Below are 144,179 nucleotides of genomic sequence, written 5' to 3' on the forward strand. Positions count from 1 at the left end.
AATCAAGTCAAAGGAAATTATAACAACTCAGTTCAGGCAGGACATGTACTGGTCGGTTCTGTGTGTAATCGAGGTGTGAATCATCCCTCAGGTTGAGTCAGAGGACCAGGTGAACGGCTATTTCAGGACAAACGAAGATGAAATGGCTAGTAGAGAAGACAGTTCTGAATGCCAGCTACAGGCCTGGGACCCGCTGAGGAACTAGGATGGAGTGTAACCTGATGGCCTAAGGGGGTTCCCCCCTTCAGGGGGAAAAGAACACACACACACACAGAAATTGGTCATTGAAACAAAATATCTAGTGCAAATGCTCAGCTTTTTTTTTTAAATTTTTAATGTTTTATTTATTTCTGAGAGAGAGAGAGAGAGACAGCGAGAGCAGGGGAAGGTCAGAGAGAGAGGGAGATACAGAATCTGAAGCAGGCTCCAGGCTCTGAGCTAGCTGTCAACAGAGCCCGATGTGGTGCTTGAACCCACCTACCGTGAGATCATGGCCTGAGCCGAGGCCAGATGCTTAACCAACAGAGCCACCCACGTGCCTGAACTTACAGAAACTTATTACATTAAAGTTCTAACTGTGTTTCTTGACCTCAAGAAAACAATTTTCTTACAAAACGCATGCGAGGAGGTATCAACAACATGGGGTTCCATTCTCAGGAAGGCAATTGCTCCTGGTTTCTCAATGATCATTTCAATAATGGGATTATCAATTTGAGTTGGGATTATCTTCATTGAGAAGGAGGCCAGATTCTAGTTTTTCTAGTAACTTCTTAAGGTGGCTTATTAAGTCCTGTCTTTTAAATCTGAAAATAAAGAAACAAGATATTAACCAAAAGATATCCAAGAACCCATAATTTGGGAGGCTTTGGGGAGACAGAAATAGAAGCTTCCAATCTACATGGGAATAGAAAATGGACCCACTTTGTAAGGGGTTCAGCAATTACACTTTGTAAGAGTGTCAGTTCAGGGTCCGTGTCCACCTCAAACTGTGTTGTGAACAGAAGTCTCCCTCAGCTTGGAAGAATGAATGATGCTCAGAGAATATCCATCTAAGAAGTCCAGAGATAGCATAAACTCTGAGTGAGGACCAGGGTTTGAGAAACACATGGCAGTCCCGTCCCTACCCCTCAGCCAACACAGCACTGGGCCCTGCTGTGAAATGTACTAAAGAGTTTCTCACACTCACCTCGCTGCTTCCTTCATGGCATATAAGATCATTTTTTTCTGCACTTCTGGAGGCCCTTGCACTCCTTCAAGCAATTTGAAGATTCTATCATATTCTGGAGATATTTAAAAAAAAAAAAAAACCTGTCAGTATCTCTGAAGTATAAAGAGAATGTAGAAGTCAATCTTGGTGTATCTGATGCCTCAGCAATCATTCAAGCCCTACATTGTGACAGAGGACATGTGCCTTACATGCTCACATCCAGACACCCGGACGTCTACCAGTGGAAGGTTGGCACAGAACAACCAATGGAGAAATACAAAAGAACCCCCCCTCCCAAAAAAGGTGTCCTGGGATATTTCAGTAAAATAAAGAAGAACAATTCCCACTGGGGAAACCCAATTCTGGCAAAGGATGAGTCTCAAGGGTGCTGTGGAATCTTGTTCAAATCATAGAATGAGGAAGACTTACTGTGGTTTGCTTCATGGATAGAAATTCTCGTTGTACTTACTTCGTCCAAACTGTCGAATCTCCCTCTTTAACTGATCTCTTATTTCGATATTGATTTCCATCGGTATGGGAAGTTTATCTGGCACTTCTCCCAGCACAGACATCGCTGTGACCTTGGGGTTATCTGTAGAGACAGAGCTGGTAATGACTCCTCCCGTCAATGAATTCCTTTTTTTTTTTTTAATGTTTTATTTATTTCTGAGAAAGAGAGAGAGACAGCATGAGCATGGGAGGGTCAGAGAGAGAGAGAGACACAGAATCTGAAACAGGCTGCAGGCTCTGAGCTAGCTGTCAGCACAGAGCCTGACATGGGGCTCGAACCCAGTAACCATAAGATCATGACCTGAGCTGAAGTCAGATGGTTAAAGGACTGAGCCACCAGGCGCCCCACACCAATGCATTCCTACTAGGTTTGTGACTTCGCCCACCTTTGCTGAGACTGGTTAAGTCATGAGACAAAGAATCCTATTGGTTGGTGTGGAGTACCATCTCCTGCCACAGTCACAGGCTCTGGGGGGACGGATTTTGACCAGAAGCCCTCAGTGTGGATCGACCACTTTCCCTCACCTCCCCGTGGATACAATGAACAACAGGTGCATCTGGAAACCAAATGTAATGTGGGGCTGCGATGACAGGCAGGTCCACAACCCCGCACGGACATGCACGTGCTCCGCAGTCTCTATCGTTTTTATGACCTATCAGAAGGATGCACCTGATACATGAATGGGACCTGAGAACTTGACCTCGGGAAAACTAACACTACAGAGAAGCCTCCTATAATCTTGGCACGATGCATACATACAGAAACACACCTGGACGGTTTGTTTAATAATGAATTGACCAAACATTCACAGAGCCCTGGCGCTCATCATTTCATGTCTCCTTGACGCCCTCTGCAAGCTGAAAGGCTGAATGCGTCACTCGCGGCAGCGGGCCTGACACCGGCACCGCACCTCTACCACTCCCAGTCAGTACCGGGCCTGCTCATCAGTCTTTTCTGTCTCTGACATGAGTGTTTCTGTCCTCCACGTCTGACCCCTCTACTTCATTCCCTCATGCTCCGCTGTGCCAGGCACCATGCCAACCTAGCGATCAGGAGTGAACACAGCAGGAAGGATTCCTGTCCTCGTGGAATGAATAGCCTCCAGGGAAAGCTGGGTGGTACATGTAAAACAGGCAAAGGGGACAATACATTTGAACTTGCGCTAGGAAGCACGATATCAGGGTGGTGGCAGACAGCAGGAGGAGTCGGGAAGGGACCCTCAGGAGGTGATCCCTGGAGCAGGATTTGGGGGACCGTGTGCACGTGAGGAGGAGGACTTCCGGCTGCCGTGAGGGCCAGTGCAGGGCCCCTAGGAGGGGACGAGCCGGGGCCATGGAGAAAGGACAGAGGCAGAGAGAGCAAGGAGGACCCCCCCTCCCAGAGGACACGCGCAGGAGAGGATGGCAGGACCGGGTCCTGCGGAGCGCGTAGACCAGCGTCGGGAGCTCCGATTCTGTTCTGAGCGCTCGGGGGAGTGGATGGCGGGCTTCAGGGTGGACGTGGCATGAAGGGATTTCCGTGCGCACAGGGTCACTCTGGCTGCGGGGCGGTGATGGGTCAGGAGCGTCACGTGGGAGGGCAGGCTGTGAGCTCAGAAGCTAGTGCAGCGAGCGGCCTGCTGAGTGAGGAGGTGTGCGGCATGAGGGACATCCCGATGGTGGGACCCAGGAAGGAGTAGTGTATTAAGAGGAGACACAGAAGGCAGAGCCAAGAAAGAAAGCAAAGGAATATTCAGTAAGAAGGAAACCAGTAGAGTGCGGAGTTTGGGAATCCGGGAAGGTTTCCACGAAGGAGAGAGTGAACATGGGTACCCAATGTGGCCGAGAAATTAAGGGCAGCGTCACCCAAAGCTGGTGCCCTCAAGGGGAACTGCTCCAGTGGCGGTGAGGAGCCAGGAGCCAGGCTGTACTGGGGCAGGAAAGGAAGTGGGGGGGACAGGCATCCTCACCACCTTCCAAGGTCACGGCTGAGCCCCTGGGCTGGGATGCTCCCTCTCCTTCTGGTATCACTGACAACATTGCCATAGTCAGCCTTCTCTTACATGGAGGAGGAGTCACGGATTCTGCATGACCTTTCATTTGGTTCTCAGGCCCAAAAACAGACTCTTCTGCTTTATCGGTCATCACTTCCTGAGAAGGTGCAAGAAATATGTTCCATTAATGACAAAAATGCAACCTTCCCACACAGTTTGGAGGGTCCTCAAAGAGTTAAAAATAAAACTTCCAAATGATCCAGCAACTTCAGTACTAGGTATCTACCCAAAGGATACAAAACTACTGATTCCAAGGGCCTCATGCAACTGAATGACAATAGCAGTGCTAACGATGATAGCCATGTGTTAGGGTCCCCTCCCTAAGGAAAGAAAAAAACCTCTAGGCAACCTGGCTGTTTGCGTTATGTGACAACATCCCTCATGACCTTGTAACATGAGACCACTTAATCAGACTGCATGTTTGTGTGTGATACCATATATGGGAGACAAAGAAGTAAAAAATATATAAAAAGCTACATCGAGGGGCTCAGTTCTTTCGGTAACAATCGAATTGAGCGGTGCTGGCATGAATAAAGTTGCTTCCTGGAAAGAAAATCCTTGAGGTTACAACTCTCTGTGCAAGAATCCTGCTACGTTACTTGGCAGCTCGCATCCGTGATTTAGAGATGGTGTGTTTTCACCTCCTTTGCCACCGGAGATAACGATCCTCGGAGCCGAGAGGTGGCCTCCCCTGGCACCAGCAGACCGCTTCATCAGCAGGAGATTAGCCCTCATGGCGTGCCAGGCAAGGGCCCATGTACGCTAATGGAACCTGTGAGGCCCAGGAACCAGCTCAGGGAGCGCCTGTCAGAGTGGTAAGAACCCAGGTTTGTTTTGGCAGACCTGCCCCTAAGAGGCAGAAGGGGAGCCTGATCACCTCTCAGACTTGTACTAGTAATTCCACAAGGGACGAGGAATGAAGCTGCAACTCTAAGGTGCTGGGTGCTGGGTGGTAAGTTGAAGATGCCTTATAACTGTGTATGGGGACATGTCTCTCATTCATTTTTTGTGTCAATGACTATGATAATTAGAGCCAACTGTCTCTGGTTATTCTACCTCAGAACAGGGACTTCAGGGAACAATCCCAAGCAGCTGCTGAAACTCCTTTTGTTTTGGGGAAATTCCCTGTCTTCTCTGGACTGCCACGGACTGCCTAATTCCACTGGTGGAAAACAAAACAAAAGAAACCTAGAGTCCGCTCCTCTGTCTGAGCTGACAAGATTTAAGGCTGGGAATTCTCTTTGTCCGCCTTCTGCCGGCCCTTCGCTGCCTTTCCTTCCCCCCATCCGGTCCGGTTTCTGCACCACCTGGTGGGCGGCCTGCACAACTGGCTCCTCAATGCCTCAGGCGCCATCAGCTCCTCCTACCGCCCTGGATGTCCGGGAGCGAAGACCACCACGTCAGATTTCCCCACTAATATTCCAGGTAAAAATTAACCATGGGAAACAAACTGTCTTATGTGGACTCAAGTAAAATGCATTCAATGTTTAAGCTAATTTAGATTTGTTGGTTTGAGATAGACCATGTTTATCAACGTTAAAAAAAATTAGTCTGCCTAGAGTTGCTGAAAGTCTATTTGACCTTCTTTAGCTCGTGTTATCTCTGTTCCAGTTTGTTAACAAAAGGATGACTGAAAGTGATTGTTAATTTTGTCTGTCTCATAGTTTTCATGGGTAATTGTTAAGATAGCTTTCAAAGTGTTTGGTAGCCTAAACCGTTAAAGTTTTGCTTGCATGATAAATTGAGATTGAATTCATTGGCTATCTAACGAGATAAGAGCCTAAAGCACCATTTACTAGATGTAGGTCTGTGCTTTTTAAGTTGTTGCAAAAAAAACTAAGGATATTTGGAACTGTTGAAAAACATGCTTTGTGCTGAATGGATTCATAAGTTTGCCATCTAGAAAAAATTCTGATGTAACATAGAGTTCACAATTGGTTATTACTTAGTTTTCACCGGAGACTAAGGTTTCTAAGAGTTAAAATTCTGCTCCATGTAGTTAAAACAGATAAAAATGAGAAAAGCAACTCTGTATGTAGAAAAGTAGTAGATATAAAAGAAAGCTGTAAGAAAAGAAAATATATTTTTGTTAAAGGTAAAAGAAAATAATTTTGTCCTAAGTGAGACTGGTTAATTGGAGAGAAACGGCTTGGGACAAAATCTAAATGCGAAGAAAAGTTGCAGAAGGTTCGTGAAAGATAATATTTAAAAAAGAAGTTTATGTGTGGTCAGGACAGACTAAGGTTAAAATAAATGGTATTTAAAAGTACACAGGGTTAAGATTAAAATGCCTCCTCCTTCCATCCAAAGGCTGGGAAAATGATGGTGATGTCCTTGGTGCCGGCCTCCAAATCGTCCACACTTGTGTTGTTCCTGTTTAGCAGAGGAATGGATACCTCTGCCATATGAGGGATGGATGATATATGAAGGGCTTTTACTAAGATACATTGGAGCAATTTTACTAAACTTAGCCCATTGTATGCCAAACATGGACATCCACATGGCTAAAACTTATTTATGTGGGTGTTGTTGAAAAAGGCAGGGGAATAGACCTTCACTTTGCCCTTTAACTCCCTCCCTCAATGGCCAATGACCAATAGGTAAGTAACTGTTGGGCCAAAATAAAATTAGTGCTTCCTATGACAACCAGGCAAGTCTTGCTTGGTCACAATCCATACCCCCAACGTCCTACAAGTGGGAAACATAGGAGTAAGAAAAAAACAGGAAAGACTAGGTCAGGTCTCAGAGGTAAAGTCAATCAAGCCTAGGTAAAAATTACTACTCCCAGCACCTCAGGAGACCGAGAGAGCTTTTGGCTGCCAGTTGCATAGCCAGCCAAAACACGGGGCCCAGGAGATGAGGTTTCTCCTGGCCAGCTATGGGAAATTGAGATAAGTGACATCTTTCTTCCTTTTTCCTATAGATGGGTAATTCCCCAACCAAGGCCATTACTCCTTTCGAATGCATTTGATTCATTTTCTTTGCCGAATGGCTTGGCCCCAGTACAAATTGGGAGAGGGAACCTGGCCTCCAGAGGGAAATATCAATGACAATACTATCTACAATTGGACTTGTTTTGAAAATGTGAAGGGACATGGGGAAAAGTCTCCTATGTGCATTGCTTTTGAGACTTAAGAAAAAAAAACAAGACATGTGTAAGCAATGTAAGGTGGATTCAAATTTAATGGCACCCCTTTCTAAGCTCCAGCAATCAGGAGGAGAAACAATTAAGGGCCTGGATCCTGGATCCAAAACAGACCTAGAGGAAGGAGGAAGGGAAGTCTTCCATCTCAACCTCCTCCTCCTCAGGTCCTCAATCTATATTTTAAAAAAACATAATTCTACTCCCTGCTACCCACATTATCCAGGCCCTCCCTGTAATGTAACAAGCATATTTCCTTTAAAAGAAGCTAGAATGCCAGAAGCAAAAAACCCTTTACACAATGAAGTTTAAGACAGATAAAAGGAGATCTAGATACATTTTCTGATCGGATAAATATATAAAGGCTTTTCAGAATATTACATATATTTTTGAGTTGTCCTGGAAAGATATAATGCTTTTGTCAAATCAGACTCTTAATGAGACAGATGTTTTTTAAAAAAAAAAACAGTTAAGGAAATCTAAGAGTTAGCCCTTAAATTCTGCTAAATCAGCCACTATTTCACAAACACAAAATGGGAGCCCGATGACCTTCCTGGAGAGGTTGAGAGAGGCTCTCATTAAATATATGGCTATCCCCCCTGACACCCTTAAGGCTGAGATGATTTTAAAGGACAAATCTGACACTCAATCAGCCCTTGATATTCAGAGAAAATGCAAAAATTGGCTGTTGACCTTGAAGGGAGCTTGCAGGAGCTCCTTGGCAGGAGCTGCCAATTGGGTAGATTACAAACAAAACACAAAAGGAAGATTTAGAAAACCATTCGAGGCCTTAGTTGTAACCTTATGGACTATGTCAGACCAGAATTCCCGAGGTCCTGGCACCAAGTGCCATTCATATGGCCATTCAGAGCACTAAAATGAGAACATCCTCAGAGGAGACAAGCAAAATAAAAACCCCATAAGCCATGCACCTGATATGGAAACAATCACTGGAGCTCTGAATGCCCTTGGGGACTTCTCTTGGTGAGGGCTCAGATAACCCATGTCCCTGGAAGGGACTGACCAGGGCCTGGGGCTCTGCACGGTGGCGCCCCTAAACCGACGGTCTATCAGAAACTCAGAGCCTCGACGGTCTATCAGAAACTCAAGAGCCTCGGGTAACTCTAAATATAGAAGGAAAACTGGCTGATTGCCCCCTTGACACCAGAGCTCCCTTTTCTGTCCTCCTTCCCATTCCAGGCCAACCATCTAAACACAGCGTGATGATCAGAGGCATTTCTGCAAAGCTTCTAACTAAATTTTTCTCTCAGCCCCTGGGATGTATTTGGGGTGTTGCACATGAATTTAGCCTCAGCCCTTCCATCTTGACCCAGAGTTTACCTTCTGGGCCTGCACTCCGAGGGCTGCGTGACTATCCTCAGGTGCAAGGAAAAAACAAACAAGAAGACAAGGGTTAATGTTCCCTATTAATGGTTATTTATGACACAGTTTGCATACTTTGTCCTTGAGATAATGGCTATTCCCTTGAAACTCCCCAAAACCCTAAACCGTGCCTGCAAACAAACGAATGTTTTCCTACATACCAGGATAAGGGCTGCTCTCTTTACCACTTTGTAGCCTTTCTGCAGTAACCGCTCAGTTCTGCTTCTCCACTGCCTACTTGCCTGCTTGCTCATTATAAAAAGCCCTAAGTCCTTGAACTCGGGGCCGCACACTTAGAGCTCTGTGTTAACTCTGTGCGGTCCTGGCTGGTAATAAAGACTCGCTTAATTCGGCTTCAGTGGTCTCAGTTGGTCTCTGTGTCTCTCGGCATAACAGGGGAAACCTAATTTTTTCTCATTCTTTCCTGATAATGCCAGAGAGCCTTATTCCCTGGCTAGAAAGGGACATTATAACTAAACTAGAGACTATGGTGGTACTAACTCAGGACAGATAAACAATATGTGAGCTTTTGAAAATTACTGGCTATTGTAGGCTATCAAAACCAGGGCTCAGGAAAATAGTTTGCTGCTATATCAATTATTAAAGGAAACTCAATCCCACCTACTCTCCCCCCGCCAACAAAAAAATAAGTAAATAAACTGGGGTCTGACTCCTAGACACTATCTCTGGCCCTTGGAGAGGTTACAAACAGAGCAGGGCAATTACAGTTACCAAGCTCACAGAGCTAAAAGGTTATTAAAACACAGCATCAGACCTTTCATTTAGGGAGGGACAAAACTTAACAAATGGCCCAAAGGATGTTTACTGGAAAAAACCATTTGTCAAGGACAGTTCTGCAAGTGGTATCAGCCTGCAAAGTATGTCATAGAAACAATACTTTCAACCACAAACTGGCTCTCCCAGACAATCAAGGAACTGGAGGCTATCCAGAAAATTCTAACAGTTAGGTTTCACTCATATGCCAAGGTCAAAGAGATTCCAACATATGTGGGTATGGGTTAATACGTTTACTCATTGGGTAAAGGCCTTCCCCGACAAGACAGAAAAGGCACAAAAAGTAATAAAAATTCTGCTTTATAAAATAACCCCCAGGTTTGGCTTACCTAAACATTTACAAAGTAATACTGGTAAATGGCTGCCTTGCTTCTTTCTCTAGTAGAACTCTTGGCTCTTGAAAAAGTTTTACACCTCAAAATAAAGCACACTGTCTGCTTATACTCAGCAAAACTCTAAATAACACCTCACAAGCATGGCCGCCTCACCCCTGACAGCCTTCCTGTAGAACCATACTGTGAGCCACTAGACCGACCCTTGGGTAGACTCTAACTGCTGTACCCCTACAGCATCCCTTATCAGCTTGAAGAAGTCAGAACAGTCTTCCTGCCTGTTCCCCAACAGCAGTTACAAGCCCCATTCCAGGGGAGAAATAAGTAGGGAAAGGGTTCACATCAGGCAGGGAGAGATAAGGGACCTTCAGGGAAAGACTGGAGCTGCAGGTGGGAAATAAAGAAGCAGATGGAGTTCCCTTATAAAATCCTTTATTTTGGGGCACCCTCCCCCCATTATCAAGGGCATAAGAGGGGGGTATTCTAAATGAGATAGGCAATCTAACCCTAAGACAACAGACGGGGGCCCTTGGCTCTACCATAACCACCTTACACCACTGGGTCAGGGAGCGATCACCTGTGAATCTGACCAGAGGCGCCCACCACTTTAAATCAAGAGATGCAATACGGATAAAAGAGTGGAATGTCCACCCCCTAAGACCCCTCTGGAAGGGCCCATTCACGGTCATTTTGTCCACCCCTACTACAGTCAAGGTAACTGAAGTAGGTCCCTGGATTCACTACAGCAGAGTGAAGCCGGCTTCTCGAATCTGGGAGCGCGTTCCTGATTCCATCAACGCCGTGCAAGCTGACCACACTGAAGGAGCAGTCTGCAACTCGAGAGGCTCCGGGAGACTGCAGCCCTGCTTGAGTCACCCTGGAAGCTGACAATCTCTGCACGGCAGAAGCTTGAGGAATCGACAGTCTGGTGAAACTAAAGGCTGTCCTTATTTTCTATATGTTTCCTTACTGTGGTGCACTGTCACACCTTATTTCGCACTATTATTGTGATTCTTGCTCTGCACTTTGCCATAAGATTGGGTGAGGCCGCCCTGGCCGGCTGAAAATGTGGTGAGAAAATTCTGTTAACACTCCCCTTCCCTTTGTGGATAGGATACTTTGTTGGTACCAACATGGGGAAACAATGGCCATAAGAGACTAGAAAGTTAGATTCCCACAAATCTTACAGTAAAACAAAATACCCCAGTCCTACTACTGGGGTTTGGCTTCTCAAAAGTTCAATTATTGGGAAAAACTGTCTTGCCTAGTGGGGAAAAAGTTCATCGTCATCTCCGTTAAAAACTTAACATGCCTAGGCCAAAGCTTTTATAACTCAACTGCCTGGAAAACCCAATGGTGGGGGACCCTAGACCACCTTGAGCCAGATCCCAACCCCTTGTCTAACGTCTCTCATCTCTGAGGGACCTGGGACAATGTCAACACAGCTATGAAATGGTGGGTCCCAGATGGACTGTACTAGAGCTGTGACAAGACAGCCTATCTAAACCTCTAAACCAAGGGGATGCACTTTGACCCTAAATAGAGGGGTCTGAGCATTAAAGGGGGGAATGTGGTAGGGTCCCCTCTCTAAGGAAAGAAAAAAATCTCAAGGCAACCTTGCTATATATGTATGTGACAACATCCCTCACGACCTTGTAACATGAGAGCACTTAATCAGACTTATGTGTGTGTGTTACCATATATGGGAGACAAAGAAGTAATAAATATATAAAAACCTACACCACGTGGTGTTCGGGGCTCAGTTCTTTGGGTACGAACCCAACTGAGCAGTGCCGGCATAAATAAAGTTTCTTCCTGGAAAGAAAAGCCTCAGTGTCACGACTCTGTGTGCAAGAATCCTACTACAGCCAAATTCTGGAAAGATTCAAATGTCCATGCCTTGATGCATGGATTAAGAAGAGGTGGTATATATGTACAATGGAATATTCCTCAACCATCAAAAATAATGAAATCTTGCCATTTGCAATGACATGGACAGAGCTAGAGTGTGTTATGTTAAGCAAAATAAGTCAGTCATAGAAAGACAAATACCATATGATTTCACTTCTGTGTGGAATTTAAGAAAAAAAAAAAAAAACCAGAACGACATGGGGGTGGGGAAGAGGGGCAAGCCAGAAAACAACCCTAACCATAGAGAACAAACTGAGGGTTCCTGGAGGGGAGGTGGGCAGAGAGATGAGTTAGATGGGTGATGGGGATTGAGGATGGCACCTGTTGTAATGAGCACTGGGTGTTCTATGTAAGTGATGGATCACTAAATTCTACATGGGAAACAAATATACACTGTTTGTTAACTAACTGGAATTTAAATAAACACTTGAAAACAAAATGCAGCCATTGCAAAACCACATTGTACATATGTGTATACAACCTGCATCTGCATCATTAATACGAGTTTTCTCAGGGGCCAAGGTTTACCATGCCCCCACACACACTCTGTTCTCAAGAGCCCCAGCCTCATTGCTATCCAGACTATGGGGAAAATGGAGGAAGTTATTATGTAAGTGTAGTCCAAGGGCAAACCTTGTACATGATGAATTAGATTGCCAGCAGAATGTGAACTCCTCAACCAGAGACAAATGAAGACATGATTACCTCACTGATGAAGCAGAAACCATTCTGTGTCCACCCTTTCAGGGGAAATAAGTCCATTTCCTTTCCCAGTTTGATTTAAACACAACATTAGCAGTATTAACTGAGATTTGCAGAATGCGCCTTGTAGAGAGTGAGGGGACAGGAGGTGGAAATCTTTAATCCACGTATTTCCAATGGCACAGAGTTCAAATATGTCCATCTAGGAGCCCTATGATAAGGCACTTTTCAATGTCACTCATAGACACATGAGACTTATCAGTATGACAGACTAGCTAAAAGGTCTACTTAATCAAAGGTGACCCCCAAATTTGCCCCACCATATTAGAACGAACTCGTGATCAATACCTTTTCTAAGCATTGACAGTTCCCATTAAGGCGACGTGCAAAAGGGGAAAATTATTTTCATGCAGCATTTCCTACATCCAGGGATGCTCTATTTTGTACTGACTCAATCTCCCACACAGCCTGTTGGTTTCCAACACTGGACACTCCAGCGGGTGAAATAACAAACAGACCCTCATACATGGAGGACAAGGAGAGACTGAAGAAACAGGCTGACCCCTCCGAATTGGTAGGTATCAGGTGTAATAAGCAAGGAAATTTACATAGCACGCTTGCCTTTGACTGGCGGGAGGTGAGATCACCCCATTCACCCACCAGACCCTTCAGAGTTTATATCAAAACCTCAAGCGGGTTCAGTCACATAGGTGCATGTAGCCCAGCAATCACATCCTCTCTATGACCTCCTCCAACACTCCACCCCTCGACACCAGCTATTACAATCCTGTATGTTTATTCTTCTACCAAGTGCACTGAGTCGACAGCCAGGGGCTTCTTTGCCAAGCAGGCGGCTCATTTGGTGGCTTTCTTGCTACACCAAGATTAGGACCGGTACCTTTGCTGGAGCTAGGAGTGGCCCACTGTAGATAGGTCTTTGCATCAGGTGCTCATTCTGTAAACAGACACCACAGGAGCCACAGAAGTCCAAGATCAAAAAGGTCGAAAAGACAAATAAAGAAAGAGCTTGTATGAGAAGTTCTTCCCCTTGTGCAAGTATTCCACTTGTGGCCTGACCCGTAGCTGTTCGTGTGGCTACAGCTTCAGGCACTTGACGCTGGGCGTACCACACGCGTCGTCAGGAAAGGCAGCACTGTCAGGCGCAAGGAGACAAACTGGGGGCCGGATGTGCCAGAGCAGGCCCCTCACCTTCTCCTGTCAGTGGCGCGGGTCCCACTGCAGGGGTGATGCCTTTCATAGGCCCAGCCTGCAGCAAGGCAATGGGATCCCAGTGGAGATTGAGCACTTGCCCTCACTCACACATGTGAAATGTAACACGCATCCTGCGAGATGTCCCATTGTGAATTCCAGCAGATAACACCTCTCCCAGGCCTGATGGCGCTCGGTGGCCTTGGTGGCATAGCACATTGATCCTCCATGAGAGTCGGGGCAATGGCTGCCTCCCCCTCCCAAGACTTCCATTCCCTTATGATGCTGGGTGTCTCATTAGGGTCCCCAGTCTGGTGTATGGGGTAACACACGGGCCGTACTAGTTGCTCATTGAAATATATTAAAGCCTGGGACAGTACTTTAGTCCACCAGACCAAGGTGGTTTTACCTGTCAACAATTTAATCTTTAATATCCCAGGCTTCATCTCAACCAAACTGCTGCCCACAGGCCACAGGGGAGATGGAAACTCCATTCCAGGTCATGGTCATCTGCCTTGTCTTGCATATCATGACCCTTAAACTGTGACCCTGGTCACTATTTGACAAGGGCATCTGTGCTCAGTCCTCGGTCTCTGCGATTCCCTAATAATGGTGGCCTGGTTGGCCCTACTTGGGGAGGCTTGCATTAAGCCAGGTGTTTGTCCGCACTCTGCAGGGCATATGTAGAGCCCACACTGGGAAGGAGGGGGTCCATGTAATCAACTTCTCACCCATTGGGAACTCAGGTGGATGGCCCCAGATTCCTTTGGCAGTAGCCCTGGGTTTTGCTTAGAATACACAAGACATGCTGTTGGTGCCATAACCAAGTGGCTGCATTTTCAAGGCCCATTCTGCCTGGTGCTGTGGTGCAGCCCCCCCCTTCCCGTACAGGAAATCTGCTGTCTCTGCGAAGGGTCGTTGCTCGGGGTTCAGCTTCCCATTGGCCATGCCTGGGGGTCGTCCCTTGAGATCAGGCCAACTGTCAACACAAAGGGTTCTGGGCTCCTGGGTCAAGAATGCCACCACCCTGTATCCCACGGCCACAGTCACCACACGTAGATGCCTGCCCGGGTCTTGTCAGTGAGTTCGGAGGGCATATGAGCTCTCTTCAAGCCTTTTACCAACTGTGCTTCCACGACCTGGGGCTGCACTGCTGAGTCTGATTTCCTGTGTCTCAGGGGTCGGAGAGCACAGGGCACACATCCACGTCCTCACCCATCACTAGTGCCGCCTCCCAGGGGCCTCCCGCTCAGCGGTCCGTCAGCTTTGTCCCAGTCCCCAGACCAGAATCCGCGGCCGGCCTGTGCCTCCTAACTTTGCAAAATGGCGCGCGAGGTCTCCAACATGCCGTCTTGCTGTCCGGCCCTGTCTGCCACCCCCAGGCCGTGGAGCAGTGCACTGGGGCACTCTTCTTCCTCCCTTGTTCCCAAGCTGTGGCCTGCTGCTGGGCACGGGTGGCCGCCGACGTGGCCACAGCAGAGGCCGGCCTGCTGCACAGCCGTGGTGTATGTCCCTGTCCCGGTGACCCGGTGCAGCTACCCCCACAAGGGCATCAGCCCGGCCGGCGCCCTCAGGATGTCCCCATCCCCATGCAGGGGTCCCCAAGCACCTGACGGACGTTCCCACCTCCCCATACAGAGGTGGATGGCCAACCCTGGGCTTCCCCAAGGACGCCTCCTTCACCAGACCCACTTCTCTGGTCTCCTGGCCCACTGGCCCCCTGTCAGTTCTCTCCAGAGCTTCTGGGGGAACTCAGTCCCTGGCCCCTTGAAGGGAGGCCTAGCAGAGACTGGGAAGAGACAGGCCACTCCCCGTGGGTCGTGGCAGGTTTAATAAGCAAGGGATTACATACCCGGCTGCCCTTGGGAGTTCCAAGACTTGCTCCGCTCTGCTCGCCAGAACCTTTACAGTTTCTATGGGATTTAACCCCGGACACCGGCCAGATGGGCCCAGCGCCCCCTTGTACTCAGGCTGCAACCTTGAAACAGTTCCTAGGGTGGAGCGAACTTATATTTCAAGCATAAGGGAGGGGGTGAGGGGCCTCCTATGGCCTGGGGCCAGCTTCGGGTCAACGGGAGGTCGCGTTCTCATCGGAAAGCCTTCAACAAAGGCATAAATCTGGCAAAAACTAGGGACAAGGTAAGGAAGGGAAGATATGGGGGTTGGGAGGAATCAGCAAGCACAAGATTCCTGGGGGGTATAGGGGGGGAGGGCAGGGGGTACCGCCTGGCAGTACAGGGGCCTTACCCGGGCCCCTCCCAGGAGCCTTTCATATCATCCATTCATCAAAATCCTTTACTTGAGAGAGGACCATCTCATGAAAGCGATCGGGTGAGGAAGGGGCTGGTCACATTAAAAGTGGCCAGAACGAGAACTGAGGGTCACTGAAATCCATGCCCGGAGGCCCCACGTGCCCTGTCCAACCATGGTCGCAAGGAACCGGGGAAACAGGAGTCCTGGGAAAGCACAGAGGCTGACTGGCTGCTACTTCCCTCACCCCACAATTGATAAGCCCTGGGTGTGAACCCATCTTTCTGAGCTCTCTCATTCCCTGGACATGTAACTTCGTGACATTGTAACTGCAAAACTGTTACTGCATTTCACTTTAAATGCAAAGCTGCCAGTGGGAATTGAACCTACAATGCTGAAGGTCATTGAAACTGGGGCCTTCAGCATTAACGTGACCACGTGAGGCTTGAGCAGCACGGCAGCCCAGTGAGTCCCGACAGCTGACCCACCCCAGGCGGCCCCCCTCGAGTTTCTCAGGGTTCCCGCCTGGCATCCTCCACGGTGTCTGCCCGCAGGAGTGCAGAAAGGAGCCCTTCTGCCTCGCGGGGCGGCCCTGCAGTGTCTGACTTGTCAGAGCAGAGGGGGGCCCCCTGGGGGAATGCAGCAAACAGAATTTCTTCACACTAAGCACAAACTGCAGCAAGAGCACTGCCTTTGATGAGAGGGCTCCAGCTTCTGTAATGCTGGACGTGAAAAGTGCTTGTTACCAAGTGGTACAATTTCGGGTGGTTTCCACATGTACTTTGTGCTTTCCTTTTGACTTGCCATTGTGGACACTGTTTGGCAAAGGTGGTGTTAAAGCACAGGAGCACAAGACTCCCCCCGTTTTGGCTAACAGGAGACAAGAAGCCAACGGCTACATGCCGATTAGCATCACGCCAATGCCAAACCCTATGTTAATCATATGACAAAGGGCCTGGCCTCTTCCCCAGGTTCTCCTCTGCTTTCTGGAAGCCATGTTCATCCCAGTTCTGGCTCCTCCTCATGATCGCAAGGTGGCTGCCAGGGCTCCGCAGTTACATGCTACTTAAGTCCCATGTTCTGGGACAACGGGGTGGCATCTTGCCTGGCGTTCCCAGGAGGGGTGCTAGGCGTTACCTGATGGAATCCTTTCGTGCCCATGTCCACCCGCACCGTTTATTTTTCTGGAAGGGGCCTCGATCAGAATGTGCCGATTCGCTCAGCTCAGGCCCCAAATAGCAAATGTATAGATTGAAAGATACTGTGAGTCTTGATCATGGCCTCACATAGAAGCCTGTATTCAATAATCAGAATATCATTTATCTTGGGGCTCCTGGGTGGCTCAGTCGGTTAAGCAGCTGACAGTTTATTTTGGCTCAGGTCATGATTTCAGGGTTCATGGATTGAGCCCCTGGGTGAGAATCTGTGCTGACAGCCCACAACCAGCTTGGGATTCTCTCTCTCCCTCTTTCTCTTCCTCTCTCTCTGCACCTACACTGCTCACACCCTCTCAAAATAAACATTTTTTATTTTTTATTTTTTTTATTTTTTAAATAATATTTTTTATTTATTATTTCTAGGAGAGAGTAAGAGTGAGCAAGGGAGAATCAGAGAGAGAGGGAGTCACAGACTGAAACAGGCTCCAGGCTCTGAGCTGGCAGCCGGCACAGAGCCCGACGCGGGGCTCGAACCCACGAACTGCGAGATCATGACCTAAGCGAAAGTCGGACGCTCAACCGACTAAGCCACCCAGGCGCCCCTAAATAAACATTTTTTAAAAAGAGAGGAAAAAAAAAAAAAAGCAGTTTAGACACGGTCTGTGCAGCCTGCTGCTGCCCGCATCAGAGACTTTTGCTAGAAGGTGATAACTCTTTTCCCCTTCTTATGTTCCCTGACCATCACTTTTCATGATTACATCAATTGCATAATGAGCTGGTGGAAAGTCTACTACAAGTAGAACATCAGGTATAATAAGCAGAGATCTGGGGTGCCTGGGTGGCTCAGTTGATTGAGCACCTGACTTTGGCTCAGGTCATGATCTCAGAGTTCGTGAGTTCGAGCCCTGCATCTGGCTCACTGCCGGCAGAACAGAGCCCACAGGGAGCCCGCTTCAGATCCTCTGTACCTCTCTCTCTGCTCCTCCACAGCTCACGCTCTCTCTCTCTCTCTCTCCCCCTCTCTTAAAGAGGAATAAACCTCTATTTTAAAAAACTAAGCAGAGACCTGCTGCACATCCAAGGGCACAATTACACGGGACTCTGATTTTTGATCATCAGAGATGATCTACTTGTTATTTATAGGCTTTTTCCTTCACCATCAGGGTAAGTTGTCATGGGAGAAGGGCAGAGAGATTAGCACCTGGGGTTAATCCTATCCCCCTCATCAAGGCTCCTAAAACCATTTCACGGCTCCAGCGTCCCTGCTGGTTACCTGTTCCCAACAAGTAAGAGTTGGCTTTGCCACTTACCTTCGCCTGAATTTCCTCACAACAATAGGGGTGAAGTCTCTATTCCATGGAACCTAAGGAGGAGTGGAGGAAGTCGGCTATTCCTAGGGCGTTCAGTGCCTGGACACAGCGACACCCAGAAATTTGTGGGTTCATGAGGAGGGAGATGAGGAGGGGCAGCTGGGCTCCTTAGTGCCGTGTGACCACTACACGGAGACACACTCTGAGGAGCCCAAAACACAAGGCAGACACTCTCACCGTGCAGAGAGCTAGGCCACAGGTCAACATGCTCGGTGGGGGTGGGGGTGGGCAGGAACACTGTCCCAAGTGAGATGTCGGCTCTAGCTTTCAGCAGACTCTCCGCTGTTAATGGGAACTGGATTTCCGAGTCAGTTCCCCTTGAAGAGACTGCTGTTCTAGGCACAGGCCTGCGGAAGTTAAGCCATCCTTATTCCTTGACCCGCTCCGTGTTGCAGAGACTCCAAGTGTCTGCCCAGGAGCACTCGGCCTTTTGTGCTGGTCTCTCGAACCGGGGAGGCCTCATGCTGTACTTGGAGATGAAACGGGGTCTTGCCACGGACTTTATGAAAGTCAATAAAGAGAAACTTCACTACGTTGGGGTCAAGAGCCCAGAGGGGGAGCTCTCACTTGTTACCATCTGTGGCCCATAGTGAAACCAACAGGAAGAGAGGTACATTGCAAGTCAACACTGTTTCAGCTACTGTGTTACCATCCCAGCAGGAGGAAGAAAGATTCTCCTCTGCCCAGCAACAGCCCAGCCAATGACAACCTGTCACAGCTCAGCCAATGAGAAGCCTCTACACTCAGAACCCTGACATTACTGCAATGGACTTGCTGTTCACAACTGCACCCTCCCCTCTGTAAAAGAGCCTGCCTCTGCTTTCTTCTCTGCAATTGCCTGTGGCTTTGCTGGAGTTGCTTGGCCCAGATTGCAATTCTCAGCTATTCTCAAATAATGCACTTTGCTGGCAAAATAAGTGACGGTTTTATTTTTAAGGTTAACAACTTCCTCACTTGGCGAGGTAAGATGTTCATGCTCTTTAGTCTTTAGGTGTCAATTTAGTGAGGAATTCAGTTTCCCTTCTGTGAAGTGCGGGCACGGTGTGGCAGAGCTCTCGTGAGCGCACGCAATGGAGTGAGGGATGCCCGGGTTTAACGCAGGCTTCAACTCCCTTCCAGTTGTCTGACCTTGAGCAAGGACATGCACCCTGGGGCTAGGGTTCCTTGGGTGTTAAGTGGAAATCGAGCCCTTGCCTCATAAGGTGGCTGTGGGGTTGAGGTGAGCGGGGTGGTCGAAGCCAAAGCCCATCCCAGCACGTTTGAGGTGCTCTGCACATGTGCGGCTCAGGGCTGGGGCGGCAAGTAGGAGACGGTCATGGCCCAGAACCTAGGAGAGGCTACAAGCTCTGGGGCAGACAGCAGTCCGCGGGGGTCATTTCCTGGTTGTCAGTGATCTAATTGGGGGAACACACAGAAAGCAGACTCCCCTATGGGTCGGGGACTCGACGAGAGACACAGGCTTAGGCCTGTGGGACAGGACAGCCCTCCCTGGGAGCCGTCAGTGCTGAAGAGCTGGGGCAGAGGCTGAGGGAGATGAGAGCCAGGCCTCCCTGCCCTGGGATCTCCCATCAGGGAGGGAGTGTGAAAAAAGAATATTCCAGATCCAGGGTCAGATGACAAATAGGGACCAATGGGAGACTGAGGCATCACAAGGGCTTGGCTTCAAGCCAAACCTGGCTCTGAGTGATTCCTCTAGGTACCCCCTCATTTGCTCATGATGGGGGCTCCGTACCTATTGTCTTTGTTTCCATATCCCTTCCGGTGACCTGAGGTTCCTGACAACATCCACCTCCCCTGCTTGTCTGAGGGTTAAAAATAATTCATTCAATAGTTGTTAGAACCTAAGTGTCAGCCACTTATCTAGGTGTGAAATGACAGTGAACTAGACACTCTTCTCATGGATCTTCCATTCCACATGGGAGATAAAGACAGCAGAACAACTGTCAGATAATATTAGTGCACTGTAAAACAAAAAGTTGAAATCATAGAAGAGATGGAAAATGAGGATTGTGGAGCATGTCTGATTGTGAACAACAGTCTGTGACAACTATCCTTTCCTACCTTAGAAGGGACATGAAAAAGCAGTGGGACTTGGTGGTTCAGGTGGTATCATATTCCTCATTGTTGTGCTATTATGAGCCAGTTTTCAAGGAGCCTGAAAACCTGCTAGTTTTGGGTGGGGCCTAGTTCATGAGAAAGTCCTCTGCTCCTGCACCTAAGGCCTCCAGGGGAGCTTCTTATGAACAGGGGACTGGAGAACAGAAGCAACCCCCCCTGGTGTGCTTCCTGTACTCTGAGTCTCTCTGACTTCCTCTTCCATTCCTCAGTAAGGAAAAGCTTTGAAAGGATTCCCTGAGTGGGTCAGGGCCACCCACATTCTCTCTGTATCTCAGGATCAACTGACTCAGGATCTTAATTACATCAGCAAAACCCCACCAGAGTGGCACTTGTACATTGTACTTGTATGTTTGATATGAGAAATGGGAATATGGGAAGGCATGATTAGAATCTCGCAGTACCATAGACTGGGTGACTTCAACCACAGAAATCCATTTCTCACTGTCTTGGAGGCTGGGAAGTCCAAGATTAAGGTGCTGGCAGACTCAATGTCAGGTGAGGGCTCTCTTTCTAGCTTGTGGATGGTTGCTGTCTTAGTCTGAATGTGTGTGTGTCCCCACCCTAAATGCATATGTTGAAATCCTAATTCCCAGCATGATGGTACTTGGAGGTGGGGGCCTGTCTTGCTGGGCTCAGTGGCTGGGAGGGACTCTCCTTGGTTTGTGCTCGGAGTCAGGCAGTGAGTCAGCAGATAGATGGGATCGCTACTCTTCCCCACATCAATGTCATGTACTTTGAGGTGGGGCCTTTGTGGCAGATCTTCGTGAATAGGATTTGTGCCATTATAAAAGAGGTCCGAGACAGTTCCCCCATCCCTTCAGCTGTGTGAGAACACAATGAAAAGACAACTGTCTGTGAACCAGGAAGCAGGGTCTCACCACGCACTGAATCTTCCAGTGCCTTGATCAGGGACTTCCCAGCCTCCAGAACTGTGGGAAATACATTTCTGTTATTTTCAAGTCACTCAGCCTAGAGCTGCCCTACTAGACTAAGATGGCTGCCTTCTCACTGTGTCCTCACATGGTGCGGGGAGAGAACCAGCTTTCTGTTTTCTTCTTACAAGGGCACTAATCCCATCATGGCCGTTCCACCTTCATGACCTCCTCTAAACCTAATTACATCCCAAGGACCCCACTTCCAAATACCATCACACTGGGGGTTAGAGCCTCAACATATGCATGTGGAGAGGGGGACACAGACATTCAGTTCACAGCACTTGCCTACCACACAAGCCAAAAGTGGACAGTGGCTGCACTACAGTCCCACCTGGGATAGCCCTGACGGACAGCAGAGGGTAAGCCTCCCAAAGGGAAGATTTTGAGCAGAGGTACAAGTGCGTGGACACGTATAGGATGTGTTCAAGTCATTGGCTGAATGGTCAGGGACTTTGACGATACGTGGTTGAAAATTTGTGACAAGGAGGCCAGGGGGAGGATGTATGTGGATACCCTCACCCGGATAGACACCCGATGTGAAGATAAATGTGTCTCATGAGGGTGATGAGGAAAGAATAGCCTTACCAGTGCAGAAGCTTAGTAATCTAATGAATAAAGTATCCATTAAGTAGATCTCAATCAGCCTCTTTCTACAGTGCTTGTATCATCACCAGTGGGTTCAAGTGCTAAGTCGCCAACATGGCAGGAAGGGAGATTATGCTAAAAGTAATTACTTCTTTTATAATTTTTTAAAAAAGTTTAAATTAAAAAAAATTAATGTTTATTTTGGAGACAGTACAAGAGACAGAGTACAAGCGGGGGAGGGGCAGAGAGATAGGGAGGCATGGAATCTGAAGTGGGCTCCAGGACCTGAACTGTCAGCACAAAGCCAGATGCGGGGCTTGAACTCATGAGCCATGAGATCATGACCTGAGCCGAAGTTGGGCACTTAGCCGACTGAGCCACTCAGGTGCCCCTAATTTTTTAATTTTTCTAAATGTTTATTTATTTTTAAGGGAGAGACAGAGACAGAGCATGAGCAGGGGAGGGGCAGAGAGAGAGGAAGGCACAGAATCTGAAGCAGGCTCCAGGCTCCAAGCTGTCAGCACAGAGCCTGATGTGGGGCTCGAACTCATGAGCTGTGAGATCATGACCTGAGCCACAGTCGGATGCTTAACTGACTAAGCCACCGGGCCTAGAAGGAATGACTCCTAAGGAGGAGTATTTGTTGTATATCAGCATCTGACATAATTTGTTTTTCTCTCCTGTAGTCAGGATTCACAGGTGTTGAAATCAAAGGGTGGAAATGGAAATAGCCTCCTGTCAGTTTATCCCTAAAACCTTCTCATGCCTATTGCTTTAGGCTTTGCTGAACCAGAGGTCTTCATCCCAAAGGGAGAAAAGCTTTCACCAAGGAACACAACAGTGACTCCATCGAGAGGGAATTGAGACTGCTAGCCGGCCATTTTGGTTCCCTCAGCCCTCTCCATCAAAAGGCAAAGAAAGGGGTCCCGTACTGGCTGGGGTCATGACACCGGACAATCAAAGGGAATTTGGGCTCCCTCTACCCAAGGAGCTAAGGAAGAATATGTCCAGTATGTCCAGAGAGCTCACTACTCTCACACCGTGTGATTAGTTCATGGAGAATTGCAACAACCCATTTAAGGCGGGACATCTTAGTGGCCCAAATGCTTCAGCAATTAAGTTTTGAATCATGCTACCAGGCAAAGAACCCCGACCGTGACCTGAGGTGCTATCTCAGGGGGAAAGGAATGAGAAATGGGTAGTGAAAGAAAGTTGGTGTAAATACCAGCTACAACCATGGGACCTGCTACAGAAACCAGCACTATCATAATGTTCAGCTTGATAGGTTCATAACATCCTTCTCCTCAGGTAAGAAAACAAACAAAGAAACAAACAACAAACTGTACTTTCATAGGAAATTCTTAGGGCAAGAGCCCAGCTTTTACTGATGGAGAACCATAGAATTAAAAGGCTCCATTGCTCTTCATCTTAGCCTCTAGCAGGCCATTTTCTTGATCACATTTTAGGAGGCTTCAGCAATGTTTTCTTCCAGCTCACAGCATAGAAAATTCATCCTTGCTTCTCACTGGTCTTTGCAAGAACACACGTCTCTGCTTTTCTTGGGATTAGCTTTCTTGAGGCAGCAGAAGGAATCTATTCTTGCTAGTACCTTCTCAAGCTGCTGAATCAAGACTACTCTTTTAAACCTGAAAATAAAGACATTTAAGTAACCAGAAAATACCTAAAGCATCCATGACGTGTTAAACATAGTCATGGATACAAAATAGAGCCTACAGTCTCCATGGGAATAGAAAATGCATCCTCTTAGAAAAATGTAGACTAGCGAAATGCCAAGAGTGTCATCAGTTGAGACTTCATGCCCACCCCCACCCTCCAGACTCTGAAGAGCATGGACATTCTATGGGCTTGAGAGAATGGGATAGACTAAGATAATGTCAACCTAAATGCCGAGGGAAATAGCATGAACTACAACTGAGGGCCAGGGTTTGAGGAAAACAAGCCAGAGCTTGGTTTTGCCCCTGTTCAGCATGGGGCACAACGTTTTTTTAACAAAAATTGTGGAGTTCTTAAAAAAAAAAAAAAAAAAAGGAGAGTTCCTTTTGACACCCACCTTGCAGCTTCCTTGATGGTAAATTCAACAAATTGCTTCTTGAGTGCAAGAGGCCCTTGCACTTCTTCAAACAATGTGAAAATCCTTTCATACTCTGAAAATGATTTTTAAAGATCAGTATTTTTTAAAAACATGAACATGGTACAGAACTCATTCTTAGTGCCTCCGTTGTCTCAGCAATCATTCCTCATGGGCTGGAGGATTGCATAGTGTTTGAGTCTGAAATGCTCACTAAGGAGACTATCGTAAGCCCCAAGCAAGCCAAACAGACAATTTTAAGATGTGTGTTAGGAATTTCGAGACCAATTAAAGAGAAACCCTTCTAAATTATGTGAATGCTGAGAACAAACTGAGGGCTGATGGGAGTGGGGGGAAGGGAAAGGGGGGTGATGGGCATGGAGGAGGGCACTTGTGGGGATGAGCACTGGGTATTATATGGAAACCAACTTGACAATAAACTATTTAAAGGATAAATAAATAAATTATGTGAAAACCCAGTTAAGCCAGAGGATGAGTTCAAGGGCGAGGGTGGGGGTGGGGGTCGTGGTGCTGGATCTATTGTATATCATTGAATGAGAGAGACTTCCCCATGGTTTTATTATTAGCCATTCTTCCACGACTTACTTCGCCCAAACCTCCGGACTTCCTTCATCAATTGACATTTTATATCCTCATTAATTTTCCGTGCCAAAGCGGCACTTATGGGCCCTTCATTTGTCACAGCTCCTGTTGAAGACTCGGCCGAGACTTCGGGGTCACCTACAGAGTCGCTGGCATTTTTGATTCCTCCTCCAGGTGAATTACTAATACCATGTCCTCCCCCGTACATCACTTTTGGTGCAGCAGGTTTCGGCATGAAGCCACCAGCTGGGGTCGGGGTGTTTTTCATCTTCTTGTCATGGACTTTGGAAGTGGCAGTAGCACCTGAAAACCAAATTAAGAGATTGAGCTGTGAGGTAGGTGCATTTTATCACCACCAGAGGGACATCCCTGTGCTCTGCACTTTTGAGACAATTATTTGTTTCTTAAAGCAGAAGTAGGTAGCAAGATGGGGCACCTGGGTGGCTCAGTTGGTTGGGCATCCAATTTCGGTTCAGGTTGTGATCTCACAGTCCGTGAGTTCGAGCCCCTGCATCGGGCTCTGTGCTGACCGCTGAGAGCCTGCAGCCTGTTTCAGATTCTGGGTCTTTCTCTCTCTCTGCCCTTCCCCTGCTCACGCTCTGTCTCTGACTCTCTTAAAAACAAATAAACATTTAAAAAATTAAAAAAATAAAAGAAGTATGTACCGAGTGGAAATATCAGATCCCACAAGTCAGTCTGCATGAAGATTGAACATTAAGTCACTTTTTGTCTCTCGGCAGTATGAATGATACAGAAACGCAGCTGGACTGTACAACTAATAAACAATCATTCACAAGCCCTGACACTCATGATTTAATGTCTCCTCGATGCCCTTTACAAGGTGGAAAGCTGAATATCTATCTCACTTGATGTCGAGATATCTGATATAGGCACTCCATCACCAAAAATCCCAGTCAGTGTATAATCCTCCTCGTTTGTCTTTTCTGTCTCAGAAAGGTGAATTTCCTTTTACTCCAAGTCTAACACCTCTGCTCATATACTCAGTCTCCTCTGTGTCAGACACTGCCAAATGCTGGGAGATGGGCACTGAGACAATCCCTACCCTAATGGAACTTACATGCTCATGGGGAGGTCAGGTGGTACATATAAAATGGGCAAAGGAAATAATACAGTGTGACTTTGCGTTGGGAAGGAAGACATCAGGGATGTGACAGACAGACAGACAGCCTCCATGACCCCGTGGTCGGGCAGGGCCCTCTGACGAGTTGACCCCTGAGCAGGAGATGGGGGCCCGTGCACGTGAGGAGGAGGACTTCCGGCTGCCGTGAGGGCCAGTGCAGGGCCCCTAGGAGGGGACGAGCCGGGGCCATGGAGAAAGGACAGAGGCAGAGAGAGCAAGGAGGACCCCCCCCCCCAGAGGACACGCGCAGGAGAGGATGGCAGGACCGGGTCCTGCGGAGCGCGTAGACCAGCGTCGGGAGCTCCGATTCTGTTCTGAGCGCTCGGGGGAGTGGATGGCGGGCTTCAGGGTGGACGTGGCATGAAGGGATTTCCGTGCGCACAGGGTCACTCTGGCTGCGGGGCGGTGATGGGTCAGGAGCGCCACGTGGGAGGGCAGGGGAATCGGATGAGAAGCTGTTGTAGCAGCTTGGGGACAGATGGTGGCAGCACAGACCAGAGGGATGGGGACAAAAGGTGACATAGCAAAGGATGATACAAAGGGTGATACTGGGGGTTACGTTGCCTGCGCTTGCTAAAGGATGGAGGTGAGAGAAGACTAACAATAACAAGAGGAGTCATGAGTGAATCTAAGTGTTGGCCTGAATCCCTGGGGGAAATAATAGTGCCAGGTGTGTGTAGGCTGTTAGGCACTCGCTCACAAGCGTCACAAATGTGGTCAATCTTTCCCGATTCTGGTTCAGTGCCCTCAGGTTGGTAGCTTGAACTAGGCCATGGTGGGACTATTTATATTATGGATATCTGCAAATATAAATATTGGAGCTTCTAGACCTTCCATGGCTCCCATACCTCTGGACAGCAGGTTGTTACCCCTTTATCAATGTTACACCAATGGATGGTATTATTAGCTGAGATCGAGAAGGCTGAAAGTAGAGCATTTGTGGAGAAGAGGAAGGTCAGAAATTCAGGCAGAACCAGTTGCATTTTAGATATGTATGCTGATTGGAGAGGTCATGTAAGCTGTTGTGTTTGAGGTTGAAGTTCAGGAGCAAGTTGTGGTTAGAAGTGTAAAGCTGACAGTTCTTGCGGTGTGAATAATATTTAAAATTCTAAGACTGTGTGGAATCATCTTGGGAGATAGCGGGTTGAAGAGAGAAGGGCCTAATATCCAGCTTTGGGCCCCTGAAGAATTAGAGGTGGGAAAGGAAACAACCAGAAAAGGGAAAAGGAAAAGGAGTCACTAGCAAGGGGATAAGGAATCCAGGAGAATGTGGTGTCTGGGAACTAAGAAGTTTTCCATGGAGCAGGGAGTGAACAGATATATCACATACTTTTGAGAAATGAATGCTGAAGTGTGGCAGCCACTGGTGAAATTGATGCTAATGGGCTCACTGGACCATGGGAAGAAGAAGCCAGACTGCACTGGGTTAAGGCAGGAACACAACGTGAAGACAAGCAGAATATGAGCAGACCCATCCGGGTGTTGAGCCCATCATCTTTTTCTGCCTCAGGAACCTGTTTATTCTACAGCTTTAAAAAAATGTCTATTTATTTAATGGAGGGAGGGAAGAGGGGGGAGAGAGAGAGAGAGAGAGAGGATCCGAAGTGGGCTCCACAATGACAGCTGAAAAGCCCGGTGTGGGGCTCAAACTCACAAGCCGTGAGCTCATGACCCAAGCCAAAGTCAGATGCTTAACCAAAAGGGCCACCTAGGTGGCCCTGGAACCTGCTTGTTCTGACTCTTACACTACTCCAATTGGTTGGACCCAACGTAGAAACTTGCCCCTCCACTTGCAGACATGCTCATTATCTATCCATCCCTCAAGGACATGATTATATACTTCCTTTGACATGGCTGAGCCCTAGAGATGGGGTTTCCCCTCTCCTTCCTGTTTGCTTAACCATGGTGACATACTTGGCCTTCTCTTAGCTGCTGGGCAGCTGCTGGTCTTCCTGGGATGTTTCATTTGTTTTTGTTGTCCTGCTGCAGACTGAACTCCTTCATCATCCTCTGTTTGCTGAAAAACACCCGTGAACATATTCCATTAAAGACAAAACCCAGTCATTGCAAAATTGCACTCTTCATGTGCATATACAGCCATGTGTTTATATTATTAATGGAAGTTTTAATCATGGACCAAAGATTTATATTCACCTAATCTCCACCATGCTTTCGTAAAATGCGATCCAATTTTAGTACAACCTAAGTGTACTACACTAAGTGAAATACAGAGAAGGTAAAAGACAAGGTTTTTGTACAAAACCAAACATAGGACAGCCACAGTTGCTGAGAATGCTGGCAAATGAGTGGCTCCCATCAATCAAACTTATAAACCCATGGGTATCTCTTTGGAGAAGTACACACCAGTTTGCTTCAGCTTTTGTTAGAGAAAAAAAGAAAATGCCTTTTTTGTCCTTTTGTGCTTTAAATCTATTTATAAATACTGATTAACACTTTATTAAATGATACATGGAGATGGTAAAAGGTAAAATAGATAGAAAATGTAAATCATCCCACCTCTAACCATATGGAGATTCAAACATGTCACCCTTGGAGCTGGGTGGGTATAGGGAGTTCTTTTCAGTGTTGATGGTGGGTAAAGCATGAAGTTGAGGGTGTAATAGGTTAGCTAAAACTGTCTTCATCAAAGGATAACTGGAGAATATGCCCCTGCATTATCTGAATACAGTTTTGATAAAAAAAAAATATTTTCCCAACACATTTGCATTTCCCATAAAAGAATTATTCAGAATGGGTGAAAACATTCTCATTGAGCATTTCATCTCCAGTAGGTACTGTTCTAAATGCTCTGCATTAAATCAGTCCTCCACCAAGCCCTATGACTTAGGCATGATTATTATCTCTGTTGTTAAAAATGAGGAAACCAAGGCACAGAAAAGTGAGAAAAACTCCAGTTAACTGAGGGGTTTGGGGTGAGGTAGATACCTTTAGGTACTGTGTTACTAGAGAAGAGTTTGTCGCATCTTCTGTGCCTTTATAGAAATGATCTCTTCCATGCTTCAATAGGTCAGTATGTGTCTCTCATACACACCACACACATCTCACATTAAGACATCCATAAGGACAATCTATGGCAACATCAGCTACTCTTCAAATGTCAAGAGGAACACTTAGTTATTTTCTAGATAGGGCACTAATGACTTGAATAATGGAAACAGAGAAAGTAGACTATGATCTCAATATTAAGGGAGTCACTGGGGGGCGGGGTAGGAACAAATATAGACTCTGGAGCCAGGAAGATGTGGATTCAAATCCTGGCTCTATCTCTTATCAACTATGTCATGCAAAGCAACACATTTGACCACTGTTAGCCTTGATTGCTTCTTATGAAAGCGTGGAGAGTAATACTCATCTACAAAATGGTTGTAAGCATTAAATGAGATCACTTAAAACACCAGCTTTCTACTCCAATAAATGGCAACTATTATTCCTGTTCAACCAACACACTCTTGGATCTGAAGACTCCTACTTTCTGTTCACATAAGATTCCTTGTATCATACTTTATCTCTTAAAGAAATAGAAGTAGAGCACATAACTTACATTCATCGTTTGAAGAAGAAAATAATTATACCAAGAATACCACAATTTGGGCAGAAATAGTCACAATTATCTTACCTTCTCATCATCTTGAAGCAGATACCTGAGAGTATAAAGTCTTTTAGGTTGTTCTGGATTAGTTGTCTTCAGCTTCTGCTCATAGTCAACCATTTGTTTGAGCAGAGCACTCTCATGGGAAACCAGGAAATCAGTGGGAAAGGCATTGATGTTATACAGGTCAAAAGTATGATCCTTTACAGAGGACATGGCCTGTTTAAACACTGTTAGCGATGTTCACCATGGCACCAAACAGAGTTTAGAATTTCATATCTAGGATCTCTATCATTGTCTAGAACCTAGAATCATCACCCCTCATTTAAGTCATTACTCAGTCCACCATCACTGCTGCCTATAGGCTTACCACTAGGTTCAGAACAATTCCCTTTTGCTTCAAGCCAGGTTTGAGAATGGGCTGACCTCCCTTATACCATCATCCCAACTAAAAACCATACTTGTTCTCTATTTGCAAGAACTTAGGCTCCATGACATTCTTTTACAGTTAGTCCAGAGAACCTTGAGTACTGACCCTTAACCTCTTTGGATAATTTGAGGAAACCTACAGACATTCTTCTCAGAAAAGTCCCCTTGTAAACAAAACTTTTTGTGTAATTTCAGGGGTGTATTCAGCCTAAGATCTGCTCAGTTTAATGGACAGATGATCCCACTTAAAACCATCAAAATGGGACAAAGAACCTTGATAGACTGACACAAATTATCCTGCATACTATCAGTTAAATTTTTGTCATGGAAATAAGGAATTCTCTGCTGAACTCATAACTGTAGGCAGTGTGGTATAGTATTAGAGTGTGCAGTCTCTGGAATCTTATAGATCTAGATTCTGCCACTTTTCAATTGGCTAAACCTGGAGGAACCAGTTAAATTCTTATTCCAAGTTTCTATTACCATAAAAATGAGCATAAACCAGTATCTACCTCAATCGAGCTGTTTTAAGGATTCCAAGAGATAAAGCATAAAGAGGATAGTGTGTGTGATGCTTAACACACATCTCCCCTTATGCTTGAGAAAAATAAACGTGGACTGGGTAGATGTAGGGATTCAGTGAAAATGAGTATTCTAAATATTAAAGTATTACAAAATAACCTACTCATGCAATAACCATGCAAGCTAAACTTGATATTTTGATAATCCACGAATGTCCTAAACAAAATCTTGTCTGTCTTTAGCAGATCAATCTCCTTCTAGTTAAGTAGCCTGATTATTATATGCAATATCAGAAACATTTCCAGATTTCAAAACTTACTACAGAGCTACAATAATTAAGACCATGTGGTACTGACAGAAGAATTGACATATAGGCCAAAGGAACAAACCTGAGAACCCAGAAATCAACCCTTAATCTATGGCCAATTGATGTTTGACAAGGGTGCCAAGACTATTCAATGGGAAAAGAATAGTCTTTTCAATAAATGTTGCCAGAAGTACTGGACATCCACATGCAAAAGAATGAAGTCAGACCCCCTCCTCACACCATAAACAAAAATCACCCAAAGTGGACCATAGATCTAAATGTAAGCAAATAATAAGTGCTAACTGCAAATGGGCTTTGTGATCAGAAAAAAAAATCCACGACAGCATTCACTCATGTTTTAATTCATTGTCAAAAATTTAATTAAAAAATTAAAAATAAAGAAGGAGAAAATAAGCAGAAAGAAATACAAAGAGGGGGGCCTGGGTGGCTCCAATCAGTTAAGCACTGACTCTTGATCTCGGCTCAGGTCATGAATTCACAGTTTGTGAGTTCGAGCCCTGCTTCGGGCTCTGTGCTGACAACGTGGAGCCTTCTTGGGTTCTCCCCCCCCCCTTCTCCCACTCTCTGTCTCAAAATAATAAACTTAAGAAAGGAAATACAAAGAAAAAGCACAAAGCAACTTGCTAAATACAAGTCCAAATATTATCTGCAATGATAATAAATATAAATAAACTACACTTGCCAGTGAAGGTTGCCAGTAAGAATATTTTTTAATATAATTTATTGTCAAGTTGGCTACCATACGGTGTATACAGTGTGCTCTTGGCTTTGGGGGTAGATTCCCATGATTCATTGCTTACATAGAACACCTAGTGCTCATCCCAACAAGTGCCCTCCTCAATGCCCATCACCTATCTTCCCCCCCCCCACCATTAACCCCAGTTTGTTCTCAGTATTTAAGAGTCTCTTATGGTTTGCCTCGCCTCCCTCCCTCTCTGTTTGTAACTATTTTTCCCCTTCCCCTCCCTCATGGTCTTCTGTTAAGTTTCTCAAGTTCCACGTATGAATGAAAACACATGATATCTGTCTTTCTCAGCAGAACACCTTCCAGTTCCAACCACGTTGCTACAAATGGCCAGATTTCATTCTTTCTCGTTGCCAAGCAGTATTTCGTTGTATATATAAACCACATCTTCTGTATCCATTCATCAGTTGATGCACATTTGGGCTCTTTCCATAATTTGTCTATTGTTGAAAGTGCTGCTATAAACATTGGGGTACATGTGCCCCTATGAATCAGCACTCCTGTATCACTTGGATAAATTCTTAGTAGTGCTATTGCTGGATCTTAGGGTAGTTCTGTTTTCAATTTTTTGAGGAACCTCCACACTGTTTTCCAGAGTGGCTGCACCAGTTTGCATTCTCACCAACAGTGCAAGAGGGTTCCCATTTCTCCACATACTCACTAGCATCTGTTGTTTCCTGAGACGTTCATTTTAGCCACTCTGACTGGTGTGAGGTGGTATCTCAATGTGGTTTTGATTTGCATTTCCCTGATGATGAGTGATGTTGAGCATCTTTTCATGTGTCTGTTGGCCATCTGGAGGTCTTCTTTGGAAAATTGTCTATGCATGTCTTTTTCCTATTTCTTCACTGGATTATTTGTTTTTTGGGTGTTGAGTTTGGTAAGTTCTTTATAGATTTTGGATACTAACCCTTTATCTGATATGTCATTTGAAAATACCTTCTCCCATTACATCAGTTGCCTATTAGTTTTGTTGATTTTTATTTTTTGCAGTGGAGAAGATTTTTATCTGGATGAAGTCCCAATAGTTCATTTCTGCTTTTCTTTCCCTTGCTTTTGAAGACATGTCAAGCAAGAAATTGCTGTGGCTGAGGTCAAAGAAGTTGTTGCCTGTGTTCTCCTCTAGGGTTTTGATGGTTTCCTGTCTCACATGTAGGTCTTTCATCCATTTTGAGTTTATTTTTGTGTATGATGTGAGAAATTAATCTAGTTTCATTCTTCTGCACGTTGCTGTCCAGTTCTCCCAGCACCATCTGTTAAAGAGGCTGTCTTTTCTCCATTGGATGCTCTTTCCTGCTTTGTCAAAGATTAGTTGGTCATACATTTGTGCGTCCAATTATGGGTTCTCTACTCTATTCCCTTGGTCTATGTGTCTGTTTTTGTGCCAATACCATACTGTCTTGATGATGACAGCTTTGTAGTAGAGGCTAAAGTCTGGGATGGTGATGCCTCCCGTTTTGGGTTTCTTCTTCAAAATTACTTTGGCTATTCGGGGCCTTTTGTGGTTCCATACAAATTTTAGATTGTTTGTTCTAGCTTTGAGAAGAATGCTGGAGCAATTATGATTTGGATTGCATTGAATATGTAGATTGCTTTGGGTACTATTGACATTTTAACAAGTTCTTCAAATCCATGGGCATGGAATGTTTTTCCATTTCTTTGTGTCTTCTTTAATTTCCTTCATAAGATTTCTATGGTTTTCAGCGTACAGATCTCTTACATCTTTGGTTATATTTATTCCTAGGTATTTTATGTTTCTTGATGCAATTGTAAATGGGATCGATTTCTTGATTTCTCTTTCTGTTGCTTCATTACTGGTGTATAGAAATGCAACAGAATTCTGTCCATTGATTTTGTATTCTGCGACTTTGCTGAATTCATGTATCAGTTCTAGCAGCCTTTTAGTGGAGTCTTTCGGGTTTTCCATGTAGAGTATCATGTCATCTGTGAAAAGTGAAAGTTTGAGTTCTACTTTGCCAATTTGGATGCCTTTTATTTCATTTTGCTGTCTGATTGCTGAGGCCAGGACTTCCAACACTGTGTAAATAAGAGTGGTGAGAGTGGACATCCCTGTTCTGTTCGTGATCTCAGGGGGAAAGCGCTCAGTTTTTCCCCATTGAAGATGATATTAGCTGTGGACTTTTCATATATGGCTTTTATGATGTTAAGGTATGTTCCTTCTATCCCAACTTTCTTGAGGATTTTTATTAAGAAAGGAAGCTGTATTTTGTCAAATGCCTTTTCTGCATCAATTGACAGGATCATATGGTTCTTATCCTTTCCTCTATTAATGTGATGTATCACATTGATTGATTTGTGAATATTGAACCAGCCCTGCAGCCAGTGAATGAATCCCACTTGATCATGGTGAATAATTCTCTTAATATGCTGTTGAATTCAATTTGCTAGAATCTTGTTGAGAATTTTTGCATCCATGTTCATCAGGGATATTGGCCTGTAATTCTCCTTTTTTTGTGGGGTCTGTCTGGTTTGAGAATCAAGGCAATGCTGGCTTCATAGAAGGAGTCCAGAAGCTTGCCTTCCATTTCTATTTTTTGGAACAGCTTGAGAAGGATAGGTATTAACTCTGTTTTACCTGCTTTTGTCTCTTCCACTTCACAATCATGCACCTATGGCCTGCCAGGTTGTCCTCATGGGCCTCTGGAGACGTCTCTGTCACTCTGCAGCCCAGAATTGGAATTCCAAGTCCTCTGGCCTCAACACCGCTATGTTTGAGGGACGAGGGAACTTCAGGATCCCCTACTTCTCCGCCATGTTGATCGCCTCCTCTAGTAGGGATTTTTTTTAAATTCTAGTTATATGTTTTTTAAAAGAGAAACATTTAAAATATGAGAACACAGAATGATTGAGTATAAAAAATTAATATTTTATACCAGGCACATATTAATCAAAAGAAAGCTGAGGTAATTATATTAATATCAGATCAAAGGGACTTTAAAAATGCATTATTACAGTGCAAAGGTCACTATAAAATAAGTTTTATTTCACCAGAAACGCTCGACAATTGTTCACTTGCATAAACCTAATAAAATAACCTCAAAGATATATAAAGTAAGAATAAGTAGAACTACTGAAAGAAACTGAAAAATTCACCTTTATTGTGGAAGATTTTTAAACACAATTCTCTCTCTGCATTATTGTTAGTTCAAACAGACAAAAGATAAGTAAATGCATAAATGTTAACAATGCAATTAACAAGTTTGATTTATGACCATTTATGGAAACCTGTATCCAACAACAATAGTATAAATTCTCAAGCATATGTATAAAAATGGGCCACGGTCTCAATGATGTTCAAATACATAGTTTCATGCACCCCATACTCTAAACAAAATGAAATTAAATTAGAAGTAAAGAACAACAAAAAAAATGTATTTCGAGATTTTAAAACACCCTTCTAAACAAATACATAGAAATGATTAAGGAAAATATTACATACCAAACCATTTGGGTGCAGCGAAAGTGGACCTCAAAGGCATAGCCTTCCTTATATTCATTTGTTAAAAAAGAAAAAAGAAAAGCCTGAGAGTTATCTGTGTCCAATGTTAGAAGTTGGAAGAAGAGTAGAATAAGCCCAAAGAAAATAGAAAATAAAGGAGCTAATAAAGATAAAGCAGAAATTAATGAAATAGAAACTACAATAAAGTCAAGAAAAAAAGTTCGTCCTTTGAAAACAACAAAAACACAGACAACCCTTTAATAAGATCGATCAAGAGAAAGATAATCCACCAATAAAGAATATTAGGAGTGAAAAGAGAAACATAACAATGGATCCAGCAAATATTTTTAAGAGAGGATGGGAGGGGGCCCTGGTGGCTCAGTCGGTTAAGTATCTGCCTCTTGATTTCAGCTCAGGTCATGATCTCATGGTTCATGAGTTCGAGCCTCACGTCAGGTTCTGTGCTGACAGCTCAGAGCCTGGAGCCCACTTCAGATTCTGCGTCTCTCTCTCTCTGCCCTTCCCCCGCTCATGCTTTGTCTGTCTCTGTCTCTCAAAAATAAATAAACATTCAAAAATGAGGGAATGGTAAGTACTGTGAGCTTTATATTAAATTTGAAAACTTAGGTGAGATAGACAAATTCACAGAAAAATATAACTATATATCTGTGTGGACATGATAATCTTTTTAGTGAGTCCACTAGATGACTATATGGGAAAAATGAACCTTGATCTTTACATCATTCCATACACAAAAATTTATTTCAGATGCATAAGAAATCTAGAAGAAACCTTGGGACTCCATGACTTTGCAATAGGCATAGATTTTTAAACATGATAGAAAAAATAAATCTAAGATTGATTAATTTGACTTAATTAAGAACTTCTTTTCTTTTTTTTAATTTTAGCCCTTTTTATTTTTATTTTTTTACAAATAGTTTATTGTCAAGTTGGTTTCCATACAACACCTAGTGCTCATCCCCATGAATGCCCTCCTCCATGCCCATCTCCTCCCTCCCCCCCCACACCCATCAGTCCTCAGTTTGTTCTCAGTATTCAAGAGTCTTTCATGGTTTGCCTCTCTCCCTCTCCCCCACTATTTCCTCCCTTCTTCTCCCCCATGGTCCTCCTTTAAGTTCCTCCTAATTCTCCTATACGTGCAAACATATGGTATTTGTCCTTCTCTGTCTGACTTATTTCGCTCAGCATAACTTCTTTTCATCCAAAGACACTATTAAGAGAATGAAAAAGTAAACCAGAGACTCATAGAAGATAGTCATAATATATGCATCTAACAAAGGAGTTGGGTTTAGAACCCCTACAAACTGATAATAAAAAGACAATCCCAAAAACTATGGACAAAAAGCCTGAAAAGGCACTTCATAAGAACATCCCCAAATGGCCACTAAGCATATAAATAAGTATAACTCATTAATCATCAGAGGAACATAGATTAAAGTCACAATGAGATGCCATTAAACACCTATGGCTAAAATTTAGGACAGACTATGACCATATGTTTGTGAGAATTTGGGATAACTAGATCTCTAATGCATTTCTGGAACCAGACTGACACACTGCTTCCCCGGTGTATCACGTGGCCCTTTATCACAATCATCTGATGTGACAGTGTGACACACTGTGAAGCTACTGCATGCCACCGATTACATTTATCCCATTTACCACTGGGAGGAAGCAGAGCACTGCATTCAAGCCCAAAGGCACAATCACATAACCTCCAAAGTCTTATCCTAAGGGTCTACCTCAAGGACCATCCTGCTCACAACACTAGCTCTATTTCAGAGTGCATCAAATCAGTAGGGAGAAACCACAGAGTAATTTGAATAGTGAATGATTAATTTAAACAATTATTAACTATAACAGGGAGGAGGGGGCAGAATAGAGTAACAAGAGATTGGCTAGTGAGAGGTAAAGAGAACTCCATGGGCACCTGGGTGGCTCAGTCAGTTAAACGTTCAAGCCCCATGTCAGGATCTGTGCTGACAGCGCGGACCCGGCTTAGGATTCTGTATCCCTCTCTCACTGCCCCTCTCTTGCTCTCTCTCTCTCAAAATAAATAAAAATAAACTAAAAAAGAAGCACTCTAAATATAGGAATAGCAATATAAGGTGCAGCTACTGCCCCTAAAACTGAAATAGATGGGGCGCCCGGGTGGTTTAGTCGGTTGAGCGTCCGACTTTCGTTTGGGTCATGATCTCGCGGTTCGTGGGTTCGAGCCCCGCGTCGGGCTCTGTGCTGACTGCCAGCTCAGAGCCTGGAGCCTGTTTCAGAGTCTGTGTCTCCCTCTCTCTCTGACCCTCCCCTGCTCACGCTGTGTCTCTCTCTCTCTCTCTGCTAGAAATAAATAAAACATTAAAAAAAAAAGTATATATAAAACTGAAATAGAGCACCTACCTGCAATAGACTGAATGTTTGTGCCTAGCTCCCCTAAATTCATATATTGAAATCCTAATCCCAATGCTATTTGCAGGTGGGATCTTTGAGAGGTAATTACATTATAAAGGCTCCAATTCCATGGTAATTACATTATGAGGTCTCCTCCTTTATGGGAGTGGGATTAGTGCCCGTATAAGTAGATTCTCTCCATGTGAGGATGTAAGAAGTCAGCTGTCTGCAAGCCCAGAGAAGGCCCGCACCAGAAACTGTCCGTGCTGGCACTCTGATCTTGAACGTCCAGTCTTCAGAACTGTAAGATACAGATTTCTGTTGTTTCTTAAGCCACCCAGTCTATGGTAATTTGTTATAGCACCCAAGACAGTCTATCCCACCCCCACACCCCCCTGCCATTGCTGAGATAGATCATTCAAAGAACCGCCCCCCCCACCCCCCATTCCTTGGCCGAGTTAAAGCACACAAAGTAGTGCTTTAATTGAGTTAGATCCTACAAAGAAGACTCTCCTGCTCGGAGCTTAGGAGCACCAGGAAGTATCCTGTCTAGGCTGGGATAGAACATACAAGACCAAATCCTTCTCACCAGAAGACTGATACATTATTACTTCCTGAGGGAGGTGTAAGGGAAGCTGGAGACCCCATAGTGCAGACGGTTCACACGGCCCTGCAGCAGCCTGGCCCTGCCCCAGAGAAGCTTCACAGGTGCAGAGCCTGGTGTTGGAGAAGCTTCTGGCCCTCAGGAGCCTGCTGGGCAAGACACCCAGCTCCAGGATGCAAAATCTGTTCCTTTCATTGTCTCTGGCGTCCTCTATGGACAAACCTCAGTAACAACCGTTGCAAGAAAACATTTCAATAGAGCAGGACAAGAGTGAATTGGGAGCTTACAGGCAATATAACCAGGCACTTTATTAACACATCAGAAGAGTAATGTCACACAATCATCCCAAAGAATGCGAAAAAGAGAATAAAAAGCAATAACTATTCGTGAAGAAAAAATTTAAAGCATTTGTTTAGAAGGGTACACAAATCTACAGAAATCGACAGCATACATTATTCCTAGGTGAAGAATTAGCAGTATTCCTTGTAAGATCAGAAACAAGGATGCCCACTGTTGTCCCTTCTATTGAACACTCCCTACAGGGGTCCTGTCTGGCACCTTAAGATGGAGAACAGGGCTGTGCACACAATGAGCTCTCAGACTGTTCAGTCATGGGACAAGCCCCAGGAGTGGTGCTTTTCAGGGAGTCACCAGGCAAGGCAAATAGTGACAATTGTCTAGGAATAGAGATTGCTGGGGAGCTCCAATCAGTTTTGTCCCCTCCAGTGGCTGACAGCTTGCCGGTGTTCAGAGCGACCCTGGATGTGAGGTCATGGGTTGCAAGGCCACCACGGAGCTGAGGAGAGGGTGGTGGGAATAGTGCTGTCACAAGAGCCCAAGGCTCACTGCCGGTCCTGCGATGCAGCCTTGGTTCGTGAGCAAACGCTCTTCCGGTCTTGCAAGCCTTGGGTTAGTTTGCACGGTACTGAAACTGTTCATTTCAATAAGACTTGCCTATGTTCTTTCTCATTGCTTTTATGCTGCAGTGGATTTTCACTCGCTCTTACTCCACCAACTCAGATGTGCCTCTTCATATATGTTACATTTTTTAAAAAAGTCTAAGTCCACTGTATCAGCTTGTAAATTACCTATCCTGTTTCTCTTTTTGTTTTGGAAGAAACTAGTATAGGCAGTGCCTGCAGAGTATGAAGAACTCTACTATCCAGGCCTCATATATTGCTTCTCTAGCCAGCTGGTTTTAGTGAAATCCACGTGAGCATACCGGAATCCCCATTCAGAGAGGGTAGTCGGTTTTTTTATTTTGTGTGACCATTTACCCCCAATTTAGTGACCTCAGAAAGTACCATGAAACTTAGTGGATCGAAACAGTACTTGTTTTTCTTCTCTCACAGCTCCTTAGATTGAAGTCTGGATAGTTTTGACCTGGTTCTCTCTTTCAGGGCTTAAAAGGCCGAAGTCAAGATTTTAGCCCTGCTGGGTTCTCATCTGGAAGATCTGGGATGGAATGAGCTTCCAAATTCACTGGGATTGTAGGCCGAATTAAAGTCGTTTGTCCTGTGAGACTGGTCCTGCATCTCTCACAGGCTGTTAGCTAGGGCTCAGTGTCACCTCTCGAGGCCACTACCAGGCCCTTTTCAGGGGCTCTGTCCATCTCCAACCAAGTCAGCGCTGCACATCGGATTTTCTCGAGCTTCCTAACTGCCTCGGCTGCGTGTGGTGCTACCAGCTGGAGGGAACTCGGCCGAAAAGGCTCGGGGGGCAGCTCTGGCGCTCCCAGGAATCCCACTCTACAGGTCAGATGGGAGAACACCAGAGGGCAAAGGTCATGGGGAACATCTTAGAAATCTTGAAAGCAAGAGAAAGAAGTTAAGGTAGCAGGAGTTAGAGCCATTGGTTTGGGGTCACTTCCTCATGCAAAGCCCTTGTGGCTTCAGGACACGCTTGGGTTGATCTTGTACAATCACTTCCATTGGAAAAGGGCTGCTTCTCTGCATACCCACTGCTGTGACTTGGTGGGTCGGAAAGCACCCAGGTGAGGATGGGCAGCTCAGGTGACATGGGAACTCGGTGTTCCCTGGTCAAGCATTCGATCTTACTAAGGCCCAGTGGTAAGCCAAATGTTGTTCAAAAGGACCAGAAAGACACTGAATGTGTCCAGGATATTAGTGCCACTTCGGAGCTGGGGTCCTGTTATCATGGATAAATCTGATTATTTCTTGTCCCCAATGCACAGTCACGCTAGTAGAGGATTGCAGGCCTCTTTGGGTATGAATGGAAGAAAGACTAACAGTAGAATCTTTTGATTGTAGAAGGGTCTTTCTTCAAGAGGCCTCCCCTTTATACATGAGTTTTTGGATCTTTAACCAAGTCAAGGTCGGGCCTTGATTGAAGGAACCTTGGTTGTAGGAGAGTGAGCAGGTATATGTCTGCAATGCAGGCAATCCTGCAGGGCACCTCCCAAAACTCTCATGTCCATTCACTATGCTCAATGCAAACTACATCAAGGTAATTCACTTAAGACTGCTAATGGCCATGAACTTCAAGAATGACTGAAGGTCACCCCAATACAAACAAGAGCATCACCAGACAAGATGCTTGCCAAGGACTAAGGGAATGTGGAATGGGTAATTGGAAAAGTACCCCACAACTATTTGCAAAATCAAGGACTGTAATAATTCTGAGTGTTATTTCCTTATTTTGATATGAATAAATTTACATACATATTAACCAAATATTTGGGGGGTTTATCCCCTCTCTTCCCCTTAACTGCTAACATAAAATGTGTTAATGAGAGCTACGTTTATTTCTAAATAAATAAGATGCAGGAATTAAAGGCGGGGTTGGTTTAGGCATCAAAAGAATGGCAAAGAACTAAAGGCAAAAATAGACCTTTGTGTCCTCTTTAAGAAAAGCATTGACATGATATCGATTACGAGCAGGGAGTCTTGTATCTTTTTAGCCAGGAATATGGTTTTGTTACTGCCTTTATTTAAAGATTAAGTGTGGTTGAAAGAGTTGGTCACGGGTACAGAATTGACAAAGGGGTGCACCTGTGTAATGTGCCCACTTGGTTAGATGTCTCATGTTACTGACACTTCCACTGGCTCTTTCCAGGTAGAGTGTGCCACAGGGAGAGGTCTAGAGATTCAAGAATATCATGGAAGAGAAGCTGCTACCGTCTTGTAGCTCGCACTGATTTTTTGCTGCTCTATCGATTCACCTTTTGACATGAATCAGTAGCTGGGCCTGCAATTTCTCTACCTTCTTCCAGATCCTCCTTCAGTTTCTCTGTCTAATGGGACAGGTGTTGGTGTTTAGCCCCATGAAGCAGGGTCCTAGATTCTGCAGATAACCCTGTCTCCAAGGTCAGAAGCAACAAGAATGGCCATGTATTTGCTTGTTCTGATGGGTTTCCAGATTATGTTTGTGTGTTTTAGCCCTTAGTTTTCCTCCCTACCCCAGGTGAGGTGACATCACCCTTATAGACTTTTTAATCACATTCCACAATTACATAAGTAAGGCCAATTTCTGTACCAGCATCATCACCACCAGCAGCGACAACAACATATATATCCCCTACTTTTTCTGCATCTCTAGTTGATTGATATAAGAGGAAGATGATTAAATCTTATTAAGCCTCATAATACCGCCAGCTTCTAGGGTTCGGTAGTTTTCTCTGTGCTTATATATTGTAGATAGGAGTGCCTTTGAACTTCATTTTCTACAATTTCCTTGTTGTTCAGTTCAGCGTTTCCAAATCCAGCATAAAAAAAAATACCATTACTGGGGAGCCTGGGTGGCTCACTCAGTTATGCATCTGACTTCGGCTTGGGTTATGATCTCATGGTTCATGAGTTTGAGCCCTGCATCAGGTTCTGTGCTGACAGCTCAGAGCCTGAAGCCTGCTTTGGATTCTATGTCTTCATGTCTCGCCGCCCCTCCCCTGCTCACATTCTGTCTCTCTCTCTTTCTCAAAAATAAACATTAAAAAAAAATACCATTATTGATTGGAAGTGTCTTAACTCAGGCTCCTGAAACAGAGTGTGATAGACACAGTTGCTTGAAAACAACAGAAATTTCTTTCTTGTGGTTCTGGAGGGTGGAAGTCTAAGATCTAGGTGCCAGTATGACAGAGTTCTCATGAGGGCTCTCTTCCAGACTGCAGACTGCTCATTTCTCATTGTATCCACATAAGGCAGAAAGAGCCTGGGAATCAGTGCAACAGGCCCTTCCTCCTGAAGACCACCATGGACCCCTCATACGCACCAAGTCTACTGATCACAGAGTGCTGCAAAGCTTCAGCTCTAGGGGAAATTGGATCTAGCTTTCTTTTTGTATTTATTTTTGAATTTATTTTATTTTTAATTAAAAATATTTTTTCTCATATATATTTGTACTTTTAATTTCTGGATCTTGGGATCTAGTTTCTTTTAACAAACAGACCAAAACACACCTAGGATATAGCTTTTTTTTTTTTTTTTCTGGACAAGATGCAGGAATTCACTTCAAAAGGAAGAACAGGAAGTAGAAGTAATGGCCAGAGATGTAATCAACACAGATATAAGTAAGATATCTGGACTAGAACTTAAAACCACAATTATAAGGATACTAGCTGGTTGAAAAAAGCATAGAAGACACTAGATAAGCCCTTACTGCAGAAATAAAGAACTAAAATCTAGTCAGGCCAAAATTAAAAAGCTATAACCAAGATGCAATCCCGAAGGGATGCCATAATGAGGATGAAAAAAAAACAGAGGAATGAAACAGTGATATAGAAGATAAAATTATGGAGAATAATGAAGCCAAAAAGAAGAGAGAAAGAAAGGTATTGGATCACAAAGGTAGATGTAGGGAACTCAGCGACTTCTTAAAACATAATAACATTTATATCATAGGAATCCCAGAAGATGAAGAGAAAGAAAGAGTGTCAGGAAGTTTATTTGAGCAAATTATAGCTAAAAAGTTTCAACTGGGGAAGGACACAGACATTAAAATCCAAGAAGCACAGAGAACTCCCTTAAATTCAACAAAAGCCAGCAGTCACCTAGACATATCATAGTCAACTTTACAAAATACACAGGCAAGGAAAGAATCCTGAAGGTAGCAAGGGAAAAAAGTCCTTAACCTACAAGGGAAGACAGATCAGGTTTGCAGCAGATCTGTCCACAGAAATTTGGCAGGCCAGAAGGGAATGGCAGGATATATTCAATGTGCTGAATGGGAAAAATATACACCAAGAATACTTTATCCAGCAAGGCCATCATTCAGAATGGAAGGAGAGATAAAGAGTTTCCTGGACAAACACAGACTAAAGGAATTTGTGACCACTAAACCAGTCCTGCAAGAAATATTAAAGGGGACTCTTTGGGGGGAAATAGCAAAAAGCAACAAAGACTAGAAAGGAACAAAGAACATCACCAGAAACACCGGCTGCCACTAAACTCATATATTTCAATAACCATTCTGAATGTAAATGGACTAAATGCTCCAATCAAAAGACATAGGGTATCAGGATGGATTAAAAACAAACAAACAATACCCGTCTATTCCTACACGACTCATTTTAGACCTAAGAACACCTGCAGATTGAAAGTGAGGGGATGGAGAACCATCTATCATGGTAACGGATAATGTTTTTCAAAAGAAAGACAGAATAGCCATACTTATATCAGAAAAAAAAGGATTTTAAAACAAAGACTATATAACAAGGGATAAAGAAGGGCATTATATTATAATTAAGGGGTCTATCCATCATTAAGTTCTAACAATTGTAAATATTTATGCCCCCAACTTGAAAAACCAAAATATGTAAATTAATTAATAACAAACATAAAGAAACTCATTGATAATAATACAATAATAGTAAGGTACTTTAACACCACTGTTATAGCAATGGACAGATCATCTAAGCAGAAAATCAACAACAAGACAATGGCTTTGAATGATACACTGGACCAGATGGAGTTCACAGATATAGTCAGAACATTTCATCCTAAAGCAACAGAATACACATTCTTTTTGAGTGCACATGGAACATCCTCTGATATATATCACATATTGTGTCAAAAATCAGCCCTCAACAGTACAGAAAGATCAAGATCATGCCATGCATATTTTCAGACCACAACACTATGAAACTTGAAGTCAACCACATGAAAAACTTTGGAAGGACCACAAATACATGGAGGCTACAGAACATGCTACTAAAGAATGAATGGGTTAACTAGGAAATTGAAGAAATAAAAAAAGTACATGGAAGCAAATGAAAATGAAAATACAACAGTCCAAAACTTTTGGGATACAGCAAAGGCAGTCCTAAAGAGGGAAGTATCTTGTAATATAGGCCTACCTCAAGAAGCAAGAGAAGTCTCAAATACACAATCTAACTTTACACATAAAGGAGCTAGAAAAGGAACAGCAAATAAATCCTAAAGTCAGCAGAAGAAGGGAAATAATAAAGATTAGAGCATAAATAAATGATATAGAAACAAACAGTAGAAGGGACCAATGAAACTAAGAGCTTGTTCTTTGGAAGAATTAACAAAATTGATACCCCCCTAGCCAGACTTATCAAAAAGAAAGGAGAAAGAACCCAAATAAATAAAATCATGAATGAAAGAGGAGAGATCACAACCAACAGCACAGAAACAGAAACAATCATAAGATAATATAATGAAAAATTATATGCCAACAAACTGGGCGATATGGAAGAAATGGACAAATTATTGTAAACATACAAACTACCAAAACTGAAACAAGAAGAAATAGAAAATTTGAGCAGACTGGTAACTAGCAAAGAAATTGAATCAATAATCAAAAATCTTCCAACCTAAACAAAATACCAGGACATGATGGCTTCCCAGGGGAATTCTACCAAACATTTAAAGAATTGTCCCAAAAATAGAAATGGAAGGAAAATCCCCAAACTCCTTCTATGAGGCTAGCATTATCTTGATTCCAAAACCAGACAAAGACTCTACTAAAAAAGGGAAAATTATAGGCCAGTATCCCTGGTGAACATGGAAGCAAAAATTCTCAACAAGATACTAGCAAATTAGACCCAACAGTACATTAAAATATTTGCCACAATCAAGTGGGATTTATTCCTGGGCTGCAGAGGTGGTTAAATATTCACAAATCAATCAACGTGATACGTCACATTAATAAAAGAAAGAATAAGAACCATAGATTCTTTCAATAGATGTAGACAAACCATTTTAGAAAATACAGCATGAATTCTTGATAAAAACCCTCAACAAAGGAGGGATATATGGAACATACCTCAACATCATAGAGGCCACATATGAAAGACCCACAGCTAATATCTTCAATGGGGCAAAAGTGAGAGCTTTTCCTCTATAGTCAGGAACAATACAGGAATGTCCACTCTCACCACTACTATTTAAGATAGTACCAGAAATCTTAGCCTCAGCAATCAGAAGACAAAAAGAAATAAAAGGCATCCACATCAGCAAGGAAGAAGGCAAACTTTCACTATTTGCACCTGAGATGATATTCTACGCAGAGAACTTGAAAGACTCCACCAAAAAATTGCTAGAACTAATACACGAATTCACCAAAGTCACAGAATATGAAGTCAATGTACAGAAATCTGTTGCATTTCTATACATCAATAATGAAGCAACAGAAAGAGAAATCAAGGACTCGATCCCATTTACAAAAACTATAATATCCCTGAGAATAAACCTACGCAAACAGGTAAAAGATCTGTGCTCTGAAAACTATAGAAAATTTATGAAAGGAACTGAAGAGGACACAAAGAAATGGAAAAACTTTCCATGTTCATGGATTGGAACAACAAACATTGTTGAAATGTTTATACAAACCAAAGCAATGTACACCTTTCATGCAATCCCTATTAAAATGCCACCAGGATTTTTTACGGAGCTAGAACAAACAATCCTAAAATTTGTATGGAGCCGCAAAGACCCCGAATAGCCAAAGCAATCCTGAAAAAGAAAAGCAAAGCTGGAGGCATCAAGACTTCAAGCTATACTACAAAGCTGTAGTCATCAAGATAGTATGATATTGGCACAAAAACAGACACATAGATCAAGGGAACAGAAGAGAAAATCCAGAAATTGACTCACAACTATATGGTCCACTGAAGTTCAACACAGGAAAGAGTATCCAATGGCAAAAAGACAGTCTCTTCAACAAATGGTGCTGGGAAAACTGGACAGCAACATGCAGAAGAATGAACCTGGGCTTCTTGTTTACACCATACACACACACAAAAATTCAAAATGGATTAAATATCTATATATGAGGCAGGAAACCATCAAAATTCTAGAGGAGAATACAGGCAGCAACCTCTTTGACCTCAGCGGGAGCAAATTCTTACTAGACATGTTGGAGGCAAGGGAAACAAAAGCAAAAATGAACTATTGGGACTTCATCAAGATAAAAAGGTTCTGCACAGTGAAGGAAACAGTCAACAAAACTAAAAGGCAGCCTACAGAATGGGAGAAGATATTTGCAAATGACATATCTGATAAAGGGTTAGTATCCAAAATCTATAGGGAACCTATCAAACTCAATACCCAAAAAACAAATAATCCAGTTAGGAAATGAGTAGAAGCCATGAATAGATATTTTCCAAAGAAGACATCCAGTTGGCTAACAGACACATGAAAAGATGCTCAACATCATTCATCATCAGGGAAGTGAAAATCAAAACCAAAATGTGATACCACCTCACACCTGTCAGAATGGCTAAAACTAATAATACAAGAAACAACAAGGGCTGGTGGGGATACAGAAAAAGGAGAACTCTCTTGCACTGTTGGTGGGAGCGCAAACTGCTGCAGCCACTTTTGAAAACAGTATGGAGCTTCCTTAAAAAGTTAAAAATAGAACTACCCTATGATCCAGCAATTTCACTATTATTTACCCAAAGGATATGAAAATACAGATTTGAAGGGGTACATGCATCCCAATGTTTATAGAAGCATTATCAACAATAGCCAAAACTATAGAGAGAGCTCAAATTTCCATCGACTGATGAATGGATAAAGAAGATGTGCTATATATGTACAGTAGAATATTACTCAGCCATCAAAAAGAATGAAATCTTGCTGTTTGCAAGTGAGATGGATGGAGCTAGAGAGTATTATTCTAAGTGAAGTAAGTCAGTCAGAGAAAGACAAATACCATATGATTTCACTCATATGTGGAGTTTAAGAAATAAAATAGATGAACATACGGGAGGGGGGGAAAGAAAAAAGAAAGAGGCTAACAAACTATGAGAGACTCTTAAAGAGAACAAACTGAGTGTTGATGGAGGGAGATGGGTGGAGGATGGGCTAGATGGGTGACAGGTATTCTGGAAGGCATCTGTTGTGATGAGCACCGGATGTTGTAAGTGATGGATCACTGAATTCTACTCCTGATACCTATATTGCATTGTATGTCAACTAACTATAATTTAATAAAGATTTGAAAAGAAAAGATAAATATCATTTGACCATTTTATGTGGGTTTATTTTCAAGTTCTCTATTATGTCCCATTGATTTATTTGTCTATTGTTGCACCAATACCACACTATCTTGACTATCGCAGCTTTATAGTAAATCTTGAAGTCAGGTAGTGTCAGCCCTCCAACTTTCTTCTTTTCCTTCAATATTGTGTTGCCTCTTCTGGATCTTTTGCTTCTCCGTATACATCTTAGAACCAGTTTATCAATATCCAGAACATGCTGGGATTTTGATTGGGATTGCATTGAATCTGTAGATCAAGTTCGGAAGAACTGACATTTTGACAATCAAAGACTGAAGTTTTTAACTCTCAGACTTGTGCACACTAAGCATCCAGAAATTTGTCGATTATAGTTTAGGTTTTTCTACCCCAGCAGTCATTCTCATGGTGGTTTTCTATCATTAATCTCTGCTCCAGCAAGCCATGACTCCCTGTTATTGGCCTGTCTGTCTCTCTAATCTTGGGGACAGTGGTTTGCCCTGTGTCCTCCCCTCACTTATAGATCCAAGAAGAGCTGTGCATTTTTCAGTCTGTTCAGCCTTGCACTTGTTGGGATAGAGTGGCAACTTCCAAGCCATGCAGGACCAGAAACCAGAAGTCAATGAGTTTTAAAAAAGTTGTTACACCTCTCAAAAAATTAAAAATAGAATTACCATATGATCCAGTAATTCCATTACTGGGTATTTACTCAAAGAAAACAAAAACACTAATGTAAAAAGATATATTCTCCTATGTTTACTGCAGCACTATTTACAATAGACAAGACATGGAAGCAACCGAAATGTTCACTGATAGATGAATGGATAAAGAAGGTGGAGATATGGTGTGTGTGTGTGTGTGTGTGTGTGTGTGAGATGCACTATTATTCAGCCACAAAAAAGAATGAAATCTCACCATTTGCAACAACATGGATGGAGCTAGAGTGTATTATGCTAAGCAAAATAAGCCAGTCAGAGAAAGGCAAATACCATGTAATTTCACTCATAGGTGTAATTTATGAAATAAAGCAAATGAACAAAGGCAAAAAGACAAAAAGCCACTCTTTTTTTAAAAAAATATTTTTATTTATTTCTAGGAGAGAGAGAGAGAGAGAGAGAGACAGCGTGAGCAGGGGAGGGTCAGAGAGAGAGAGGGAGTCACAGACTCTGAAACAGGCTCCAGGCTCTGAGCTGGCAGTCAGCACAGAGCCCGACGCGGGGCTCGAACCCACGAACCGCGAGATCATGACCTAAGCGAAAGTCGGACGCTTAACCGACTAAGCCACCCAGGCGCCCCAAGCCACTCTTTTTTTTTGGTGTATTTATTTACTTTGAGAGATTGGGAGAGAGAGAGAGCAAGGGAGGGGCAGAGAGACAAAAAACAGACTCTTAAAATATAGATAACAACCTGGTGGTTGCCAGAGGTAAGGTAGGAGGGGGGATGTGTAAACTAGGTAAAGGGTATTAAGAGTACACTTACCATGATGGGTACTGAGTAATGTAGAGAATTGCTGAATCACGATATTGTACACCTGAAATTAATGTAACATTGTATGTGAATTACACTGGAATTAAAAAAAACATTATTACACTTCATAATTTTGTATGTCAGGAATTTGAGCAGGGCTGAGATGGCACTCTCTGCTCCGTATGCATCATGTGGCATCAGATGGCACCTGGACGGCTCCAGAGCATTTTGTTGTTGCTGTTGTTGTAACCTACACATGAAATTCACCATTTAAAAATGTCCAGCTCAATGCCATGAAATGCATTCACAATACTGTGCAAATCTTACAGGACTATCTGGTTCTCTAACTTTTTTACAATCCCAAGAGGAAAGGACACCGGCAGTCATGCCCCATTTCTTCCTTTCCCCAGGCCCTCGAAACCGGTTATCTACTTTGTGTCTCTGTGGATATGGAGTTCTTGATATTCCACATAAATGGAATCGTACATATATGCCCTGCTTGGTCTGGCTTCTTTCACTTAGCATAACGCTTTCAGTGCTGATCCATGCCATGGCACCTATCAGTACTTTAGTTGCAGGGTCTCTACAGCCTCAACCCTTATTTTCTTTTTGATGATGACAGTCTTGGTAGATGTGAAGCATTATCTTCTTGCGGTTTGGATTTGCATGTACCTAATGACATGCTGACCACCTTTTCATGGGTTTGTTGGCCATTTATATTTCATGTGTTCGTTTGTGCATGTTCTTTGGAGATACGTTTTTTTCAAAAGTTTTTTGGCCTATTTTCCCTTAGATTGTCTCTTTGTCGTTGAATTGAAAGAATTCTTTTTATATTATGGATACTGGACCCTTATTAGATGTATGTGTTGCAAGTATTATAAAATTCTCCCATCCTATGGGTCGTCTTTTCACTCTCTTGATAGTCCTTTGATGTACGAAAGCTTTTCTTGCCTTTAATATTTATATATTTTGAGAGAGACAGTTAAAGTGGGGGACGGGCAGAGAGAGAGGGAGGGAGAGAGAGAGAATCCCAAGCACGTAGCACAGAGCCTGATGTAGGGCTTGATCTCACAAAGTGTGACATCATGACCTGAGCTGAAATCAAGAGTCGGACGCTCAATCAACTGAGCCATCTGGGTGCCCCAAAAAGCTTTTAATGTTGATGAAGACAAATGATCTATACTTTTTTTCTGTTGCCTGTGCTTTTGGTTCCATAGTCAAGAAACCATTGCCAAATGCAAGGTCATGGAGGTTAACTCCAAAGTTTCCTTCTAAGAGTTTTATGGCTTTAGCTCTTATTGATTTATTTTTAGTTGATTTTTGTACATGGTGTGAGGTGAGTATCCAACTTCTGTTATTGATTTCTAGTTTGATTCCATGATGACAAAGGAGATACTTTGTACGATTTCAAACTTTTTAAAATTCATTGAGGGGCGCCTGGGTGGCTCAGCCGATTAAGCGTCTGACTTCGGCTCAAGTCATGATCTCACGGTTCGTGGGTTCGAGCCCCGTGTGGGGCTCTGTGCTGACAGCTAGCTCAGAGCCTGGAGCCTGCTTCAGATTCTGTGTCGCCTTCTCTCTATGCCCCTTCCACACATGTGCTCTGCCTCTCTCTGTCTCTCAAAAATAAATGTAAAAAAAAATTAAAAATAAGTAAATAAATAAAAATAAAATAAAATTTATTGAGACTTGTTTTATGGCTTAGTAGATGGACAATCTTGGAGAGTACTTTGTGAGCACTTGAGAAGATGTTCTCTGCTGGTGTTGGGTGGGTGTTCTATAGGTGTCTGTTAGACTTAATTGATTTATAGCATAGCTTGAGTGCTCTCTTCCCTTACTGGCCCTCTGATTAGTTCTATCCACTATGGTGCTGAGCCTAACGCTTAACCAGAGGTGAAATCTTATGGTCTTCTCAGGTCTTTTCTGACTCTGCGTCTTGCTCTGGGCATGCACATGCTTTTCTAGATACCCAGGTACACACAGGAGTATTTCAAAGCCCTCATGCTCCAAGGTAACTCATTCCCCAGTTTTTCCTTCCAGGAGTTGGGCGAACCAGAAGCAGGTGCCCCCCCCACCCCCCCCACCCCCACCTCGCGTCAATCCTTCAGGGAGCTCCAGACAGGTTCAAACAGACAAACGTAATTTCTTGGGACTATGGTCCACTGTCATCCCTCCAGAAGTGGGAACCCACACTTCGAATGTAAGCTGTCACCCTCAAGATTGGGGAGGGGGGGTGGGCAAGAACATGTTCCAATGCCACAAAACTCTCCTATCAGGTTTCACCGGCTTTTTTCCTGATTCAGCATTCACTTGGCTGCTGTAAACCTTTGCTATCTTCCAGAGTCCCTCATTGTGATGGGTTTTTTAAAAATGTTTTATTTATTTTTGAGACAGAGAGAGAGACAGCGTGAGCAAGGGAGGTCAGAGAGAGAGGGAGACACAGAATCCGAAACAGGCTCCTGCCTCTGAGCTAACTGTCAGCACAGAGCCCGATGGGGAGCTCGAACCCACGAACCATGAGATCATGACCTGAGCTGAAGTCGGATGCTCAACCAACTGAGCCACCCAGGCACCCCTGACAGGTTTTGTTTTCAGTGTTTCTGGAAAGAGACTGACCCCCAGAGGACCCTGCTCTGCCACTTCCCCCAACATCACTGGGCTCCCTGAGTGAGGTTTTAAAGTCTGAATCTTTAGGTTAACATCTTCACTTAGCCAATGTGCGCTCTGTTTTCTGAAAGGCGTAACAAGTCACAGGAGAGATAAAGCTAGAAATGTCTCCAGGACGAACATACTTGTGAAAATCAATAAAATGATTTATTGTATATACGCGAACTCAAAATCTCTTTGTACACTTAAATTTTTGCAAATGAATACGGACAAAACAATACGGCTCCATATAAACCTTTGTATAAACATTAAAGGAAATATATACATTATTTTTTTTTTCTTTTAGTGCTTCCAAAGCACAGAAGGTACAAGTCCACCTGAAGGCTTTCGGTCGTCACATGCAAGAAGGAATATCAGGGTTGGGGCAGCCCCAGGCGCACTTGGTAAAGTCTCTAGACAAAATAGAAGAGAGTTGGAGGTAGATCGCTTGTGCCTCTCCCTGCCCCCTCCCACAGAGAAATAAGTTACCCGAATAGCAGCTTTCTTACTCTTTGTTTCAAACTGTCCTGAATATTGATTGCATGGTTTAAAAGGCACGACTAGGAATTGCTGAAAACTCTGTTCGGCACACACAAGACGGCCGCCTGGATTCTGAACACCTGTTCTTTCCAAAGGGCGCAGCACGAGCACTGAGCAGCGTTCCACTTACAGGTGGCCCTTAGTCACTCTGGAAACGCGCAGAACAACAAAATTCATATGAGGAGACCCTTATCACATCTAGAAGGGGTGACAGTGCTTACTGAAGTTGACCTGCTGAATTAATAACATCACCTTCCTCGACTGGGAAAAGAAACAACAAAACAATAGATTAATACTTTCAGGAAAACTCTGAGCCAGCTTTCACTTCCAAAGAATCATAAAAGTAAAAAAAAAAAAAAAAAAAAAAGCTCCATGGCTTTTTCTTGGCTTCGGGAAGGCAGTTCTCTTGCCTAAAACATTCTAGGAAGCTTGAACAATATCGTCTTCCTTCCTAGAGCATAGAAAAGTTGCCCTTTTTTCTCCTTGGTCTTTGCATTAACATGATGATCTGCTATTGATGTGATTAACGTTGTTGAGGTGGTTGTGGGAGTCTATTTTTTCTAGTACCTTCTCAAGGTACTGGATTAAGACTCGTCTTTTAAACCTAGAAATAAAGAGAAATTGTATTAACCAAAAGATACTTGAAGCCCTTCCGGTGTCCAAGGCATGGTGCGGGGTAGAAGGTGGAACTGGTGACCTACATGGGAATAAGAAATGTATCCTCATGTAAAGATGTGGGTTAGGGGCGCCTGGGTGGCTCAGTCAGTTAAGCATCCGACTTCGGCTTAGGTCATGATCTCCCAATTTGCGGGTTCGAGCCCCGCATCGGGCTCTGTGCTGACAGCCCAGAGCCTGGAGACTGTCTTCAGATTCTGTGTCTCCCTCTCTCTCTCTATCCCTCCCCTGCTCCTTCTGAGTCTCTCTCTCTCAAAAATAAATAAAACATAAAACTAAATTTTAAAAAAATGCGGTTTAGCAAATACTAACAGTGCCAACTGAGGACCTGAGCCCACCTCCAACTGTGGTGAGCTTAGAAGATTCCACAGACTTGGATGAATGAGTTGGACTCCGATAATATTGATCTAAATGCCTCTGGAGACAGCCTTAACTGTGAGTGAGAGCCAGGGCTTGAGAAAAGGAAGGGCGAGCTTACTCCTCTCCCCCTCCTTCATTGGGCGCTACTGCCTAGCAACAAGCAATGAAGGTCTCCACCTTACACCCACCTTGCAGCTTCCTTGATGGTAAATTCAACAAATTGTTTCTTGACTGCAAGAGATCCTTGCACTTCTTCAAGCAAAATGAAAATTCTTTCATACTCTGAAGATACATAAGAAGAAAAACTTCAGTATTCTTTAAAAAATATGACTAGGAAATAAGATTCCATCTTTACACATCCTCAGTAATCAGTCCTCACGGGTGGAAAGATACAATTTGTAATTTAAACACTCAAACCAAAACATCCACACATCAGCTACTAAGGAAATTCTTGTAAATGCTAAACAAACATGGTAGACTAAGGAAGGGTCCCAAAGTTGCCCATGTCTTAACTTCTGGAACCTTGTTAATATGTTACCGTATACGGCAAAAGGGACTTGCCTAGAGTTAAGTTAGCCCAGTGAAAGTAATTTCAGAGTTCTGACTTCCACGACTGTAAGGGGAATATAGTTTGAGCCACGTAGTTTGTGGCAACTTGTTAACAGAAGCAAAAGGAAACTTATGGTAAGTAAGGTGCAAAAAAGAGAAAAAGGTGTATTGGGTCCTTTTTGTTAAAGCAAGAGGAGTCAACTTTAAATTATGTGAAAACCTGAGGCACCTGGGTGGCTCAACTGGCCAAGTGTCCGGCTTTGGCTCAGGCCATCTCACACGTTCGTGCGTTTCAGCCCCAGGTCGGGCTTTGTACTGACAATGTGGAGCCCCCTTCAGATTCTGTCTCCTTCTCTCTCTCTGCCCCTCCTCTGATCATGCTCTCTCTCTCAGAAATAAACAAAAAAAATTTTGTTTAAATATGTGAAAACCCAATACTTCTCAAATACCTCAAGAGAGAGCACGAATCTGTCCTGAATCATATGAGAAGGGCCTTCCGCTATATTATTGACACATGTGCTTTCACTACTTACTTCGTCCAAATTTTCGAACTTCCTTCATCAACTGATGTTTTATATCAGCATTGATTCCTTGAGCCATAGCGGGGGTTATGTGCAAGGTGTTTGGTGCAGTCCCCAAAGTGGGGGTTACTGAGGCTTTCCGTTCCTCCACAGACACACCGCAGTGTTTGCTTCCTCCCAGAAGTGCACTGGTACCAGGTCTGTGAACCAGGCCATCTTTCCGTAGACTCGTGAAGTCGTCAGACAGAGAATCCAGCTGCTGGGGGTGCGGAATACCATCTCCCGCCATATTTATAAGCTCTGGGGGAGCAGACTTTGACAAGAAGCCATCAGGTGGGATCGGACCATTTTCCATCTTCTCCTCATGGACCTCAGGAATGACAGTGACATCTGGAGGCCAAATCAGGAAGGCAAACTGTGAGGAAGGTGGGTTATATCAACCCCACAGGTAAATCCCCATGCTCCTCATGTTTGAGGAAATGATTGGTTTCAAAAAAGCAAGAAGATGTACAGGTGGAGTCTGAGACCCCTGAAACCGAGCGCAGGAAGGTAATGCGACAAAATCACTTTCTCCTCTTCCTGGCACTCCCAGGACATCGGGAAACCGAGTCAGGCAGGACAAGCACTAAGCATTCTCAGCTCCCTGGCACCCCTGTTTTAAGGACCACTGGTGGCTTGCATGCTGAAAGGCAGCAAGTCTCACTTCATGTCATGAATTCCGTAATTTGCATATAAAATGCCATGCTTTAAAAAGTAAATAAATGTCACGCTCCACTGAGCTTGGCACCAGACCCTGTGGGCCCCCTTCCATTTCCCTCCTCTCTACCTCGAAGGTTCTAAGAGAAGAGAGGTGGCTATTAGGTCTCAAGGCTCTCTACATACTCCGTAACCAAAAATCTTTGTCTGCATGTGATTCTCATCGTTCCCTTCTGTGACAAGGAAATGAGTTTCCTTTTACTCCAGGCCTGACGCCTCTACTTCCGATGCTCGGCCTTTCCGCCAGGCACCGAGCCCAAGCCAGGGGATCAGCAGGGGACGAGGCAGACAGGGGCGGTCCCTACGCTTATGGAACTTACATCCTCATGGGGACGTCAGGTGGTATGTGTAACTTGGGCAAAGGGAATAATACCGTTTGAACTCGCGATGGGAAGGAAGACATCAGGGATGTGACCGACAGCAGGAGGGGGAGCCTCCAGGACCCCGTGGTCAGGCAGGGCCCTCTGAGGAGGTGACCCCTGGCACAGGAGACAGGGGGCCCGTGCACGTGAGGAGGAGGACTTCCGGCTGCCGTGAGGGCCAGTGCAGGGCCCCTAGGAGGGGACGAGCCGGGGCCATGGAGAAAGGACAGAGGCAGAGAGAGCAAGGAGGACCCCCCCCCCCCCAGAGGACACGCGCAGGAGAGGATGGCAGGACCGGGTCCTGCGGAGCGCGTAGACCAGCGTCGGGAGCTCCGATTCTGTTCTGAGCGCTCGGGGGAGTGGATGGCGGGCTTCAGGGTGGACGTGGCATGAAGGGATTTCCGTGCGCACAGGGTCACTCTGGCTGCGGGGCGGTGATGGGTCAGGAGCGTCACGTGGGAGGGCAGGGGAATCGGATGAGAAGCTGTTGTAGCAGCTTGGGGACAGATGGTGGCAGCACAGACCAGAGGGATGGGGACACAGGGCGCCACAGGAATCATACTGGGTGTCACGTTGCCTGCACTTGCTAAGGGACTGAGGTGAGAGATGAGTAAAAGACAACTCATGGTGACTCCAAGGGTATTCCCTGAGCCCCTGGGGAAACAGCAGTGCCAGGAGCGTGCAGTGCCAGTGCCCAACTGCTCGTGGCAGTGGGTCGTGCCCTGCTCTTCCTGATCTGGCCCAGTGACCTCAGGCTGATGGCCTGATAGCGATCACGTTGGCATTAGTTACGCCGTGGAAACGTGCAAACATTGTAATCGAGGGCTTCAGCCTCCCAGCCCCCACACACTCGGACAGCTGGCCGTCGCAGCTTTACCAACATACTGCCCAATGGTGTCATTTAACATTAACAGTCATGCCTGTGGAAGGCTGCAAGTTGAGCTGTTTTGGAGAGAGCGGAGGTTAGGTGTTCTGTTGAAACACGTGGGGCCGAGTTTTATCTGCCTACCGGATACCTCAGTGGAGATCCCGCGGCTGTGGTTAAATTTAGGTCTGGAGTTTGGAGCAAGGTGTAAACACCCGAGTTGTTAACAGGTAAATGTCCTGGAAAGCCCAAGGCTGCATGGGAGCACCAGGGCGGGGGGGGGGGGGGGGGGGGGGGGCGGAATCGAGCTTTGGGTCCCTACGCTATTTACAGGCGGGAGAGGAAGGTGGAAACCAGAAAGAGAGGATGAATAGGAGCTGTCATCCAAGGGAAAAGAAAACCAGGACTTGCGGTGTCCGGGAGCCTGAGAGTTTCCAGGAAGGAGGGAGTGAACCACCGTGACACATGACATGAAGAAGCAATGGCAACATGCAGCAGGCACTGGGGGCTGCGATGACGCCTGTCTTAGTGCGGGGGGTGGGGGGGCAGACTGCCCTGGGTTAGAGGGGGAGCAGGAGTCGAGGAACCGGAGAGCCAGTGCAGACCCATCCTCTTACTGAATCCATTTTGCACCTGCTGCGTCAAGAACCTGCTTCCCTGTTCCGACTCACACAGTAACACGCTCCTATCTCCACTTCTCCACCTTGTGCTAGTTACTGTATAAATATAGATCTTCTCGCCTCAGAGAGTGACTCTAATCCCCTCGGAGCCCTTTGTACCTACCACACTGATGATTTAATAATGGTTTACTCAACGAACAAAAAGCGGATACAAAAGAAATGAATACAAAGGAAAATAAAGCTGTTTAGTGTCTTAGTCTTCTAGGAGCCATAAGGAAATCACAACCACTACTCTATACCTGTATGTACAAGGGTGGGTTTTATGAGGTTTGGATAAGATGGGAACCACGAGGCTGAGGGTGGTCCCTTTCCGCCCACATGGTTAGTTACAGTAGGTGGTGTTTGTGGTTTCGCCAACAGCAGGGACATACTCCGCCTTCTCTTAGATGACAGAGGACTGTTGGGCTCTCCGGGGCGCTTCACTTTGTTTTGTGGCCCTGCCACGAATTCATCTGCTTCATCAATCATCATTCCCTAGAAAACATCAATGAACACTCTCCATTAAAGTGCAAGGCACCTGCACGCCGCCCCGCACACACACAGCCCTACACCCCATTACCAACACACGCCTTCATCATAGGCTGGAGGTTGACCATGTCCCACACGGACCCTGTTCTCAGAAAGTGCTACTCCAGTCCAATCTTAACCTAGTCTCAGTGGAACAAGGAGGAAATGAAATAGAACGCGTTGCCAAGGTCAAACACAATATGATTATGATTAACCAGAAAGCCTGAGGGAAGCAACTCGCATCAATCGAAGGGGGAATCAACCCACAGTTCCTTTTCGGAAGAAGTATAAACCATTCTGAAGCGACCCTTGGTAAGTCAAACAATTCCCCTTTGTGCGCTTTTGCGCTTTGAGCACATCATTAAGAAATATTGACTATCACTGTACACAATGCTGCGTGTGGACAGGAGAGAGCAGAGTGACAGAAAATGTCACCCCCCCCCCAACAGCAATCTCACGGAAGTTCAAATATGTTCATTTTGGGGGCTTTGCATCCTTGCGGGTAGGTGAAAGATGAGAGCCAGCAGTGCAGAAGGTTAGCTAAAAGCTGTTCCCATCCAAGGATAACCTAAGAAAATGAAAATATTTTCATAAAATCATGACACATGACTTTTCCAAGGTGTTTTCCAAAGCAACGCAGTACAGAAAGGGGAAACCAGACATCCTGAGCATTTACTGCATGTCAGGTCATGTTTGAAATGGGTACATGCATTAACTCAATACCACACAGGGCTCTAATAAGCGCAGTAATTATCCCCAGTGGTACAAATGAGGAGACCAAGGCACAGAAGGATTAAGAAAAAGTCCAATTGATTGAGGATTGGGGTTAGGTGGAATCTCTTTCAGTCTAGCTTTGTATACCACACAGATTATTGTATGGCCCGCACCTTACCACCAATGGGTCTCCATGCATGCAAACAGAATCTCCATTTGTCTTCATCCTTAGATGGTCAAGTCAGCCTCTCTCTCTCTCTCTTTCTCTCTCACACACACACACACACACGCACACACCTCACATTTAGCTCTCTAGTAGGACAATCCAAATAAAGCAACATCACGTAGTACTTCCTATTTCAAGATAAACGCTTGATCACTGTCTAGCTAGAGTGCTAGAGATCTGAGTAATGGAAAGGGGAAATAACTGGTGATCTCAATATTAAAGGAATTAGTGTGTAGAGGTGGGGATGAATACAGACTCTGGAGCTGGAAAGATGTGGGTTCAGATCCTGGCTCTTACCAGCTATGTTACTCAGAGCATGCCCCTTGACCACCGTGAGCCTTGATTTCTTCTGATGAAAGGGCAGACGGTAACACTCATCTGCAGAACTACTGTGGGCATTAAATGCGATCATGTAAAACACCAACTCCTACTAGGTACTCAATAGATGTCACTTGTTCTTTTCTTCAAGCAACACACCTTTGTATCGGGAGGCTCCCACCTTCCATTCACAAAGAGCCCTGGAGTCCTATTTTATCTTGTCAACAAACAGAGAGAGAACCTCTGATTCATATTCACCTTGCCCAGAAGAAAGGAATTATAGCAAGAATATCACAATTTAGGCAGATTTAGAAACAGGTACTTTACCTTCTTATCTTGTTTGAATGGATTGCCAAAAGTATGTAGTCTTTTTGGTTGATCTGGATCAATCTCTCGAAGCGGAGAAGCCAATGTCTTTAGGTATTCCTGATAGTTACCCATTTGTGCGACTGGAACACTATGAAGGGAATCTGTAAAATCACAGGGAAAGAAACAAATGCTACGCAGCTGCAGTGTCTAGGTTCTTTCAGAGGACATGGATCGGGGTGCCTGCGTGGTTCTATGCATTGAGGATCCTATTGATTTCAGCTCAGGACATGATCTCACGGTTTGTGGGATCGAGCCCTGTGTCAGGCTCTGTGCTGACAGCACAGAGCTGGCTTGGGATTCTCTCTCCCTCTCTCTGCCCCTCTCTTGCTCACATGTGTGCGTGTGAGCTCTCTAAATAAATTAAATAAATAAATAAATAAATAAGCAAATAAATAGATAGATAGATAGGTAGATAAATAAAACTTGAAGAGAACATGATCATAGTCTGGCTTAACAATGTGTGCCTTGGCATCCCATAGTCTAAAATCTCAAATTCTTGGGGCGGCTGGGTGGCTCAGTTGGTTAAGCATCCGACTTTGGCTCAGGTCATGATCTCATGTTCATGGGTTTGAGCCCTGCGTCGGGCTCTGTGCTGACAGCTCAGAGCCTGAAGGAAGCCTGCTTCGGATTCTGTGTCTCCCTCTCTCGTTGCCTCCCCCCTGCTGATATGCTCTCTCACTCTCTCTCAAAACTAAATATAAACATTAAAAAATCTCAAATTCTAAGATCTAAAATCATCTCTCCTCATCCCACTCACTACTCAGTGTACCGTCACTACTGCCTACAAGCTCAAATCGCTAGGCCAAATACAACGCACTGATGCTTCAAACCAGGTTTGAAAATGGGCTGACAACCTCTATGCCACCCAACCTGAAACACCAAGTTTGTTCTGCATTTTGAGGAGCCTAGTCTCCATGGTTCTCTCTTAGCAGACAGAGAACCTTCGTTAGTAGGCCTTACGTTCTTGGAGAATGTGACTGCATCTATAGGCTCCCTTCCTAGAGAAGCTTCCTGCTCTCCACAAAACTTGGGTGTATAGTTTCAGGAGGTTGGCCAGCTTCAGATTTAACTCCTTGTAATGTACAAATGACCCAAATGAAACAAATGTTTCAAATGAACCAAATGGAGTAAAGGGAAATTGTACACCATCACCAATTATCCCACACAATGTCAGCTTCGTTCTTTTCATGTAAATGAGGAATTCTGGGTTGAATTCATCACAACAGGTTGGGTTGTGCAGTTTCCAAAATCTGACAGACCTAGGTCCTGCCACTTTCCACCTCACTACACCTGGACTGGCCATCAAAATGCTCGCCCTTGAGGCGCATGGGTGGCTCAGTCGGTTAAGCGTCCGACTTCGGCTCAGGTCATGATGTCACGGTTTGTGGGTTTGAGCCCTGTGTCGGGCTCTGTGCTGACAGCCAGCTCAGAGCCTGGAGCCTGCTTCACATTCTGTGTCTCCCTCTCTTTCTGCCCCTCCCCTGCTCGTGCTCTGTCTCTCTCTGTCTCAAAAATAAATAAACAAAAAAAAATTTTTTTTTAAATGCTCACCCTTGAGAGAGAGATACCAAGAAACAGACCTCAATCATAGAGGACAAACGGATGGTTACCGGAGGGGAGGTGGGTGGGGGATGGGTGAAACAGGTGATGGGGATTAAGGAGTGCATTGGTGGTCATAAGCACCGGGTGAAGGGTTGAAGCACTATATTGTACACCTGAAATTAATATAACACTCTGTTAACAACAGTGGAATTAAAATAAAAGCTTAAAAAATGTGCACTCTCAGTTCCCATGTCCATAAAATGGGCATAAAAACAGTATCTACGTCATTGGACTGTTTTGAGGCTTATAAGAGCCAAAGCATGGGTAGTGCAGTATGTACGTCAATTAATGTGCACACCTCCCCTAAAACCTGAGGACAATGAACTTGTGCCTGAGTAGTAGAGGGATTCAGTGAAAATGGGCATTCTAAATCTTAAAGTATTACAAAATAACCTGTGTTATGCAATAAGCACTTTCATGAAAGTCAGGCTCCACTTTTTCCTAATCAACAAAAAATACTTCTTTGCTCATTTACCTTCATCTTGTCCAACAATAAACTTGTGTGTTTTCAGCAGATTGGATCTCATTCTGGTTAACTGGTCTAAAAGACCTCTACGTGGAATGTCATAAGCATTTCTGTATGTCTGAGGTTTCAAATCCTATTTGAAATGGAACAAATAATTTCAGTTACTCCTGAGGCTTTTAATATAGAAATGTAATTCTTAACGCAGTTGAAATCGTCGTGAAGAGAGGGACATTGAACACAACTACCGTAGAATTTTGCCAGTGGAAAATTCGCCTTTGCTGGCCTTGTTCCAAATTCTAAAATACCCACAACGTGCTCAAACCACTGCGAATATCCTTTCCCAAGTAGGTCAACTGGCCTGGCCAGTTCTGCCCAACGTGGACCTCCTCTATGGGAAATCCCGGTGTCAGGGGTCCCTGCTGGGCCACGACCTTGTCGCAGCGGCACTGCTGCCCGAGACTCTTCATACCCAAACCTCCTCCTCGTCCCCTCCTCTTACAGGTGCTAGATCAGCAGTGTGGCCGAAGGCTCTCCCTGCCGACTCCTCTCTCTCCCCCCTTCATCCTTCACAGACATTATCCCCAAAACATATCTTGGACATTTAAATTCATCTTGGCCTCTACTGGCAAGACAATTCCTAAGCCGATCCGGGGATAACTATGAAGTCCAAAACAGGATCGTAATTATTTCAAAGCTGCAATAATAGGACGCATGTGAGTCAGACAAGTTCAAACAAATACAAAGTATTTATGTCTACAATTTACCTTGTTTAAGAGCCCGACTTGGAAGCCAGCAAATTCTTTGGTATTCCATTCGGTCAGTCTTGGTGCACTTTCCCCTATGATTTCTTTCAATAGTTTTCTAAAATTTTTACTGTGGGTAAAGGACACGCCACCTCCAGAATGATTTTTCACTTTGATTCCGATTTCCTGGGGAGGTTTCTTCCCCACGGATGCTAGTATCCGCTCTGACTCTAGTTTGGTCTAAAATGAAAGTACATAGTATGTTATGAAAAGATCTTTATCATCACTGTTGTTGTTACTACTTAAGAAAGATAACACTTTAAGAACCCCACAGAAATTTTTCAATTGTAAATCACAGAAAAATGGATAATTAAACATTTCCCTGTGCTTCTCTGCACTATCACAGCAAACAGGGAGGCGGGAGGTGAGAAAAATAAATAACTTCCTACATTTTTTTCTTGTCTAATGGCAAAATTATGACTGAATCATGGAGAGAATGGAAACCATGGATAAGAAGTACATTCATAGACATTTAAAATCACATTTTGTTGCTGTAAAATCTAGCCTGAGTCACTATATTTATTTCAGACCCAGACATAAAGGTGTAAGACTCCGTATTTATAAATGTAAACTAGCGCTAAAATTCAGATTACACAGATTGGCATTACATCTGGGAAAAATTCAACTGTTTATTTCTCATATCAGAGCACCCCCAAAAAAGTAATGCTTAAATTTAACAAACATTACCACGTAAATGATTTGTAATATCTGCTCAGTAAGTTTCTAGCTAACTTACAAAAAAATCCTAATGGACACTATTATACCACATTGATAAATATTGCTTGACGGTGTATCATAGCAATATATTGGGCATATTTTGTGATTTACATACATCTGGGATGGTTCAAGGAGCACTGGTGACAGTTATTAAATTAGTAATAAAATTAGTAATTAGAGTGATTATAAATTAGTAATAATCTTCTTTAAAAGAAGGAATTCCACCAATGCCCAGTAAGGCCAAAAGGATTTCGCATTTCATACGGTTAGGTTGGAGAGATTCATTAATTTTCACTATGAGTGGAATTAAGTATGCTTATTATCTTTTGCACAAAATTAAGTCATGAAATAAGGGATAAGAGCAAAGGAAGGGTCTGTTTCCAGAAATGGTCCCGAAATCTCATCTAGTAGAAAACTACACAAGCAACATGTCCCAGAAGGTCCCAGAGCTTGCATGGCTTTCAGCTCTGCTCACTATTCTTCCTGGTGGCCATACCCTGCTGACACAGCCCTAAAGGCCTAAGGTAGGCATCGGATAAAATATATATATAAATCAATAGGTCAATCAGTCAATCAATAACCCAAACAAAACATTCACAACAACAACAAAAATCTACTAGTGGAGAGGAAAGGGGGTCATGGGGATGCTCGGTGGACCAGAAGCCTAGGTTTGCCTTTATTGTCTTTTGCATTTATGAGCACACTGGACGGGCAGGAGCTGGTAAACTCCAGACCGTACTTCCGTTTGTGCCGGACCCTAGCCAGGTGTGTCAGTATCCCCAGCTGCAGAGTCATTTTGGTTCTTTGATGAAATCTGATGCTCTTTTGCTTACGACTGTCTGTCTTCTAAAGGCCCAACTTCCAGACATATGTGACTTAAAGCCTGACAGCCACTGCGGATGCTACCACTGTCCCCTACCTGCGAGCACCCTTGTGCATAAGAAGAAAGCAAAAAGGCTGCATTAGTTTATCATCGAACATAACACATTCGTACGGCAGTAAAGCTCTACCTCAGTGGTTCTCAAACATTTCCATCCTGCAAGAATGGGCTAGGTAGAGGTGAGAAGTATGGTAAGTAGGGGTGAGTGGAGGATGAGGTACTAATAGAGGGGCAGGCAAGGCACAAGGTGAATAATGGTAAATGAGGTGGGGGTTTAAAGGAACGGATGGAGGGCAAGAAGAGAGGAGGTTGAGCTCCACTCTTCGGGTCCCCAAGGGCTCTAGCACCCTCCAGCGCGAGGAACACTGGACTCCTCTCCCCCTCTCCAAGAAAAAGCGCATGGGCACTTGTTGCCTAAGAGCTAATTTCAGGCAAGACGCCGAATCACACCATGCCTCAGTGTGCCGACCTGAAAAAGGGGGATGCACTAGTCCAGTGTGATCGGAGGAGAACCTAGGTCGAGGACAGACAGAATGTGACCCACGAGATCATTTTTATTAAGCCTCTGCCCCTCTTAGGCCACAAGATGTCAACCAGCTCGTGGGCAGCACAAACTGGCGAGCAAAAGGAGACATGGTACAGCATCCAATGACCCTGACAGACCCTTAGCTGCAGCTTAACGGTGAAGCTAGAAGCCATAGAGAATCACATTATTACTAATCCATAGAGTGGAGAAATATATACACATTTAATTTGAAAAATGACAATTACACTAAAGAATAAGTAAATGCACTTCTTAGGGCAAAGGAGTTTTGTTTGTTTGTTTTTACCAATACTACCTGTTGGCTGAGTTTTTTAAGGTAAGAGATAACACTGTAACTAAGTCCACAATCTAAATTATCTGATATCAGATTTGGAGCTCCCATCATCCTTAGTGCTTTCTTTAATGGCTATAAGGAAACAAAATACACAACAGTAAGAATAGAATAAATCTTAAAATACTCAAAGTTCAGTTATAAGGGGCAAAGGGATATGATTTCATTTCTTAGAAGTCAAGGCGCTGCACATAAAACCAAACATGGAACATTAAAAAGTGGCAATGAAAATAGCAGAGGAGTAAGGAGCAGAAAGTAAAAAAAAAAAAAAAAAAAAAAAAAAAAAAAAAAAAAAAAAAAAAAAAAAAAAAAAAAAAAAAAAAAAAAAAAAAAAAAAAAAAAAAAAAANAAAAAAAAAAAAAAAAAAAAAAAAAAAAAAAAAAAAAAAAAAAAAAAAAAAAAAAAAAAAAAAAAAAAAAAAAAAAAAAAAAAAAAAAACCAAAAACAAAAAAACAAAACAAAACAAAACAAAAAAAAACAAATCAGAAGAGAGTGGGATAAGAAGAGCAAGAAACAGCATATTCAAACAGGTCAATTGCTTTCAGTCTTAATTCCCAAGTCATACAATTGTTTTGCATCGCATTTTATCGTGTACCCCTTTCCTGCCATGGTAAACGTTGACGCAACTCGATTTCCCCTCCCAGCGACGCCAATGGTAATTCAAGATTCTGCCTTTTCACCTCTAGAAACTTGGCTTAAAGTGTGCTACAGCCACCTCTGAAATGATTTTAGATTATGTGACCAGTTCAAAGGCACCATGAAGGATTTTTCTCAAATTGTAAAAACCCAAATGAGGCCAAGAAACTTTGGATTCTTTTGGGATTCCCCTCCCCCGCCCAGCGCCCCTGCTTCATGCTGTGCCTAGGACACACTGAACAGGCAATAAGTAAATATACTGCTTCCAGAATTTCTGTTTTTCAGAGGGAAACCCCATATCGAAAATTTCTAGAGTTAAAAAGGGAAGTTGGTATTAATACATGAATCCAGACATATTTTTCTTAAATTCCAAAATTCCAATTTCATAAGGTTACTTTTACTAAGAGAAATAGAGACGTGTTTTTATAAAAATAACCATGGCAGTTAAAGGAAATAAAATAAGCAATTCTCTTTTGTGCCGCCATGACACCTCCAAGCTCTTACACATAATTTGAGAAGACAATGGCGATACAAATATTTAGAAATTTAAACATCTATCTCATCTCAGCGGTCAAGTGTTTGGCTCACTGACATTCCTTGTGACAAGAATCATCACTGATACAGTTAATGCACGTATACACAGAAATACATACTAATAAGTAGTATGGAGGCAGAGTTTTTAAGTAGCTGTCAAAAGCCTGTCGCCACTTCAGATTTGACTTAAGCTTGTGAACTTTAAACAAGTCATCTGTAAGAGAAAACCAAACCAAACATTACATTATTCCAGCCCTAAATTCCAAGATCTAAAGCAAGCATCTGTTACAGCATTTCCTAGAAATCTCAGTGTAATTAAAACATTACATTAGATGAACCTTTCTTTGGAGCTTATTGGATTGTCTTTTTTGGTGCTATGGAGCAAAATCATATACAGTATTTTTCGAGAAAACAAAACACATTCTCAAGTTACATATGTCTCTTCCATTTGCGAAGCTACATAAAATATAGTATTAAAGCACAGACTCTGAGCCACGGAAAATATTTTGCTGACCTCTTACATACTGGTAACACTACTGTAGTCATGTTCACCTGAGGGGGAATCCATGGTCACTGGTTGATAAACAGAGGCTGTTCAGGGGTGCCTGGGTGGCTCAGTTGGTTAAGGGTCCGACTCTTGGCTCAGGTCATGACCTCACATGAGTTCAAGTCTCACATTGGGCACTGTGCTGATGGCACAACATGGAGCCTGCCCAATTCTCTGTCTCCCTCTCTCTGCCACCTCCCCCCCAAATAAATAAATAAATAATGGTTGTTAAAGCAACAACAACAAAAAACTGAACTCACAGAGAACTGATTGGTGGTTGCCAGAGGCAGGGTGGGGGAGTAGGGGTAGGCGAAATGGCTGAAAGTGGTCACATGATACAAACTTCTAGTTACAAAATAAAGAAGCCCTGGGGATGTACTGTATGGCATGGTGACTATAGTCAATAATACTGTGCATATTTAAAAGTTGCTAAGTGAGATTTTTTTTAATTCTTTATATTTATTTATTATTGAGAGAGCAAAACAGAGCATGGTGGGGGGGGCAGAGTGAGAGGGAGACAGATCTGAAGCAGGCTCCAGGCTCTGAGCTATCAGCACAGGGCCCGATGCGGGGCTTGAACCCATGAACTGTGAGATCATGACCTGAGCCGAAGTCAGACACTTAACCGGCTGAGCCACCCAGGTGCCGCGCAACTAGATCTTAAAAGTTGTCATCACAAGAAATTTGTGACTCTGTGTGGTGATGGATGCTAACTAGTGCCCCCAATGTTCTCTTCACGATATATATACAAATATTGAATCATTATGGTGTACACGGGAAACTACCATAATGTTACATGTCAATTATATTTCACTAATTAATAGATAGACAAGTAAACGGTGAGTGTTATCCTTTTGGTTGAAAGGTCAAGGTAAGAGGCTTTTACAAAGCATTTCAGGCAAAGACAGCAAACTCCAAATTATGCTTTGGATCCGCCTTAATCAGCCTATACTTTGTGTAGTTCCTTTTCCCTCCTTTCTTCATTTCTTTCATTTCTAAACATTGAGTCTGTCAAATGCTAGTTAACAGCCAGGTCGTGGCACTAGCAAAAGCTAGTAGAGATGTCAGGTTGTAGGTCAAAACACTGTACAACTGAGAGAGGGGCAAGATGGCGGATAAGTAGGGAGCTCCATACATTTCGCTCGCCCCTATTTCTCAAACGGAGAAGGCCTGAAGCCATAGGAACCCTTACAGAATCGCAGGAGTTTGGAAGGAAAAGGAAAAGGGGGCAGAGTCTGCTGAGAAAACAACCTTAGGTGCATGAGCGCGAACTGGGTAAGTAAGATAAAAACGAGCCTGGAACCGGAGGGAGGGGGAGCCCCCTCTGCGAGGAGCTGAGGTGAGTAAAAGGGAAAAGAGCGGATGAAACTGTCCAAAGAACTGTCCCTGTCCCTGGAGAAGAGAAAAACCTCGGCTCGGGACAGAGAGTGACCCGGTTCCCAACTGTGGAGCCAATTTTGAGCTGGACGCCCTGGTCCCGGACGGTGCCAGGAGAAACTGCCCCTCTGCTTTCCAACTCCATCTGGAGGGGAAGCAGCGTGGCCTGAAACCGCTCCGCTGCTCCTCCGGCTAAGACTGCTTGGACGGACTCGGCCTGTGGGTTTATATTTCGGGTGGCATCAATAAAGCACACGGACTAAGATCTGGAAACGAGGCGAGGCTTGGGACATAGAACACGGCACACTTTGGCTGCACCCGCGGAACAAGGAGATCGGACCCAAAAGAGTGATTTGCAACACTTGGTTCCAGAAGGGACTGGGGTGCCATGATTTTTCTCCTCACAACCACCAAGGCTGGACCTCAGGGAGTGGCCTCGGGCCACAGGGGAGGCTAAGACCCGTCTACACCAAACCACGCCCATCCCCCCTAGAAAGCTGCTTTTTTTTTTTGGTTTTGTTTTACCGGAGTCCGGGGCAAGACCAACATGGATACACTGCCATGATTAATTCTAGATCAATTCTTTCTATTCAGATATATTTTCCCTTGTCTCATTCGTACCCCTCCCCTCTGCTGGATGGGGCACTCTGGTCACTGGTTTGCTTAAACAGTCACATTTAATCCATTCTCTAGACGTGTAGTCTACACCTCGACTGCTACCTTTCTCTCTCTATCTCTCTCTCTGGAGTAATCAGACTATATAGTTTCTCGGAGTAACATTATCTTCATTTCTTTCTCCTCGCCTCTTACCATATTCTCCTCTTTCTCTCTCTGAATTAAGCCTCTTAGTTTCTCTGCCTGGTCATTGTCCAATTTCATTTCTCCCCTCCCTGACATTTCTCTCTTTGTATGTGCTCTTCCATCAGCACTGCATACACCCTGCTCTTTATTTGTAGCTGGGAATTCTGGTTTTATGCTTTTAGACTGTCCTTTGTCTTTTGGGTTTTTTCTTTTTTCCTTTCTTTTCTTCTTTTTACTTTTATTTTTATTATTTGTTTTTCCTCCTTCCTCTTTTTTTCCCTTTTGGTTTGCATGTTTGTTGGATTTGTCGTGCATTTGTGTGCCTTTGTTCCCTGTGTGTTTATCTGTCTGCTTTCTTTTCCAGGGCTACCTCAAGAAACAAGCCAAAGTACACATGGTGGAGAGTCCCAAATACCACTACGAGTAGGGAAATAAAATAACCAAAGTCTCAACAAGAGAAACCAAGAGACACTATTCAAAGAACATGTCCTGAACGGACAGGCCCTGGACAGTCAAAGAGCCTTCTTTAATACAGCAGCACTTGCAAGTGCAGAGTACATAACAAGCATTGAAATCTGACAGGAGACAGAAAGCTAGCCAAAATGATGAAACGGAAGAACTCTTCTCTAAAGAAATTCGAGGAAGAAATGACAGCTAAAAAACTGCTCAAAACAGATATAAGCAACATAACTGAACAAGAATTTAGAACAATAGTCATAAAATTGAAAAGGCATGGAAGACATCAGAGAAAGTATTGCTACAAAGACTGTGGAGCTTAAAAAATAGTTCTGATGAATTAAACAATGCTATTAATGGGATGCATAATAAAATGGAGCATCCAATGCACGGATTGAAGAGGCAGAGAGGAGAATAGGTGAATTAGAAGTCACAATTACAGAAAACGAGGAAGCTGAGAGAAAGAGAGATAAACTGATCCAGGAACACGAAAGGAGAGTTCAAGAGCTGAGTGATACAATCAAATGGAACAATATCTGTATCATAGGAATTCCAGAAGAGGAAGAAAGAGGGAAAAGCACTGAAGGAGTCCTTGAACAAATTATAGCTGAGAACTTCCCCAATCTGAGGAAGGAAACAGATATTTGAAATCCAAGAGGCACAGAGAACTCCCTTCAGACGTAACTTGAATCGAACTTCTGCACGATATATCATAGTGAAATTGACAAAATACAAGGACAAAGAGAGAATTCTGAAAACAGCTAGGGATCAAAGGGCCCTAACATACAAAGGCAGACCTATCAGAGTGGTGACAGACCTATCTACTGAAACCTGGCAGGCCAGAAAGGAATGGCAAGATCTTCACTGTGATGAACAGAAAAAATATGCAGCCAAGAATCCTCTATCCAGCAAGCCTGTCATTCAGTATAGAAGGAGAGATAAAAGTCTTTCCAAATAAACAAAAATTGAAAGAATTTGTCACCACTAAACCAGCCCTACAAGAAATCCTGAGGGGGACTTTATGAGGGAAATGTTGCAAGAACGCAAGGTGCCAGAGACACCACCACAAGCATGAATCCTACAAAGAACACAAGGACTCTAAACCCATATTTTTCAATAATAACACTGAATGTAAATGGACTAAATGCTCCAATCAAAAGACATAGGGTAGCATAATGGATAAAAAAAAAAAACAAAAACAAAATCCATCTATTTGCTGTCTACAAGAAACTCATTTTAGACCTGAGGACACCTTCAGATTGAAAGCAAGGGGATGAAGAAATATATATCATGCTACTGGAAGTCAAAAGAAAGGTGGAGTAGCTATATCAGACAAATTGGACTTTAAAGTAAAGGCAGTAAGCAGGGATAAAGAAGGGCCTTATATAATAATTACAGGGTCTATCCATCAGGAAGAGCTAACATTTATAAATGTCTATGCACCGAATATGGAAGCACCCAAATACATAAAACAATCACAAACAGAAGCAATCTTATGGACAAGAATGTGCTAATAGCAGGGGACTTTAATGCTCCACTTACAGCAATAGCTAGATGAACTAGACAGAAAATCACTAGACAAACAATGGACTTGGGGTGCCTGGGTGGCTCAATCGGTTAGGTGTCCCACTTCAGGTCATGATCTCACGGTTCATGGGTTTGAGCCCTGCGTCAGGCTCTGTGCTGACAGCTAGCTCAGAGCCTGGAGCTTATTTCAGATTCTGTATCTGCCTCTCTCTCTGACCCTCCCCTGCTCACGCTGTCTCTCTCTCTCTCTCTCAGAAATAAATAAAAACATTTAAAAAATTAAAAAAAAAGAAACAATGAACTTGAATGACACATTGGACCAGATGGATTTGACAGATATATATCAGGCCTACTTAAAGAAATTAGAAAAAGCGCAAGTACAAAATCTAACAGCGCACCAAAAGGAACTAGAAGGGGAGTAACAGGAGCACCCCAAACCCAGCAGGAAAAGAGAAATAATAAAAGTCAGGGCAGAAATAAACAATATAGAAGGCAAAGAAACAGTTGAACAGATCGATGAAACCAAGAGTTGGTTTTTTGAAAAAATAAACAAAATTGACAAACTTCTAGCCAGGCTTCTCAAAAAGAAAAGAGAGAGCATCCAAACAGACAAAACCCTGAATGAAAATGGACTTATTACAACCAATCCCTCAGAAATACAAGCAACGATCAGGGAATACTATGAAAAATTATATGCCAAAAAACTGGACAACTTATAAGAAATGGACAAATTCCTAAAACACTCACTACCAAAATTCACATGGAAAGAGATAGAAAATCTGAACAGACCCACAGCTAGTGAAGAAACTGAATCAGTTATCAAAAACCTCCGAAAAAATAAGAGCCCTGGGCCAGCCGGCTTCCCTGAGGAATTCTACCAGACATTTAAATCAAAGTTAATACCTATTCTTCTCAAGCTATTCCAAAAAATAGAAATGGAAGGAAAACTTCTGGACTCATTCTACGAAGCCAGCATCACTTTGATTCCCAAGCCAGACAGCGACCCAGCAAAAAAAGAGAACTACAGGCCAATATCCTTGATAAATACGGATGCAAAAATCCTCAACAAGATACTTGCAAATTGAATCCAGCAGCACATAAAAAGAATTATCCACCATGATCAAATGGATTCACTCCTGGGTTACAGGGCTGGTTCAATATTTGCAAATCAATCAGTGTGATACATCACATTAACAAAAGAAAAGATAAAAACCATATGATCCTGTCAATAGATGCAGAAAAAGCATTTGACAAAATACAGCATCCCTTCTTAATAAAGGCTCTAGAGAAAGTTGGGATAGAAGTAACCTACTTAAACATCATAAAAGCCATCTATAAGAAGCCCTCAGCTAACATCATCCTCAATGGAGAAAGACTGAGATCAGGAACACAATAGGGATGTCGCCTCTCACCACTGTTGTTTAACATCGTGCTGGACGTCCTAGCATCAGCAAGCAGACAACAGAAGGAAATAAAAGGCATCAGAACTGGCAAAGAAGAAGTCAAACTTTCACTTTTCGCAGACGACATGATACTCTACATAGAAAACCCAAGAGACTCCACCAGAAACCTACTAGAACTGATCCATGAATTCAGCAAAGTTGTCGGGTACAAAATCAACGTACAGAAATCAGTTGCATTTTTATACACCAAAAATGAAGCAACAGAAAGAGAAATCAAGAAACTGATCCCATTCACAATTGCACAAAAAAACATAAAATACCTAGGAATAAACCTAACCAAAGATAAAAGAGAACTGTATGATGAAAACTATAGAAAACTTATGAAGGAAATTGAAGAAGACACAAAGAAATGGAAAAACATTACATGCTCATGGATTGTTAGAATACATATAGTTAAAATGTCATTACTACTCAAAACGATTTACATATTCAATGCAATCGCAATCAAAATTGCACCAGCATTCTTCTCAAAACTAGAACAAACTATCCTAAAATTTGTATGGAACCACAAAAGACCCCGAATAGCCAAAGTAATATTGAGGAAGAAAACCAAAATGGGAGGCATCAGCATCCCAGACGTTAGCCTCTACTACAAAGCTGTCATCATCAAGACAGTATGGTATAGGCACAAAAACAGACACACAGACCAATGGAACAGAGAACTCAGAATTGGACCCACAAATGTATGACCAAATAATCTCTGACAGAGCAGGAAAGAGCATCCAATGGAAAAAAGACAGTCTCTTTAGCAAATGGTGCTGGGAGAACTGGACAGCAACATGCAGAAGAATGAAATTAGATCATTTTCTCACACCATACACAAAAATAAACTCAAAATGGATAAAGGATCTGAATGTGAGACAGGAAACCATCAAAACCCTAGAGGAGAAAGCAGAAAACAACCTCCTCGACGTCAACTGCTGCAATTTCTTACTTGACACATCCCCAAAGGCAAGGGAATCAAGAGCAAAAATGAACTACTGGGACCTCATCAAGATCAAAAGCTTCTGCACGGCAAAGGAACCAATCAATAAAACTGATAGGCAACTGACAGAATGGGAAAAGATAGTTGCAAATGGCATATCAGATAGAGGGCACTTGTGGGGATGAGCACTGGGCATTATATGGAAACCAACCTGCAGTAAAGTATTAAAAAAATAAATAAAAAATTAAAAAATACCAAATTTATACTCTTAAAAAAAAAGGGCTAGTATCCAAAATCTATAAGGAACTGCCCAAACTCCACACCTGAAAAACAAATAATCCAGTGAAGAAATGGGCAGAAGATATGAACAGACACTTCTCCAAAGAGGGTATCCAGATGGCCAACAGACACATGAAATGATGTGCAGCATCCCTCATCATCAGGGAAATACAAATCAAAACCACACCGAGATACCACCTCATGCTGGTCAAAGTGGCTAAAATGAGCAAATCAGAGAACTCTAGATGCTGGCGAGGATGTGGAGAAACGGGCACCCTCCTGCACTGTTGGTGGGAATGTAAACTGGTGCAGCCCCTCTGGAAAACAGTGTGGAGGTTCCTCAGGAAACTAACACTAGAACTCCCCTATGACCCAGCAATAGCACTGCTAGGAATTTACCCAAGGGACACAGGAGTGCTGATGCATAGGGGCACATGTACCCCAATGTTCATTGCAGCACTCTCCACAATAGCCAAAACATGGAAAGAGCCTAAGTGTCCATCAACTGATGAATGGATCAAGAAGATGTGGTATATTTATACAATGGAATACTCCATGGCAATGAGAAAGAATGCAATCTGGCCATTTGTAGCAACATGGATGAAACTAGAGGGTGTTATGCTGAGTGAAATAAGTCAGGCAGAGAAGGACAGCTACCATATGTTTGCACGTATAGGTGGATTAGGAGGAACTTAAAGGAGGAATATGGGGGAGGAGAAGGGGAAAAATAGTGGGGGAGAGGGAGAGAGGTAAACCATGAGAGACTCTTGCATGCTGAGAACAAACTGAGGGTTGATGGGGTAGGGGGCAGGGGAAGGGGGGTGATGGGCATCGAGAAGAGCACCCGTGGGGATGATCCCTGGGTGTTGTATGGAAACCAACTTGACAATAAACTATTTAAGGACATAAAAAAACACTGTACAACTAAATATGTCTCTTGAATACCACTAAAGATACTGTCCTTAAGTTAGCAGATGTAGCTTTTCACACTTAACTTTAATTGTTTTAATCATCTAAATGAGTTATATATGCTACAGGAAAATTTTCAGAATATGTCGTTATTTCCTTCTGAGGGAAAGAAAAATATATTTTACATACTAATTCAAAATTGACATCCCCAGACATCAACAGGGGCCTGCCACACTTCATATAAATACCAAAGATATTTCAAATCCATCTTCTATTTTGTTCTTTTCAGGTTTCATTGGCCCTTATAAAAAAAAAATCCAAATGCTTTACTTCCAGGGACAAAAGCATCCGTACATCATGTGCATAATTTGTCTACAATTAGGGCTATTCTTTGAAATGCTGAATTACTACAGTTAAGAAAAGCGACTACACATTTTCTTCCTTTTACTGCTATAATAAATTATTCACCCCTGCCGAAACTAATTTAAATGAATTTACAAAGTCATAAAATGTAGGCCTTTTGTTCTTTTGGTGCAGGGTAGAAAGAACAAAGAAAACCAGATCTGAAGACATTTCTGGCTCATTGTAACATGCAGGTCTTTTAAAGACCATTCATATCTTGATAGAAAGGAACGGGAGACTGTGGAGTCTCTGTTGGGAATTATGCAGATTTTTTTTGGAAACTGACAAACTGAAACACCACAAGACCGGAGAGGCATTTAGGTATAAATAGATTAGATAATGAAATGAGAGTCCAGAATAGTCTTAAAATTTCTAACAATGCCGACTGCAATGATTCTACCATTGAGTGGAATTGAGTGTAATTATTTCTTGCCGGAGATTTTGAAATGGTGGAGGAAGAGAGAGAATGTTCCACAGTCTAGATTAAGGGTGGAAAGCTACCGGGGTAACACTGTTTTAGTCACATTCCCCGCAGCTCAGTAAATGATTTCCATGGTATGAGGCTGCCATTCACATGGCGTCTCCACAATGGGACCATGGAGACGTCATAAATAATCAGGTAGTCAACATTTGAAAGATGAGGAGGCCAGAGTACAGGAGAGTCAAGTGATACTGCTGACACCTCAAAAACTACTGACGTTTTCTCTTCCCTTCCTTTCTCCCCATTTCCGGCTACCAAAAAAAAAAAAAAAAAAAAAAAAAAGAGGGAGGAAGGCATGGGTTTGAGCTCCAGGCGGCTCAGCCACACACTCAGCAGAGTGAACTTTGAGAAACTGCTTCACTTTTCTGTGCCTCCATTTCTTTGTTTTCCTGATCATACATAACTGGCCTTAATGAATTTTATTTTTTACACAAGTCCCAGTTCTTAGTTAAAAAAAAAAAAAAGTTAAAAAAAAAAGTTACTACAAATGCCTTCATTTCTGTACTTATCGGCCCTCGACAGAAAAAGGAATTTCCTTATTGATCCAATTAAGCCTCACCCATCCCAGGTTAAGTTTTAGTGCTTAAATAATTAAACCTCTATTAGCCACTTTTGATGGAAATCTTGAATTAATAAAGAAAAAAAAAGGGCAACCTTAACGGACAGTTATCAAACTGTGCAGTAATACAGTGACGTTTCCGGGCATCAGTAAGCACTAACTTGCCTTTGTACTAAACGCCCTGTCCACCAAGCTGCAAAAAGGTCCTATATCTTTATATCATGTCCTTATTATGGACTTGCAGTGCCTTCAAGAGCTATGAAGATAACAGAGATATTAATTCATTTAATCCCAACAAAAAACCTTTGGGGTACCCTATTTTATCACTATTCCCTATTTTACAGGCGCAGAGAGGCTATGTATCTTATCCAAGGTCACAAAGCTAGCAAACAGCAGAACCAAGATCCACACCAGGGCAGCTGGGCTCTCCAGCCCACACTCTTAACTCTATGCGGCTATACAACCCAGAAAGCGAAGTAATGGTGGAAATGTTGAGTGTCCATTTTGGAACTCCACATGAAACCCAAGTTTGGGATTGGGGAGCAGAAGGACACCACCAGCCTCAAATGGTGTGGAAAACCCTGTGTTCCTGGGAAGACGGGTTACAGAAAAGCCTAGAAACAGATTTTTTTTAATGTTTATTTATTTATTTTGAGAGAGAAAAAGAGAGAGAGAGAGAAGAGAAGGGGCAGAGAGAGAGAAAAAATCTCAAGCAGGCTCCATACTCAGCACAGAGCCCGACTCAGGGCTCGATGACTGTGAGGTCATGACCTGAGCTGAAATCAAGAGTAGGATGCTTCACCAACAGATCCAGCCCCTGGAAATGGGTATTTAAAGCCAAAGGGCAGAATGGGAACTGAATCAAGGGTGGACTGACCCTCAAATGGATGTGTGGGGTTGGAGAAGGGGATGGTGATGCCCTCAGCAGGGGGGGATTCTCTGTGTCACAGGTTAAAGGAGGACCGAGGACAAAGGAGGCACATGTATCCCTTGTGACAGAACCATTTCAGGGAGGAAGGGAACTTGACACTTGGGGAAGAGAGTGTTACAGGCTAACGGGGGACCAAGAACACAGTGCCGGGAGTTGACCTCACACAGTACTGGCGAGTGAGAGTGTGAAACATGTGGCAAAGGAAGAACTGAATGCTTCCTCTTACCCATCACGCTATGTCCACATCTGACCTCTATTACCTGCAAGACCACCAAAGGCCAGGCTTAGAGGGAGGGTCGTCTTCTGAAGAGCCGCACATTTCCATTTCTAACGGGAGACCAGCTCCTCGAGTTAGGGGCACTTTCATATAATACTTGGAAAGGCAGGCCGAGTTTAAACCAAAGATGAGATCCTGAAATTTGGCCCATAATAGTTCTATAGAACTTTTCCACTGCCCTGCGGTAATAAGGCCGCCCCCACCCCTGCGGTGTCCACATAGACCACAAGGAATTCCTAATTCTGGAGGTATGGTTCTAGTGAGGATCCAGACAGAACTCCCACGCCCCCTCAGCAGTAACAAGGAGCCACTTCCCTTTGAGTGTCAACAGAGGCCAAGTGAGGACCCTGGACTTCTACCCCCTCCTGGCGCTGAGGAGGCAGTACCTTACAATCTCTCCCAGAAGTGTAACAGGAAGCTAAGCCAGAAGGCCTAAATAAAATTGAGACTCATAACACAATACTGAACATGCACAGGATTCAACTGAAAATCCCTCATCATACCAAGAACCAGAAAGATCTCAAAACGAATTCAAAAGACAATCAAGGGATGCCAACGCCGAAATGACAGAGAAGTTAAAAATATCTCCTTATGATTTAAAAAGGAGCCATCGTACAAAATGTTTCAACGAGCAATTATAAACAGGCTTGAAACAAATGAGAAAAACCGAAAGCCTCATCAAAGAAAGAGAAAGTAAAAAGCAGAAGATGTAACGAAGAACCAAATGGAAATCTTAGAACTGAAAAACACGATAACCAAAATAAAAAGCTCGGTGGATGGGCTCAAAGAGCAGAACGGAGGGGACAGAGGAAATGATCAGTAAACTGGAAAAGAGAATGGTAGAAATCACCCAATCTGAATAACAGAAAACAGACAACCTACCCTCCACCCCCACACACTAAAACATGACCGGATACATGATTTGAAAAATCTTCCCCATTCCATAGCTTGCCTTTTCACTCTGCTGATTATGTCCTCTGATGCGCATATGTTTTTAAGTCTGATGTAGCCCCATGTGTTTATTTTTGCTTCTGTTTGTGTTTTTGGTGTAATCTCTCTCTTCATTATTTTTTTAAGTTTTTATTTTAATTCCAGTTAGTTAACATACAGTGTTATATTAGTTTCGGGTGTACTATATAGTGATTCGGCACTTCCATACATCACCCGGTGCTCATCACAACAAGTGCCCTCCTTGATCCCCATCACCTATTTCACCCATCTCCCACCCCACTCCCATCTGGTAACCATCAGTGTGTTCTCTGTGGCTAAGAGTCTGTTTCTTGGGGAGGGGCGCCTGGATGGCTCAGTCGGTTGAGCATCCAACTTTGGCTCAGGTCATGATCTCGAGGTTCATGGGTTCGAGCTCTGTACTGACCGCTCAGAGCCTGCAGCCTGCTTTGGATTCTGTGCCTCCCTCTCTCTCTGCCCCTCCCCCACTCGGCATATTATCTCTCTCTCTCTCTCAAAAATAAATAAACATTTAAAAACATAGAAAAATAATACCACTAACAGTCTAAGTGAAGATTATCTAGTCTAATCCTTCACTTTATAGTTGCGAAAACTTAGGTCATAAAGGAGGAGATTGTGCCATTTGTGACATGGACAGTATTACGCTCAGTGAAGTAAGTCAGACTGAGAAAGACAAATACCTTATGATTTCACTCATATGTGGAATCTAAGAACATAAGACAAATGCATCAACAAACAAAAAGCAGAATCAGACCTATGAATACAGAGAACAAACCGATGGTTGCCAGAGGGGAGGGGGTGGGGGGATGGGCAAACCGGGTGAAGGGGAGAGGTAGGTACGGAACTAAAAGGCACAGCTTAAGGAACGTGGTCAGGGATGTATGGAGACGGATGGCAGCTATACTCGCCGTGACCACAGCTCTACGTATAGGCTTACCCAATCACTACGTGGTACGCCTGAAATTAATGTACACGGTTTGTCAACTACACTCATTCTTAAGATTTTTAAGCAAAAATAGTCACTAGTAAATACTACATTTGCTTATGGATTTACACATAATGTAGATGAATCCACGAAATCTAGGTACTTTTTATTGGTACCCTTATTCATCTCAAAGGCATAACCTATATTTTATACCAATGACAATCACCTTTTAGAGGATATTTTTAGATTGGACCCAGAGGTAAAGTAGGTAGACTATGTACAAAACAGCCATGCTAATACATTTATGATGGCCCTTTCTTAACCTGCGTGCAACATTTAAAAACATTGTTTTCTCAGGACACTTAGTACAAACAGAATTTACAGCACCAAAAAGCGGATGCTTTTAAGGACTAGATTAAAACTTAAAGGTTGAAACTTCTTGCAAAAACCCCATCAAAGAAAAATGGTCGCAGTTCACAAGTAGAAGGATACCGCATGGCACTATGGGACTGCAAATAGATGCAGCTCTTTCAGTGAGAAAACAATCTTTACACACATTTTCAGCGATAACGCAGCAACAGCTTCCGGAGTGATTCCTTGTAGAATTGGACCATGGAAACCATGGCTTTCACAACTACAGTGATTACAGGCTTTACCTTTGTACCTATTTCCTTCACTTGCCTGAAACAGATGCTTCCAGAGTATTTGCTATTCGTTTCTGGAGGAGCGAGTGGGATCCAATACCTCCATGGAAGCCCTACTCTCTGGAGAGGTTCTTGGAGCACTAACCCCAAATTAGTCTACAAACAAGCCAAGTGCACTTTAAACTGGGGGTTCAGAGGGGCGCCTGGGTGGCTTAGTCGGTTAAGCGTCCGACTTTTGCTTGGGTCATGATCTCACGGTTCGTGGGTTCGAGCCCCGCGTCAGGCTCTGTGCTGACTGCCAGCTCAGAGCCTGGAGCCTGTTTCAGAGTCTGTGACTCTCTCTCTCTCTGACCCTCCCCTGCTCACGCTGTCTCTCTCTCTCTCTCTCTCCCCTAGAAATAAATAAAAATAAATAAATAAATAAACTGGGGGTTCAGAGGCGGGGCGCGGGCAATGGCAGCATTGGAGCTTGCAGCCTGAAGAGCAGCGTGAGTCACTCACGCAGGGGCTAAGCATCCCTTCTGTCTGATGTGAAAAAGAACAGCAGCAAGAAACTGAACAAAACAGCAGTGTGTAAATTCTATCCCCCCAAGTCAGTGTTCAAACTTTTCTATATACTGCTATCACTCTTGGATTACAGTGAAAATGCTTAGCCCATTATCCTAGTTTTCACTTCTGTTGTCTTTTAAAGATGATAAAGTCAGGGCACCTCGGTGGCTCAGTCAGTTAAGCATCTGACTTCAGCTCAGGTCATGACCTCATGGTTCATGAGTTCAAGCCCCGCGTTGGGCTCTGTGCTAAGAGCTCGGAGCCTGAAGCCTGCTTTGGATTCTGTGTCTCCCTCTCTCTCTGCTCCTCCCCCACTCGCACTCATGCTCTCTCTCTGTCTCTCAAAAATGAATAAACGTTTAAAAAAACTTTAAAAAAAAGAGTTTAAAGCGATAAAGTGGCACACGCTTTACTTACCTAAAAGAGGGAGTAAAACTGGGTAGTTGTACGGCATCACAAAGAGGTTTACACAAGTTAAAGTCGTACTGGCTTTTAAATAACCAAATGGATAACCAAGTTCATTGTATTTTCCACTGCTAGTGACAAATACCTAAAAACATGAAGTAATATACAGTTATGACAAGAAAGATTTTATGTGAAACCAAACTCCCAGCAACATTCCAGAATAACATCTAAGGCACAGCTAATTTATGTAATTTAAAAATGGCAATAGTGCTTTTAGCCTATGCTTATGCCCAAACACGTCACACTAAATCAGATTGCAATTCCTGTAAACATTATATTATGAAATGAGGGGCGACTGGGTGGCTCAGTCGGTTGAGCATTTGACTCTTGGTTTCAGCTCAGGTCCTGATCCCAGGGTTGTGGGATGGAGCCCCGCGTTGGGCTCCGCACTGAGTGTGGAGCTTGCTTGGGATTCTCTCTCATTCTGTCTGTCTGTCTGTCTCTCTCCCTCTGCCCCTCTCCCCTGCTTGGGCACTCTTTTTCTCACTCAAATAAAAAAAATATTTAAAGAAAAAGAAATGACACCATACTGTGCGGTAACCAATTGGAGACCACAACACCCAAATATTTACTTGGTTAGCACAATGGCAAACAAGAATGAAATAGTGCTAAGAGATAACCAGCCATTAAACTGACTTCTCAAAAGAACAAGTGGTGAGTGGAGTGGAGACTTTAGAAGAAAGGAATATGGCCCCCTGCCTAAAGCATGCAATTATGAAAGCAAAGTCCATTTAAAGTAGTATGCTAACATTCCTCATGTGTTCGATTATTAGTCTTGCTCTACTTCCTTTTGGTACCCCCATTCCCCTATCCATTTATTCATTTTTCATCCAATAAATATTTTTTAATGTTCATTTATTTTTGAGAGAGAGAGAGAGACAGAGCTTGAGTGGGGGAGGGGCAGAGAGAGAGGGAGACACAGAATCCAAAGCAGGCTCCAGGCTCTGAGCTGGAGCCCAATGTGGGCCTTGAACCCATGAACCTTGAGATCATGACCTGAACTGAAGTCGGCTGCTTAACCAACTGAGCCACCCAGGCACCCCTCTACTTTTAACACTACTTTCCAATGAAAGGAACCAGGTGCCCCTCATCTGATAAATATTTATCAAGTAGCTATTATAACCCTGGCACTAGTGCTATTTCTTTTGAGGCAGCAAGGAGATGCTTTGGTTCAACCTGGAAGGCATTTTTTTTTAATAAGTTATGCTCATAGAGCAAACATTCACTAAAGATAAAAACATTAATCTTCATTCCATGTGACTCCATCTTCTTCCTTATTGATAGTCCTGATTTGCTGCTATATACGATATGGTCAGGTCCCGTGCAGTCGCTGTGCTGTGCTAAAGTCCTCTGGCTACCATGCCTTCTCAATGTTCCACATTAACTCTTTGGCCCAAATCAGGGCACCAGCATATATTTTTAGGGACCTAGACCTTTGTCTTTCCCAAAGTCCTTCAGCAGGACCATTTAAGACAAAAGTCAAAGCCTGATGCTAAACAGAATCCATTTACCTTGCTAATTGCTGGTCCCAGCAATATCATCTACCAGTTGATGAAATTCTTGCTATATTTAGTCGTAGCTAAGAATAAATCTTTCCTATGCCAGTTATGACCCCACAAAACAATGAATTATGCTATAAAACAGGACTCACGTAGATTTCATGTCATAATTTGAACCTTAATGGAAACAAATATCTGTAATAACACATGGTAGATTTCTCCCTATTTCCTAAGTGTGTATAACAGAAGAGGAAAAATCATCAGAAAGGATCAAAAGCGTTACAGGTGCTGTCAAGGGTCACACCTATGATCCCCATGAAGGGAGAAACATTGGGTTTTGTTTCTCTCTCTCTCTGTCCCTTTTTCTCTTTCTTCCCTCCTTTTCCTTCCTCCCAGCCTTCCTTCTCATAAGCTCTTTGAGTGTTTCCAAATTCCTTATCCCTTGCAGATTCATAGAACTTGGGGGTTCAAAGGGATCATAAGAGACTGTCTAGAGAAAGTAAATATCTGGCCCAAGACCACATAACTGGTGGCATAGTTAAGGGTTCGAATCCAGTCTCCATTATGACTTAGCCAAATCTCCTGGCTCCTGGTTCATCTTATTCTTTTTCATCCCCACTAATTCACTGCATTAAAACTGCTCTAAATCAAAGTAACACAGGTACAGGAGCTAGGCCAGTGGCACATTTGAGGGGTGGTGCTGGAAGCCAGGGCACGATTTATTAAGTTTCTTTGGAGAAGATATACAAGAAATGTGCCACTTGGAAAAGCAGGCTGGGGCACCTGGGTGGCTCAGTCAGTTAAGCTTCCAATTTTGGCTCAGGTCATGATCTCGCAGTTTGTGGGTGTGAGCCCTGCATAGGGCTCTGTGCTGACAGCTCAGAGCCTGGAGCCTGCTTCGGATTCTGTGTCTCCCTCTCTCTCTGCTCCTTCCATGCTCATGCTCTGTCTGTCTCTGTCTCTCAAAAATAATCATTAAAAAATTTTTTTTTAAAAAGAGGACTTATGTTAGGGGAGAAGTATAATTTGTATTTACTTTTATTGCAAATTTTTTGTCAACCCATGAAGTCTAACCTCCTATCTTGAGTCTAACATTCTATTAACCATACCTTTACATTTCTAGCACATTTCCAGTGCATTTTACTAAAATATAAACATACTTTCAGAATAGTGTGTGAATCTTAAGTATACAGCCCAATGCGGGTGCCTGGGTGGCTCAGTCGGTTAAGTGTCCAACTTCGGCTCAGGTCATAATTTCACGGTTTGTGAGTTCCAGCCCCATGTCGGGCTCTGTGCTGGCAGCTCAGAGCCCGGAGCCTGCTTCGGATTCTGTCTCCCTCTCTCTCTGCCCCTCCCCCACTCGTGCTCTCTATCTCTCAAATATAAATAAAAATACATTAAAAAGCAAGTATACAGCTCAATGAATGTTCATGAAGTGACCTCACATGTATAATCAGTGCCTAGATCAAGAAATAGAATGATGACCAGAAACCCCCTCATGTCCTTTGCTGGTCACAACTCTGCACCCTCAGGAGAAACCACTATTCTGACCCCTGACAGTAAGCCAGTTTTACCTCGTTTTGAACGTAGACAAAACAGAATCCTATGACATAGGATCTTTTACATCTGGCTTCTTTCGCTCAATATTATATTTATGAGATTGTTCTGTTTCTTGCACTTTTACATTCTTGCTCTAAGCTTGTTCCTTTTTTTCTACCCAATTTTAGCATCTTTGGAGAATTTAAGTAGCTTAAAGACAACTCGTAGCAATAATCGCACATTTTAGGCTGAAACAGATGGCAGTCTAAACGTGTTTCTTGTGTAAATAGAACCTAACAATTACTGATTGCTATATGGTTGCTGTAGTTTAGAAATAGAACAAACACACTTCCAGCATAGGGCTTCCTTATTTTTCCCAAATAAAAAGGCTGTGACTGCCATGTCTGGATTTTTACAAACTAATATCCAAAGGTGAGTCTATTAATAAATCAGCAAGCCCTTCTGGCTAGAGTATAACACTTGGAAGAGCCAGTACATGTGCACTTGCTTCATCCAAGTAAAATCCGCATTACACACGCCAGTGCGCTTGGTACAGGAAGAGAAGTTTGGTTACACTACACTGATACAAAAAGTAGTTTCAGGGCTTATGGGGTTTTGTGTGTGTGTGTGTCAAAAATATTTTGTACACTTGAAACTAATATTACACTGTAGGTTAACTAACTGGAATTTAAAGAAAAACTTAAAAAAAAAAAGATCTTGTGGGGCACCCTCGTGGCTCAGTTGGTTAAGCGCCCGACTTCAGCTCAGGTCATGATCTCGCGGTTCGTGGGTTTGAGCCTCGCTTCAGGCTCTGTACTGACAGTTCAGAGCCTGGAGCATGCTTCAGGTTCTGTCTCTCTCTCTCTCTCTCTCTCTCTCTGCCCCTCCCCCGCTCATGCTCTGTCTCTCTCAAAAATGAATAAACGTTAAAAAAGACTGACCTTGTACTTCCAATCTGTCAGGTTCACACTAAGGTTCAGCTGCAGAAGCCACGGCTAAATAAAATTACATCCTTTAGGTTAGAGATTCTTAACCTGGGGTCCCTGAGTAGGCTTCAAAAGCGGTCTCCCAAATCCTCAAATACACAGGTGTTATTAAATGGCAATGTCAGGAGGCTAATGATTCATATCACACTGAAATTATCTGCTTAGCCCTGTTGCTTATTTGACAGCATTTGTTAGAAAAGTTATTAACAGACTCAGTCCAATTATTCCTAGATTAACCTTTGCGCCTTCTCAAAACAATTCCCAGATCCCAGAGTGGTCACAGACATTTGGCCAACGGGTAAGGGTAAGTACCTGCCAGCAGGTGTGGGGAGACTTTCGTTCCAGGATGTATTGGGTTAAGGGTGAAGGTTCAAGTTCATATTTGTCAAAAGGAAGTTTGTCTATTACCATTGGCTCACAATCTACACAGGAGAACCTCACAACAGGATGAGACGTTCGTGGAGGCTAAAAAACAAGAGAGGAAAATACGGTCCGTTATCAAGTGAACTAACATTTCTGACAAATCTGCAACCTCTTTCGTGTTTTGTAAAACCATCGCTGAGATATACACCAGTGCTTTGAAAAAGAGGGCATCACTGACGGCTTCCATCCGGGAAAGGCACACAGATTCCTTATTTCTACCAGGTACTTGGCACTGGGAGGAGGAAAGGTAGATTCTAACACTCGTAACTACTGGTTCAGTGAAGTGAAAACCTCAACTGCTTTGAATATGGTTAGGAAGTTGCTAATGATCCACAGATTGAACCCTGATTTTCAGATCTACTGTTGCAACCTCCAAGCATGACCCACCCTTCATTCCTTTGCACCATGAGGTGATGGACAGTCCAGACGTGGCTGGCAAAGAAGAAATCCATGAAGATTTCTAATGAGCTGATGACAGAGCTAGAGATGCTAACAAGCAAGATGAAAAATCATGAAGGCATGGAAAGGGCAAGGCAGGTGCCCAAAATGAGCCAGTCGCAAACCCAGGACTAGTGGAGATTTTATTTTCAAGTTCAATTTTTATAGCGCTTCTCACACCCACACACTTGCCTTGAACAGCTAGAGCTGGGTGTGCTTTGGGCTGGGCTGCAAAGGCCTACGTGCCTGGGGTAGCAGAGCAGATCGGTGGGGCAGCCGTTTCGTTAACAGGTGTAGCTTATGCGGATAGAGAGCACCTGGGAGAGAAAATGGCGGCGGCTGGAGCAATCCGAAGAGATGAGGAGATAGGACCAGTCCTGGGGACAGGGTGAGATGTGGCTGCACCTGTTCTTGCCGACAGCTCCCTAAGCCTAACAGGAATATGACAAACCATCTCTGTTTCCCCTTTAAAGGAGAAAAACATGCTCCTGTGCCTTGATGATTTATACGCCTACAAGATGTGTTGGGAGTTGGAAAAAAAACCAGCCATCGGATGTGCCTTCAGAGCTGGAGGGACGGCAGGGAACAGGGGTGATGTGTGAGTGAGCTGGAATCTCGTTTATTCCCTTTTTTCCTGATTTTCATTTCAATGAAACTCGAGAAACATTTCTGGCTTATTACATTTAAACCGATTAAAAAAAAAGAGCCATAATGACACAAGTGAAGCCCTGTCACTGGCAATAATGAAGTAAATTTGTAACTAAAACATTCACTCTTGGGTTTGGAGCTGAGAGAGCAACTGGGCACTGAGAGCTGACCAGTGTGTCACCTTGGAGCCCCGAAGGAAGGTGGAAGAGATGTACCCTCACCCACAGCAGGGACGGAAGTGCCTCTTCAGGTCCTATGGTCTCATGGCCTCTCCTGGAAAAAGGAGCCTCAAAAGAGTAATCCAGGATAAAGTGTGGTTCATGTCAGAAATGTCTAAAACTTACACACAATATAGATGGGCTGAGCCAGTCCGGCGTTAAACGGAAGGCTTAGGGATTATTGTGTGCCCCTCTCCCCACAGAAGGAGGAGTACTCTGGCCTTTTTACACAGGCTGCGGGGAGGGAGAAGGGAGAGTGGGCTCTGTGTGCTTTCCCAAGTTAGCAGATACCTGTCTCCCACAAAAGGCCAATTCATCTGGTAATAAATAGGAGCAAGTACCATATCAAACCGTCCTCTCCCAAATGCAGTGAACAAAAAGAAAAGTCCCCATTTAGAGATCGTTTTTAAAATATTGCTTAATTACAGGCACCTGGGTGGCTCAGTTAGGTAAGCATCTGACTCTTGATTTGGGCTCCGGCCATGATTTCAAGGGTGGGGAGATCGAGCTCACCATGTGCTGGGCATGGAGCCTGCTTGAGATTCTCTCTCTCTTCCTGCCCCTATATTTATTTATTTATATTTATATATTGCTTAATTATATGCTGCCAAGGAACACAAGTCCATTGATTACAAAAAGATGAAAAGCAGGTCCACAAAGTTCCACTAGGTGTCTTCCCCAGCAGGACATAGAAGAGCTTCTATTTTGAATATGTTTCTAGAACCCATACAAGGTGCAAGCTAAATTTTAATTTCCTGAGGATGTACATGAACATCAATGCTGGTACTCTTTAGACATCGTGTTTCCCATGTAAATAAGTCAAGCCACCCTGAAATAAAAACCAAGCCACAGATTGCAACACCATCAAAAACAACCATGGCTTAACATCCAAAGCGGCAAAGGCAACTGAAAGAAAGAATTCCAGAATAGCACGGAAGTCCTCTCCTGCTTTTTAGTACAAGCTTAGACTGCCAGCAAGAGCTAATAGAAGGCACAGCTTAAGATCCTCAAAGCTTTTGTACAAGTTCACTGTAATCGGCAAACCGAAAATCCAAATGATGCTTACCGTCTATTTTTATGATACTTACTAGTGAAGGTAAATTCTGATCTGGCCAAAAAGACTCTGGAATTGGCCAGTGTCCGACAGGAACACCGGTTTTTGAGTTAGGTCGTACATAAATGAGCTTATGACAACTATGCCATGGTTGAGCAGCAAATGAATTGCTTGGCCTGGATGAATCCGTAAGTCCATCTAAAAGTTAAATACAGACAGACACTAAGTCATATAGCTCTTTTTCCAGATGCTGCGCTTCCTGTACAAAATTCTCAGCTAAAAGCAAAGTAAAAAATAAACCAAAACAGTGAGTCATGGAAAATGGAAGAAAATAAAAGACTCTACCAGGATTTCTGAATGTTCTCTCTAACATCATTTTTCACCGAATCCATCCCTCTAATCCAGCAGCCCGCCCTGATCCTTAACTATGCCCCAAATATGTAGTTATATCAAAAACAGGCATAAAATTAATTTTCAACTTTCTGAGATTTGGACACATACATTAAACACCGCACACCAACTAGAGGTATTTTTCCAAATCAGGCAAATGAAATTGCTCATCCCCTGGTATAGTTTTTACATTTGTGGAATCTGACGAAATAGGTCAGAAATTCCTACATTTTCTTTCTATTCCCAGTTAGGTGACAAAAAGTATTTTTTTAAACTTTTTTTTAATGTTTTATTTATTTCTGAGAGAGAGAGACAGCATGAGCAGGGGAGCGTCAGAGAGAAAGGGAGACACAGACTGTGAAGCAGGCTCCAGGCTCTGAGCTAGCTGTCAGCACAGAGCCTGACATGGGGCTTGAACCCACGAACCGTGAGATCATGACCTGAGCCAAAATTGGCTGCTTAACCAACTGAGCCACCCAGGTGCCCCAAAAGTATTCTTGACGAAACACACCCAATGACCACAAAAGCAAAATAAAAACGATCCAAATTCACTCCAAGATAGAGGGAACGTAGGGGCGCCTGGTTGGCTCCATGGGTTGAGCATCCGACTTGGGCTCAGGTCATGATCTCTCAGTCCCTGAGTTTGAGCCCTGTGATGGGCTCTGTGTTGACAGCTCAGAGCCTGGAGCCTGCTTCAGATTCTGTGTCTCCCTCTCTCTCTGCCCCTCCCCAACTCACACTCTGTCTCTCAAAAATGAATATTAAAAAAATTATTAAAAAAAGATAGAAGGAATGTTGACAGTAAAATCTATGTATATAGTTGGGGGAGAGATCACAAAGCAGCAGCATCAAGGTTATTATGGACTCACTGATGTAGTTTCCCTGCCCACCATTATGCTGTGGGAACTGGGCATCGTATAATGCTGAAGGATGTATCCTGACTATACTAGTTACTTAAACCAGCATATTTCATGTGCCCCCCCAAACAGGGCAAGGCAGAGTTTTATAGCTTTTTATGCAATGATTCAGGAGTCTATATTAATATTTGTAAAAGCTACATTTTAATGATTTGAGTCTCATCTTTCTTAATTTTTTTAATGTTTTATTTTAGAGAGAGAGAGACAGACAGATTACGAGTGGGAGAGTGGGAGAGAGAGAGACACAGAATCCGAAGCAGACTCCAGGCTCTGAGCTGTCAGCACAGAGCCCGATGCGGGGCTGGAACCCACGAACCACGAGATCATGATCTAAGCCGAAGTTGGATGCTTAACCGACTGAGCTACCCAGGCGCCCCTTGTATTTCTTAAATTACAGTTTATTTGATCTACTTATTCAAATACGACTTTAAACAAGTAATTACTTTAGACCAGGAGGTCTATTGTGGTGTACAGATCTCTAGGGAGTACATGTAATGGCTCCAGGGGACCAAGACCCTCCCCCTGAAGCTGAGCTCATAATTCTGAGGATGTACACTTTTCTCAGGAGAGAGTTCTTAGCTTTCACCTGAATCTCAAAGGTTAAGAACCCTGGACAAAGGAGGTGCACCTGGGTGGCTCATTCAGCTAAGTGGCCGACTTGGGCTCAGGTCATGATCTCATAGCTCGTGAATTCGAGCCCCGCATCAGGCTCTGTGCTGACAGCTCAGAGCCTGGAGCCTGCTTTGGATTCTGTGTCTCCCTTTCTCTCTGTTCCTACCCTGCTTGCACTCTGTCTCTCTCTCTCTCAAAAATAAAGATTCTTAAAAAAAATTAATATAAAGACTTAAAAATTAAAAAAGAACCCCAGACAAAGGAGGAATGGAGCTAGAAAGAAAAATCTGAGCTATTTACATGACACCAAGTCCAAGAGGCTTCCACTATGACTGTACCCAGTTCATATTAATGTAACAAACACAAAAGTATGGATGGAGCAGTCAATCGTTAACAATAAACAGCATGCCCTTCCTTTACAATTAAGTTAATGAATTTAAGACAGGCTGTGAGGCCTCAGCCTTCTGTGGTGGGTGTCCTTAAACCAGAGTCCTTAAACTCCCGAAATACAAAATTGTATTTGTGTGGCCCATGTCCGTTTTTCTAGGGAGAGGTCTCTACTTTTCCAACAGCTTCTCAAAGCGTTCCAGGAACTAAACATCAAAAAGGTCAGGAACCACAGGACCTGTGGCTTCTGACAGAAACGTATGTCTTTCTGAGCAGCCATCACTGATGGTGGCCACGCAATTCAAATGTGTGGATCAGGAGCACCTCGCTGGGTCAGTCGACAGAGCATGTGACTCTACGCCTCAGGGTTGTGAGTTCAAGCCCCACACTGGGCATGGAGCCTACTTTAAAAAAAATGTGTGGATAAGATCAGACAGGCGCCATGGTAATGGTGTGTGTGAGCACACAGGAGTGAGGAGAAGCAGCAGCCTTGCACAGAGCTCCGAGCCTTGCGGTGCCGGGAGGATTTGAGGGAGAAGACCCCTCCCCTATACAAATGGATCTCTGCTCTCATCCACTGCCATCATCTGTTTTGAGATGTTGAACGTTCTGTAAGATGCCACTTGAAGAGAAAAGGTTCAGCAGTTACAAAGTGGCCCGGAAAATACTGGTGTAGGATCGTACAGGATATCAGCAGTTTCTGGATAAACAGTCGCAATCTCTTGCTGACATATGGTAACAAACCCGATTTCATAAAGAGGGCTTGGCGCATCTGGCACTCACAAGACCAAGACCAGATGACTGGTTAAGTGGCCCTCCCCAGTGATTCTGCAGGTACTTCATGCAGAGAGAGGTGAATAATGCAGGGTGTCCCAAGTCTGGGACCAGGAAGTATGAAATGAGCAGGGAAAAGGAAGAATTTTCTTTTTTTTTTTTAACATTTAATTGTTATTTGAGAGACAGAGTGCGAGCAGGGGAGGGGCAGAGAGAGAGGGAGACACAGAAGCAGGTTCCAGGCTCCAAGCTGTCAGCACAGAGCCCGACGCGGGGCTCGAACTCAGAACTGCGAGATCATGGCCTGAGCTGAAGTCAGATGCTCAACTGACTGAGCCACCCAGGTGCCCCCAAAAGGAAGAATGTTCTTAAGAAGGTTTGCCACTGAATTCAAGTTGTTAGCATCTGACCACCTGGCACGTGAATGCATGGCCGGCGTCTGGATGGATGTTTGCAAGCACATGAACACATGTGTGGATCGTCCAGGCCTGTGTCTATTACCAGTTCACGGCCTTCCCAATCTCAGATCATTCTCCAGGGCAAAAAAATAAAAAAATAAAAAGTCGTGTCCTGTACCTTCTCCGACAGGAAGTGGATCTGGTCCCGTTTTTTCAAAGTTAATAACGACACCACTCTGAATTTTCTGAACTAGAGATTCTAAACACTGATTCAACATCCTTTGTGTTCTAACACAGTAGGAGCGACCTATCCAAGAAGGAAAAACAAACAGTGTCAGTTTGAACAAATAAAATACTACTTAACAATACAAGCATTTGAAATCCTAGGGTATATCTTGAACCAGTCATAACTATGTGGGCAGCAAACATCACATTCATGATGAGCTCAGGCAGTAGAGCTGAAAGATTCTGAAGGAAAACAAGGCAAGACAGGATATGGCATTTAAGAAAAAACCATATTCTTCCTTTAGCAATATGAAATATGGCCAATACCTCCGGTGACTTCACACATCTGTGTGATGGCAGACTCATCAGTTGGTACACTCCCTAGATGCTCTGTTTCCAGAGAAGCCAATCCAGGTAAACGCAACACCAGGGCAAATAACCTTTGATCCCAACGAAAAGGTTCTTTGGTTAGTTCACTTCCAGGCAGAGGAGAATTCAAAGGAAGATGAAGCTGATAAGGCAAAAGTTGAAAAGTTGCATCATAACAACCCACACAAAAGTGAAGAGAGTGTCAAAAGGGTCATTTGTCTTTCATATACTCGATAATCGTTCAAGGATTGTGAGGACGAAAGGTTTGATCAAACGTATTCTTAACTGGCAACGTATGCCTCCCACAGAAATAGCTGCATGTTCTCTGCCATTGAAATGAAATTTACCAAAAAAAATGAAGGCTCACCTCTTCTTGAACACCAGCAGTACTTGTTAACTTGTTTCCATCTGTGATGGTAATTAAAATAGATGGTTCTAAAAAAAATGGATTTCTCCCCTAAAATACATTTAAAAAGTATTAGAGCCATGTAAAGTAAGCAAATTGTATTTCAACTTTTACATTTGCCTTGCCAGTGATCTCTCAAGTGTGTGATAAAATTTGCCTGGATAAACAAGAAGGAAAAGATTAGGGATTGAAACGGGTGGGAAATCCAAATAACAATCCCAGCAGAGGCAACACTCAGAATGGACTGAAGGATTCTTATAATTCAGGAACTCCCCAAACTATCATATCCAAATACTCCTCTCCCTCTGCGGGCTAAGTAATCATAAAAGAAAGAGATTGAAGAGATTATAATGGCAGCAGCATCCACACCCGTGAGTCCGTTCACCTGAGTCAAAATCCTGGCACGGGTCGGGGACGTTAGTGACTCAAGCTTTGCAATCTGGACTCTACTCTGGTTACTGTGAGCAGAGTTTCTAGGGCAGGAATGGACAACAGTAGCAACAGATGCTCTTTTGCTTTCCTCTTATTCTAGAGCTTTTTCATGGAATTGGGAGAGACGAGGGCATTAAGGACACTGAAAATTTCTCTTCAGATGCCTTGTTCCAACATTTGTCAGCAAGTTATTCATCCTGTTCTCAGGTACCTGATGATCTGATGGGGAGGCCATTTTTGCTACACATCTTATGATCGAGCCACATACGAGACCCTCCCCCCAAAAGAGGGATTTTTTTTTTTTTGAAGTATGTACTTAAAAGATATGGACTTCCTTTTTTGGCAGTTGTGAAAAGTAGCAGCAAACTTGGTAACCACGCCCAGTTTTAAATTCTTACCCCAAGTCACCAAAATAAATTAGCTGTACTCACTCAAAGGTTTTTTTACCTGTCCATAATTGTCTATTCCAGATATTAATCTATTGAGATTTAACAAATCAAATGAGGATCTTAGAGCCTGACCAAGAGTAGTCAGTCCAGAAGCCTGAAGATTTTTTAGTTCACTCATGAATGTTGCGTGATTTTCCTTCCAACCAGCCTGAAAACCAAACATTTACAAAGAAATTCCCAATTATACAATGAACAATATATAAAGTGCAAACAACCACTAAACAGCAAGTTTCAAACCTCTAGCGGATTTATAGTCCCTTGATCTAATTCTAGCCGAGATCTTGACTGATCAAGTGGAGGTAAGGCAAGCAATCAGTTTCAGAAAGATCTGTCGGCGTTAATGACCAAGAACAAAGATACAAACAATGCATTCGTCCATTATGGCAGGATGGCTCTGGCTCGAGAAGTCCAATCTTCGATTCAGGTCCAATCAAACCTACCCGAACACCTCAGTATTTACCTTAGTTTGATACTGATGGTGAGCATGAAGGAAGGAGGAGAGGAAGGACTATTTTTAAATGTGCTGTCCTCGAAAGAGACGTTTCGCTATTGACTGTCTGATCTACATGAACTTTTCGAACCAAGGTTCTTCCTCCCAAACAACATTTTCACTTTAAATAAGAGTCAAGGGGGAAATTCTAAGGATAGAGCCACAACTACTTGGAGACGACCCTTCTGGCATCTTCAAACATGCAGAAAGCCCCAAATCTAGACAAAGGGGAGAAAGAAAAGAAATTTTAAAAGTTTTGGCAAAGCAGCAGCCCCCAGGTGCTCCTATGAACAGCGGCAAAGAACCAAAGACCCAAGGTCAGCAGCCAACATGCTGTGATTGAAATGGTTTGTAGACGGGGAGGAAAAGATCATGTGGACTGGTGGCCTGTGATGGCTGGAAAAAAAAAAGAAAAGAAAAAAAAAAAGGCAGCGCCAAATGCAAAGAAGAGAAGCCAAAAGAAGAACTGGCAGCTAACAGCAGGTCACGGAGGAGAAGGCCAGCAAGGGAGGGAGCAAACAGCACAGCTTGGTGACTTGGTGGGACAAACAGCCACCGGAGTGTGATAGGCTGAAGGCTGAAGTCATGCCAAACAGGCCGGGGACAGCTGGAGGTGGAGAGCAAGAGCAAATAATAAGAGATAAACCAAATCATTGCCGTTTCATGTCTGGCTGAAGGCACACTGTCCATTGTCTATACAACTACAGCAAGCATGCTCTTTTCTAGTTTCTTAGTCTCGCGAGGCAGTTTGGGTGGGAATGACTGAGGGGCAGAAAGGGGGCAAATGACTGCCTGCACTCCACCATGACCTTGAGCAAGCCTGTTGGCTCTGGGGACCGGAATAGTATTCTCGGTGCAATGCTGTGCGGAATATAGCCAGAGGAAGGAGTCGTTCACACTGGACTCGGACAGAACGGTGCCCCCTTCAGCTGAACAGTCCAGAACCCGCATAACCATAAAAGGTGAAGGTCCTGGTTCATATCCAGTCCGGCCCAATAGTCTGAAATTCTGTGAAATTAAAGAGGTGCTTAGTTGTTTGTTTGTTTGTCTAGTATTCCTAACATATCCTACAGATCAAAGGATATAAAGGTAAAAAACCTTTCCATGTGTTCCTTTGGGCGGATTGTATATGTGACTTTTAGTACTTAGGGAAAGCAGAGCATGAGAATTCCTCGTGGCCTGCGGAAAAGTATGGCCTTTTAACTGAAAGCTTAGTTAAAAGGAAGGCTTGTGGTGTAAATTGTCCTCATCAAATACCTAGAAATATCAGCAGGTTACAAATTGCACTGAATTAAAAAAAAAAAAAAATGAGCTTTCTTCCTCGTGGTGGGAGAGAAAGGTATGCAGTTGGGAGGGAGAGCGGCAGTTCTTTCCTTTATTCAACAGATTTGCACGGGCCAGCTCTGCCGTACTGGGCAGAATGCGACACGCTGGAGCTCTAGAAAGGGATCAGCCCGTGAGGAGTTCCCGCCCCAGAGGAATGAGGATGCATACATGGGCACTAAAAGTACAAGTGACCAGGAAGTTAGGGAAGGCTGGTCACAGAAGATGGCGCATCAGAGGAAGAGCAGAGGACATCCACACGGATCGCAGGAGTGGAGGGGCAGGGCAAGGCAGAGAACAAGGTTCCATAGAAGGAGAGGGCTTCGCGGGGGAACCGCAAGTAATTCGATTGTCATTGTTGGGCACGCAGGGCAGGAGGCAAGGCTGAAGAGTGAGGCTCTGGCGGCACAGTGCTTTGCACATTGTGCTCGGCAGTTTGGATTTTATCTGTTGGCTCTGGGCATAACTTGAGGTTTTTAATTAGGGGAGTGGCATGATCAGATCTGTATTTTAGCCAGATGGCTCTGCTGGGGAGTTGGAGCATAAATTGGGGGGTGGAGGGGAGGCTGAAGCTCAGGCAGGGAAACTGGTTTGGAAACTGTTGCAATAGCTTATGGGAAGAGCAGAGGGGAGGAGAGGAGGCTACCGACGAAACAAGTATTTCAGAGGCGGCGTCATAAGGTTTGGGAGCTAATTAGAAGGGGTGGGTGAAGGAGACGGGGCATCCATTAAGCTGAGCTCTGCGGCCTGGGAAAACCTGAGAATGGCCCCCACAAGCCACTGCTTCCTCCGAATTACTCCACTTAGCGATCTTACTTCCACACTGTAAATTCCGCACCACACCTACAGCGGGCGCTGAACTCCCGGGAGCCGCAAAGTAGTTCAAGGCATGACTAAAGAAAAATTCACAGACAGCTTGATTTGTTCAAGGGCTGTGGTAAGATTTGGGTACCACTTAGGCAAGCACCATGTAACTCCTCTATATTTAAAATAATGTGTCCTGATTGCTCCGAGTCTTGCTAATTAACCTGACGGAATAATTGCTCTTTCGATTTCTCTTTACAATGTGGATTGAAAGCATTTTACAAATCATTCTTGCACCTGAATCGCGGGCATTCTGTATTCAGGTCAATCCCAGTTCTTTGCAATGAAGTGAACAATAGAAGAATTAAATGTCCCTAAATGCATTCCTCACAATGCTGAAGGGGAGAGAGCCTGCGGATAAAGCTCACTACCCAGAGAACTTTATTTTTTTTTTTCTAAAATGTTTATTTATTTTTGAGAGAGATAGAGACAGAGTGTGAGCTGAGGAGGAGCAGAGACAGAGGGAGACACAGAAGCTGAAACAGGCTCCAGGTTCTGAGCTGTCAGCACAGAGCCCGATGTGGGGCTTGAACTCATGGACTGAGATCATGACCTGAGCTGAAGTCGAAGTCAGACACCCAACCGACTGAGCCCCCCAGGCGCCCCCCAGAGAACTTTATTAATGGGACAGATTTCTTCCCCAAAGATAATTATGAAGAGCTAGTGGCAGAAAGTCTGTGTTTCTATCTCTCATCCATTGCTTGGAGTTGATATTTTTTTTATAAATGAATTCAGGACAGCCCGTTTACCTTCTTAATACAGGCTTTTCTTTCAAGTTACTCCAAAGGGACCCTACTCTCATGTCAGTAAAATTGTGACTCAGGATAACAAGTTCCATACATTCTCATGGAGGATTACAGCTTACAAAGTGCTTTCACATTTCACATTTGGTTAGGACAACCCTATAAAATAGGCATGGTATTACCATCCCGATTTTGTCTTCCTAAACCAGGAAGAAGGAAGACTTAAGTCGGTCTTGTTTGCAGGGATGATAGTGGCAGCGAGTCACACTCTGGAGTTGCGCTTAATCCAGTAGCCCTGAGCCATATGCGGCTACTGAGTCCTTAAAACATGGCTAGTCTAGGGGCGCCTGGGTGGCTCAGTCGGTTGAGCGTCCGACTCTTGATTTCAGCTCATGTCATGATCCCAGGGCTGTGGGATCAAGCCCCGCGTTGGCTTTGCACTGGGATTCTCTCTCTCTCTCTCCCTCCCTCCCTCCCTCTGTCCCTTCCCTGCCCTCTATAAAACAAAACAAAACAAAAACACCAAAACATGGCTAGTCTGACCTGAGATGTGATGTAAGTATAAAATACATGTGGCATTTTGAGGACTGAGAAGAAACATAAGAATGACAATATCTCGGTATTTCGTTTTATATCGGTTACACACTGAGGTGATGTTTTGAATTTTCGCAGGTAAATAAAATGCATTACTAAAGGTTCCACCTGTTTCTTTTCACTTCTTAACGTGGCTACTAGAAAATGTTACATCTTGTGTACGGCTGGCATTATACGTCTATTGGATAGAGATGTTCTAGAAGGACCTGGAGGTCAGGCCCGAGAGCTTGGCCTGGCCTCGGTAGACAATAGACTCATTACAGATTCCAAGGCAGGGGGACACAGGATCAAAGCAGTGTCTCAGGAAGGTCAGTCTGATAGTGACACAGAGGATGGATTGGGGAAGGAAGGAAAGCTACAGATTTCTGTAGCCAGGAAAAAGAAGCTAGGGGCCATGATTAGTAATCCAAGCCTGAGGGAATCAGGGTCTGAGTTAGGAGGGGAATGAAGAGGAAGGGAGAAACATTTCAAACCAAAAAGATAAGACTTGGTGACAGAGCGACCATATGCCTGCAGGAAAGACAGCAAAGATGGTTACAAAACTTCTAGCCCGGGAGACCGGAGGGACAGAGGTTCGAGATGAAGGAGCAACCTAGGATGAGTGAAACCCTGAACGAAGAGTCTACTGTCTTAGGTCAAGTTGGAAAAGTCTCCCAGGAGTAAATTGATGATGATGATGGTAACAGTGGTAGATAATAATCATAGGTAATGTGTATCTGTGCTTATGTGTTGGGACCTCACTTATGCTAAGCATAGCATTTTATACGTAACCTCATCTGGGGGTCTTCACCACCCCATGAAGTAGGTGCTGTTATTATTTCCATTTTATAGATGAGCACACTGAGGCTCAGAGAGGATAAGCAGCTTGTCCGGGTTGAACAGCTAGTAAGTGACGCAGCCAGGATCTGAACCCAGGTAGCCTAATTCCAGAGCCCACGAATTTAAAACCACTATACAGGTGGGGGTGCTATTTAGTGGCTCCCCCAAACTTCACTATTCTACAGTCCACGTAGTCACCTCATAGACAAGTCTCGTTATAGTAGCTTCAAAGTTGTACATTTTATGGAACTTCCAAATTTCCTTTCACTGAAGCTTCCTTTCCCTCATGTCTAAACGCAGACCAGTTGCGTGTGCGGAGCAGTGACTTCGGACTTGGAAGACGCTGGTCTGTTCCTGGCTATAACCAACTAGCAAAGCAACTGGTCCAGAGGAAGTCGTTTATCCCTCGCTGGGGCTGTTGCCTCACCGAAGCAATGAAAAGGCTGAAAAAACCAACTCGAAGGTCCCTTTGAGTTTTCGCATCCTATAATTCCATACCTTTATATAAATCTGACTTACAGAAAGAAAACACCCCATGCCTTAATCAATATGTTAACTCAGGCCTGGTTGAAACGCGTATCGGCAACTGAAAATGTCTTTGAATACCAACAGAAAAAGTATGGGCTTTTCAGTCTACCGGGGCCTTGGGTTCTGTCCCGGCTCAACTGACTAGCCACTAGCCATTTATTGTCTGCTCATATAGCCACGGAAAGGAGAGAATCTGCACTCCTTTCCCTGGAAGGGCAAAGCCTGAAAGAAATATGTTCTACTATCCTCTGCAGCCTTCCTTCCATCTTCTTATCTGACTGCTGGGTTTTGCAACAGGAAACTGGCAAGTTCCCTCTAGGCCTGTTGCTGAAACACGCCGATTTTCTGGTATGTTCTCTGATATATGTTGCTTACAGGGCAGGCTCTGCCCCTGCAACAGACATAGAGGGGAGGTCTATCAACGTGTGAACCATTTGGAAGCTTTGCGGGAACACACACCTAGGCTATAACCTCCAGTCTAGCCTCTGTCAGGAAGACAGCTGTTACTTAGAACGCTGGCTGGCTCCTATGTTTTATTTCCCCATTGGTTTCAATGGAGGAGGGAAAGGTGGGGGTGCTATCTAGTGGCTCCCCCAAACCTCGTCCATCCTAATACCCGTCCTTCCTGAACTTCATCCCATTTGGGCCAGACCAGTATTCTGACTCATTGATTTTTCATTTATTTTTATTTTTTAAAAATTTTTTAAATGTTTTATTTATTTCTAGGAGAGAGAGAGAGAGAGACAGCGTGAGCAGGGGAGGGTCAGAGAGAGAGGGAGTCACAGACTGAAACAGGCTCCAGGCTCTGAGCTGGCAGTCAGCACAGAGCCCGACACGGGGCTCGAACCCACGAACCGCGAGATCGTGACCTAAGTGAAAGTCGGACGCTAAACCGACTAAGCCACCCAGGTGCCCCTATTTTTATTTTTTAAAATAGAAGAATCCTTTCCTCTGTCAAAATCGTGCCAGGAAATATAAACACGTAAAAGAGATAAAAGCAGATCAACTGTCCTTGAAGCGGATGCTGGGAGTGGTGCTAGAGCCCTTTCGGAAAATCTGGCTCTGTCTCTAAAGGTCACTTGTAATCCTTTTTCAAAACATAAATGACCCTGTTAGGCTGAGTATCGTGTCTTCAGTGATCTATGGTAACTGAAAAACATATTTAGGCCAGCTACATCTAACTTTCCACAAGAGAAGCGCCCCCTTAAAAACGATGTAAATTGAATAACTTGTCAATCAAAAAACAAATGAAGGGGCGCCTGGGTGGCTCAGTCGGTTAAGCATCCAACTCTTGATCTCAGCTCGGGTCTCGATCTCAGGGTTGGGAGTTCAAGCCCTGCATTGAGCTCTGTGCTGGGTGTGAAAGGGAATCGCAGTGAATCTTTCCAAGGAGCAAAAATAATCCTCCCATATTATAGGTTGTCACACGCCAGGCTCTTGCTGGAAAGGCACCACTCACTGTGTCCCGCAGTCTCAGTGCTGAGACACTGCACTGACCCATTCTGGGCACACATACCCGATAACCTATTTGGACGCTCCCCTGAAAAGTAATCGTTCAGCTCAGCCCAAGTCTTCCTAGCTTGTTAGTAAGCCCTTCATGATGAATAGAAGGCTTCCCTGGGATCCAGGGAGAGACAATACACGTTGCTTCCCTCTCCTTGACAAGACTTTTTAAAAAATCTTTTATTCAAGGAAATGAAATCAGCCTGGTGACATTTGCTCTCCCCAAGTTGGGGGCGGGGGGAGGGGGGGGACCGGTTCTGCAACAACTCAGAAAATCTGTCTAAATCGACTTCAACAGCAGTTTTCAACCAATCTACTTTCTTCTCCAACCTGATATCCCACCGACTTTGTCACGGCATATCGTTCTTGTGTTGGTAAATTGACCAGCAAGACGGAATGACATGAAAAGTCACTTTCCGGTCAACTCCGTCTCCCAAAAGGAGACAGATGACTTCTCCCTCGGTCTTTGCCCTCAAGCCTTACACGGAAGATCCATGTGAGTTAAAGCTTTGAAAACTTCTACTGTTTTCTCTTCACGACTCAAACAGACTCTAAGTCTGATAGACAGAAGACAAAGTTTACCTGCCCTCTTGTGTATACAGAACACTGTGATAGCTGAATCATCTTAAAATGTCCCAATATCTCTTTAAATTGTGTTTGCAGGCAGCATAAGAATGGAATTGTCTTGCTTCTTGGATCTCCTTTAAAACTTTCCTCTGGCATTGCGTTTTCTGACCCTGACACAACTGTTTTCCCTTTCAACCTCCAGCAATTTGGACCGCGAGCACTTTTTTTTGTGGTTTTGCTCCCTTGGCTCAAGGTGCTGATACACTTCCAGGTTCAACAGGGGCTGCCTAGGAGTGCGTGTTTCATGTGAACTCATATAGCTTCTTCTTATAAAATTACTTGCTTTAAGAATATCCAGTTCTCTTGGATTCCTTCTTGTGTAAGTTACTTCCCCAGGGGCATTTAGTGTCCTGAACTTGCTAAAAGCCTCAAAGTCCATTTTATTTGATTGCATCAGTTCACTCTCTGAGAGAATGGAAATACTACCAGTCAAGACGACACAAAAAAATCCTAGCTTACTTGAATCTTCTACTGTTTAAAAGAAGGTCTTAAGAAATTGACTCCCGAGTACATTGCAGAAATGTATTTGACAGTCTGTGGCCTACAGGATTGTTTCTCCAGCAGATGGCTAAAGGCCCTCATCACGAGCACCTATTTTTAAGGAAGCTGGGCAAAGAAACGATCCACAGTTTGAGTCTACTAACACAAAGTTCACGATTTTGCACCACAGGTCTCTCTAGAACGCCTAGTATGAGGGTTTTTTAGTAGATGAACAATCCTAAAGATAAGTCTAAAATATCTGCAAAATGCATTTCTTGAGTTTTCAATCCTTACCCCAGGGAATCAGGAAGAAATTATGAGATAGCACAGTAAGATCAAAAGAAATGAGATCTTATGTGTAAAAGCCACAATTTAGAAACTTTTCTCCTTTGTGCAAGGCTCGATTGTACTGTTTGTGGAGGAAAAATAGAGTAGCAAAGACTTTGCCAAATTCGGTCAGATGTAGTGTTAAATGTTTCCTCTCTCACTCTCAGATCATCTCAACTGCGGCTATTGACCTATTATCAGAAGAAGAAGAAGAAAAAAAGCCATTGCGCAGAGCATGTGCTCAACTGTAGAAACTTTGAGTTGGGACAGGAGATATTTTCATGAACACATACACAAAATAAAAATGAACAAAGGTGGCCTTGGAAAAACGCAAGGACAGGAGTGCGACTGAGCCACCCAAGCACTGCAGAAAGAACTGAACAGAGGAGACCGCAAAATAGCCATTCATTGCTTTCCAAGTATTACATAGCATCTCTTTCCTCCAGTTTTTAAAAATTATTTCCTCAAAAAATTAATGAGCACTATGTTATTTTATTTAAAACTTTTTTATGTTTCTTTATTTTTGAGAGAAAGACAGAGAGAGAGAGGGGAGGGGCAGAGAGAGAGGGAGACACAGAATCTGAAGGCAAGCTCCAGGCTCTGAGCTGTCAGCACAGAGCCTGACGTGGGGCTCGAACCCTTGGACAGTGAGATCAGGACCTGAGCCGAAGTCAGTCGCTCAACTAAGCCACCCAGGTGCCCCATGAGCATTTTTAAAAAATGTTTATTTATTTTTTAAAGAGAGCTCAAGCAGGGGGAGGAGTTGAGAGAGAGGAGGACAGAGGATCTGAAGCTGGCCTTGCACTTACAGCAGAGAGCCTGATGTGGGGCTTCAACTCAAAAACCACAAGATCATGATCTGAGCTGAAGTTAGCCGTTCAACCGACTGAGCCACCCGAGTGTCCCTATGAGCAGTTTTTTCACATTATACAAGTAACACATCCAATGTTAAAAATCCCAACAGAGGGGCACCTGGGTGGCTCAGTCGGTTGGGCGTCCGACTTTCGCTTAGGTCATGATCTCGCGGTTCGTGGGTTCGAGCCCCGCGTCGGGCCGTGTGCTGACTGCCAGCTCGGAGCCTGGAGCCTGTTTCAGTCTGTGACTCCCTCTCTCTCTGACCCTCCCCTGCTCACACTGTCTCTCTCTCTCTCCTAGAAATAAATAAAACATTAAAAAAAAAATCCCAACAGAAATACGAGGCCAGTCAATATCTTCCCCCAGCTCCCAGTGCCAGCCTCTTGAGAGGTAACCGTTGCCAGGAATCGGTCCTGTTCGTTGAACTGTTATCAGCAAACAGAAATGACACCAATAAGATGGAGTCACATTTACCAATTAAAACGGAGTGACATTCATCAACATAATGAGTAAGTGTCCAAGAAAGCACAGTAAGCATGGACAGGAATCGTTTTCTCAAATGTAAAAAGCAACTTTGAAATCACCCTGAATTCCATACCTCAATTATTTGCCTTCCTGCCTTTCAGTTATACCGTTCTCGCCTATACTTTTTTGGAAAGAACACTGGAAATAATCTAGTCTAATCCCTTCATTTTACAGATAAGAAAATTGACCCCATAAAAGGTAAGTGACTTACTTGCCCAGGGTCATGGATCTATCTCAGCAGCAGCAGACGGTGGCTAAGTGTTAAAGTGACACCCTTCCCACACATACATGAGGGTGGGTGGGGGCATCTACCAGACAGCATGTACCATGACCGCTTTTTAAAACCTGATTTTTGTAAAAGTACCTAGATTTAAACAGACTTCTAACACACAGCTCGAAAACGTCACTACGACATGGAGGTTACAAGTAAGCCTTTAAGAAAAATAGAGAGCTTTGCCCCACATATCTTCAGCATTTTCCCATAAGAAATAAAACAGGAGGGGACCCCCCCCCCCGCCGTCCAGCTTTCCAATGCCGTGGCTAAATGAAAGCTGAGATATTCTCCCCAGAATGTGTAGTCTACTGTCTAGTTGCGCAGCCTCCCTTGGGCACAGACACATGCAAAGAGTGATGGGGCTCTGGACTAACAGTCATGCCTCCAGGCAACCTCAGGCCAATTGAAATCACAACCAATCGGTCTAGTTAAGGCTAATCAACCTCTAAAGGTCATACTCCAGCCTCCTCCCTCTTCCTTTTGCAACTTTTCATCATTATAATAAAGCACCTTCGGTCGCATCCTCCCCCTCAAGTCACACCCCTAATTGGAATGCTGTCCCCCTCCCCGTCCCCCCACCTCCAGCTCCCTGTATCTCCCCTTCTTTTGGTTAACTGATGCTCTAAGGGAGACCAATTCAGGGGGTGGAAGAGACAGGTCTGGCTGGTGCACGGGACTCCCATGGGCAGATGATGGGGAAGAAGTTTCTACAGACGCATGGAGCAGATTCCAGAGGGCTCAGGAGGGCTTCCACAGACCCGGGGAGTCTTTGAAGGCTTGGTGGGGGGACAGGGGTCAAAGAGATGAAACCCATCTTTTTTAGAAAGTTGGCAGTTGGTGTGGGAAGAGTAGGAATTTGGGAGGCGCTTGGGAGACCAAGTTGAAGGTTGTTATCGCGGTCAAAGAACCAAAGGTCAGGATCTGGACCCAAGTGATGGCGGCAGAAATTGACTTGAAGGAACATACGTAAGAGGCATCTCAAAGGGATGATGCGGACCGGTCTTAGAAGAAATGAAGGGACAGGGTCAAAGGTAAATAATGCCTGGCTTTCTACCCTGGGTGACTAAACGCAGGGAAATATGGAAGAGGGGATAGGTTTAGAGCCACAAGGTCTTCTTGACATGGTTACTATGAGCTGGTGGCAGGACAGACAGCCAAGCGGAGACGCCTGGGTAAGAAGCTGGAGATGGGGAGCCATCGGTGTGGAAGGAATGCTTGACATCATGAACGGGGTAGCAAGCATTCACTGAGGAAACGGATTTGGAAGACGGGAAAGAATATCAGAGACAGGGCTGGGGAAAGACTAGACAGGGCAGTCACTTTCTGGAAGGAAGAAGTATTAACAGTTTCAAATGCAGTCAAGGGCAAAGAGAATAAGCATTAGGAGCTCAGCCCAAGTAGCTATATGGTAGATCCTAAGACCTTGAGAAATCGTGTTTACTTTTGTCCCTCGTACCATCCCTTACTTGCACAAACAGGAATGCGTTCTGCCTTTTTGTTCGTTCGCATTCAAGTCCAGAGGTTGGCCCTGGGTACTAAGCTTACTGAACCATTCGACCTATGGGGCGGGACATAAATAACAAAAGAGCAACTGCCCTTAATGACTAGTATAATCAGGAGCACATCGTTTAAGAAACAGAATCCCACTTGCTCTCCCAACATCTGGCACATCAGCACAAAAGCCTTCATATACCTTTTCTCTGGTTAGGACCCCAGTGGCTGTTCCTTCTCGGAAATCCACCCTTCCCAGCTTAAGTAGGCAGGAAGGAAGAATAGCTCTCTGGGCCTGGTTGGGGCTGGGGGCTTGGGTAGACTGGGAGACGTAGAGGGAATGAAGACGGTAAAGGCACAGGCAGATACGTAAAACTCTGTCGAGGTGGTTATGGTGCCTTCTGGCCTTTTCCAAACCACTCCGCCTCCCCATAGGTTGTGGATTGGATGAAACGCAGTGGTTACTGTGAAGTATCCTGAAGGTCTTTCTTTTCCTTACAAGAAACACATTTGAAAAAACAAAAAACACAAAAACACACACAAAAAAAACCACACACACTCGTCAGGAGACTGATTAAGTGAAAGTGGCAAAATCGGATTCTGGCAGCCACTAGAAGGCGAAACACTACCCTGTTGCTTTTTCAAGCCTCTCGCCCTTCCTCTAGGGTGTCCTCAGCCCAGATGACCCGTCCTCAAACTCCACCCCCAACATATACACACCAACCATCTCCATTCCCACCAACTCCAAACGCTGCCAGGGCAGGGCAGAACTGTGGCACGGCAAAAGCCAAACTGTCTCGCAGACAAACGCGCTGTGATATTCACCTAGAAATTGTCAGAAAAAAATAAAACTAGTGACTCCTGCAGTAATAATGTTCGGTCATTGAGTGCTTGCTAGAGTACAAGGCGCCGCTACACCAAAAACAACCGTAAATAAGAGCATGACAATTGGGTCTAAATAACATGGCCCCAGGACATATATCGTAATGAGAAAATACCAGTGAGAAGTTATTAAAAAGAATGTGCTCCCATGACTGATAGGAAAGCGGCTCATTACTGAAGCCTCTGAGATAGAGACAGACCCGGCTCACTCTTTGGCTCTGTTACTTAGCCTCTCTGGGCCCCGGTTTCCGTATCTGTTAACTGGGGCTAATAATAGTACCTCTGACTTAGGCTGGTTGGGAAGATAAATAAAATAAGCACCTTATATTCATTGGCACATTGCCCTGTGCATAAGCATTACTCAACAGATGTCAGTTGCTATTATTAGAAAGCTATTGTATTATTGTTCACTATTACCAGAAAGTAGTTATAAGTCCAATCAAATCTGTAAAACCAGATAACACCTTTGACTACAAAGAAGAGTTTTGGAAGAACCCAAAACTATATATAAAATACCATACTTAACCGTATACCATATATATTATGTATATACACACACACACATATGTACACACACACACATATATACACAACACACACACACATATATATATATAATACATGCCATTCAACAGCATATCTGCATATCTGCACTTTTGTCCAGACTCAGGATTAAACATTGCTATTTCTTCCTTAAATGGGAGTCATTATGGTAACGAAAAATAATGTGGTCACTTCTATAATCCCTATTAGGAGGACTGGGGTTAGACAGAGTAATAATCATGGGAGCTGTCCTATCATGTGAACCTGGACGCCCCCCCCCTTTTAATGCTCCTGATGGCATCCCATGATATAAGACAAGGGCTCTACTACAGAACATCTAGAAAGCCTTCAATAAGAGCAGTGATACAAACCTCCCTTTGTTTCTTAGGTTTTATACGACGCCTAGCTGGAGAAGTTATCCTTTATCCTACTTCTATTGATGAATACTGTTCCTAAGAATTCTTGGGCCAAGGAGTTCTCTAAGTCAAATGAGGGCTATGTCACATATTTCTAATAACACTACGAGCACGGGACATTTTGAGCCACTGGTGAGCACACATTACAAACAGAATTCTGAATTCCTGCACTTACATTAGGAGTTCACACATATAGTCTATCATACTTAGCCTAGGAAAACACTCCTAACCCAACCAGTTGGATCACCAAACTGGCTTTCAATACAAACAAGAATGGGATGCTTTCATATTTTGCCTCAGGGCCAAGGGTTATCAAGCCATCAGTTCTGAACTGTACGATAACCTTTCACACACAAATGAGCCCATTATGGTGTTAATTTTAAACAGAACTTGAAGAGAAAGGAACTTCCTTGGCAAATAATTTCTAGGATGTGAGAAAGTCATAAATATGTTAAGAAAGAATAGAAACTAACACTGCTGTCTAACAGAAGTATGGTGCATGCCACATATGTGATTTTCTATTTTTAAGCAGCCACATTTTAAAAAGCTGAAGTAAGTGAAATTGATAGTACATTTTATTTAACCCAATATATAAAAAGTATGATTGCTTAAATTTGTAATCGATCTAAAAATGGTTAATCAGGTGTTTTATACATTTTTGTACCGAGTCTTCAAAATCAAGTGTTTAAATTACACTTAGAGCACATCTTTTTTAAAAAAGAATTTTAATGTTTATTTTTGAGAGAGAGAAAGCTGAGGAGGGGCAGAGAGTGAGGGAGACACAGAATCCGAAGCAGGCTCCAGGCTCTGAGCTAGCTGTGAGCACAGAGCCTGACGCGGGGCTCGAACCCACGAACCATGAGATCATGACCTGAGACGAAGTCGGACGCTCAACCCACTGAGCCACCCAGGCGCCCCACACTTACAGCACATCTTGATTCAGACAAGCCCCCTCTCAAAAGCTCAATAACCACATGTGGCCAGTGGGTCCTGTTCTTAACAGTGTAAATACAGCCAATCTAAAACATGAATGGTATATTTGAAGAGCTATGTCTACTTTCATGGCCACCTCAGCCCTTCACCTTCGTTACTGGAGCTTTTATAATGTCCACCCTCACCCCCCCGCCCCCTTCACTTGAGTTGTGAGGAAGAAGAAGGGAAGGATGTGTTTTTAACAAATCACCTTGGAAATCCAAATCCATTTCCGCCGTAGAAACAATAACCAACACAATAGTTCTCTGGCTAACTGACGTTAAGGGTTAAACAGGCTTTCCTGGGGAGGAAGGTCTGGGAACCTAATCACCATTGAGAACATCGGATCCAGGAGATAGTGTGGGCCAACCTCCTGGCACTCACACAAAGAGACTGCCTGGATCTCCCGTTTACGTTTACACTCTTCAGTGAAAGGGAACCAGAGGCCATGTTCACAAGGAGTTCTTCATTTAAGAACTCAAACCAGTGGGGGTCCCATCTTCATAGCTGTTAGTCCCCCATACAGAGTGTCCTTCAATCCTGTCCTTCTCTGGGAAGCACATCTCCCCCTGAGGGGTGGGACTGCGGCCATGTGTGGCCACTCTGTGAATCTAAGGACCCTGTCTCAGGAGCACAGGCAAAACGAGAAGGCCACTATTTGCCCTTTCCTTCCGTGGGCCCTGACCTTCTGCCATCCCGTCCACCCCAATCCCAACCTCAAGGCCAAAAGCTCTCAAGTGGTCAGCACGAATGCAAAACGGGGCACTTTCAGCTACATGTTTTGGGTCGACTCCTTGCCTTTCATTCTGCCTCCTCCATCGCCCACCTCAACGCAGGCTGCTGTGAATAACCAAACAAACGCACAGACGCCAAGCTTTGCCTCATTTCTCTTCAAATCCATCTCCTAGCTCCCCATCCCAGCAAAAATGTACAAACTCTAGCTTGGAGGTTTCAAAGCCCCTTTGTGGTCCGGTCTCGGCTAGTTACAATCCTGACTGGATGAACTGAATTCACACCACTGTGTCCTGCCCACCCTCCTCCCTCACCTCCGATCTGCTGGTTAAGAGTCCACTGTTCTTTGGGCGCCTGGGTGGCGCAGATGGTTAAGCGTCCGACTCCTGATCTCGGCTCAGGTCATGATCTCACAGTATGTGAGTTAAAGCCCCGGAAAAAAAAAAAAAAAAAAAAAGAGTCCACTGTTCTTGACACACCCCATACCTTAATCCACTTTTTCCAGTCACCTTCTTCCAATGTCCGTTCTCAAGAACTTTGATGACAAGGACCGCGTCTTTTACTCTGCTGGTCTCCCCCTGGGCCAGGTCTTTCCGGCCTATGTCGTAGGCCCCTGTAACAAACCTGGTCCAGAGAGCGTGCTCGGTGAACCTACGGCAAGTGAACAGCTAGACTGCGACAGCAGCAATCCACCACCAGCCTTCTCTCCTGGAAATACCATTTGATCATATCACCATAGGGGTGACAAAGGTCAGACCAACAGTTAACCTGCAGTGGAGGAAGGGATCGCAGGAAGAGGCAAGAAGCGTTTTCTGTGTCGATGGAAATGTTCTGCATCTTGGTCTGCGGTGGCAGTCACATGAACGTACAAAGGTGTAAAAATGCATCAAGTCGTGAACATTGATGTATTTTAGAATGTAAGTTATACTTCAACAAAGAAAGGGTTTGCATATATGCTGGTCTTGCAGGAAATACAATTCTGCCACATTGTACACCTGAAGCTGTGGGAAAATGCTGGTTGTGAATGGTAAACACATCAAATTGTTAATAGTGAGCAGTCTCTGAGGAAGAGGGGTAGAAATGGGAGCATGGACTGGGTAGCTCTCACACTTACATATCCCTTGAAATCTTTTTTTTTTTTTTTTTTTTTTCTATTTACTGAGTGCCTGCTAAGACCTAGGCACTCCCTTAAGTGCTCGGAGTACAAATAGAAGTTCAAATATGTGCCCTTGAAAGAGCTCACAACAGAGAAGTCAACATGAACACTGGGAATCACCACATGACGTGCTAATTGCTACAGTTAAGGTCTGGACAGTGTCAAGGGATCACAGTGGAGTCGTCACATTGTTGGGAGTATGGGTGGGGCCGAGGGGCAGGATGACTTTTGAGAATGCACAATCAAGGGTCGAAACACGTCAGGCCAACAAGTATGTCCCCGGCAGAGGGAACAACATATACAGTGGTACAGAAGCAAGGGGCTTAGTGAGAGTCTGGCAAAGACGGATGAGGTCCCGGGGAAGGGGAGACAGTGGAAAGACACACTTGGGAAGGTGAGCTAGATCACGGAGGTCTTGGAGGAGTCTGGCTTTTACTCTGAAATGTACCGGGGAACCCCTGAAAGATGGTAGTAGGGGAGCGACTTTACTTCAAGTTTATTTTAAGAATGACCAATGTAGGGGCGCCCGGGCAGCTCAGCTGGTTGAGTGTCGGACTCTTGATTTTGGCTCAGGTCGTGAGCTCAGTTCGAGCCCGGAGTTGGCCTCTGGGCTGATATCAGGGAGCCTGCTTGGGGTTTTCTCTCCTTCTCTTTCTGCCCCTCTCCCACTCTCTCTCTCTCAAAATAAAATAAATTAAAAAAAAAAAAAAAAAAGAATGGCCAAGCCAGTGGCAGTAAGGGGGAGGAATCAGTGAGGAGCAAGACCAGACCGGAAGTAGGGAAACCAGTGGAGTGGCTGTTGCAACAGCGGGCCAGGTGAGGAAGGATCAAGAGTGAAACAAGGAAGGTATAGGAAAGAATGAATGGCTAGAGCTTTTCGCTGTATAAGCTTTTCTGTATAAGCTTTTCGCTGCCCGCCTCCCAATTCCCACCTCTGGCAACTACCGATTGGTTTTCTGTATCTATGAGCTTGTGTTTTGTTTTTGTTTTAGATTCCACGTATAAGTGAGATCATACAGTATCTGTCTTCCTCTGTCTAACTTATTTCACTTAGCACAATCCATGTTTTGCAAATGACAAGATCTCCTTCTTTTATACGGCTGAATTATATATGTACCACCATTCCTTTATCCATTTATCCATCAACGGACACTTACATTATTTCCATATCTTAGCTACTGTAAATAACGCCGCAATAAACATAGGGGTCTGGGGTGCAGGTATCTTTTCAAATGAGTGTTTTATTTTCTTGAGATAAATACCCAGAAGCAGAATTGCTGGATCTTAGGGGAGTTCTATTTTTAAATTTGTTGAGGAACCTCCATACTGTTTTCTATAGTGGCTGCACCAGTTTGCATTCCCACCCATAGTGCACAAGGGTGCCCTTTTCTCCCTCCACATCCTCACCAACACCTGCTATCTCTTGTCTTTTTGATAATAGTCATTTTAACACGCACGAGATGATACCTCACTGTGGTTTTGATTTGCATTTCCCTGATGCTTAGTGACATTGAGCATCTTTTTACGTACCTGTCGGCCATCTCTATGTCTTCTTTGGAAAAACGTCTGTTCAGAGCCTCTGCCCGTTTGTAAATCAGATCAGTATGTTGCTATTGAGTTGGAGGAGTTCTTTACAGATTTTGGACGAGAACCTCTATCAGATATGAAGATGATGTGCAAGTATTTGCTCCCATTCTGTAGGTTGCCTTTTCATTTTAATAGTTCCCCTCCCCTTTTCTTACTTCAAAATAACTATCATCCCATGCTTCTAATTGCCAGTGAGGAAGGTGAAGAGGAAGGAAGGTCGAGGGAGACACAGGTCATCGTAAGAGTCAATGCGTCGCCTTTGTGGCATTTTGCGTTTGGAGCGCACCCTCTAGTCTCAGGTTCCTCTCACGGGGCTGTGTGTCACCCAAAAGCACTTCCTTAGCTGCCAAAGGGAAAGGCTCCCCTAAAGGTCACTCTTTCGTCCAAACAAGGCCCATAAAATATGCTAATGGGCATATGAAAAAGTTATGCCTTCGTTAAAATGCCAATAAACGTTGGGAACACAGATCATTTAAAAGGCCCTCAATCTGTAAGCCAACATGCTGGCCTTGCTGACACATGGTGACAAAGGCACGCAGATACCAGAAAAGACAACTAGCTACAGGATGTGAAAAAAAGCAACACGCAAGGGAAAATTTCACTTTTTCAAATGCCCTATATTTTCAAATTACAGACTTGGGCTATTTCTTTGAAACATCTCTTCCTATTTATAAAAAAAAACAAAAACAAAAACAAAAAAACCCAAACACTTCTGCCCACTATTTATACATGTGTTTCAGCTATTTCGAGAAAAGTGACTCAAGTTGATGCTAAAAAAGCATTTCCTTCCATAAAAAAGATATCATTTTAAGAATGTCACTTCAAACACCACACTATTTTGAATATTTATTATGTTCTCCCGTCTCAGGGTTCACTTGCTTCTTGGTGCCCTCAGTTTGCTTGGAGCTGGTAGCACCAGCAAGCCTACTTCAGCTATTTTTCACTAAATAAAAGGAAATTATGATTCATGGCAAAACAAACACACAGGGCAGGAGAATCTCAGCCAAAACTACTAAGAATGATCATGCAAAACAAAGCCTGCTTTAAAAAAAATTTTTAATGTTTATTATTTTTTTTGAGAGAGAGATAGTGAGCAGAGAAGGGACAGAGAGCGAAGGGAGACACAGAATGTGAAGCAGGCTCCAGGCTCTGAGCAGTCAGCACAGAGCCCGATGCAGGGCTCGAACTCACAAACCACCAGATCATGACATGAGCTGAAGTCAGACACTCAGCCGACTGAGCCACCCAGGCGCCACTAAAGCCCACTTTTTAAACTGATGTATTCATCTTATATGGATACACTAGAAATTTTAAAATATCAAACAGGGTTTCATCCTAGCTGTGTACACTAAAGATACTGGTGTATAAAAGCAGTGTTAACACTTGTGACGCTATGTCACAGATGGAGTACAACATTCTTGCATTCCACATGCTTTCTGCATGGTCCCCAAATCAAACCTAATTCCATCTACGCCAAGCTGACTGCAAGTAACAGGTATGACGAATGTTAGAAGAGCACATAGCCATTCCTAAAGGGATGTGACGAAAGAGACCACTGAGTCCTAGGTGAAATACTATATTCATGTACTCAACAGTATCCATCAGAGAAAAATTCCAGCCACTGTAACTTTTCACAAGATTTATTGTCAGAGCCTGTAAGTGGATATACTGGGAATAGTTCCACGCCTGTTAGGAAAAAAAAAAAAATCCTCCCAACCAAATGAACAACTCATGCCTGTTATGCACCGACAGCACCGAATCCTCCAGTAGGAAGAAACAAATTTGTTCTGCAGTGTTTGGAGCTCGATGGAACCAAGACCTGAGAAATAACCAGTTATTTTGAGAAGAGATAAACAATGACCCGCCAACTGTAGAGCAATTGAGAAATACAGTTCACATTATTCTGCAGAAAAATAAGCTACCAGTAAAGCCCTATGTGACATCACTTGGCCGAAGGGACCCAGACCCTTAATGAAGAGTGAAGTTTTGAGTAGGGACTAAGATGCCTGCTGACAATCAAAGAAAGGCCTATTTGATAATCGGTGTGACGGAAAACAGACCTTTCTGGCTCCCAGCTATTAGCTAATGAAAGCCTCCACTAACGTTAAAGAAATATTCACCAGATGTTCTAAAATTTCAGGCCTTCCCAGATGCCTGGATCCTAAAAGCCAAAGAACAAATAGCTACCACATGCTGAGGGGAGGGGCGGGGGGGGGGCGGCGCAGAGGAGACCCAGCAAAAGAAAATGCTCCCGAAGATGCACATCATTAGTGATTCAGGTACGGACGGCAACATGACAAGAACATCATTAAGAGGCCTAACCATTAAGCATGTTCTAGCACATGTCGTTATCATACACGACTGAAATGAAAAACCTGAGCAAACATGTGAAAAGCCTCAAGACTAAAGAATAAGCTAACTAATGATCGGTAATTAAAAGTATTACACGGAGCGCCTTCTCATACCCGATCTACAGAAGAAAACAAAGATCAAATTCAACTCGGAAGGATGCTTTTTTTCCTAAAGGGGAAAAAAAACCTGTGATATATAACATGGTTAACAGATGAAATTTCCGCTAAAGACGAAGTCCAACTTTTCCCCTCTGTTCATAGAACTATCTGAAGCCTCTGAAATACCATGGATAAGTTACACGGCCACTAAAAATTTTAAGCATGAAGACTATGCAGCAACCCGGAATAATTCACGGGACAAAATAGGTGGGAAAAGCAGAACACAAAGTAATATGTATACTGTGATAAAGACGCTAGGTAAAACGTTGTGACCGTGGTTGTTACAAGGAGGGGGGGACGGGGATGAGGTTGGGAGGTGCGACTTTCTTTTTCCTTTCCAAAGATGCTGGAAAGGATCTTTCAAAATATTGCCACGAAATGTTTCTAGATCAAAATCAACAACAATACTTTTAAACGACAAGTCTTGCATTTCAGAAAAAAAAAGTTAAATAAGTTATCCTTTAAAGAAAAAAAAAGCCACACTGCTTTGTGGTTTATCCTTTTACTACTTCAACTTAAGGAGACTTTCAAATGGCCACGCTACAAATGGTGGGTTCTTATCTGTATTTGTACTCAAAGGGTGTTGACGTTCAGCCTTCGGACTTCTGAACATCTGCTTTTCTATGTGGAAAAAAATGGTCACACCCTTTTGGGAAACTGACATTTTTTAAAAAGCTTGTGGCATTCTGGAAGCCGTCTACTTGCTGCAGTTTTTAAAACAGATAAATCACAAACTGAAAAACAAAGCCTCCAAACCAGAACGGTTTCAAGGAGAACCTAATAATCTAACTGTTAACCCCAGCTACGGGTTACAAAATTAAAGCCTCCCTTCGGTTTCATTTCTGAAGGCGCGCTCTCTCTGGCCAACTCTTCGGCTTGCTAGGTTCCACTCTTTTAAATACTTCCCTCGGCTGAAACGGATCACAACCCGCCCAGACTGCTGCTCCCCAGCACAATTAAGATAATTCTGCGAAAAAGAAGGCGTCTAGCGAAAGACGTCAAGGATTATGGGAATATATTTTTGAAATTTCAACGTGCAAGCAGGACTCTTATGCAGGCTGACTTAAGAGTCTGAGTTCTAGTTTATCGGGCCACTGCAGGCAAGGCAGTTCTTTATCTCCTCACCATTAGGAACATAAATTAACTACCCCACGGAGGTTAAATCCTCCCTACTTTTCGCCTGTAGGTCAGAATCCCTTGGATCGAATCCTCGAATTGGACAACTGCAGCCTCGCGCAGTCGAGTCCTCCCCCTTCCTTCCTTTCTTCCCGGACAAATCCCTACGTGGCTAATAGCAACCTAATTTAGGATGTAAATAGGTAGGCCAGGTCCCTAAAAAGCTGGGCCCCCAGTGAGTTCCGATCCGCACGTCCCCGCCCCAGCCCGTCGCGGATTCGGCAGAGTCTGCAAGGAAACCTTAACAGGCGCTAAGGTGCCTGAGAGCGGGCTCGAGCGGACCGATGCCGGGGGAGAAAAGAGAAGTTTCTCCGGGTCGGGGGTGGGGGCAGGCTAGCTCCGCGGGCAGATCTGCCATCGGGTGGGGCGGGGTAGAGACCACAGACGTGCACGGGAGCCGAAGGCCGGCGGCTGACTCTGCCACGCTCTCAGCAGGAAGGGGAGTGGAGCGGGAGGAAGAGGGGGAGGGGAAGGGAGGGGAGGGGACGGGAGGGGCGGGCAGAGGAGAGGGGAGGGGGAGGAGGCAGGGCCCGGAGGAGGAGCCGGCGCCGGTAGAGCCCGCGCGCCGGGCCCACAGCACCTCTGGGCGGAGTCGCCCAGCCCGCCCGGCCCCGGGGCCGCCGCCGCCACCGCACCCGGTGCGCCCCGAGGGGGCGGGCCCATCCTGCAACCTCCCTCCGGGTCTCGGGTCCTCCTTCCCCTCCCCTCCCCTCTCCTCCCTCCTTTCCATCTCAGCAGCGCCCTCAGTCTCCCTCTCTGGCTCATACAAAAGCAAAATGTCCGCCATGTTCCGAGGCCGCCGCGGTCGGCGCCGCCGCCGGCTCGGCCCCAGCGCGGTTCGCCCCGCGACCGCCCCTCCGGCGTCCCCCGGCCCCGGCCCCGGGCGCCGCCGCCGCTCCGCCCGCCCGCCGCGCCCCCCCTCCCGCCCGGCCCGCGCGTCCCGCCGGGCGCCGCAGCACCGCCTCGGGCGGGGACAGGGGGGGCGGCAGCCCCGGGGCGCCCGGCTCCCACTTCCCGCCCGCCCACGCCCTCGGTGGCCCCTTTACCTTGATGCAGTACGGGGGTTCGTCGTAGGTGACCAGCATGTACCTGTCTCCGCGGCTGGCCGGGTCCCGGGCGCGCAGCTGCGGGACGAGGGATGACGGAGGGGGCCGCGAAGGGAAGGAGGGAGGAGGGGGCAATACAGACGTTACAGAAGCACCTAGATCCACCACCACCCCCATCCCTCGGGAGCTCTCCCCAGCTCTCCCCTCCCCTCCCTTTACCTTCAAGAATAACTCCACAGCGCCTTTGGCAATGTCCAAATAGGAGGTGCCCAGGTCAGTGCGCTGGTTCATAGAGGCGGACGTGTCTATGAGGAACAGCAGGATGGGCATCTTCCCCCGCACCCCTGGCTCCGCTGCCCTCTTGCCCTCACTGCCGCGGACTGCCACCCGAACCTTCAACTCTCGCAGAGGCAGGGTGCAGGGAGCAGGAGGAAAGGGGGGAGACGGGACGGGACGGATGCAACTGCTCCTGGCCTCCTCTTTCTGCAGCCCCACCTCCTCTCCCTCCAAGGGAACTTGAAAGTGTGAGCGTGTGTAGCCCTCGGGGCCCTCCCCCTTTCCCCTCCCCTGCCACCACTACTGCCGCCGCCGCCGCCGCCGCCGCCGCCGGGACTACTGCCCAAGCAGCCGTCCACGCTCACTCAAGAGCTCGCCCCAGACTGAGAGCTGTCTCTGTTCACCGACACACAACTTCTGTCCGCTCACCTACCGTGGGCACCATGTGACCAGGAACCACGCCATTGGCTGCCAATTATGTGCTATTTGCATATTCATTAGATGACAGTGCAGGGGGAGGGACTTGGGCGAACCCTGGGAGTTGAAGTTTGAACCCAAGCAGGGGGTAAGTAGGGGGGGGAGATGTTAAGGACCCTCCTTTAAAGGACTCGGAAGCCATTAGGATACTTAGGGTGGTTTGGATGGATATTCTCTTGCTCTTCTAACCCGATAGTTCGAAAGGAAGAGTGAATTTGAGCAACAGTTGCGCAGCACTACAGAAGCAGATGCCTGGACAGGCTGCACAGAAAACGCTCTGCTAACTGCAATCGATCAACCCTGCCAGTGGCTAAGACCAAAACATTTCAGAAGCAGCAAACTTCTTTTCCTGGCAAGACCTACTCACATTCCTTTCGATGCCTCCCCACTCTCGATCAGTATTTGTAAGGCGGTTGCTGGCCTTGCATTCCGCATGTATGTACTTAGAAAGAAAACTAAAGCTTGGAACAAACAGTTCCTAAACTGGCCTTTTGGATCTACCAGCTTCTTCAGTTTCATTGAGCTTTTCAAGTATTGGCCTGCCTGTGATGATTCCACCCGTGGTTGTGCCTGGACGGCCTTTGTGGGTGTGCCTGCACGGCCTTTATACACCGGAGGTTTCCCAACCTAGATTCGGATTCAGCTCTCCTTTATTCAGCACCTATGATGTGCCAGGCTAACCCACGTCAGCTTTATTTAATCTTTGAAATAATTATGCTGGATGGCATTATAGTCCATTTTCAGTAAAGGAAAGTGTAACTTGCTGAAATGAGGGCAACGCTGAGGGACAGTCTCCAGTCTGGCTCTATGGAGAGGCTCAGTGGAGGGCCAGCCACGCTTGGCTGACTACTTGGTGTAAAACAACTTTTAAAAATGGAGGTGTGATCCCAGCAGTATGCTACGTACAACGTGGAAACTCGAGCTTCAATGAGCTTACAGTTCATATGTTCTTTGTAATGTAATATGTATACACACACGTATATATACATATATAATACACATATACACATTCAATAACATTTTCAGAAAAAAATAAGATTTCAGAAGAGGCCGCACGGCAGTATTTGAACCAGGGACAAACAAGCAATGCAAATAAAAAATGCAGTGACAGCCCTAGGCTAGTGGTCCAGAAGTTCAGAAGGTTTCATGGACGGGCCACAGAGGCAGAAGGGAGGGATTCTGGGTTGGAAGGAATAGTGTGAACAAAACTTCAAGCCAGTAACAGTAATATGCTTGGGATGTTTCAGGCCAGTCTGGTGGGATACACCTGGCGGGAATTAATGAGGAAATCTGGATGAAAAAAGGCACTAGAAGCTTCTATTTTCATGCTGATACAAATATGGTTGGAGAAGGGCAAGGTCCACATGGGCGGACAAGCTGAAAGTGCAGGACTGGTTGGGGCACTGGTGTGTTAGTGTTCTATTGCTGTGTAACAAATTACCACAGAGTCAGCAGCTCAAGACGACACGCATGTTTATTACCTCACGGTTGCCATGAGTCAGGGATCTGGGCATGGAGCAGCTAGACTCTCTGCTCAGTCTCAAAGGCTGCAGTCAAGATGCCGGCCAGGCTGTGTTTTCATCTCGAGACTCGACTGGGAAGGAATCAGCTTCCAAGCTCAGTCAGCATGTTGGCAGAATTCATTTCCTTGTGGCTGCATTTTTGCTGTTGGCCTCTTTCAGGTCAACCTGCATTTGCCGTTCCCCACCACGTGACCCTTTCTACAGGCCATCCCAGCGTGGCTACCTGCTTGTTCAGGGCCATCAGGGACACTGCTTGCTCCCATCGCCTAAGATGGGGCCTTATATAACATAACTTAATCGTGAGTGACACCCATCACCTTTGCCATATCTGATTAACTAGAAGCAAGTCACAGGCCTCATCCACACTTAAGGAGAGAAGATTATACAGGTAGTAACACTGGGGGCTGGAAATCATGGGAGTCATCTAAGAATTCTGCCTCACATTGTGTGGGGGTGAGATTACCACCTAGAAACAAACTTTCCCTAGCTCACAGCTTTTGTTAAAGTCCTCTCCAAGTAATAATACGCCACTTTCATTCCATGAGGTCAATGCCTGGGGCTGATTGATTGATTGGTTGATTTGGTTGAAGATGTACAAGATTTCCTATTAGGAGCTTATATCATATATATATTATAATATATACATATATATCATATATGTGTGTTATGTATATATAATTTAAAAATATATTACTACTTATTTATATGATCTATATCACATAATATACATAAAAATGCCATTTGTGAATTGAGGCATATCACACTCCTTATTTATGCATTTATATCTATATAAAATACTTATTTATAGGAATAAATATAACAAATATTGAATTATCAACTATTATATTATATTATATTATATTAGTAGGTAGGTATGTAGAAACATAGAGATATGCCCCAGTTCACAAATGTCATTTTGAGAGATGATATAAAAAAAAAAATCTTCTTTATACTTTCCTCCCAACTTTTCTAGAATGAGTGTGCCCTGCTTTGATAATCAGAAAAGAGATTATGTTACAAAACTGCATACAAAGTATTCAGACAACCCCTCCAAGGTGAATACTATTGAAATAGTTTTCAAAACCGCATTGGCAGTATTCCGGAAGCACACATGGTCTCAGTCTGGCTGTGCTCCCGAGGCTGAGGGCAGGCAGGCCCCACAGGCCCATCCTTCGAATGTGCTCCCCATGCAGGTAAATGCCTTTTCATGTGTTTCCACCCCTAACAGGGCATGTTATTGATCTTTCTCAGCATAAGGACAAGTGCAATTGAAATGATATAAATATAGAATCTGAAAAGTATCTGTGTCTCATTATAAAACTATACAAGTGACAATATACAAAAAAAAAAAAAATCTAGTGGATTCATTGGCTTATTCAGATCCAGCCAAACCCCAAGCCCTAAGCATGAAACCCCTCTTCTTCACTTCCTGGAGGAAAGCAAACCCTGTATTAAGCTAGAGTGTGCATATACCTCTTTATTGCATTTCTCTGGCACAAATCAACACTAAACCCCTCGGAGCACTTCCTTTCTACATCTTTTCCCCCTCTGGACCATCACTCCCCTCGTGGTACAGGTTAAGTTGTGCTTTGGCTTTGCCTCTTGCTGGAATGTAAACTAGAGAGCAGGCAGAGCGGATAACCAGGGCCCGGTGCAAAGAGCGTGCTCATTAAATGGCTATTGAAAGAAATCGTTCGCTGCACCGCCACATTCTTTCATGGTCTTCCTGGGTGCTGCTTTCCGTGGGTTCCCAGCCTGCCTTGTCGGCCCCTGTCTGCCACCCCCCCCACACACCCACTTAAGCAGGACGGCTCCCTGTCGCTTTGGGGTTTGGGCACCAGTGGGTCTCTTCAGGCTGAGCCCTTAGCTGCTGATCCCCACCACGCCCCGCAAAAACAAAACAAAACAAAACAAAACCCTGCTGTGTCTCTGTGATTCTGCTCACGCTTCCTTCTGAAATGACCCTTCTTTAGACCACTGCTCATTGTTCGCCTCCCTCAGCCAAACCCTGCGCCTAACTGCTTTCCCACTGCAGGCCCATTATCACGGCCAGGCCGCTGGCCAGGTAACAGGATTCTTTGTTCTTTGCAGCTCAATGACCTGCACTGACTGTCCTGTCTTCCTTCTGGTTTTCTCAGGCTCTTTGAACTCGCGAGCTCTTGGAAATAGGGTCCTCTTCCCTCTTCGCGTCTCTGCACTTCCTCTGCTTTTCTTTCACTGGTAGCTTCTAAATCAATTTGCTTTAGTACCTCACCACACTCCTCCATTCTAGATCTTTCTACCTCATGTCTGGGGTTACCAGGCATCTCTCAGGGAAAAGTTCTTACCAAGCACTGCCCTCCTGGCCTTCACCCCCTTCACAACAAAAGTTAGCACTCTCTGTCCCACGTTTACACTTCCTGGCATCGGCCGTGTATTTTGGTGAGGGCTGGTTTGACTTCTGGCTCTTCAAAACATGTGACCTCCTGCCTTTAAGCGGACCGCAATGACTGCATCTTAACTAAAAGACCTTACTTAGCCTGATCGCTCCCCCTCCCGGAGCCACCTGTCACGGCTCCGAGGGGAGTAAAATTGTCTGACTTTAGCAACACCTACTCCCTCCTCAGCCGTGCAGTCTGGCTTCTCTCCCCAGCACTCTGGAAACTGCTCCGAGGTCCCCCCGGGGCCAGCTCCTGGCCGGATCCCATGGTCTGGTCTAGATTTCCCTTTGTTGACGGCAGAGCTATCTGTCACTTGCCTTTCTGAGCTCTCCCTCCCCGGCCACCTTTTCTTTCATCACCTGTCACTTCTCCCGGCGTCCTCCTTACCCTTTGGACTATTTGCTTTCAATTCCTCTGACTCCTAAACTTACTCTCTGTCTCAGTGTGTGGCTACCTCTTTTGCCTCTCCTACGGCTCTACAAAAGTCATTGCCATTCCCATGGTCAGTATCCATTTAGTCATCCTTTTTTTTTTTTTTTTTCAAATATTTCTTGGGTGCACCTGCTATGTGACAGGCAATGAGAATATCTTGGTGAGGGGCGCCTGGGTGATTCAGTCGGTTAAGCGTCTGACTCTTGATTTCGGCTCAGGTCGTGATCACACAGTTCGTGAGTTCGAGCCCCACACTGGGCTCTGTGCTGTCTGTGCGGACCCTGCTTTGGATCTCTCTCTCCCACCCCCTCTGTCTCTGCCCCTCCCATGCTCACAAGTGCATGTGCTGTCTTTCAAAATAAATAAATAAACTTAAAAAAAAAAAAGAGAGAGAGAATACTTTAGCAAACAAGGGAACTGGTGTATTGCAATGGTTAAGAGCTTGGATTTGGGGGTTCAAATCCCAGCTCTGCCGATTACTAGCTCTATGACCTTGGGCAAGTTACTCGCCCTCTCTCTGCCTCAGCTTCATTGTCTGTACAATGGTAATAACAGTATTGCCTCACAGGACTGTCATGAGGATCAAAAGAATTAATATTTGTCAAGAGTTTCTAGAAGTGCTTAGCACAGAGTAAGCTCCATGTAAGTGTGAAACCAAAGCAAGAACAGATATAGCCCATGCCCATGGAGATTATATTCTATTGGGGAAAATAATCAAAAGAGAAGATGCAGGGGCGCCTGGGTGGCTCAGTCAGTTAAGCGTCCGACTTCGGCTCAGGTCATGATCTCACGGTTCGTGGGTTCGAGCCCCGCGTCGGGCTCTGTGCTGACAGCCAGCTCAGAGCCTGGAGCCTGTTTCAGATTCTATATCTCCCACTCTCTCTGACCCTACCCTGCTCACACTGTCTCTCTCTCTCTCTCAGAAATAAATAAAATGTTAAAAAATTTTCAAAAGAGAAGATGCAGTGTATACGAAGTGCTGTGAGAGAGGCAAAGCTTGGTGCGATGGGACCACTAGGAAGGAGCATATGCTCTACAGGAGTGGAGAGGTCAGGGGGACACACCAAGGGGGGCTTCCTGAGGAGATGACTTTGAAGCTGTCACTCACAAGAAATGAAGGGAGTAGCCTGGTGGCGGGCTGGTGGAGGTGAGGCATGGCTCAAGAGGACGAGGGAGAGTGTTCTAGACAGGGAATGGTGAGAGACATTAAAAGAGACCTAGTAGAGGGGCGCCAGGGTGGCTCAATCAGTTAAGCATCCGATTCTTGACTTCGGCTCAGGGCGTGGTCTCATGGCTCATGGGTTCGAGCTTCGCAACCAGTTCTGTGCTGACAGTGTGGAGCCTGCTGGATTCTGTCTCTCTCTGGCCCTCCTCCAGCAGATAAATAATTAAATAAACTTAAAAGAAAAGAGATCCAGGAGCAAAAAGGAAAGGTCTGTATTAAAGGGGAGGGAGGGCCGAGGAGCAGGATGGGTACAGAGGTGAGCAGGGGCCACGCCGTGAGCACCTAGTAGGTCCTGCTAGAGAGTTGAACTTCGTTTCTGCGGGCACTGAAGAACCAATGAAGAACGATTTGGGTAATATCATTCCATCTTCAGCACAGAAAATGGGTTAGGTGTAGGCATACATGGAATCCAGAAGACACATTAGGGGCCTTTGTTTATTCTACTTGGGCCAGGTTGTCACCCTAACAAGGGGATGAGAGGACGTGCATGGGTGCCAGGGACCCTTAGGTGCTAGGATATTCAGGTGTAAACCACTGATTGAATGTGGGTGTGAGGAAAAGGGAGGAGCCAAGGATGACCAGTAGCCCGGCTTGTGCGATAGGGCAACTACGGGGCCACATGCATATTTGGGAGTGGCTCATTCAACAAATGTTTATTAAACATCTACTATGCACCGGGCGTTGTTCCAGGAGCAAGATACACACCTGTGAGCGAGACAGGCCCAAATCCCTGCCCTGGGGAATGGACAATAAATAAATAACTATCTGGTGCGTGAGATGGTGACAAGTGCTATGGAGAAAATAAAGGACGGACACCAAGTATAAAATAAGTAGGAAGGCAAGCCAGCCCGATGAAGTATAAAAATAAGCCTCCAAGAGACGAGAAGCCACCCCACTCTGGCAGATTTGGGGGGAATCCATCAGAGTTGTGGGTGCTTCTTTTTTAAGCGAGAACTACGTGCAAAGCAAGGTGCTTGGCACTTTGCACACCGAATCTCAGGGCAATAGTCCTGTGAGGTGAGGCCTATCCATCGCCGGGGCAGGAAACCGCAGGCCCTCAGTCACTCAGCTGCCTGAGCCCAGAGCCTGGCCCCCCCTTCCCGACCCCGCAGGAACCACAGCAGGATGAAAGGGTGCGCGCAGGGTCGCAAGCGGGTGAGAGCCGCCCTGCAGGAATCAGCTCACCAGCAGGATGTGGAGGGGTGGAGAGAGGAGGGCGTGAGTGGTCTGCCAGCCCCAGGTGGCACCACAAGCCTGGAGACTGCCATCTCATCCCCCAAAGCTAGGCCTTGGATAACCCATCCTGCGAGGTTGTGTGGGACCTGGGTTGGCGGTGATCTGCCTGCTGACAGCTGTTGATGTACCTGTGCCCAGAACCTTCTTTGTGAAGCCTGATACGAGGAGGGCTGGCGAGGTAACCTGAGGGGTGTGACATCCAGGCCTCTGCCAACCAGAGGCAGCACGGGGGCCTAGGACCATCATTTTTAGCTGCTCCTTTCTGCCCTGGGCTCACACACAGCGAGTCGTACGGACATTTATAGACCTGGTTACCCTGAGAGGTGGTGGAGGCTAAAAATAAAAATAGCCAGTGATGCAGTTTGGCCCAGGGCAGCCCCCAGACAAGGTCCCCAGAGGGTTTTACCACTTGGGTAACTTCCTGTCACCAGTCAGGGTATAGGAGCCTCTGGGCTGGGGTCCAGGGACCCCAGTGTTTGCCCTTCATATCTTCTGCGGTGCTCCCCTCCTTCCACCTCACCGCCCTGAGGCCACTGCCTCATTCTTGTCCTGTGGAGCCTTAGTTAAACACTCAAAGGCAAGCAAACCTTCACTCTGTGGCACTCCAGGGGTGCAGGGTGGTTCTAAGCACTACAGGAGGAAAAGTGGCCTCGGCCTTGACCTTGGCACCTCCTGCCTCCGGCAACCTGGAGCCTTCCTCCTCTGCCTTCCCCCACATCCACCAGGCCATTGAGTTCCCTGGAGCCTTTATCTTGTGGATATTACTCAAATTCGTCTCCCTCCTCATCCCTGGATTCAGGCCCTGTGCATCTGAGCAGCCAATACTATGGACATAACTTTAGTTTCTCTTTGTCTGTCTGAGCAGGAATTGGGCTGCGACAAACTCTCCTATAGCCGTAGGGCTAAAAAAAAATCACTTCTCTTCCTGGGAAAACATAGATTTCATAATCTTTCCCTCTTCACCTTAACACTGCTGTTTTTAAAGGGTTTTTTTTTTTTTAGTGTTTATTTATTTTTGAGAGAGAAAGAGAGTCAGAGTGAGAGTGGGGGAGGGACAGAGAGCGAGGGAGACACAGAATCCAAAGCAGGCTGCAGCCTCCCAGCTGGCAGCACAGAGCCTGATGCGGGGCTCAAACTCACGAGCCGAACTCACGAGATCATGACCTGAGCTGAAGTTGAATGCTTAACCGACTGAGCCACCCAGACGCCCCTTCAACTGAATATTTAAAGCCAAACTTTTATAGAGAGAATCCCCATGAGGCCACCCAGGTGCCTCAACACTGTTGTTGTTTTTTTTTTTAATTGACAACATTTAAACCATGTTAGAACATACTCTTTAAAATGTGACAAGAGGGGCACCTGGGTGGCTCAGTTGGTTGAGCATCCAACTCTGGTCATGATCTCACAGGTTTGTGAGATCGAGCCCCATGTCAGGCTCTGCGCTGACAGCGCAGGGCTTGCTTGGGTTTCTCTCTCTCTCTCTCTCTCTCTCTCTCTCTCTGCCCCTCCTCTGCATGCACCCACTCTTTCTCTCAAAATAAATAAATAAATTTTTTAATAAGTAAAAAAATAAAATGTGACAATATTAGGACAATATTTGTACTTCAGTGTAGGAAGAACCCCTACAGCTAGTTTATTTGTCATAAATCACTTAATTTGTCACAAATATATTAACTCGATTTCCCACTCTCCCTCCGACTACATGGGGTGGAAGAGCTCTTGACAGCGGGGCTGGCTGGCTGAGCACCACCACCTTAAGAAACCACTTACTCAGTGTTCAACTTACCAGGTATTTATTTCGGCTGTTCCGCCTGGCACTCCACTAAGCACCTGGGGCAAAAAAGATGAATCGATGCGGTTCCTGCCTTGGTGAGTGTCTAATCATAGGGGAAATTTGGTTATGCGAGCAGATACTTTCAGTATGTGGTAAATGCTGAGCTTTAGGGAGAGTCTCACAGGGTTCTATGTGAGCCTAGAAGGGTAGGGTGTAGCCAGCTAGTTATCAGGGAAAGCCTCCTGGAGGAGGTGATATCAGTGAAGAAAACAAGAGGCAGTTGTATCCCAGGATAAAGGACTAGTACGAGCCAGGGTCTGTGGTCTTGAAACAGATTAATGTGCCTGATGGCCCTTGCTGGTGCCCTGCCCCACGTCCCCTCATGTGGACAGTGCACCCATCCCACAGCTGCTGTGAATGCGGGCTGCTAAAAGCTCACAACTTCTCTCCCTTCTCTGGAAATTGCCCTGAGGGCTGAGAGCTGCCTTGGTCCAGAGCTCTGACACCATGCCACATGGGCCTCCTCCAGCCTGCACCCAATGACCGACTGACACAATTGTCCTGCCTTAGAATGGGATCACTTCGTGGTATCAAACATGCTTCATAGCCATCTGGGATCTGGCCAAACCTAGACTCCAAATGGGACCACATTCTTGCCTTGCCCTGTTCCCTGCCCCACGGGGCTTCCCTCATTCCCTTCTTCCTGGGAGCTCTGCCTCAGTAAATTACAAGCACCCAGATCCTTGTCTCAGGCTCTGCTTCTAGGGAACCTGACCTGAGACAGTATGTTTGATGAACTTCTAGAAATTTGGCATATCTTGTATTGAAGGTGTGAATCTAGGAATAATTGGAAGATTAAACCAGATTTAAACCCAAGAATTAGGCAAGAGCCAGATCACAGAGAACCTTGTACGCTGTGTTTAAGACCTTTGAGTCTTTTTTATTCTTATATTAAGCCTTGTATACTAGACAAAAGCACCCTTCCTCAAATCATGCCTCCCACTTTAATGACATAGCCTCCCCACAATAAGTGACTTATTCATTTAGGTCAAAGCATAGGGTACTACCGGAGCCCTCAGTTAAATACAGATCTCTCTGAAAGTGATAATCCATTGAGATATTGATAGTGTAATTCACCTTAAGGTATGATGTAAGTGTGAGAGATTGCATTTTCCAAAGATGGTCACACCTATGGATCTTGCCCAAGTGCTCTTACAATGTGGCTAACGTTCTTCCCAAAGCAAGATGAGGTCTATGCTTCCTGCCCTTGAATCGGGGGTAAGGGCCCGGGACTGCACTGGCAGTGGACGCAGTGCTGGAGGGTGTCCAAGGCAAGGTCACAAAGGCAATATGGCTTCCACCTGGGCCCTTCTTTCTCTCTTGCTCTCTCTCTGTCACGATGCTCACTCTTGGAACTCAGCCACCGTGCTGTGAGGAAGCCAGGCTGCACGAACAGGCCACAAGTTGGCACTCTGGCCGAATCCAGCATCAGTCTTCAGACACTCTGAAGAGAGAGCCATCAGATGATTCCCGTCCCCAGCCTCTGAATCTTCCAGCACAGGTTTCACAGGTGTCACAGAACGAGGTTCCCTTACTGTGCCTAGTCTGGATCCCTGACCCACAGAAACCATAAAGATGACACCTGATTACTGTTATCTTGAGTCACTAAATTTTGGAAGAACTTATTTTGCTGCAATAGATAACTGATATACCTGTCTAGACTCTGAAGTTACGATACCCCCTTCAAACTTCTTCCTTTAGCTTCCTTGTCCAGGCAACTAGTAACCCATTTCTTTCAGTGACTGAGCTCTCATTTTGCATATAATTAGTCATTAGGTCCTGTAGATTTTCGCCTATAAGCTCTCTGCTGTCTGTCCTTTCCCTTGGTGCTTGTCTCTCTCCAGATTAAAGCCTGCATGAATCATGTTCAAAATCCTCCAAAACTGCCAACTTTCACAAAAGCATAAAAGCATAACGTCCAGATGGAATTGTACAATTCCAGGTGCAATTTATATATTCCAAATACACACACACACACACACACACACACACACATCTTGAATACACACACACACACACACGCATGCACACAGAAATTACACTTTGCTTGTTCATTATAATAAATTTAGATTTGTTACAATATGGATGTATTTTTTAAAAAGTGAACATCTCACTCACCAAACGGAGTTACTGTTCACATTTGCCATGTTCTATTTCAGACATTTTTCTATGGGGGTGTGTGTGTATATAATGTACATTTTATATACACCTATACAATAGATATGCTTCAGAAACATTTTTTTTACAAAACTAAGATCACAGCACACATGACATTCTGCAATTTTGCCTTTTTTCATTGTTGCAATTTTCCTTTATTACCTAACATCACTTCCTGGTTCTCTTTTCACGACAGCACATGCAGATCTACTTCATTCATTTTAAGTTACACGGTATATGGCGCCATCATTTATTTAACCATTTCCCTGTTGAAAAAAATTTGGTTGTTTCTACATTTTGCCACCAGCTAGTGCTGCAATGGGTGCTGTTGTGCAAATGTCCTGATGCACTTATGCCATTTCTGTAGAAGTGGTTGGAGTCCTGGAAGTGTGACCACTTGATCATAGGGTGTGGAAAATTTAAATGTTTTTAAAGTGTTTTTTTTTTTTTTGAGTGAGAGAGAGCAAGGGGGGAGGGAGCAGAGGGAGAAAGAGAGAGAATCCTGAGTGGGGCTCGATCCCACAACTCTGGGATCATGACCTGAGTCAAAATCAAGAGTCAGATGCTCAACCCATTGAGCCACCCAGGTGCCCCGACAATTTAAATACTGACTGGGAATGCAAGATTGTCCTAATAAGATTGGACCAATGTTCACCCCCATAACGTTTTAGCCACAACAGGGTACCGTTAAGGTTTTCTAATCTTTGCCCCATACAGTCATTAACACAGACAAGGTAGAAAGCACTGTCAGGAGAAGATGTTCACCAAAGGTAGGGAAAAAGACAGAAGGCACAGTTGAATTCCATTTTTGTATACATGCAGAAGGTGTCTGGAAGTATATGTAACACGGCATTAACAGAAGTTCTTTCTGGGAAGTAGGCGAGTCTGTGGAGAACTTTAATTTTTTCCCCTTATAGTTAAAAACAATTCCATTTAATACTGTCAGGAAAGACCTTTTCCATTTTGAGAAACACTGCAGAAATAATGCAAATGTTAGCAATGTGCTACACATGGATAAAAGAAAAAAGGAACAAGATGGGGAAACAATGAGCAAGCAGTTAGAAATCTACAGTTGACATCAATTCTCATCTGCGAACTGTGGGAACTGACTACAGAGACATAATCAGACTCAACATCAAATGGGCTTTATAGATACACAGTCCATTTGCCATTGTTTCACATAGCTTGAGTATAAGGGCACTGCATGGCTCTTTGGTAAACATGTGGTAAATCAAAATTCTGATTAAATTAACCATATTCGAATAAGCTGCTGAAACAATGAAACATTTCAGAAAATAACAACCCTCAGTGAAAAGAGAATAAACCTTCAGTGGCTTCCCTTCACTTAAGATGGTGTGTTTTTGTTTTTATTTTTTCCACTGTGGTGAGCACAGCATAATGTAGATTTGTCGAAATAAGTTGTATACCTGAGACTAATATAACATTCTGTGTCAACTGTACTTCAGTTAAAAAAAAAACCTTTTAATTAAAAAGAAATCTTTATTTGAAAAAAAAAAAAAGATGGTGTTTCCCAACCTTGCTTGAACATCAGAATTGTCCCATGTATTTTTTTAAATGTTTATTTAATTTTGAGAGAGAGTGACAGAGCAGGAGTGGGGGAGGAGCAGAGAGAGAGGGAGACACAGAATCTGTAGCAGGGTCCAGGCTCTGAGCGGTCAGCACAGAGCCTGATGCGGGGCTCGAACCCACGAACCATGAGATCATGAGCTGAGCCGAAGTCAGCTGCTTAACTGACATAGCCACCCAGGCGCCCCTCATTCTAGGTATTTTTAAAAGAACACATATTCAGGCACCACCCTGGACCTGAATCTGATTATAACCCAGAAATCCTCAGCAAAGGGGTCCGGAACTCTATTTTTTTTTTTTCCAGCTGTGGATCTTTTTTTTTTTCTTTTTTTTTTTTTCTTACAAATAGTTTATTGTCAAGTTGGTTTCCGTATAACACCCAGTGCTCATCCCCACAAGTGCCCTCCTCCATGCCCATCTCTCCCCTCCCCCCACCCCCATCAGTCCTCAGTTTTTGTCAGCATTCAAGAGTCTCTCATGGTTTGCCTCTCTCTCTCTCCCCCACCATTTCCCCCTTTCTTCTCCCCCGTGGTCCTCAGTTAAGGAACTCTCTCTATTTTTTAATACATTATCCAAAGTAATCTCTACACACGACGTGGGGCTCAAACTCACAACCCTGAAATCCAGAGTCACATGCTCTGCCGAACGAGCCAGCCTCAGGCATCCCTGGAGCTCTATATATTTTTTTTTATTTTTTTAAATGTTTTATTTACTTCTAGGAGAAAAAGAGAGAGAGACAGCGTGAGCAGGGGAGGGTCAGAGAGAGAGGGAGTCACAGACTGAAACAGGCTCCAGGCTCTGAGCTGGCAGTCAGCACAGAGCCCGATGCGGGGCTCGAACCCACGAACCGCGAGATCATGACCTAAGTGAAAGTCGGACGCTTAACCGACTAAGCCACCCAGGCGCCCCAGGAGCTCTATATTTTTAATGTGCTCTCGGGTGAGTCTTCTAATCATATAAATTTGGAAAACTACATTTGTGACCTGCAGAAATAAGTACAAACGCTGCACCTGGACATTTACAAATGCCCGTGACTCCTGTCGGCATTTGTAACTTAGTGTCAGGCCTGAGGATAGAATTCACATACCATAAAATGCATCCTTTTAAACAGCGCCATTCAGTGGCGTTTTGCATATTCGCAAAATCATGCAACCATCTCCACTGTCTGATTCCAGAACATTTCATCATGCCCACAAGGAAACCCCACGGCCATTAGCAGGCACTGCCCACTTCCTCCATCCCACCAGCCCTGGCAACCACTAATCTAAGTTCTGCGTCTATGGATTTGCCTATCTTGGACCTGTCATATAAACGGAGTCATAATACGTGGGTGGCCCTTTGTATCTGACTTCTCTCACTTTACGTAATGTTTTCAGCGTTCATCTATGTTGTAGCACAGATCGGTGCTTCATTCCTTTCCATGGCTGAATCCTGTTCCCTTGTGTGGATGTGACACATTTTGATTATCCATTCTTCGGTTGATGCACGTAGAGGGTATTTGCACTTTTTGGCTATTATGAACAAGGTCTGGGGAGCTTTTAAAACTACGAAATTTCCAGGGCTCGCCTCAGACCAATGGGAAAAAGTACCTGAGGGGCGGGGGATAGGTGGTGGCTGAACTTATTTTTTTTTTTTTTTTTTAAGATTGAGCTCGGCAGGTGAGCCTAATGAGAAGCCAGAGTTGAGAGTCACTAGATCGATATCCCTAAGGGAGTGGTCTTCACTGTAGTCCCTGAAGCCGCACTATTGGCAGGGACTTGTCAGAAAGGCACATTTCCAAGCCCCACCCCACATTTCACCAATCCGAATATCTGGGGGGACGCGTGCAGGAAACCGCACTTTAGCAAACCCTCCAGGAAGTTCTGAGAACGCTCAAGCGTGACGATCACGGTGCCTCACACTGTCACCTCCAAATCCCCCAAATTCTGTATTTCAAAGATCTATCTGCAGACTTCCATTTCCAGAATAATGGAGTAGATGTGCTTTCCCGTATTTCTCCCTCTAAGTACAGCTAAGGCCTCTGGACATGACTTATAAAACAAACCCAAGAAGACACTGGAAGGTGGGAAGAAAAGGGCAGATGGAGGAGAAAACTCGGCATGCAAAGAACTAAACAGTGGTGACTTTTCTCCAGACTGGGTGCTGGAGAAGTGGGCAACCCCAAATGCCAGAAGGCATGGACAGACATGCCCCAAGCTCTCTCTAGCCCAAGCCTAACAAGATGGAAACCTTTTAAACAATAGCCAGTCTACTCCAGCCAAACCCCGCAGAAAACACTGAGGCTTCAACCCAGCCATGCTAGTGAGGTCCTGGTGCAGGACCTATACTCCATCTTCAAGAGACTTTACCAGAGCTGCCTCCTCCCGCTGCCAGGATGGAGTGGAAAAAGCTTAGTGAAGGGTCAGGACTTGACCACTGGAGAGTGGAATATAGGTCACCCCACAGCACCCACAGTTCCAGGATGTCAGCGAAGGCCACGTGAAGAGCAGCAACAAAGCCTTCCAACTTTCCCAGCCAAGCAGATATTAGTGGAGACCATATGGGAAGGAGCCAAAACTACCATCGCCGCATAGCATGAATGAGAAGGCACCCCAGGCAGAAACTTTGCTTCCCTTGACCCTCCCCCAACTGGAATATAATTGTCTTAATAATTGACAGCCAGGTCAAGGTATGTTGCAGTTTTTGCTTCAATGGTCAAGCATCATTTAGAAAACTTGTCTCCTTAGGGGCTCCTGGGTGGCTCAGTCGGTTAAGCGGCCAACTTCAGCTCAGGTCATGATCTCACGGTTCGTGGGTTCGAGCCCTGTGTCAGGCTCTGTGCTGACAGCTAGCTCAGAGCCTGGAGGCTGTTTCAGATTCTGTGTCTCCCTCTCTCTCTGACCCTCCCCTGCTTGCACTCTCTCTCTCTCTCTTTCTCTCTCTCAGAAATAAATAGAAAACTTGTCTCCTTTTGAGTTTTCTAATTTATGTTTTCTACACTCCCTCGCAGTGGGAAAATGATGGTATCAGTAGAGTGGGATGAATTCTACATGCATAGTACCCAGAGCAGCCACTAAAAGGCTGTACCAAAAGATACACTGAAGAACACTATACCTACCTCAAAATGGGATTCTAAAAACACATTCAAATAACCTACAGGAAGACAGGAACCGTAAAATGGAAAAAAAGTATCAGGGACAGAGGAGCATCATGTAATGATAAAAGAGCCAGTCTGCTAAGAATCCTGAATGTGTATGCACCAAATGGCAGAACTGAGGAATTTGTGAGGCAAAAATTAAAAGAACTGGAATGAAACATAGATCCACAATTTTAGTTGAAATCAACTAAATCAACACTTTTCTCTCAAAAACTGATAGAAAAACCAGGCAAGAAGACCAGCAAAGATATGGAAGAACCAAACCATCTACCAAAAGGATCTAATCAACATTTATAGAATATTCCATCCAACAACAGAGGAATGCACATTCATTCCAGGTCCCCGTGACACATAATACCAAGAGAGACCATACACCGGGCCATACAGCAAACCTCAACAAATTTTAAAAAATTGAAAGCACACAGTTTGTTCTCTGACCACAATGGGATCAAATTAGAAATTAGGAAGAGAAAGCTAACAGAAACATTTTAAAACGCTTGGAAACTACAGAACACACTTCTAAATATTCCAGAGATCAAAAGAAGAAGTTTCAAAGGAAATTAAAAAATACATTGAACTGAATGAAAATTAAAATCTGATATATAATTTCTGAGACCCAGCTAAAGCAGTGTTAGAGGGGAAATTTATAGCACCAAATGTTTACAACAGAAAAGAAAAGAACCAGGGACACCTTGGTGGCTCAGTCGGTTAAGTGTCTGACTCTTGATTCCAGCTCAGGTCATAATCTCACAATTTCTGAGTTTGAACCTCACATTGGGCTCTGTGCTGACAGTGAGGAGCTGGCTTGGGATTCTCTCTCTCTCCTTCTCTCTCTCTCTCTGCTGCCTTCCTGCTATAAACAAACAAACAAACATTTTTTTGAAAAAAGAAAAGTATAAAATCAATTTTATTGAGATCATGACCTGAACCAAAGTCGGACACTTAGCTGAATGAGCCACCCAAATGCTGCCCCCAATCACATGATTTAAAATTTTTTTTTTCATTTTAGAGAGAGAGAGAGAGCTCAAGCAGGGGAAAGGGGCAGAAACACACACACAGAGAGAGAGAGAGAATCCTAAGCAGGCTCCACATTCGGTGAGGAGCTGGACATGGGGCTCAATCCAATGACCCTGGGATCATGACTTGGGCCAAAATCAAGAGTCAGGCACTCAACTGACTGAGCTACCCGGGCGCCCCCCAAATCACATGATTATATCAATCCATGCAGAAAAAATATTTGACAAAATCCAATATCTATTTATGCTTTTTAAAACACTATTAAAAATAAGGAGAGAGGGTAACTTCCTTGATATAATAAAAAAAATCTGCAAAAATCCTTCATCTAACATCATGCTTCATGAGGAGAAAATGAATGTTTCCCGCCTAAGACCAGGAACAAGGCAATGATGTCTGCTCTTACCACGGCCATTCAGCATCGTGCTGGAAGTTCTGTGCAAGTGTGGTAAGGCAGCTTCAGGGGCCTCATTTCCAGCCCTGGGTACAGAATCTAGGAGTTTGCATTCAACAAGCTCCCCAGCAGATCAGGCACCAAGAGGACCACACATAAGAGCCTATAGGTAGGGCTAACATGTCCAGCCAAGGGCTAGGGCTTGTTAAAAATCACCGATGTCCAACCTTGTTGCATCTTGCAGTGTTTTTTCTAATTCAGTATCTCGACCTTGGCTGCACATTAGAAATCCCCTCGGGAACGTTAAAAAGTCTGCCTGCCGGGCCACAAGCCACAACAATTAAAACCGAATATCTAGGGGAGGGGAGCCCAGCATATCAGTATTTTTAAAGGCTCCCTAAACAATCCCACCGTGCAGCCATGGCTGGGAAACACAGTGAAAACAGGAAAGGCAATGACCTGGTCAGGATGTAGTCTAGCATAGGGAGACAGCAGAGAGAAGCAAAGTGATCAGGCCCGGGTGGTACTTCTAGATCCTTGCTAGCTTTCTTTCTTTCTTTTTTTTTTTAAATGTTTTATTAATTTTTGAGAGAGAGATAGAGACAGCGTGAGCAGGGGAGGGTCAGAGAGAGAGGGAGTCACAGACTGAAATAGCCTCCAGGCTCTGAGCTGGCTGTCAGCACAGAGCCCGACGCGGGGCTCGAACCCACGAACCGTCAGATCATGACCTGAGCCGAAGTTGGACGCTTAACCGACTGAGTCGCCCAGGCATCCTTCCTTACTAGGTTTCTAATCGCGGGGGTGGAGACGGACTAGGGAGAGCCGCTGCTAGCTCGAGCCCTGGACGTGCAGTCATTTGCTCCACTAAAACGTGAACTCCGTGGGGTCAGGGGCTATTTATCTTGTTCTCGGTGGTATCCCCAGCACCCAGTGCTAATTAAGTATTTGTAGCATCAACTAAAGCATGAGTCTCATTTTAGGACCATCTGTCTCAGAACCACCTAGGGCAGTCACTGAAACAACAGATGTCCTTCATTGCTGCTTTTTCTATCTTGCATGGAATACTTCTACTAATGTTCCCTTGTCTTTTTCTTTCTTTTTTTTTTCTTTTAATTTTTTTTATGTTTTATTTATTTCTAGGAGAGAGAGAGAGACAGTGTGAGCAGGGGAGGGTCAGAGAGAGAGGGAGTCACAGACTGAAGCAGGCTCCAGGCTCTGAGCTGGCAGTCAGCACAGAGCCCGACACGGGGCTCGAACCCACGAACCGCGAGATCATGACCTAAGCGAAAGTCGGACGCTCAAAGGACTAAGCCACCCAGGCGCCCCACCCTTGTCTTTTTCATTAGGCCAGGCTCCCTAGCAGCCTCCAAAGTATTCCACTAGAAATCTTTCAAGGTCATTAGCAGAATGAGAACATTCATTCATTCGCCAAATATTTATTGGTGAATGGGCACTGGACTCTGGAGGAAACAGCCTTCTAGTAGGGAATAGTATGCAATAAACATATGAGTACACTAGTAAACATAGAACTATACATCAGGAGCAGCTCCATGAAAGAAAAGACCACGATGTGCTCTGTGAATGGATAACAGGAGAATCGAACAGACTAGAGAATCAGAAAAGGCCTTTCTGAGGAAGCAACAGTCTAGCAGATTTGTAGGATGTATGAATTCGTCAGTAGAAGAAGGACAGAGACGAGCTCTCTGGGCAGAAGAAAAGGCCTGGTGACTGTCCAGACTCAGGAAGGAACTTGGTGCTTTTGAACTGAAAGAAAGCCAGGGTGGCCAGAACGCAGTAGTAAGTGACAGAGTGGCTGATGAAGAAGGGCAGGAACAGCTCATGCGGGGGTCTGCAGGGGAGAGGGAAGAGCTTGGATTTCTTCCCGGATATGGCAGGAAGTCACTGGAAGGTTTGAGCAGGGGAATGGTATGATCCAGCTGTTGTGTAGACAAAGGATTGTAGCAGGGCCCCACTGGAAGCAAGGAGTCACTCTGGGGGGCATAGTGGAGGCAGCAGGGAGAAGTGGATGCTTGGGGTCGTTTATGCTGGAGAAATAAGTCTTTTCCCCCATTCTGGCCCTCTCTATATCTGCAGGTGAGGAATTGCATAAAGCTCTGTGTTAGGACCCACGGGGAGCGCATACATGTAAGGCTAGAAAGACTCTGGGGGTGGGATTTGTCTCAGATGCACAAGAACAGACCACGGGTGGTGACGGCCTTGCTTCAACCATTTCAGTTGGAAAGGAAAGCATCTCAGGCGAGATCAGTGACCAGCGGATTCTTTCGAAACGCAGTCGAGCCATTGATTCTTGAATTTGTTTGTTTCACCGAGGTACCGCTTAATTCCACTAAAGGCACTGATCTTGCCTGTCCAGTTTTACGATCTTTGCAAGATGTACGTAGCCATGTTCCTATTACCCAGGCAACCGCAGAGAGGCCGCCTGTGCCTTTTTCCAGTCAACGCCTGCCCTCTCATCGGTACCCACTACTCCAAATCATATCACCATCAGTTATTTTTGCCTGTTCTTCAGCTTTCTATAAATAGAATCATACTGTACATACCCCTTCATGCCTGGCTTTTTTCACTCATCATAATGTTGTTGAGGTTGTGTTGTGTGTATCAGCAGACCATGCCTTCTGTTGATGGATATTTGAATAGTTTCTCAGCGGCTAGCTGTCCGTCTGAATTTCATTAAAGTTTCCTTACGGGGTGGAATACCGCTTCAATTCCCCTTTCATTTGTTTACCTCACCATTTTCCACCTCAAAGTATTGACTCTTCTTCTTCTTTTTTTTTTTAAATATTTTTATTTATTTCTAGGAGAGAGAGAGAGACAGCGTGAGCAGGGGAGAATCAGAGAGAGAGGGAGTCACAGACTGAAACAGGCTCCAGGCTCTGAGCTGGCAGTCAGCACAGAGCCCGACGCGGGGCTCGAACCCACGAACCGCGAGATCATGACCTAAGCGAAAGTCGGACGCCTAACCGACTAAGCCACCCAGGCGCCCCAGTATTGACTCTTCTATTCATCAGCTCCCTCCCTTACCATCTCCTAACCTCGTCGACGAGAACACTCTCCTGTTCTTATCTTAGTTCCAGTTACACATTTTCCAGGAATCCATGGATTATCACTCCAGGGGTGTCTATCCCTAGAACACAGACGAGAAACGTCAGCTAGATCCTTATTTAGAATACGTTTCCCCGCAGGGAGAAGAGTCACAGGTGCGATAGTAATCCAGGTAGGTGACGAGGGCTGTGTCCCACTTGCTATTTTAATCTCATATTGAGGCTAAGCATTTCTCAGAACTGGCAAAATGAATTAAAAAAAAAAAAAACAACCTTACACCTTCCAAAACAAAAAGAACTAGTGAGAAAAGTGGTGTCATCTTGCATTTTTGAAACTCTCTTTAGGGGCCCCTGGGTGGCTCAGTCGGTTAAGCGTTCAACTTCGGCTCAGGTCACCATCTCACCACTCGTGGGTTCAAGCCCTGCATCGGGCTCTGTGCTGACAGCTCAGAGCCTGGAGCCTGCTTTGGATTCTGTGTCTCCCTCTCTCTCCGCCCCTCCCCCATTTGCACAGTATCTCTCTCTCAAAAATGAATAAATGTTAAAAAAAAAAAGAAACTCTCTTTAATGTCTGGTATAATAAAAGATGGCCAGATTCTCCAATTGGCTTCTGTGCTCAATCACTTACCATATGCTGCTTTGGTTACAGGATGTAAAGAGAAATCAGGACTCATATAGATAGGTAGTTGGAAAAAAGATTAGTATTTTAATAACTTTTCAGATAACTATGGATATTTTCCTTTCATCCTACACCATGTATTCTGCTAGCTCTGGGAACTTTGGAAAATTCTGGAGTAATCCAGTTTTGGAGGTGTTGAAGGAGCTATACACTTTCCTATAGACGCTGTAGACGGTCCCGGGTTCAACCAGGGCACAATTTCTCAACCTTGGCTCTACCGACATTTTGCGTAGGGTCATTCCCCCCATTGAGAACCACAGAACAGGCACCCTAGAAAAACCCTTTAGGCTGGACTAAAAATTCAAGATGAAAGTTACGTGAGGAACTTTGCTTCAATAACTTTAATTTCTGTGTTGGGAATACAATTGAAAACAGCTATCATTTACTAAGTGCCATTAGGCACTTGGCAAACATTAACTAATTTGCTCCTCACATCCACACTATGAGATAAGTATTAATATTACCGGTTGACAGATGAGGTCATCAAAACTCAGAAAGATCATCACATGCCGTAGAGAGGGGAAGAACTGGGGTTAGTATCTGTGTCTAATTGACTCCTATGTTTGTGCCCTGAACCACCATAGTGTTAGTTTTGTTAGAAATGCAGTTTCCTCTGCAGGATGTTAATATCTGGCACACACTGTATAATTCTGTCTAATGACCTTATTGAGATAACGGAGTCGTGCATGATTTTAGATGGGAAATAGAATCTGGGGTGACTTCTTGACCTAGTACCTGGAATGGCTTTGGGATAAACTTAATTGCGGCATTACTTTGATGGATTGCAGAGACTTCTGGGGTAAGATCAAAGAGACGTAAGTATAACTCGAGAGACCAAATTACCCATCTCACTGGTTCTAGAAGCCATGGCAATCATTAATCAAGCAGTCTTGGGAAGGTGCTGGCAGGACTTTTCTGATACCCCTGATTATCTCCCCCAAGGGAGGACAACACCACCTCTGACTGACCCCAGGCCTGGCTGTTAAGCTTTTTGCTTTAGCTGAGGAGAAAAATATTTGGGGGAATGGTAACCATGCACTCTAACCTCTAGGGCAGTGTTCTTCCAACTGCCCATCACAGTGCTTTCGGGGTCACACAATAAATTTAGTGGATCATGAGCAGCATTTAAGAACAAATAGAGAAGACCAGAGCAGAAAACATCTGAGCCCCACCCCCACCACCAATTAGAGGCAGGACTGGCTACCAAATATGGAAAACGTGGGGCTCCTCATCAAAAAGCAGGACAAAGATGTTATTAAAGGCACGCAAATATAAAGCTTTTCCCTTTCTTCTGCAGTCTCTGTTTTGACCTTTCACAGTATTTTTATATGCTATTTATCTGTTATCATCTTCAGTAAATAAAAAATTTAGTTATCAACATGAATTTTACCATAGCTTTTTAGGTTTTGCAAAGTGCAGATGTTGGGGGCGCCTGGGTGGCTCAGCTGGTTAAGCATCCAACTCTTGATTTGGGCTCAGGTCATGATCCCAGGGTCGTGGGATGGAGCCACATGCCAGGCTCTGCACTGAGAATGGAGCTGCTTAAGATTCTTTCTCTCTCAGGGCACCTGAATAGCTCAGGTGGTTAAACATCTAACTTCAGCTCAGGTCACCATCTTGTGGTTGGTAAGTTCGAGCCCAACATCAGGCTCTCTGTTGTCAGCGCTGAGCCAGCTTTGGATCCTCTGTTCCCCTCCCCTCTGCCTCTCCACATCCCCCACTCAAAAATAAATAAACTTTAAAAAAAGATTCTCTCTCTCCCTCTGCCCCTTCCCTCCCATGTGCTCACACATTCTCTCTCTCTAAAATAAAATAATAAAACATAAGAGGCAAATGCAAGAACATTTAACCAACATGCAGAATTGCACAATTCCTATTTTGTACCTCATACATGCATATATGCTAAGTATTTAGTTCTTACCAGAAAAGTGAACACACTGCACAAAACGAATTCAGCTGTCTTGATTTCATTTCATTTTCTAAATTTTTATTTATCGTTTTTTGAATGTTTATTGGGATATAATTGACATATAACATGACATTAGCTTTGGTTGTACAACACGGTGATGTCCATTCTCATCACAAGGAACAAAATGTTATTTTCTTTCTTTCTTTTTTTTTTTTTTTTGTTATTTTCTTTCTTGATACATGTCCATTCCACCAACAGTCTCTACCTTCAGCTTACCTGTGAGTAAGGATACTGAAAGGGAAAGGGTTGGTCTATCTTTGCCTTCTGTGTCATTATTTCCAGCATAAATGGTGAGCTAACACAGGACAGTAACCCACTGGGCTATGCTGCCATTCCTTGGTCTTTCATGTTTCTCAGAATTCCACTGAATTCTTTCTGTGCTGGAAACAAGCTCTGGTTCGAAAGAAAAGTGTGGCCTCTGATTGGTCACCAGCACCTTAGTTGTAGATGTGACACACTGACTTCGTCTTGGCCCGGGGTCTCGCTGAACACCCCTGCCCTGTGGGCCCACTGGAGGTCTGGGCTCGCGGGGTGTCACAAGGCTGTATGCAAATGAGCAGCAAGAAACGGCAGAAGACACACATGTGGCCTGAATCGGGTCTGCTCATGGGCACGCTCCCCTGTTCCACCCAACTTCACTTGCAAAACACAAGTTCAAGAATAAAATCATAAAGAATTTCAAGACAACCCAGAGCAGAACATTAAATCAAGTGTGGGGGCCCTTCTGATCACGGACCCCTGTACAAGCCACATGCCTGGGAAGCCGGCCCTGATTGCAAGGTATTGTTTCTGAATGTTTTATTTTGGGCGCTGTGTGTGTGTACCAGTGTGTGGTATGTGTGTACTGGGATTGTCACCAAAGTCTGCGAGCCCCTGCTTCTGCCCTTCCCCTCCTCTACTAGGAGTTGGAGTTTTTTTCTGGAAACAGTGAAGAGATTTTAGTTAGAACAGGATTGAAGCCAACTCTTCAGTGTGATGTAGGTTCTCTGCGTACCCTCCTTTAAAAATTTTTTTAATGTTTTATTTATTTCCAGGAGAGAGAGAGAGAGAGAGTGAGCAGGGGAGGGTCAGAGAGAGAGGGAGTCACAGACTCTGAAACAGTCTCCAGGCTCTGAGCTGGCAGTCAGCACAGAGCCCGATGCGGGTCTCGAACCCACGAACCGCGAGATCATGACCTAAGCGAAAGTCGGACGCTTAACCGACTAAGCCACCCAGGCGCCCCTCTGCNGTGAGCAGGGGAGGGTCAGAGAGAGAGGGAGTCACAGACTCTGAAACAGTCTCCAGGCTCTGAGCTGGCAGTCAGCACAGAGCCCGATGCGGGTCTCGAACCCACGAACCACGAGATCATGACCTAAGCGAAAGTCGGACGCTTAACCGACTAAGCCACCCAGGCGCCCCTCTGCACACCCTCCTTTAATCCCTGGATCTCATGTAGCTGTTACGACAAGACAGACCAGGGTCGCCTCCTGTGATGAGCAGGCACCCTTGACCTCACCCAAAGAGGAAACCAGGATGGGCCAAGGAGGAAAAGGCAGACCTACCTCTAGCCTAAATTCCTTTAAGCTCAAGGTGTCCCTTCATGTCACTTATAATATCGGCCAGTTTACCAGGAAATTTAACTACTTAGAGACTCAGTACTATGTTGGCTCTTTCCTGGGCCATCTTTGGATTTATATCGTACTCGTGGGAATCTGTGGGGCTTGGCCAGCAAGACAGGCTTCAAGGATCCAGAGAACTTTAGCCATACTTGTCTTTTTCACCGTTCACACACTAGGCCTTGACATTAACTTTATGTTTTACATTCTAAAAGTTTTACAGGCTCTGAGAAAGTACAGAAAATTATACAGAAGAAAATAAAAATTGCTTACTGTCATCATAACCACTATGGACATATTTTGTGTGTTTTCCACCATTCATTTTTTCTTTTTTTTTTTTTTTCTCCAAGTTTATTTAAGTATCCTCTATACCCAATTTGGGGCTCAAACTCACGACCCCACGATCAAGAGCTGCATGCTTTTCCAACTAGGCCAACCAAGTACCACTGCTGTTCATTTTTCTATGTGTATGTACTACAATTAAAAACAATGGTACACTGAAGCTAATATAATGTTGTGTCGATTATACCTCCGAAAAAGACAATGGATTCTCTTGTGTGTAGAGGTTGAAATCCGGTATTTCACTTAATATTATATGAGACTCAGTTTGTCTCTCCCTTAGACAGTGCTGCACATGTACAGATAGAATTCTCTCTATACTGTTGTCTATATATTATTTCTTTAGATGTATTAATATCATTGGTTCAGTGAAAGTTAAAGTAATTTTTAGTTGTTCCTCATAACTAGGAAACATTTTTTCCACCCGTTAATTTCCCTGTCCAAATTTCATCTTTGCTCTTGTAATTTGCACCTTCTGCCACGAGATAATGGGGAAAGGGAGAAGATTTTCCCTTGGAGTTAGAACCAGACTTCTACTGCAAGTTCAACTTTTTATCAAAAAAAAAAATGCATCCCTTTAGTACAGTTTTATAAGTACCAAAATTTTGAATGCAATACCCATTAAATCTGTTGGTCAAAAATAAAATATTAATTAGGTAAGTCTTCTTTTTTCCAAGTAACTTGGCAGCTCATTGTCCTTTCCAATTTTTAAAACCTGACTTAGGGGCGCCTGGGTGGCTCAGTCAGTTGGGCATCTGACTCTTGATTTCGGCTCAGGTCATGATCTCACTGTTCGTGAGTTCAAGCCCTGCCTTGGGCTCTGTACTGTCACCTCAGAGACTGCTTGGAAGTCTCTTTCTCTCTCTCTCTGCCTCTACCTCGTGTTCTCTCTCTCAAAATAAACTTAAAATTTTTTAAATAAATAAATAAAAATAAAATCGGACCTCAGTGGTAAGAATTTCTCTTGTCTTCATGCCTACCCGCATTCGCCTTGGCCTCTAAACTCTAACCTTTGGCTGCACCATTTGGTTCTCTGGCTTCAGCTGTTCTCCCCAATCGGGAGGGCAGAGACAGTGTTTTATTGATAAAACTAGAACTGTGGTTTAAAAAACTTTTTTTAAAAATAGCTGGAGCACCTGAGTAGCTCAGTGGGTTAAGCATCCTACTCTTGGTTTTGGCTCAGGTCATGATCTCATGGTTCGCGAGTTTGAGCCCCGCCTCGGGCTCTGTGCTGCCAGCATGGGGCCTGCTTGGGATCTTCTCTCCCTCTCTCTCTGCCCCTCCCCCGCTCAGGTTCTCTCTCTTTCTCAAAATAAGTAAATTCAAAAATTTTAATAACTGAATTATGGTAGTAATTGTAACAAGTAAATACGTCTTTCCCCAGACCTTAACTTTTTAAGCACATTTATGCACAAGAAGGTTTCAAAATAAATACAACAGAGTTCCTTCACACTGTTCGAGGCTTTGGCTGATCCCATGGTTCTTGAACCAAACTTCCTCCCCTAGCCCTCCTCTTCCTCCCACTTCTAAGGAGCGCTACCCAGTTTCCTCATTCAAGTCAACACTAGTCAGAGAGAGGTGGGATGGCCGGGCCCCGGTATATCCCATTATGCACAAACAAGGAAAGAGCATTTGAAGAGAATTTCTAAGGAAATGCCTCTGTCCCTATTGTGATCATAAGTATGTTCTAGAATAGATGAGACACGATGGTGGCCACTATCCAAGGATCTCATAGCTCTACTTATCTGGAGTTTGCAGACTCTGACAATCATAGAGTCTCCAACTCTGGAAATCATCCCATCTCGCTGTTCGTTTTGAAGACACAGAAACAGATTCAGAAAGCGAAGGAAATTCAAAGTCACCTGTCTATTTAGTGACAGATCTGAGGCTACAAGGCCAGGTTACCCGATTCTGAGTTCAGCACTTGCTCTGCCAAATTATCTTACCACTGCATAAGGACTTATTTTATTTTATTTTAATTCATTTCATTTTATTTTAGGATTTTAGGCTCTGGCCGGCAGCGATGTGCTGAATGGCAGAGGAGCTGGTGACGTATGTAAATTGGTGGAGCCCTTGTTAAAAGGGAAATGCATGTATTTGCTCATTCAGTTTCCTGAACATTTACTGTCTGCCTGGCATGTGTGAGCCGTATGCTGCATACTATGGTGAGTTCAGACCTTCACGCAGTTCCTAGCTTAGTAGGGAGATCATAAAAGAAAAACCGCTTTGTAAGAAAGTGTCCGTGCCATGAAGGCAGAAGAGACACAGCCATGCAGGAGTTACAGGGAAAGGCAGTTTGATGCTTTCTAACAGGGATCTGGAAGGAGGAGGTGATGGAGAAAGGACAGGTGACCTTGGCTTTGAAAGACAAATAGTTTAGGGTTTCTTGAGATGGGGATGAAGCAGAAAATTCCATCCTAGATCTGGCTAAGGATCTAAAGCCTGAACTCTTAAACATTTGCTGCATAAGCCCTTTGACTAGGTTGGGATTGAGGGCTGGGAAATAGCATAGGGCCTCTAATGCCACGCTAAATGATTTGGATTTATTCTGTAAGCAACTGGTAGCCATGGAAAGTTTTAAAGAGTGTGGTCTGATGAGCACTGTGCTCTCATCCCCAAAACGCTAAGCACTTAGAACAGTAGGTTCTGATAGCAGATCAAAGACAACAGTGCAAAGGCCAGGGTTCTATATCAGAAGCTCTGGTAGCTGGGAATTATTCTGCAGCTTTAATTGCTCAGAGCCTTTTGCTAAGCTCCACTCTGTTCCACTTGGCTGGTCAAGTTAAGAGCTGTCAAATCTATTCCCTGAGCTCTAGAGTGAACCAGGATTTTCTCAGAAGTCGGGTTTTATTCAAAGAATTTTATTATAGGTTTTCTTGGAGAAAGGTTTTACATCCTTTTGTAAATTAGGGGAAAAAATTAATGTCATTTCCTGAGTCCAAAATTTTCTAACGTTGTAGAACTATGCAAGTGTTATAGAAAGCAAAAGTGTCTCATCGTCCCAGCCCTTGAGAAATAACAACTGTTACATTAGTATCTAGTCCTCCATACATTTCTTTCTTGTATGTATAATTGCATTTATTAAGAAAAAAAGTTTCAAAGCTAACTATTCATGCGGTTTTTAAACTTTCGCTCTTCAATGATCTACACGCATGGACATATTTCCATATCATGTAGATCTATCTAATTTTTAAAAATAATGCACCATTGTATGTTTTCTTAGTTCTTGTATGAATAGATATTTGGGTTGTTTCTATTTTTGTTCTATTACAAACAATGTGGTAATAAACATCCTTGTACATAAATCTTTGCAAATCTGTGGCAAATTTCTTCTTATCACACTTGTGATACATTTTTAGCACTGGAAATGTTGATTCATTGGGTCTGAAAAGTTATCTTTTTTTGAGAGAGAGAGAGAGAATGAGAGAGAGAGAAAGAGAGAGAGATAGCGCCAGCGGGAGAGGAGCAAGAGAGAGGGAGACACAGAATCCAAAGCAGACTCCAGGCTCCGAGCTGTCAGCACAGAGCCCGACGTGGGGCCTGAACCCACAAACTGTGAGATCATGACCTGAGCCGAAGTTGGACACTTAACCGACTGAGCCACCCAGACGCCACTGAAAACTTATCTTTTAATAAATGCTATCCAAGTGGCCTTTGAAAATGTTATACCAATTTTCACTTTCAGCCAGAGGCTGCTGGTTTGTCCACATCCTCTTTAATACTATCAAAGTTTTAAACCTTCCCTACTATGATGGACAAAAAAAGATACCTTATTGTTCCAATACTCAATATATGTTAAAAATCGCTATTTAGGGTGAATTAGGAAACATCACTATTTAGGGTGTTAACTGGCCTCTATCATTCTTCCATATAACCTGCAAACATCTTCAGAAAGTTGTCAGGGCCACTTCCCAGGGCTTGGCATGTCAGAGGTCCACTCTGGGAACACACGTCAAGACCTTTGTTTGGTAAATATTACTTCATAAAGTTTGTAGATAGGAAATATAGATTGGAACAGATAATAGGTGTGACTCAGGGTGCACACTCGCCTAATCCGAGGAAGTAGCCGAATCACCCAGCGAAAGGCACAGGGGAAGAAAATCTTGATCGGGTCACAACGACGTAGAGAGCGTACTGGACCTGCCACTTAGCGGTTTGTCTCGTTTCATTTACACCACGTACAAATCACATTTCCCGAATGGTGACAACAGCCTCGCTAACCTGAGGCTCCAGGAGTGGAATCACTTTGTCAGATGATTTAGCATTGTTGGCTCAAACCCAAGAACAGATGATGGGATAATTTCTAGTCAGGAAAAACAAAGACTGTAATAAAACCATTAAAGCTCAAACATTTGAGTACTTGGTGCTCTGAACACGATAACCAGTGAACGAACTTGGCATACAATAAGCTTAAGTAGCACCGCTCAAGAGAAGCCTAGTGCTCACCCAGCTGGTGTTAGTCTAACTGGCCTCTTCTTCCGAGGCGGAGCACTGGAAGATTCCAGTTCCCCACTTCCCTTGGTTATTGGGAGAGGCCGGGGGACTCAGTCTGGCCAATGAGTCGTGAGATGAAGTGACGTATTTCATGCCCAGGGCCTTGAATTGCCTGTGTGGGACCCAGTGCTTTC

General features: G+C 44.4%; 3 protein-coding genes across 12 annotated transcripts; all 3 read right to left on the minus strand.

Moving 5' to 3' along the window:
* Window positions 1-499: 499 nt before the first annotated feature.
* LOC120226881 (integrator complex subunit 6-like) lies at window positions 500-15,150 on the minus strand. The gene is made up of 5 exons (XM_039225050.1): window positions 15,077-15,150; window positions 3,667-3,847; window positions 1,677-1,799; window positions 1,187-1,280; window positions 500-803 (listed from the first exon to the last, which is right to left on the minus strand). Exons 2-5 carry the CDS (start codon window positions 3,839-3,841, stop codon window positions 707-709), a joined length of 489 nt encoding a protein of 162 aa, XP_039080981.1. The 5' UTR covers window positions 3,842-3,847; window positions 15,077-15,150; the 3' UTR covers window positions 500-706.
* A 7,937-nt stretch (window positions 15,151-23,087) lies between these two features.
* On the minus strand, window positions 23,088-29,298 carry LOC120226880 (integrator complex subunit 6-like). The gene is made up of 5 exons (XM_039225049.1): window positions 29,110-29,298; window positions 27,387-27,489; window positions 24,335-24,634; window positions 23,711-23,804; window positions 23,088-23,285 (listed from the first exon to the last, which is right to left on the minus strand). Exons 1-5 carry the CDS (start codon window positions 29,296-29,298, stop codon window positions 23,162-23,164), a joined length of 810 nt encoding a protein of 269 aa, XP_039080980.1. The 3' UTR covers window positions 23,088-23,161.
* A 22,718-nt stretch (window positions 29,299-52,016) lies between these two features.
* On the minus strand, window positions 52,017-114,735 carry INTS6L (integrator complex subunit 6 like). 10 transcript variants are annotated; one of them, XM_039225042.1, is made up of 19 exons: window positions 114,590-114,735; window positions 114,416-114,501; window positions 114,197-114,274; window positions 91,732-91,881; window positions 90,814-90,903; window positions 90,405-90,588; window positions 90,031-90,159; window positions 86,409-86,572; window positions 83,906-84,058; window positions 79,522-79,654; window positions 65,203-65,297; window positions 63,878-63,988; window positions 61,403-61,621; window positions 60,648-60,771; window positions 58,529-58,671; window positions 56,676-56,910; window positions 53,786-54,163; window positions 52,892-52,985; window positions 52,017-52,272 (listed from the first exon to the last, which is right to left on the minus strand). In XM_039225042.1, the coding sequence occupies exons 2-19, from the start codon at window positions 114,485-114,487 to the stop codon at window positions 52,164-52,166; spliced, it is 2,661 nt and encodes an 886-aa protein (XP_039080973.1). In that variant the 5' UTR covers window positions 114,488-114,501; window positions 114,590-114,735; the 3' UTR covers window positions 52,017-52,163. The 10 variants fall into 10 exon arrangements, 8 of the variants coding, with proteins under 8 accessions (XP_039080973.1, XP_039080975.1, XP_039080972.1 ...); XM_039225044.1 differs by having other exon boundaries at window positions 56,808-56,910; window positions 114,416-114,735; XM_039225041.1 differs by having other exon boundaries at window positions 114,416-114,735.
* Window positions 114,736-144,179: the final 29,444 nt, after the last annotated feature.

Source organism: Hyaena hyaena, unplaced genomic scaffold (genome assembly GCF_003009895.1).
Source record: "Hyaena hyaena isolate Hyena2069 unplaced genomic scaffold, ASM300989v1 scaffold_1877, whole genome shotgun sequence".
In the NCBI taxonomy this organism is placed as follows: domain Eukaryota; kingdom Metazoa; phylum Chordata; class Mammalia; order Carnivora; family Hyaenidae; genus Hyaena; species Hyaena hyaena.

Coding starts and splice junctions, on each gene's coding strand:
- LOC120226881 (XM_039225050.1), bottom strand. CDS start 3,841: ATGACCGATAAAGCAGAAGAGTCTGTTTTTGGGCCTGAGAACCAAATG. Junction 1,800..3,666: donor AGCCGTGACCTTGGAAGGTG/GTGAGGATGCCT, acceptor CTGTCTCTACAG/ATAACCCCAAGGTCACAGCG. Junction 1,281..1,676: donor GATTCGACAGTTTGGACGAA/GTAAGTACAACG, acceptor AAATATCTCCAG/AATATGATAGAATCTTCAAA.
- LOC120226880 (XM_039225049.1), bottom strand. CDS start 29,298: ATGTCCTCTGTAAAGGATCATACTTTTGACCTGTATAACATCAATGCC. Junction 27,490..29,109: donor TGCTTCAAGATGATGAGAAG/GTAAGATAATTG, acceptor GGTGTTTTTCAG/CAAACAGAGGATGATGAAGG. Junction 23,286..23,710: donor ACCATCAAGGAAGCTGCAAG/GTGGGTGTCAAA, acceptor CTTTATTTTCAG/GTTTAAAAGAGTAGTCTTGA.
- INTS6L (XM_039225041.1), bottom strand. CDS start 114,526: ATGCCCATCCTGCTGTTCCTCATAGACACGTCCGCCTCTATGAACCAG. Junction 60,772..61,402: donor AAGTCGGGCTCTTAAACAAG/GTAAATTGTAGA, acceptor CATTTCAAATAG/GATTTGAAACCTCAGACATA. Junction 56,911..58,528: donor CATTCAAACAAGATAAGAAG/GTAAAGTACCTG, acceptor GATGTTTTCTAG/GGAATGATGATTGATGAAGC.